At 48.2% G+C, this 144179-nt stretch overlaps 1 long non-coding RNA gene across 1 annotated transcript; it reads right to left on the bottom strand.

Annotated features, from left to right (window-relative positions):
* Positions 1–25989: 25989 nt before the first annotated feature.
* On the bottom strand, positions 25990–136081 carry LOC136628216 (uncharacterized). Its single transcript, XR_010792861.1, has 3 exons — positions 135979–136081; positions 32378–32414; positions 25990–26093 (listed from the first exon to the last, which is right to left on the bottom strand). It is a non-coding gene; the product is annotated as an uncharacterized lncRNA (long non-coding RNA).
* Between the last annotated feature and the right edge of the window lie 8098 nt (positions 136082–144179).

The raw sequence follows: 144179 nt of genomic DNA, 5'->3' as shown, positions 1-144179 counted from the left end.
TGCTCATTTACCTTAGTATCAGGGTGGGCCTCCAACCTGAAAAAGACTCGAGCAACAACAAGCACATGTTCATACTCCCCAACAGGTGTGAGCTGAATTTGGTCAAATTGGCAATCTCTGAAATGGGTAGAGTGGTCAAGGCAAGTGTTATATGGCCACCTTACTTCTGTCCGGACTTGCATATGGCAAAGATCATGCTAACTGGACAAATGATGCAGCAGCTACAGAGAACCCAGGTGTCACCCATTCTTGTTCAGTGTCGCCGTCATCGCTGCTTTTGATTCTGGGTACCAGTTGGGCCATCATGGGGGAACAGGGACCTCTGTAGGCAAGTTCTGTTGATTGTTCGCCATACGCCGTCCTGTTCTGTCGCTCCCGTCTTTTAGCCCATCTGCTTTCCTTAGTCGTTGACTTGTAACTGTAAAGTCCTTGACATATCAAAGTCCAAAGTTTTTATCAAAGTCCAAAGGTTTTATCAAAGTCCAAAGTTTTTATCACTGACTCATGCTGTCAGTATTTATTCTTCTTTCTTCCACGGCTTGAGGGCCGCTGCCTTTGCTGTGTTGTCGGCGAGGGTGTCATCTCTCGCCTCTCCGTTGTAGAAATCGGTGTGGATTCTCCATTGCCAGGTAGTAGTAGTAGGGTTTCCATGAGACTCTGCACCGCTGCACCATTCTTAATTGGCTGTCCTACTGAGATAACAAGCTGTCTGGCCTTCCATATTGGGCCATAATCATGAGCTATGCCAAATGCATTCCAGGAGTCAGTGTAAAAAGTTGCCGACTTACCTTCTACCACTCCACACGCCTCAGTGAGGGCCTCCGGTTCCGCTTCTTGCCCTGAGACATGCGGAGGCAGAGCTTCTGCGTTTAGGACATCTTGTGGTGTGACCTCTGCATATCTGGTTCGGAATCATCAATCCTCACCCTGATACCATCTACAAAAGAAAACTCAAAATATGCATCATTAACAGTGTGTACATCACTACAATAATGTCAGAATCTTGTTGCACAGAATTTTTAAATAATTTTTTTTAAAAAATAGCTGATCTGCCATACTCAGATCACCTATGCCTCCCCTCCCCCCAGGAATACCTGATTAAGAGAAGAGTAGCCGGGTTCAAGGTATTACAACATTGGGAAGCAATATTGGGGGAGGCATGGAAAGAGCACATTGTAGCCGGATCTAATAGGCCAGAGATAAGTGCTTGGGTTGCACTTGCATGAGTATGTTCTGGGTGTCATTTGGGGTGTGGACCACTAGGGGGTAGTCCAATACCAACTTAGAAGATTTGTCAGCCATTGCCTGTACTGCTGCCACCGCACAAGCAGATGAGGGAGCTTCTCGAGTCACTGGATCTAACCTCATCTGCTGTGGTTGTCCTCCGTGCTTTTGTGTCAATACTGTCATATGGGCGGCAGTATGAAACAAGGCCCAGAAAGGTGCGGAATTTGGCAACGGGTGTATGTACAGGTATGGCCTGCAGAACTTGGTTAGTCTTTGGAGGCCTCCAGGCCTTACAGCCTTCTGCAAGAGAAATTAACAGTGAAATTGTGGCCGGTTGGCAGTTTTTCCAAAGCATCAGCACACAGCACCTGATCTGCATGGCTGACCCTTCACCCCCCCCCCCCCTTTTTTTTTTTTTTAAACTAGGGGGATACTGTTTGACCCAGGGGTGTGTATCTGGGTCTCGTATATATTATCATGGTGGGTATAATCAATTTTCCTATGTCTGTCTTGTAGTTGTCCCATAATTTGTCAGGAACCGTGGAAAGCTGAGTTTGAGACAGGAGGAAAAAACAAAAAAACTTTTTCTTCTGGCTATCTATGATTCTTACCCCCTCCTTGGATAAGAGACGTGTTCTTGCATCATCTAGCTCCACCCCTCTGAGTGTGGCTAATCACTTACTTCCTTATTCTCTCATTCAATGTTTGGCAGTCCTTGGGTACACATCACAACTCAATAAAGATAAAGTCTTATGCACCACACAATTTACATTTTACAAATTACGGGTCAATCTGCCCCGTTCCTCCTGTGGATACCTGGCCTTATCATTACCTGCTTGTTTCCTATTCCTTGGCTTCTCTACCGTTTCTCTACAGTTTCTCTTACTCCCTGTAGTTTATTTATTTATTTTATATTGTCTGTGAATATACGTTACTTGTGCTGGGACTACAGGGCAAGTAACTTCCTCTTTTTAAGTCTCTCGCTCATGTGACAGCCCAGCGACAGGATTATAAGGGAGATAACGGGAGAACGTGGCTAATTTTTACTTTTGCAACAGTTTTTGTCCCAGACTTCCGGCGACCGGGCAGATGCAGTCTTAGATGCCGGGCATCTCCATCTGATTGGTAATGTACTGCAATTCTCTCTATCCACTAAACCGTTATATTGACCGCTGGTGTCTTTGGCGTGTATTAATACAGACGCCATTTCAACCCACCTTCTCTTCCTCTTTTTAAGTCTCTTAGGGAAATTCTAACGTCTAATGCATAAATCTTATGTTGTAACCTCACGGTCACAGCGGTGACCACCTAACATTGTATGTGGTTACAATTGAATTGGGGGCTGCTAACATGTACGCTGTTTGGGACTTGGCAAACATAGACGTATTTTCTTGTGGGCATGGTGGGCTACGCAGTCTGTTACAGTTTGTATTCTTAAGAGCCCCCTCAGGATGTGAGTGGCATATAACTTTTTACATTTATGTGACGGGCGTATAACAAAGATTAGAGATTACATAACAAAACATACGAGTAGTTTTAACATCCAACATTAGTTAAATAACTAACAAATGTTACAGCACAAGAATTGCTTTGCTTCTATTAAGAGTTCCACTTCCTCTTTTTAAATGAAGTTAGCAGCTTTTTTTTTTTTTTCCTCTAAACACATTCAGTTAACCCTTTTTATACATTCACTTACGGGCACAAGCCTATACTTTCAACGTTTAACAATTCAACAGCAACAGAGTCTAGTAGTCTGTCTTTTACTAGAAGGGATCCAAAAATGCAACCTATGAAGTCCAAACCCACAGCGCGCCGCTGTCTACGGTGCATTATCTTGGCTATAACCCAGCCAATGCATTGCTCATTGCTCATTGCTAACAATCCCTTCTTACAGTTGAGCAGGACTGATACTAATTCTATATAACAACTCAGCAGGATTAGCTCTACACAATAGACAAGCACACTAACTTTATCATACTGACAGGTAGGACACACAGAAAGATTGCTTGTTTTAATCAATGATAACTTGACTCTCCACCCCTTCCACACTTTCCTGGAGGGTGTAAGAATTAACCTCGGTACAATGTTCGCTGCCTTTCAATTTCAATCATGGCTGCCAGATTTATGATTATAGAAGTCTCCTCAGACGCCGGACATAATATGCCCCGCCCTAGAGTCTCTAGCATTTCTGTCGCTACACAGTTTATCAATCTACCCTCAGACGGAGGGATCTACTTGTGGACATTCAAACGATAAACAAATATTTGTGGACACACACAAATAGACAGAGCACCAGTACGGCTGGCTTAGTCTCACTGCCCCTCGGGATACTGTCTGATAGCTCCCTTCTCCCGGACCCTACAAGCAGGCCTAGCAGGAGCGGAAATCCCATATCAGACTTTTCTCTGGCAGTCTCTCCCTCCCTGGGCCCTCCAAACGGGCCTCAGGACGGCTGAGTCTCTGCGACAGGCCACCTGAACGGCTCCCTCCTCCCTCAGGAGTGGAAACACCCCGTACAGGCCCTCCCGGGGGCAGCTATTGATGTCACCAATTAACTAGTACTCTCAAGACAACAGGCATGTAGACATTCCTTTATATCTTATGACAGGTTCTTATCGAGTGATCGAGACTTATAAATACCTGTCGTTTGGTTCCAAATCACTTGGCCTTGGCACGGCACATAGGCGAGCCTGAATTTAGCCACACAGGTATAGATAATTAATTTATCTTACCGTGTTCTGAAGATTTTTTATTGGGCCCTCCAAGGTCGCATATGTCCGTGTCTCCTGTCCAAGCTCTATGGAACCCATCGATCACTCCCCGTACGGGCCACCGTCTGTCGAGGAACCTTCCTTTGTGGAACCACGGCTTACTCAATTTGGAATGTTTACACCCCTCCATATTAATTCTGAATTGATAATGCGCATAAGAAGTTTTCACACTGACACGAGGTTCAGCATGCATAGCTTCCTCAATTCTAACTTTAATGATCGGCGTGTAGCCTATTTTAAGAGTTTAACACATCCGCCCATCTGGGCAGGTCAAAGATTACATAGATACAACGTATTGTTTAATTATTGGATAAGCATCTTGCAATTCTTCCATCCTCCGGTCATCTGTGATTGGCCATCAGGTGGTGGATGAAATGAGTGGGTTGTCTTGGACCCACGTGTGGTTCCTTCGATATGATTGGATGTTACATCATTAATAGAGATGAGCGAACGTACTCGTCCGAGCTTGATGCTCGGGCGAATATTAGGGTGTTCGGGATGTTCGTTATTCGTAACGAACACCACACGATGTTCGGATGTTCGGGTTACTTTAACTTTCTTCCCTGAGAAATCATTTCTATATGCGCTCAATGGGGCCGGCGGCAGCAGCGCCAACCCCATTGAGAACATATAGAAGACAAATCCTTCATCTCTGCCACAGCTGTAACAGCTGTGACAGAGAAGAACGATGTTTGCCCATTGAATTCAATGGAACCGGCAATACAGCCGACTCCACTGAATGCAATGGGCTGCCGGCGATCGCGGGATGAATTGTCGGAAAGGGGTTAAATATATAAGCCCTTTCCTGCAATTCATCCAGAAATGTGTAAAAATAAAAAATATATATAGACTCACCTGGTGCCGACAGACGGAGTTCAGCGCGGCAGGCTGCAGTTCTCCTGAACTGCTCTGAACAGCTGTGAGTAGTATTCAGCAGCCGGGGATTTAAAATCCCCGCCTGCTAAATAAGATGCCTCTGAATGGTCACAGCCTGACCAATCAGAGGTCAGCCCTCACTCACACCCATTCATGAATTCATGAATGGGTGAGTGAGGGCTGCCTCTGATTGGCTCAGGGGCTCAGGGGCCCATTGCCCATTGCATTCAGTGGAGTCGGCTGTATTGACGGCTCCATTGAATTCAATGGGCTAACATCGTTCTTCTCTGCCACAGCTGTTACAGCTGTGGCAGAGGAGAACTTGCTGTGTCGTTCCCATCATTTTCTTGAATTGCCAAGATTTTCACACATGAAAACCTTAGCGAGCATCGGCGAAATACAAAAATGTTCCGGTCGCCCATTGACTTCAATGGGGTTCGTTATTCGAAACGAACACCCGAACATCGCGGGAAGTTCGTTTCGAATAACGCGAACCCGAACATTTTGGTGTTCGCTCATCTTTAATCATGAACTATAGATTGCACAAACCTCCCATGTTATTTGCATACGTTTCCAGTAAAGTCGCTGGGGAAATTTCTGCGGTAACTGTTTCAGACTGCGGTTGTCCATGTCTGAGTTAACTGTCCTCCAAAATTGCAAAACAGATGGAAAATGTAACGTGTTTATACTATATATTATCTTGTCAGCGTTTTGAGAACAGAAGTTTCATGTTGGCTTCCCCATGTCAGCAGAGTTATAAAACAGATATTTTCATATGAGCGGAAGTACCTATTGCATAACTGTAAGAACATTATATTTGTAGCAAGACAGAAAGCGAATATGTATACAGAATGTTAAATTGACAACTGTCTACTGCCAAGGCCCACCGATCCGTATAGATATATACTGGGCTTCCACCACAGGTTTCCAATGCATTCATTCACATGGGCGAATTTGTGGCACGTAAAAACATTGCACCACAAAAAATAAAACATACACGACTGAAATCGGCAGGCGTTGTTAGGCCTCGCCGGAAAAGGTAGTTCTCCTTCTATCTTTCAACCGATATATGCTGGCGACTCCCATAGACTCCTATGGGAGCTGCAAAAAAAGGAGGAGGAAGCAGTTTAGCAGTGTCCAATGCTGCAAAAAGTTTAAGGGTGCCTCTATTTAGGCATTTGAAGCCATTCCGAGGATTTATGACAAGCAAGTGATTTCCAGGCTGCGTCAGATTTTTTCGCTAATATGTCGCAGTAGGCTCCATTGAAAACAATGCGTGCATTCCCTATGGTGCACGTGTGACCTATCTTTACAGGCACGAACCTGTAAAACACGGACATGTTCACACACCATAGGGAATGCATTGGTTCTAATAGAAGCGTGTTTTCGTGCATGGTATGCATGCACAAAAACACGCTCGTGTGAAGCCACCCTCATTCCTTGTTTATATATATGTATATCACTCTTTTCCCAACAATGAGATGTAATTTTTAATTTTCTGGAAAACAAATGAAAAATATTTGTTAAAAAAAATTGGAATTGTCCTCAAAAATTTTCTAAAGTCTGAGATATATGTTTTAATTCTTCTAGCCCCAGTCTGCAGCTTTACACATGGGTCTTTTTTTTTTTAGAAAATGGTCCATGTGAAAAAACTCATGCCATGTCCCATTCCTGTCTATTTCAATAATTAGTACATGCTAATGCGTGTGACTGTACTGTTTTCATGTATATCGATGTCCGACATGGGTTGCATCTAGAGATGAGCGAGCACCAGAATGCTCGGGTGCTCGTTGCTCGAGTCAAACTTTCCGCGGTGCTCGAGCGTTCGTTTCGAGTTACGAACCCCATTGAAGTCAATGGGCGACTCGAGCATTTTTGTATATGACCCATGCTCCGCTAAGGTTTTCATTGGTTAAAATCTGCAAAACCTAAGAAAGTAATGGAAATGCCACAGAAACGGATAGGGCAGGCGTGGGGCAACATGCTGGGCTGCATTTCAGGTTCCCAGGTCCCACTATTAAGCCACAATAGCGGCAAGAGTGCCCCCCCCCCCCCTAACAATTTTTACTTCGGACAAACCCTCATTAGCAAGGCACACCTTAGCTAAGCACCACACTACCTCCAACTAAGCACAAGCACTGCCTGCGGGACACACCGCTGCCTCTTCTCCTGGGTTACATGCTGCCCAACCCCCCCGCACGACCCAGCGTCCACAGCGCACACCAAAGTGTCCCTGCGCAGCCTTCAGCTGCCCTCATGCCACACGCGGGCTGCATAGCCACACCACCCTCATGTCTATATATAAGTGTGTCTGTGATCAGGAGGAACCGGAAGCACACACTGCAGAGGGTTGGCAGGGCCAGGCAGCGACCCTATTTAAAAGGGGCGGGGCGATAGCCCACAATGCTGTACAGAAGCAATGAGAAATCCAATCCTATGCCACCTCCGTAAGGAGCTGCAAACGTGGGCATAGCAATGGGGAATCCATGTGCCCACACAGTATTCATTCTGTCAAGGTGTCGCATAGCTCAATCGACACTGCAAGGGGAAAGCCATCTGCACTCTGCCCCCTACCCAAGTCAGTCAGTGTCTTTGTGTCAGACACGTCAAACACCGCGATGGGAAGTCTGTGTGCACTCACAGCATAGGTGGGTCGTAGGAAACCCAAGACAGGAACAAAAAATAGATCTGAGCGGCCAAACATGGCAGACTTGCACCGCGCCCACGACATAGGCCTCGGCCCACAACTTCAGCAATCCTAGGCAGGAAGCGGACTTTCACTGCACCCAGGGCATAGGCCTCTGCGCAAACCCTCAGCAATCGCGGGCCTACAGCGGACTCCAATGCTAGCGTAGCTGTGCACGTCTCATTAGGGCTGTATTGCTCCTGTATTTTGTCCCAATGCAGTGCCCCGGATAGTAGAGCTAACGTCAGATTAAATACAGATGGGCTTCGGCCCACACTGCATGCCCCAGTCAGACTGGGTTTTTTTATAAATAGTCACAGGCAGGTACAACTCCACAATGGGAAATCCGTGTGCACCGACAGCATGGGTGGGTCCCAGGAAGCCACCGGCGATAGATAAATAAATCCCATTGCATTGCCCTGCACAGCTGAGGTAACGTCAGATAAAATGCAGGTGGGCTTCGGCCCACACTGCCTGCCCCAGTCTGACTGGGGTTTTTTATAAGTCGACACAGGCAGGTACCAATCCCTAATGTGAAGTCTGTGTGGACCGATAGCATGGGTGGGTCCCAGAAAGCCACCGGCGGTACATAAATAAATCCCATTGCATTGCCCTGCACAGCTAAGGTAACGTCAGATAAAATACAGGTGGGCTTTGGTCCACACTGCATGCCCCAGTCAGACTGGGGTTTTTAATACATAGACACAGGTAGGTACAAATCCTTAATGTGAAGTCCCTGTGGACCCACAGCATGGGTGGCTCCCTGGAACCCACCGGCGGTACATAAATATATCCCATTGCAGTGCCCTGGACAGCAGAGCTAACGTCAGATTAAATACAGGTGGGCTTCGGCCCACACTGTATGCCCCAGTCAGACTGGGGTTTTAATAAGTAGACACAGGTAGGTACAACTCCGTGTGGACCGATAGCATGGGTGGGTCCCAGGAAGCCACCGGCGGTACATAAATAAATCCCATTGCAGTGCCCATCACAGCTGAGGTAACGTCAGGTTTAATGCAGGTGGGCTTCAGCCCACACTGCATGCCCCAGTCAGACTGGGGTTCTTTATAAGTAGACACATGCAGTTACAACTCGTGTGAACCGACAGCATAGGTGGGTCCCAGGAAGCCACCGGCGGTACATAATTGAATCCCATTGCAGTGCCCTGGACAGCTGAGGTACCGTCAGATAAAATACAGGTGGGCTTTGGCCCACACTGCATGCCCCAGTCAGACTGGGGTTTTTAATACATAGACACAGGCAGGTACAAATCCCTAATGTGAAGTCCCTGTGGACCCACAGCATGGGTGGCTCCCTGGAAGCCACCGGCGGTACATAACTATATCCCATTGCAGTGCCCTGGACAGCAGAGCTAATGTCAGAATACATACAGGTGGGCTTCTGCCCACACTGCATGCCCTAGTCAGACCGGGTAATTTTTTGGGGGGCCATGTACGTGGAACACCGCGATGGGAAAACTTAGTGCACCCATAGTATGCACCGACCCCTGTAATACTCCTGTAACTAAGGTATACACACACCCGACTAACAGTTATGTTGCAGAAGTCTAGGGAGACCCTATTAACACTTCTGTAGTTACAGTATAGACGGACCCCAGTAACATTTCAGTAGCTGCAGTATAGGCAGAGCACAGTATCAGTTACATTTCAGTAGTAACGGTATCGACAGACCCCTGTAACATTTCCGTTAACAGCAGGATAGGCATAGCCCAGTATTAGTGGGATTTCAGTAGTAACAGTATAGACAGATTGACAACACCTATGTGGAAAAGCTTGCATTTTCTAAGACCAGAGAGGGGCATTTGATTGCAATGAAAAGGATACTCAAGGTTCTGAAAGTCTGCACTCCTTCTCATCTCAAGCTGGAAAATAGAAAGGCTTCATTCCAATGGTTTCCGTTGTCCATTTCAAAGTGTTAGCAAATAGCAATCCAAGTTTCCAGCTAATACCACGCAAGCATCTTTCTTAGGAATTACCAAAGATGATCACAAGTAAAGGCCTCATCATCGGTCAGTCCAAAATCATTCAGGGAGTATGTGGTTCTCATCTGGCCTCCTTCCATTTAGGGTCGGTACCTGCTGCAACTCGGTCCCTTGCCCTGCAGGGATGGTGTGTTCTATAGTCACCTGTATTCCGACCTCAGCTGTACGCTAATCTTTGGATTTAGGAGTACCAACAAGTTTTAAGCCACCAATGCTCTACCAGTCTACTGAAAGCTTCAGCTAGGGATAACGGAATACTACCGCGGTTGTATTTAGTTGGTTTTCAGGATGTGGCCAGGATTAAGTGCGCCGTGGCGGGGGGCTTTCTTATTGTGTCGTTTAAGGTGAAATTCTTGGACTGTCCCCATGTCCGTGGTTATATGCACCTTACCAGTAACTGCGTTGGTGGGAAAGTGGTCGCAACTGTGGACCTATTAGCGCGGTTTTATTTCGTTGGTTTTCGGAATGTAGCCAGCATAAAGCTGTGGAGTGTCGATATAGTAGCGCAGTTTTATTTAGTTGGTTTTCGGAATGTGGCCAGGATTATGTGGGCCGTGGCGGGGGCATGGTGGAGGGCTTTCTTATTGTGTCGTTTAGGGTGAAATTCTTGGACTCCCGCCAGACGGACCACTGCGAAAGCATTTGCCAAGATTGTTTTCATTGTTGGAGGAGGAGGAGGGGGATGTTTTTGAGGCAGTACGTGTCCTGTCCACGTGTCTGTGGTTATATGCACCTTCCCAGTAACCGCATCGCTGAAAAATTGACGCGCCTGGGGACCTAATAGCGCGGCCTCGCCACCATCATGTCTTTGGCAAGCCTCCGTTTCCACAACCCTGTAACATAGCAGTAGCAGCAGTATAGGCAGAGCCAAGAATTAGTAACATTTCAGTGGTAAGAGTATGGACAGACCCCACTAACATTTCATTTGCAGCAGTATAGACAGACCCCAGTAACATTTCAGTAGTATAAGTATAGACAGACCCCAGTAACAGTTCAGTAGTATAAGTCTAGACAGACCCCAGTAACATTTCAGTTCCAGCAGTGTAGACAACCCCAGTAACATTTCAGTAGTATCAGTTGCGACATGCCCCAGTAACATTTCAGTTCCAGCAGTGCATACAGACCCCAGTAACATTTCAGTTCCAGCAGTGCAGACAGACCCCAGTAACATTTCAGTTCCAGCAGTGCAGACAGACCCCAATAACATAACAGTTCCAGCAGTATTGACAGACCCCAGTAACATTTCAGTAGTATCATTAGGGACAGGCCCCAGTAACATTTCAGTAGCAACAGTATAGACAGACCCCAGTAACATTTCATTTACAGCAAATTTGACAGACCCCTGTAACATTTCAGTAGTATCATTAGGGACAGGCCCCAGTAACATTTCAGTTCCAGCAGTGCGGACAGACCCCAGTAACATTTCAGTAGTAGTAACAGTATAGACACACCCCTTTAACATTTCCGTTGCAGCAGTGTAGACTGAGCCCAGTAACATTTCATTTGCAGCAGTATTGACAGAGTGCAGTAACTTTTCAGTTGTAGTAACAGTATAGACAGACCCCAGTAACATTTACGTTGAAGCAGTATGGGCAAAGCTGCAGATTCACATTTCCCTGGCAGCAGTGTAGGGAGAGCATATTTTTTTTAACATTTCAGTAGTAGCAGTATAGTCAGACCCCAGTAACATTAACGTAGAAGCAGTATGGACAAAGCAGCAGATTCACAATTCCCTTGCAGCAGTGTAGGGAGAGTACAGCATTTGTAACATTTCAGTAGTAGCAGTATAGTCAGACCCCTGTAACATTAACGTAGAAGCAGTATGGACAAAGCAGCAGATTCACAATTCCCTTGCAGCAGTGTAGGGAGAGTACAGCATTTGTAACATTTCAGTAGTAGCAGTATAGTCAGACCCCAGTAACATTTACGTAGAAGCAGTATGGACAAAGCGGCAGATTCACAATTCCCTTGCAGCAGTGTAGGGAGAGCATAGTATTACATTTATCAACATTGAACTTCATTTGCCAGAAACATGGCAAATGAAGTTCAATGTTGATAAATGTAAGGTTATGCACATGGGCAGCAAGAATGGATGTTACCAATATTCACTTAATGGGGTACCGCTAGGGAAAAGTGAAATGGAAAAAGACCTGGGGGTACTAGTGGATAGTAGACTAAACTGGAGTAACCAATGCCAGTCAGCTGCTGCAAAGGCAAATAAAGTTTTGGGAGGCATTAAAAGAGGTATAGGGGCGAAGGACGAGAACATTATCCTTCCATTATATAAGGCACTTGTCAGGCCTAACATGGAATACTGCGTACAGTTCTGGTCACCGGTGCTCAGGAAAGATGTTACGGTATTGGAGGGGGTTCAAAGATGGGCAACTAAACTAATACATGGAATGACGGGACTGGAATACCCAGAGAGGCTATCCAAATTGGGACTATTTACGCTAGAAAAAAGAAGGTTAAGAGTAGAGATGAGCGAACGCGTTCGTCCGAGCTTGATATTCGTGCGAATATTAGGGTGTTCGGGATGTTCGTTATTCGTAACGAACACCATGCGGTGTTCTGGTTACTTTCACTTCCTTCCCTGAGACGTTAGCGCGCTTTTCTGGCCAATTGAAAGACAGGGAAGGCATTACAACTTCCCCCTGCAACGTTTAAGCCCTATACCACCCCCCTGCTGTGAGTGGCTGGCGAGATCAGGTGTTCGCCTAATATAAAAGTCGGCCCCTCCCGCGGCTCGCCTCAGATGCGGTGTGAGTTAGATGAGGGACAGTGCTGTTTATACCGGAGCTGCTGTAGGGAAAGAATTGGTAGTTAGTGTAGGCTTCAAGACCCCCCAAAGGTCCTTATTAGGGCCACTGATAGCTGTGTGTTGGCTGCTGTTAGCAGTGGGATTTTTTTTTTTCTCAAAATCGCCTCTGCAGACCGTTGCACCTGGCATTAGGGACAGAAGTGCTGCATAGGCAGGGAGAGTGTTAGGAGTGAGTGTAGCCTTCAAGAACCTCAACGGTCCTTTCTAGGGCCATATTTATCAGTGTGCAGTACTGTCCAGGCTGCTGTTAGCTGTGCTGCATTTTTTTTGGGCTTCTCAAAATCGCCTCTGCAGAGCATTCCACCCTCCATTGATACTGCAGGGAAAGAATTGTATAGGCAGGGCCACAACACAGTTATTATTCATAGAATATACGCAGTGCTGCCTTTTGGTGGGAAAAAACTGAAAACAAATCTATTTGTCCAGCCTCTGTCCGTCCTTACGGGCTGTGGACACGTGTGAGCTGCGTGAAAAACATTGCTAAATCATACGCACCCAGCTACGCTTTACTGCTGGCTTCGCCATTTGCTTTCCTTAATTGGGAAAAAAAATACCTGCTCTGCCACAGTTATAATAACTCTGCTACCCTCACGTTCTGTGACACATAAGCAGGGACACAGCACAGTTATTAAACTTCTCATGTTCATAGAATATACGCTGTGCTGCCTTTTGGTGGGAAAAAACTGAAAACAAATCTATTTGTCCAGCCTCTGTCCGTCCTTACGGGCTGTGGACACGTGTGAGCTGCGTGAAAAACATTGCTAAATCATACGCACCCAGCTACGCTTTACTGCTGGCTTCGCCATTTGCTTTCCTTAATTGGGAAAAAAAATACCTGCTCTGCCACAGTTATAATAACTCTGCTACCCTCACGTTCTGGGACACATAAGCAGGGACACAGCACAGTTATTAAACTTCTCATGTTCATAGAATATACGCAGTGCTGCCTTTTGGTGGGAAAAAACTGAAAACAAATCTATTTGTCCAGCCTCTGTCCGTCCTTACGGGCGGTGGAGACGTGTGAGCTGCGTGAAGAACAGTGCTAAATCATACGCACCCAGCTACGCTTTACTGCTGGCTTCGCCATTTGCTTTCCTTAATTGGGAAAAAAAATACCTGCTCTGCCAGAGTTATAATAACTCTGCTACCCTCACGTTCTGTGACACATAAGCAGGGACACAGCACAGTTATTAAACTTAGATTATTCATTCACTAGAGACAGTGGGGCCTTTCGTTTTCCCAAAAGGGCAAAAATTATATTTGGCCTGCAGTCTTGCGCCAATTTATTTCCTGCCTGTTAAATCAAATCACTGGTAATACAGCATGCTGAGGGGTAGGGGTAGGCCTAGAGGACGTGGACGCGGCCGAGGACGCGGAGGGCCAAGTCAGGGTGTGGGCACAGGCCAAGCTCCTGATCCAGGTGTGTCGCAGCCGACTGCTGCGCGATTAGGAGAGAGGCACGTTTCTGGCGTCCCCACATTCATCGCCCAATTAATGGGTCCACACGGGAGACGGTTATTAGAAAATGAGCAGTGTGAGCAGGTCCTGTCCTGGATGGCAGAAAGTGCTTCGAGCAACCTATCGTCTACCAGCAGTTCTGCGCCGTCCACTGCTGCCAATCCGAATCCTCTGTCTGCTGCTCCTCCTTCCTCCCAGCCTCCTCACTCCACTACAATAACACCTGCTCAGGAGCGGGAGCACTCCCAGGAACTGTTCTCGGGCCCCTGCTTAGATTGGGCAGCAGCGGTTCCTCTCCCACCAGAGGAGTTTATCGTCACTGATGCCCAACCATTCGAAAGTTCCCGGGGTCCGGGGGAAGAGGCTGGGGACTTCCGCCAACTGTCTCAACAACTTTCTGTGGGTGAGGAGGACGATGACGATCAGACACAGTTGTCTTGCAGTGAGGTAGTAGTAAGGGCAGTAAGTCCCAGGGAGCAGCGCACAGAGGATTCGGAGGAAGAGCAGCAGGACGATGAGGTGACTGACCCCACCTGGTGTGCAACGCTTACTCAGGAGGACAGGTCTTCAGAGGGGGAGTCAAGGGCATCAGCAGGGCAGGTTGCAAGAGGCAGTGCAGTGGCCAGGGGTAGAGGCAGGGCCAGACCGAATAATCCACCAAGTGTTTCCCAAAGCGCCCCCTCGCGCCATGCCACCCTGCGGAGGCCGAGGTGCTCTAAGGTCTGGCAGTTTTTCACAGAGACGCCTGACGACCGACGAACAGTGGTGTGCAACCTTTGTCGCGCAAAGCTCAGCCGGGGAGCCAACACCAACAGCCTCACCACCACCACCATGCGCAGACATATGATGGCCAAGCACCCCGCAAGGTGGGACAAAGGCCGTTCACCGCCTCCGGTTTGCACCCCTGCCTCTCCCCCTGTGCCCCAACCTGCCACTGAGATGCAACCCCCCTCTCAGGACACAGGCACTACCGCCTCATGGCCTGCACCCACACCCTCATCTCCGCTGTCCTCGGCCCCATCCAGCAGTGTAGTTCAGCGCACCGTTCAGCCGTCGCTTGCGCAAGTGTTCGAGCGCAAGCGCAAGTACGCCGCCACGCACCCGCACGCTCAAACGTTAACCGTCCGCATTGCAAAATTCATCAGCCTTGAGATGCTGCCGTATAGGGTTGTGGAAACGGAGTCCTTCAAAAGTATCATGGAGGCGGCGGCACCGCGCTACTCAGTTCCCAGTCGCCACTACTTTTCCCGATGTGCCGTCCCAGCCCTGCACGACCACGTCTCCCGCAACATTGTGCGCGCCCTCACCAACGCGGTTACTGCCACGGTCCACTTAACTACGGACACGTGGACAAGCACAGGCGGGCAGGGCCACTACATCTCCCTGACGGCACATTGGGTGAATTTAGTGGAGGCTGGGACAGAGTCAGAGCCTGGGACCGCTCACGTCCTACCCACCCCCAGAATTGCGGGCCCCAGCTCGGTGCTGGTATCTGCGGAGGTGTATGCTTCCTCCACTAAAGCACCCTCCTCCTCCTCCTCCTCCTCTGTCTCACAATCAAGATGTGTTAGCAGCAGCATGTCGCCAGCAGTCGGTGTCGCGCGGTGTGGCAGCACAGCGGTGGGCAAGCGTCAGCAGGCCGTGCTGAAACTACTCAGCTTAGGCGATAAGAGGCACACGGCCCACGAACTGCTGCAGGGTCTGACACAGCAGACCGACCGCTGGCTTGCGCCGCTGAGCCTCCAACCGGGCATGGTCGTGTGTGACAACGGGCGTAACCTGGTGGCGGCTCTGCAGCTCGGCAGCCTCACGCACGTGCCATGCCTGGCCCACGTCTTTAATTTGGTGGTTCAGCGCTTTCTGAAAAGCTACCCACGCTTGTCAGACCTGCTCGTAAAGGCGCGCCGGCTCTGCGCACATTTCCGCAAGTCCCACACGGACGCTGCCACCCTGCGCACCCTGCAACATCACTTTAAGCTGCCAGTGCACCGACTGCTGTGCGACGTGCCCACACGGTGGAACTCTACGCTCCACATGTTGGCCAGGCTCTATGAACAACGTAGAGCTATAGTCGAATACCAACTCCAACATGGGCGGCGCAGTGGGAGTCAGCCTCCTCAATTCCTTTCAGAAGAGTGGGCCTGGTTGGCAGACATCTGCCATGTCCTTGGTAATTTTGAGGAGTCTACCCAGGTGGTGAGCGGCGATGCTACAATCATTAGCGTCACCATTCCTCTGCTATGCATCTTGAGAAATTCCCTGCAAACCATAAAGGCAGCTGCTTTGCGCTCGGAAACGGGGGCGGGGGAAGACAGTATGCCGCTGGATAGTCAGGGCACCCTCCTGTCTATTTCTCAGCGCGTACAGGAGGAGGAGGAGGAGCATGAGGAGGATGAGGAGGAGGGGGAAGAGACAGCTTGGGCCGCTGCTGACGGTACACCGGCTGATTGCCTGTCATCCTTTCAGCGTGTATGGCCTGAGGAGGAGGAGGAGGAGGAGGAGGATCCTGATAGTGATCTTCCTAGTGAAGACAGCCATGTGTTGCGTACAGGTACCCTGGCACACATGGCTGACTTCATGTTAGGATGCCTTTCTCGTGACCCTCGCGTTGCACGCATTCTGGCCACGACGGATTACTGGGTGTACACACTGCTCGATCCACGGTATAAGGAGAACCTGCCCACTCTGATTCCCGAAGAGGAAAGGGGTTCGAGAGTGTTGCTATACCACAGGACCCTTGCGGACAAGCTGATGGTAAAATTCCCAGCCGACAGCGCTAGTGGCAGAAGGCGCAGTTCCGAGGGCCATGTTGCAGGGGATGTGCGTAGATCGAGCAGCATGTACATCCCAGGCAGTGCAACAGTCTTTAAGGGCCTGGCCAGCTTTATGGCTCCCCACCAAGACTGTGTCACCGCTCCCCAGTCACGGCTGAGTCGGCGGGAGCACTGCAAAAGGATGGTGAGGGAGTACGTAGCGGATCGCACGACCATCCTTGGTGACGCCTCTGCCCCCTACAACTACTGGGTGTCGAAGCTGGACACGTGGCCTGAACTAGCCCTGTATGCCCTTGAGGTGCTTGCTTGTCCTGCGGCTAGCGTCTTGTCGGAAAGGGTGTTTAGTGCGGCTGGGGGAATCATCACAGATAAGCGTAGCCGCTTGTCAACCGACAGTGCCGACAGGCTAACACTCATCAAGATGAACAAAGGCTGGATTTCCCCAGACTTCTGTTCTCCACCAGCGGACAGCAGCGATACCTAAGCAATACGTAGGCTGCACCCGCGGATGGAAGCTACGTTCTCTCTCACCATCCAAAACGGGGACATTTCTGCTTCATCAATCTGTGTCTAATATTCCTCCTCCTCCTCCTCCTGCTCCTCCTCCTGAAACCTCACGTAATCACGCTGAACGGGCAATTTTTCTTAGGGCCACAAGGCTCACTCAAATAATTTTTCAGAACAATTTTTATAAGTTTCAATTAGCTTAAAAGCGTTGGAACTTTAACTTGAACCAATTTTTCGTTACACTGGGCTGCCTCCAGGCCTAGTTACCACTTAAGCCACATTAACCAAAGCGATTCACCTGCCATCTTGGTTGGGCATGGCCAATTTTTACTGAGGTACATTAGTACTGTTGGTACACCAATTTTTTGGGGCCCTCACCTACAGTGTAATCATAGTAATTTCTATGTTCTTCGCCTGCACTCATGGTACAGAAAGGTGTGTGGGGTTGGCCTACACTTTAGCTACATAAATGTCACTTGTGCCTTGGCTATACTAAGGCTACTGAAATGGAACTAAGACTGCGCTCCCGCTATACTGCTGCTTCAGAATTGTTACTGGGGCCTGTCTTGAGTGCTACTATTGCTTACATGGAACGAAGACTGCGCTCCCGCTATACTGCTGCTTCAGAATTGTTACTGGGGCCTGTCTTGAGTGCTACTATTGCTTACATGGAACGAAGACTGCGCTCCCGCTATACTGCTGCTTCAGAATTGTTACTGGGGCCTGTCTTGAGTGCTACTATTGCTTACATGGAACGGACACGTGGAGAGGACACGTAGTGCCTCAAAAACATCCCCCTCCTCCTCCAACAGGGAAAACATTGTTGGCAAATGCCTTTGCATTGGTTCGTCTGGTGGCAGTCCAAGAATTTCACCTTTACCGACACTACAAGAGAGCCCCCCCACCATCCCCCCGCCACGGCCCACTTAATCCTGGCCACATTCCGAAAACCAACAAAATACAACCGTGGTACTAGGTCCGCAGTCACCACCACATTACCACCAACGCGGTTACTGTTAAGGTGCATATAACCAGTCTGACTGGGGCATGCAGACACCTTGACAGAATGAATAGTGTGTGGCACATAGGTTCCCCATTGCTATGCCCACGTGTGCAGCTCCTGATGGCGGTGGCACAGGATTGTATTTCTCATTGCTTCTGTACAGCATTGTGGGCTATCGCCCCGCCCCTATTAAAGAGGGTCGCTACCTAGCCGTGCCAACCCTGTGCAGTGTGTGCCTGCGGTCCCTCGTCGTGGCAGACGCACTTCTAAATAGACATGAGGGTGGTGTGGCATGAGGGCAGCTGAAGGCTGCGCAGGGACAGTTTGGTGTGCGCTGTGGGGGGGAGGGGGTGCGGTTGGGCAGCATGTAACTCAGGAGAAGTGGCAGTGGAGTGTCATGCAGGCAGTGATTGTGCTTTGTTGGAGGTAGTGTGGTGCTTAGCAAAGGTATGCCATGCTAATGAGCGCTTTTCAGAAGTAAAAGTTGTTGGGAGGGGGGGGGGGCCCACTCTTGCCGCTATTGTGGCTTAATAGTGGGACCTGTGAACTTAGGATGCAGCCCAACATGTAGCCCCTCGCCTGCCCTATCCGTCACTGTGTCATTCCCATCACTTTCCTGAATTGCCCAGATTTTCACACATGAAAACCTTAGCGAGCATCGGCGAAATACAAAAATGTTCTGGTCGCCCATTGACTTCAATGGGGTTCGTTGTTCGAAACGAACCCTCGAGCATCACGGGAAGTTCGTTACGAATAACGAACACCCGAACATTTTGGTGTTCGCTCATCTCTAGTTAAGAGGCGACCAAATAACTATGTATAAGTACATGAGGGGACAATACAAGGATCTCTCCCAGGACTGCAACGGTAACAAGAGGACATCCGCTACGTTTAGAGGAAAGCAGGTTTCATCACCAACATAGAAAGGGGTTCTTTACTGTTAGAGCAGTTAGACTGTGGAACTCTCTGCCTGAGGACGTAGTGATGGCAAAATCCTTAGAGGAGTTTAAAAGGGGACTTGATGTCTTTCTGGAGAGGAAGGATATTATAGGCTATAAATCTAAGGTTATTTGTTAATCCGGGTATACAGGTAGGTAGGAACTATTAGGGGTTGATCCAGGGAACAGTCTGACTGCCATTAGGGAGTCGGGAAGGAATTTTTTCCCAAAAGGGCTAATTGGCTTCTGCTCTTGGGGTTTATTGCCTTCCTCTGGATCAACAAAATAGGAGGCTAGACAGGCTGGACTAGATGGACATTGTCTTCATTCAGCCTTACGAACTATGTTACTATGTATTTGTAACATTTCAGTAGTAGCAGTATAGACAGGCCCCAGTAACATTTATGTAGAAGCAGTATGGGCAGAACCCACTGTTAGTTACATTTCTGTTATAGCAGTATAGACATGCCCCAGTAACATTTCCGTTGAAGCAGTATGGGCAGAGCCCAGTATTAGTAAAATTACAGTAGTAACAGTATACACCAACCAATGTAACATTTCAGGAGCAGAAGTATCGGCAGACCGAAGTTACATTTCTGTTGATGAAGTATAGTCAGACCCCTGTAGCATTACTGTGGCAGAAGTATAGGTAGGCAGAACAGAGTTACATTTCTGAAGCAAAAGTTTAGGCCAATCCCAGACACAGTGGTGTAGCATGAGTGCAGGCAAAGCCCATAAAAATTACTTGGATTACATTGTAGGCGAGGGCCCGAAAAATTCGTGTACCGACAGTACACATGTACCCCAGAAAAATTGCCCATGCCCAACCCAGAGGGCAGGTGAAACCCATTAATCGCTTAGCGTACTGTGGCTTAATTTTTAACTAGGCCTGGAGGCAGCCCAGTCAAAATAAAAATTGGTTCAGGTGGAAGTTTCAATGCTTTAATGAGAATTGAAACAGATAAATATTATTTAGAAAAATTATATGAACCTTTTGGCACACAGAAAAATTGCCCATTCGGGGTGATTACGTGAGGTTTCAGGAGGAGGACGAATATCATACACAGATTGACAAAGCTCTTTAGGTACCGCTGCTGTCCGCTGGTGGAGAAGAGAAGTCTGGGGAAATCCAGGCTTTGTTCATCTTTATGAGTGTAAGCCTGTCGGCACTGTCAGTTGACTGGTGGGTACGCTTGTCCGTGATGATTCCCCCAGCTGCACTAAACACCCTCTCTGACAAGACGCTAACCGCAGGGCAAGCCAACACCTCCAGGGCATACAGCGCGAGTTCGGGCCACGTGTCCAGCTTTGACACCCAGTAGTTGTACGGAGCAGAGGCGTCACGGAGGACGGTGGTACGATCGGCTACGTACTCCCTCACCATCTTCTTACAGTACTCCCTCCGACTCAGCCTGGACTGGGGAGGTGTGACACAGTCTTGCTGGGGAGCCATAAAGCTGGCAAAGGCCTTGGAGAGTGTTCCCCTGCCTGCGTTGAATATGCTGCCTGATCTCCGCACCTCCCCTTCTACTTGGACCTCGGAACTGCGCCTTCTGCCACTAGGGCTGTCAGATGGGAAGTTTACCATCAGTTTGTCCACCAGGGCCCTGTGGTATTGCATCACTCTCAAACCCCTTTCCTCTTCTGGAATGAGAGTGGAAAGGTTTTCCTTATACCGTGGGTCAAGCAGTGTGTACACCAAGTAATCCGTAGTGGCCAGAATGCATCTAACGCGAGGGTCACGAGAAAGGCATGCTAACAAAAAGTCAGCCATGTGTGCCAGGGTACCTGTACACAACATATGGCTGCCCTCACTAGGAAGATCACTCTGAGGATCCTCCTCCTCCTCCTCAGGCCATACACGCTGAATGGATGAAAGGCAAGCAGCATGGGTACCCTCTGCAGTGGGCCCAGCTGTCTCTTCCTCCTCAGGCTCCCCCCCCCCTCCTCCTCAACACGCTAAGATATAGACATGAGGGTGCTTTGGCTATCCAGCGACATACTGTCTTCCCCCGCCTCCGTTTCCGTCCGCAAAGTGTCAGCCTTTATGCTTTGCAGGGAACTTCTCAACAGGCATAGCAGGGGAATGGTGATGCTAATGATTGCAGCATCGCTGCTCACCATCAGGGTAGACTCCTCAAAGTTTCCAAGGACCTGGCAGATATCTGCCATCCAGGCACACTCCTCTGTAAAGGATTGAGGAGGCTGACTCCCACTACGCCGCCCATGTTGGAGTTGGTATTCCACTATAGCTCTATGCTGCTCATACAGCCGGGACAACATGTGGAGCGTAGAGTTCCACCGTGTGGGCACGTCGCAAAGCAGTCAGTGCACTGGCAGATTAAACCGATGTTGCAGCGCCCGCAGGGTGGCAGCGTCCGTGTTGGACTTGAGGAAATGTGCGCTGACCCGGCGCACCCTGCTGAGGAGGTCTGACAAGTGTGGGTAGCCTTTCAGAAACCGCTGAACCACCAAATTAAAGATGTGGGCCAGGCATGGCACGTGCGTGAAGCTGCCGAGCTGCAGAGCCGCCACCAGTTTACGGCCATTGTCACACACGACCATGTAGGCTCAGTGGCGAAAGCCAGCGGTCGGTCTGCTCTGTCAGACCGTGCAACAGTTCGTGGGCCATGTGCCTCTTCTCTCCTAAGCTGAGTAGTTTCAGCACGGCCTGCTGACACTTGCCCACCGCTGTGCTGCCGCACCGCGCGACACCGACTGCTGGCGACGTGCTGCTGCTGACACATCTTGATTGCGAGGTAGAGGTTGCGTTGGAGGAGGAGGAAGGTTTAGTGGAGGTGGCATACACTGTCGCAGAAACCAGCACCGATCTGGGGCCCGCAATTCTGGGGGTGGGTAGGACATGAGCGGTCCCAGGCTCTGACTCGGTCCCAGCCTCCACTAAATTCACCCAATGTGCCGTCAGGGAGATATAGTGGCCCTGCCCGCCTGTGCTTGTCCACGTTTTCGTTGTTAAGTGGACCTTGCCAGTAACCGAGTTGGTGAGGGCGCGTACAGTGTTGCGTGAGACATGGTCGTGCAGGGCTGGGACGGCACACCGTGAAAAATAGTGGCGACTGGGGACAGAGTACCGCAGGGCTGCTGCCGCCATCATGTTTTTGAAAGCCTCAGTTTCCACAAGCCTGTAGGGGAGCATCTCCAGGCTGATCAATTTGGCTATGTGGACATTTAAAGCTTGAGTGTGCGGGTGCGTGGCGGCGTATTTGCGCTTTCGCTCCAACGATTCTCTTAGTGACAGCTGGACGCTGCGCTGAGAGACATTGCTGGATGGGGCCGAGGAGAGCGGAGGTGACGGTGTGGGTCCAGGCCAGGAGACGCTCGTGCCTGTGTCAAGAGAGGGGGGTTGGATCTCAGTGGCAGCTTGGGGCCCAGGGGGAGAGGCAGTGCCGCAAGCCGGAGGCGGTGAACGGCCTTCGTCCCACCTTGTGGGGTGCTTGGCCATTATATGCCTTCGCATGCTGGTGATGGTGAGGCTGGTGGTGGTGGTTCTCCGGCTGATCTTGGCGCGACAAAGGTTGCACACCACTGTTCGCCAGTCGTCCGCGGTCTCAGTGAAAAACTGCCACACCTTAGAGCACCTTGGCCTCTGCACGGTGGCTTGGTGCGAGGGGGTGCTTTGGGAAACAGCTGGTGTATTATTCGCTCTGGCCCTGCCTCTACCCCTGGCCACCCCACTGCCTCTTCCAACCTGTCCTGCGGCTGCAATTCCCCCCCCCCCTCTGAAGACCTGTCCTCAGTTGGCTTATCACACCAGGTGGGGTCAGTCACCTCATCGTCCAGCGGCCCTTCCTCCGAATCCTCTGTGCGCTCCTCCCTCGGACTTACTGCCCTTACTACTACCTCACAGATAGACAACTGTGTCTCATCGTCATCGTCCTCCTCACCCACTGAAAGCTCTTGAGACAGTTGCCGGAAGTCCCTAGCCTCATCCCCCGGACCCCGGGAACTTTCCAAAGGTTGGGCATCGGTCACGACAAACTCCTCCGGTGGGAGAGGAACATTGTTCCCCAATCTGGGCAGGGGCCCGAGAACAGTTCCTGGGATTCTGCCTGCTCCTCAGAATGTGTCATTTTCATGGAGTGAGGAGGCTGGGAGGAAGGAGGAGCAGCAGCCAGAGGATTCAGAGTTGCAGCAGTGGACGGCGTAGAAGACTGGGTGGTCGATAGATTGCTGGATGCACTTTCTGCCATCCACGACAGGACCTGCTCACACTGCTCGGTTTTTAATAAAGGTCTACGATGTGGACCCAAAAATTGTGATATGAAACTGGAGACCCCAAAAACTGTCCTCTCTCCTACTCCCGCAGCAGCCAGCTGTGATTTGCCTGGACCAGAAACTCGGCCTATACCCACACCCTCACTTGGAACTCTGCATCCTCGCCCGCGTCCATGTCCCCTACCCATACCCTTCAGCATGGTGGATTAAGAATCGAGCAGACACTGAGCGGTGTGAAAATTTTTTTGAATTATTGCCGCGCAGTTGGTGCCTGCCAACGGTTATGCATCGCAAAAAGAAGCCTGAGCTAAATTATAAGGAAGGATGGAAGCAGGACTAGCTGTGCACTATGCAGTAGAGATTCACCTCAAATCCCACAGGCCACGCAGTAATGTGCACTGGGTTACAAGCAGACATAAAAAAGGATTCCTTTTTTAAAATTAGTTTTTCTCCAATGCAATGCAGGCAACGGAGCGTGTATTGGACTCTCCCTCTATGGCTGTCTGGCACGGTACACTGCGCCAGCAGCTGACTGGTAACACAGAGCGGAGAAAAATATTTGTGCGTTTTCAACGTGCACTTGGAAGCAGAGAGCGCTTACGTTACACTAACTGCCCCCAGCAAAAAATGTTAAAATCGCGATCGCGCAAAATCGCAATTTACCGCGAAATCGCGATTTTGCGCGATCGCGATTTTAACATTACAAGTCCCATAGACTCCTGCAGAGAAAAAAATGCTGCGAATTTTGCAGGGAAAAAAAAACGCCAGTGGGTGGGCGCCCTTAATGTTCAATTTGATACTGCGCAGCTCAATTTATATGTATATTAAAAATATTTATTCTGAATAAAAACATATACAAAGATAACCACAAAATCGCATGTGGTTTCACGAACGAGTCCCTCATGAATACCAGTTCTGCGTAAACTTACTTACTGAACATAAAACTGTGTCCTATTATTTTTTTACTATTCAAATCATCCACCTTCTGTGATTTTGTCATTATTTTTGTATACATTTTTATTTATAACAAATACTTCTAACATACATATCTGATTTATGTAGTAACTAATCTAATGGAGTTTTGATTTTTTCACAATATCCTCTATGCATTCTTTCACCTTCTGATTTCTTAATGTGTAAACAAAAGGATTTAGTAAAGGAGCCAGAACAGTACTGACCAGATTGACCACCTTATCGGTTTCCACTAAATAATCCTTTGGTGGTCTTATTACAATAAATATAGCACTTCCAAAAACTAATGACAACATGGTAAGATGAGAAACACACGTAGAGAAAGTTTTCTGACGTCCTGTATCTCTTGGCATTCTGATAATGGTGGCCACAATTATTATATATGATATTGTAGTAATAATTAAACACCCAATCAATATTAAAACTGATGTAAGAATTGTATTTAATTTTAATAAGCTAGTGTCCACACAAATCAGTTTTAACATAGCTGCACTTTCACAGAAAAAGTGATTTATCACATTGCCACAATATGGCAGTTTAGTTATAAGTATTATGGGGTATAAAAGACAAATAAATGGGGTGATCAAGCAGCCAATCATCAAGTAGATGCAAATGCTTTTTATCATAATAGAGGAGTATCTGAGAGGGTAGCAGATGGCCACACAGCGATCAATGGACATAGCAGTCAAAAGCAGAAAATCTGAAATAGTTATAAAATAATAGAAATATAACTGAGCAAAGCACCCAACTTTAGAAATTGCTGTCTCCTCTGTAATAAATATTACTAATAGTTTGGGAACCACAGATGAGCTTAAAATAGTTTCCACTATAGAAAAGCAGACCAAGAAAAAGTACATAGGTGAGTGAAGCCGATAATCACTACAAATCAAAACAGCTATGAGAATGTTTCCAGTCAGTGTAACAATGTAGACCAACAACAGCGCAGTGAACATTATTACATGGAATTGAAAGCTGCCAGGAAACCCCAACAGGACAAAATTTTCAACTGATGTTGCATTTCTTCTATCTTCCATTTAGATCGCACAGTATGACTATTCAGGTGATGTTTCAGGACAGCTGGATGAAAACCTTTTACCATTATAACATTACACAAACAGAAAGGACTCGAAGTTTAAAAAGTATCAAATATGATGACTACTTATTAATCTAATAATGCTTTTCATTAATGTATTTGTGAATCGGGGAAATTGCATAGTAAGGCAGATTTTCTTCCAACGTCCACCATATTCGAGCATGGTCTTTGAAATTAAAGAGTATCAATAGATTGTTGCATGTTTCAGATCTTGAAGTGTAGCATTGCACCACTCCATCTATATTATCTGCAATGTAGTTAGATAGGTTGAAAAAAAGATGCAGTACCATACCATAGATCCATCAAGTTCAACTTTTCTTGACATGTGGAGTGTAAACAGAGATAGAAATTACAAGTTTCTGTCTCTCTTTTTTTAAAAACTTAAATTCTTATTTGCTTTTGCTACTGGTGTATGACATTGAGTACTGCTACTTAGCTTATGCAAAATACTCAAGACCATCTCATATTTGGTTGTGTTGAGTGGTATTCTATTTAACCCCTTTATGCTCAGGACATATATACATATGACATATATATATATGCATGATCAGCGAGGGTTACTTTCTGCACATTGACAGTTTGATATGTCATAGTGAACTCCCAGACACTGCTACTGTACCTTGGAAATCATCTGCAGGAGCATGGCTGACATATAGCCAATCTTGGCAGTTTAACCTCTTTGATGCTGCAGTCAATAGTGATCAAGGCATCTCAGTGGTTGGCTCACCTCTAAAAAATTTGAAAACAGGAATCAAACATTTATGTACTTCACAATGGTATAAACAAAAAAATACAGTTTACACTGCAAAAAACAAGCCCTCACACAGCTCTATCAATTAAAAAAAATATATGTCTCTCTAAATATGATGATGCAGCATTTTATTTATTAAAAAAAAATTATTGTTCAAAAGAAGAAAATAATGAAAAAAATATAAATTTGTTGTAATTGTACTTATTGTAGAATAAAGGAATTTTCACATGGTATGGCAGTCTTCCAGAAAACACAGCAGAATTTGAAGCAGTGTAAGGGCTTTTACCCACTAGCGTTTTTTTTTTTCTGCTGCAAAGTTACTGCGTTTTTTTTTCCAGATGTCAATGGGACTTTCTAATGTTAAATTTGCATCACACAAAAAAATGCAAAAACGCAAACTTGCATTTTTTGTGCGATGCAAATTTAACATTAGAAAGTCCCATTGATATCTGGAAAAAAAACCGCTGCGAATTCGCTGTGAGAAAAAAAAAAATGCTACTGGGTAAAAGCCCTAAATCTGCACAAGTATCTGCATGCCAGAAACACAGATTTTGATGCAGAATTTTGAACTGCATATTGCGGAACAATTCCACATATGTGAAAGATTTTTAAGAGCTCGATCAGTGGGTAAAAGCCCCAAGAAAGAGGCAAACTTGCTTTTTTTTCATTTCACCAAAATGAGGTTAAAAAAAAAGATAAATAATTACATGCACCCCAAGATGGTGCTTTTGACAAGTACAACTCATTCTACAAAAACAAGGCTTTTGAAATGCAGCAAAGAAAAAAGGGAAAAAAATACCACATCCGTAAGGCGAAATTGAGCTGCGTCCTTTAGGGCTCAGTCACACGGGTGCTTTGTCGCACAAATGTTTGTGCGCATAACTGATGCGTTTAAATAATCACATGACCGAAGCGGGCGTCACGGCGAAAAATCTGCACCTAACAGCGTTTATTTGCGCCGGTAAAACGCCCATCTGACCTGAGTATATGCGCAGTGTGCATCAAAATGCGCTTGAATCTTTAGGCATCCAAAACTTTTTCGCCGTGCTCCATGATGGGAGTACAGTGCGGCGTGACAAAAACATAAAAATCGCAGGCATCTTCAAAACATGCGTTTGTGCGCAACATTGAAACACAGAATGCAGATAGCCGTGTTCTGCGATTCGTTGTGTCCTATAATTTTCGCTGCATGCATTTGTGCGCATGTAAAATTTATACATGTGCTCGCTCGCAAAGCATTAGTTCTATATAGATGCGGATCGCAAATGCAGCTGACAGGCACGTGTACAAACGCTCGTGTGACTGAGCCCTTAGGCCTTTTTCACACGGGCGATAACAATATCGCTGCGAAAAAATCACAATAATATTGCATCCCTGTTCTGTGCAATATTGCTGCGTTTTCTTGTGGCAATATTGCAAATTTGAGTCGCGTGTGGTGCTATATGGGCGGGCAGCTTTGTAGCGCTTTTTTGTTGGGATTTTCGGGGACGGGGGAGTTGAAATAAGAGCCTTACCCTAAATATAAGGCCTAGCTGCATAAGAAAAAAAATACATTACCTAAGAGGCGCTGTCCGACTCCGACGTACGTCTCCTCAGGTCCCCGGCAAATTTGCTTGCAGTTTTCCCTCAGCGCTATTTGGTCACGAGTTTGAAAAACCCCGCCTCCAGGAAGCGCTGGCTGTGATTGGTTCTTGAACGCAGAGCCATTCATGATGTTAAACAGCAAGCTTTTGATATTACTTACATCTGTTTACCAGAAATAGTGTAAAAATACTACAAAGAGTAGTAGCTTCTCTTCACAGTCTTGCCGCATGGATATTAGAGTTTGAAGCAAAAGGTTTTTTTTTTATCTTCCATCCTGGATTGCTCTTCTTAATTTAGACATTTTTCAATGTACAATGTATGTGCATGTAGAAGCAAAAGAATGCTATTTATTTTTCTTAAAATGCAAAGAAATTATCCACATCTGAAACAAATGTAGTCAATATGCAAAAATAGAAGAAACTGAGAAGTGAACAAGATCTTATTCAAGCACTGTACTGTAAATTGTTTTAATGACAGCTGCGCTTGCAAATATCAGCCTGACCACTACACAGGGGTCATAGCTATCTGCTTCAACTCTGTACTCTGCATGTTTAGCAGGTAACAGCCGGCAGGCAAACAGCTGATCATCCAGAGCCCAGAACAGCAGACCCCAGCCCATCTACTCTTAATGTCCTGAGGAGAGGTCATCAATAGAAATTGACTGGAAAAGCCCCAATGCACATTTTCCCATACAATGTCCACAACAATAATTGTAAGTCAGTATTGTGTCAAAGCTTCAAATGTAAACATAATTTCTAAATAAATGTACTTAAATTGACAGTCACTAAGTAATATAACCAAAGGCACTCCTGGCTGAACTCACAATGTGTAAGCAGAGGACATTCACTATCAATATGTCCATAGATTTGTTGTCCTTTCATTCCCCACACAAACAGGACACTCAGCGATTTCATGGTTTTATTCCTTATCATTTTCAGACCCCATAAGGCAGTGATCCTCAGCCTATAGCTGTGTATGAATTTATCTAAGCTTGTATTATTCTTATTTATGATGTTTGCAAAAAACTGTGTGTACAATTGCTATATGCATTGAAACACCAACACAATATCAACTGAAACTTTAAGAGCATTGCCCTTAAATTGCATCTAAATATGTTACATATAACTCTAATATCCACAGGTTAAATTGTACAAATTTTACAGTTACCTTCACTAAATAGCCTGATCATAAACTACAGTGCTTAGGCTAAGGTCATACACACCAAATGAAAAGCATTAACTGTAGAATTACAATTAATTTGTCTTTATTTAAATACATTCAAGTTAACTCTTTAGAGAATATCTTCATGAAGCTCAAGTCTCAACAGGTAGACCCTCTGCCTTGAGTCTCCCCATAGGTTTCTAATCAGTAGATATTCATTATTGCTTGCAGCTAAAGTACATGTTCAACTATCTATATATATAAAGATGAAAGCCCTCACTCACTGACTCACCACTAATTCTCCAACTTCCGGTGTCGTAAAAACATGAAATTTGGCACAAGCATAGACTATGTGTAAAATAGGAAAAGTAAAGGGGTCCCAACTCAATTATTCAGTTCTCGCGCAAAAGAACTAGCGTCCAAATTTTACGTACGGAATCTAATTCTCAGACTTCCCAATGTCGTAAAAACATGAACTTTGGCACAAGCATATATTATGTTCAAAATAGGAAAAGTTAATGGGTCCCAACTCGATTATTCAATTCTAAGCGCAAAAGAAATAGCGTCTAAATTTTATGTACGGAATCTAATTCTCTCATTCCCGATGTCATAGAAACTTGAAATTTGTCACGAGCATTGATTGTGTGATAAATTGGAAAAGCTAATGGGTCCCAATTCGATTATTCAATTCTAGCGCAAAAGAATTAGCGTCTAAATTTTACTTACGGAATATAATTCTCTCACTTCCCAATGTCGTAGAAACATGAAATTTGGCACAAGCATTGATTATGTCATAAATAGGGAAAGCTAATGGGTACCAACTCTATTATTCAATTCTAAGCGCAAACAATTTAGCGGTCAAATTTTATGTATAGAATCTAATTCTCTCACTTCCCGATCTCATAGAAATTTGAAATTTGGCACGGGCATTGATTATGTCATTAATAAGAAAAGTTTATTGGTCACAAGTCAATTATGCAAATCTTAGCGCAAAAGAATTAGCGTCTAAATTTTATGCACGGAATCCAATTCTCTCACTTCCCGATGTCATAGAAACATGAAATTTGGCTCGAGCATTGATTATGTCATAAATAGGAAAAGCTAATGGGTCCCAACTCGATTATTCAATTCTAGCGCAAAAGAATTAGCATCAAAATTTTACGTGTGTAATCTAATTCTCTCACTTCCAAATGCCAAAGAAATTTGAAATTTGACACAAGCATTGATTATGTCATAAATAGGAAAAGCTAATGGGTCCAAATTTAAATATTCAATTCTAAGCGCAAAAGAATTAGCTTCAAAATTTTACATACGTAATCTAATTCTCTCACTTCCTGATATCATACAAACATGAAATTTGGCACGAGCATTGATTGTGTCATAAATAGGAAAAGCTAATGGGTCCAAATTCAAATATTCAATTCTAAGCGCAAAAGAATTAGCTTCAAAATTTTACAGACGTAGGCCTTAGTCACACGGGCGTTTTTTCACGCGATTTGCGCATCGCATGACGGATGCGCATGCGCAAATCGCGTGACCGGCGCCAAAAAATCGGCCCAAAAATCGCCCGAAAATCTGCTCCTAGCCGCGTTTCATTAGAAACGGGCCGGAGCTGTCCAGCGCATTGCATTCAATGGAGCCGGCAATACAGCCGGCTCCATTGAATGCAAGCGCTGCCGGCGAGTGTGGAATGAATTGTCGAGAAGGGGTTAAATATATAACCCCTTCCCTGCAATGCATCCTTAAATGTGAAAAAATTAAAAAAAAGGATGTACGCACCTGCTCCCGGCAGCTGGAGATCCCGGCGGCCGGCCTGCAGTGGGTGTGAAGGAGGTGTGACTCAGACTTGCCCCTGATTGGCTCAGCGCTGAGCCAATCAGAGGCAAGTCTCAGTCACACCCATTCATGAATTCATGAATGGGTGTGACTGAGATCTGCCTCTGATTGGCTCAGGCTGAGCCAATCAGGGGCCAGTCTGAGTCACACCCCTTCACACCCACTGCAGGCCGGCCGCCGGGATCTCCAGCTGCCGGGAGCAGGTGAGTACATCCTTTTTTTTTTTATTTTTTCACATTTAAGGATGCATTGCAGGGAAGGGGTTATATATTTAACCCCTTCCCGACAATTCATCCCGCGCACGCCGGCAGCCCATTGCTTTCAATGGAGTCGGCTGTATTGCCGGCTCCATTGAATTCAATGGGCAAACATTGTTCTTCTCTGCCACAGCTGTTCCAGCTGTGGCAGAGAAGAATGATTTGTCTTCTGTATGTTCTCAATGGGGTCGGCGCTGCTGCCGCCGGCCCCGTTGAGCGCATATAGAGAAGAGAACAGGAATCGCAGATCGCAGATAGGTGCGATCTGCGATTTCTGTTCTCTAATTTATCGGACGAGCGCATAAAAAGCGCTCATGTGTCCGATACCATTGCAAAGCAATGGTTTTAAAAAATCGCCGGACGCATGCGCATGCGCAAATCGCGGCAATAAACGCCCGTGTGACTAAGCCCGTAATCTAATTCTCTCACTTCCTGATATCATACAAACATGAAATTTGGCACGAGCATTGATTGTGCCTTACATAGGAAAAGCTAATGGGTCCCAACTCGATTATTCAATTCTAAGAGAAAAAAAACTAGCGTCCAAATTTTACTTACGTAATCTAATTCTCTCACTTCCTGATATCATTATATAAAAAGGAAATGTCGCATGGTTACCTCCACATGGTGTTTCCTGGGTACCGCAGAGAACCATGCAAAAGGGTGAACATATTTTTTTCCTCGGTATCTCTAAAGTAACCACGACTTAAGATTTTCCGTGTGAACACCAGATAAACACCAATACTAAATTAACTCGGGCGAAGCCGGGTATATCAGCTAGTCTATATATATATAAAGACGAAAGCCCTCACTGACTCACTCACTCACTCACTCACTCACTCACTGAATGACTGACTCGCCACTCATTCTCCAACTTCCCGATGTCGTAGAAACATGAAATTTTGCACAAGCATAAATTATGACAAAAATAGGAAAAGTTAATGGGACCCAACTTGATTATTCAATTCTAGCGCAAAAGAATTAGCATCCAAATTTTACATACGTAATCTAATTCTCTCACTTGAAATTTGGCACGAGCATTGATTATGTCATAAATAGGAAAAGTTAATGGGTCCCAACTCGATTATTTAATTCTAAGCGCAAAAGAATTAGCGGCCCAATTTTAAGTACGTAATCTAATTCTCTCACTTCCTGATGTCATAGCAACATGAAATTTGGCATGAGCATTGATTGTGTTATACATAGAAAAAGCTAATGGGTCCCAACTCGATTATTCAATTCTAAGCGCAAAAGAATTAGCGTCCAAATTTTACATACGGAATCTAAATCTCTCACTTCCCGATGTCATAGAAACATGAAATTTGGCACAAGCATTGATTCTCTGATAAATAGAAAAAGCTAATGGGTCTCAACTCGATTATTCAATTCTAGCGCAAAAGAATTAGCGTCCAAATTTTACTTACGTAATCTAATTCTCTCACTTCCCGATGTCATAGAAACCTGAAATTTGGAACAAACAATGATTGTGTCATAAATAGGAACAGTTAATGGGTCCCAACTCGATTATTCAATTCTAGCGCCAAAGAACTAGCGTCTAAATTTTACGTACATAATATAATTCTTTCACTTAAAATTTGGCATGAGCATTGATTATTATGACATAAATACAAAAATTTAATGGGTCCCAACTCGATTATTTAATTCTAAGCACAAAAGAATTAGCGTCCACATTTTACGTGCGTAATCTAATTCTCTCACTTCCCGATGTCATAGAAACTTGAAATTTGGCACAAGCATTGATTATGTCATAAATAGGAAAAGTTAATGGGTCCTAACTCGATTATTCAATTCTAGCGCAAAAGAACTAGCGTCCAAATTTTACGTATGGAATCTAATTCTCTCACTTCCTGATGTCATAGAAACTTGAAATTTGGCACAAACATTGAATATGTCATAAATAGGAAAAGTAGGGGTCGTGGCCTAGATGCAGACCCAGGCAGATGTGTCTCTCTGAGCTCTGCTCGTACTTGGCCTTTTAAGCAACTAAAAAAGCTTATCCAGTGCAGCAAAACTGCTAAAAAAACTGCCCAAATCATTGCTAAAGACCCCCGTGGTAAAAGGCGCATAGCCTTGACATCGAGGAGTGAGGTCGAAAGGGGAAGAGATCTCCGCCAGCCAGCACAACCCGGAGCGATAAAGGTAGTCGGAAACACTTCAGAGGGCTCACCTGTCTTCAGGAGTGTTCTTCACAGCGGAGGAGAAAGAATAGAGTTCCAGCGCAACTTCCACTGACTCGCTCGGTGAGACGCTGCAACCAGAGACCTGGTGGGGCGCGGGAACGGGGCGCCATCTTGACTCCAGCAGCCGTGGCTGAGCGCGACGTGCGGGGTGAAGACAGTGTGGCAGCATTAGAGTGCACACTGCCTCCCCGAGCCTCCCGACATAAGGAAACCCACGGCAGCTGATTCTCCTACACCGAGGAGCTAGACACAGGAGGACCCGCTGTCCACATCGAGCGGTGAGCTGATAGCAGAGAGAATAGCTCTTCAGCACTCGGGTGCCGGCGGCAGAACTCCCACAGACTGAGATTCCATTACATTGGTGTTACGTGTGCTGCTGGGATTTGTTGTACTATGTACTCCTAGCAGCACAGTAAGGTGGTTAAGAGTAAGGCCGCCTGCAGATGAGCGGAAATCCCGCCGCGGGATTTCCCGCGGGATTTCCGCCGCTGAAAGTCTGCATAGGAGTGCATTACAATACGCACTCCTATGCAGACGGCCGCGGTTTGGCCGCGCGAAATCTCGCGCGGCAAACAAACCGCGGCATGTTCTAATTTTCTGCGGGGCACGCACTCACCTGGCCGCCGGCTCCGGTCTGCGCATGCGCCGGCTGCGCGGCAGCCGGCACATCAAAGAGCCGGGGCCACCAGGCGCGGGTGAGTACGCGCTCGCCCCTGCAGGCTCTGGGGTCGGATCGCGCGGCGAGATTTCTCGCTGCCGGATCCGACCCGCTCGTCTGCAGGCGGCCTTAATTGAGCTGGCTGGATGTGGTACTTCCTGCTAGCCAATCTCCTGGATCTGTGCTCACATATAAACCCAGCTCCTGGTCAGTCTGGCTGGACCCTAGGGTGACCACTCATGTTACTTCTGTGTCCTGTAACTTGTATTAGTCATGTTTGGCTTGTTCCCACTCTGATCTGTGTTTGCAAATAAGTCTATTGTGTGGCTCTGCTTCCCCAAGATTGTTTGGACACCTGTAGTCCTAGTCTGCAGTACATGCAGCCCCCTTTTCCTTCCCCCTGTACAGGTGCAGCCTCCAAAGGTCTTCTGTCTTATTTTGGGTGTCAGTTGGTGTAACTGGACACTCCCCTATGTCAGCTTGTGTAGCTGACTGTCTATTCCCCCCGGTATGAGGACACATAGACTTGCTGTGAGTTCCATCTTTGTGCATGTGATCTCTGAGTGTAGTCTGTCTGGCTGTGTGCCCTGTACTCTGTCCTGTTTCTGATGCAGCTGGCTGTGTGTCCAGTGCTCTGTTCTGTCCTGTTGCAAGCTTTGTTGAGTGATCTCTGTCCTGCTGGTTCATGTCCGTTTGTACGCTTAAATTCTGTCAGTTTTGTGTCAGTTTGCTGCGTGACCTGCTATCTGTGTCCTGTCCTGTTGCAGCTTTCTGAGTGAACTCTGTCTGGTTCTGCTGGACTCCTGGTTAGTGTAGGGACTAGCGGTATAACCAGGAGCCGTGAAGTGGCCCGCTAGCTTCCATGTTTTGTACAAAATGTCAACCAATACCTCGTATTTACATTCAGCTTATCATCTGTTTCTAGTGGTTGCATTGTGGCTGCTGTATGCTGTGTATCCTGTGGTTCTGTTTCTGTCATGTGGCATGTGTATGTTTCCTGTTCTGTGGCGTGGCTCCTAGGTTCAGCTAGGGCCGAGATCCGAAGACCGCTGGGCTGCCCTTATTGGGGCAATGTTCCCCGCTTAGGTAGGGCCATGCCATCCTCCTGCGTAGTACAGGGTCAGTTGCCTGATACCGGTGTGAATCCTGTGTGACCCTTGTGCTACCTGTGTGCGTCCCATTCCCTTCTCTCTCTCCCTTTTTAGGGTACGATCGTGTGGGCTCCCATGCTTAGGTTGCCCACACAATCGTAACAATTGGAGCTTGCAGTCCTCACCAGTGACCTAAGTATTAAACTCCCCCAGCAGTGTGTGAACTAAACCCAGCTATACACCAGGCCACACACTACCCTGCCTGCACCATCATTGAGCATAACAAAAGGCTCATTTGAGTTCCAGGGGTCTGGGACAATCTTCAAGCTCTGGCAGGAGCGCGGAACCTCTGCAAACCCTAGCAACATATACTGACAAAGGAGATGCCGCTCCTGACAGCCCGACGAAGATACAGAGCACGCTGCTGTCTCCTTCATCACAATGGAGGGTGAGTGAGAGAACCGAAAGGCTCGACATAAACGCGGCAAACAGCCTCAAAATGGCAGCGGTCCACGTACACTCACCATCTACAGACTCTACTCCTTCTGCCAGCCCAGAAAAACAGAGACCTCATCTCTCTCCCCCCCCCCCCCCCATCCCCGCCAGCCCTGGCAAACATCTATTCTGAACAGATGGAGATCTGATTAATGATCTCCCCTCCTCCAGTCTTCCACCCTCAGAAGATTTCATAAAAACATGATCTTGGCTTTGCGCGGATCCTTACAAAGAGACATCAAAGCCCTCTCAAATACAATCGGAGTCTCAGTACAAGAGCTAGAGGTGCGCACAGACCATATTGAAAACAAAATGGGAGAGATTACCACATCCCACAACAAATTAATTGATGCGCACTATACCGTTGAAAAAGAAGTGGAACTCATAAAAAACAAACTGACTGATCTGGAAGACAGAAGTAGAAGGAATGATGTTAAATTCAGAGGAATACAAGAAAGCGTATCCCAAGCTGATTTGAAACATTTTTTCATTAAATTAATAAAGAATCTTCTGCCGAACTCTTCAGAGCAAGATTGCACGATCGACAGAGCCCACAGATTGGCAAAACCGAGTTTCCTCCCAGACTCGATTCCACGCGACGTAATTGCAAGACTCCATTTCTTCCATGTAAAGGAAGCACTCATGGTTGTATCACGATCCTCCGGACCTCTTCCAGCTCCTTATACCAATATCAGCCTATACACAGACTTATCCCAAGCTACAATACAAGCTAGGAAAGCCTTTTCCCAAATTACGCTGGCGTTGAGAGCAGTCAAAGTGCCATATAAGTGGGGCTTCCCAGCAAAAATATTAGTCTACAAAGACAATGCACTGCTAATAATTACATCCCCAGAGGACGGAGAAAGAATTTTACAGAAATGGAAAATCCCTCTTTCAGACACCCTCCACTCAGCTAAACCTCCAAGACCCCAAAGGGCCCTCAACTGCCGTGCGCTCCCTACCACTCCTACCTGAGACACTGAATTATTCCTTGATCCAACCTGTCCCACTTGCTGGACTCTAAGTCTTCTTAATTCAAGATAAAAGGCCTTGACTTCTTGCCGAACTTTTCTACCCCCGAATGTGCAAGGTTTTAACACCTATTCTTCTCTGTTTTACTTGCTTTTATTTACAGGTCTTCTATTATTTTCCCAGAGAACGTCCACTTCCACCCTCCACCAACGGAAGTCACATTTTTGTTCTCGCCATCAATTGCAACCCCACAAGATGCTTACCTCTATTGCCACCCCACAGTAGACCTGCCTTTGTCTTTGTTATTGTAATTTTGAAGTTTACTATGTTGTTTACTTACCATGCTGCCAAACTTGCTCCAAACCAAATGCATTCACCCAACATCCATTATGTCAATCAACATCTGCTCACTTAATGTCAAGGGACTAAACTCCCCTTTCAAGAGGGCGATGGTCTGGAAGGATGCGAGGTCAGCAAATGTTGATATTCTATGTTTACAAGAAATTCATTTCGCACGACACTCACACCCCAAGTTCGCGAACAAATTCTATCCCAACATCTACTTCGCAAACACCCAGAAAAAACACGCAGGTGTGTTAATTGCAATTAGAGAAAATATTAGTTTCTCCCTAATAGAACAAATCAACGACACCAAAGGTAGATTCCTCATTCTATTAGGCACACTCAATGAGACCCCCAATAACACTAGTTAACATATATGCTCCTAACAAAGCTCAAATTTCCTTCCTTAATAAACTAACCAAGAGAGTTAGGAGGGTCTGCAGGGGTAGGCTGGTTCTGTGTGGTGATTTCAATATCATCCCAGACAAAAAACTAGACTCTACGGCATTATCAAGAACTGCCCCGGTACTCCTCCCTTGGCTTCACAAAGAGGGGCTCTACGATGCCTTCAGGTGCTTAAATTCTTCCTCAAAAGAATTTACCTACTACTCACCGAGGCACAAAACCTTTTCCAGAGTTGATCTACTCTTAGTAGACAGATGGACCCTCACTTCAGTCACTAGCTCTACAACATTCCCCTACCTACCTAAAACTAAATATTAACTCTCCCCTTAACCCAACTAGAATATGGCGCAACGACACAAACCTACTTAACTCCCCTTCTAACCAAGAAATAATTAAGAATTCCTTGGAAGAGTACTTCTCTATCAATGCAACCCCAGATATAAACAACTTCACGTTATGGAACGCCCACAAGGCAGTGATAAGAGGGGTCTTAATAAAACTTAACGCACAAGAGCACAAAAATAAGCAAATGAAGATAGATCTCTTACTAGCAAACATCAATATACAGGAAAAAGCACAACAAAAATCCCCACAAAACAGTTCCCATGCAGAGCTTTTATCCCTGAGGAATGATCTGAGAAAGACTCTTCTGGATAACTACCACAGAAGCCTAACCTTCCTCAAAGCAAACTTCTACTCCCATATAGATAAACACTCAAAACTAATGGCCAAATTAGCAAAAAAAAAAGACAAACCAAAGCTAAAATCCCTTACATTATCCACGCTAAGGACCCTACTCAAAAAATTTTGCATGCCCACCAAATTGCAGAGCAATTTAAAACCTTTTACGCCAACCTCTATAATCTATCAGATGATAAGGACATCCCCCAGCCCACCCCAGATATCACAAAAAATTTTTTAGATGATGTGTCCCTCCCCTCTCTGGGCTCCCAAAACGAATCTCTCAATAAGCCATCCCAGAAATAATAAAAGTTATCAATGGCCTCAAAAAACAAATTCCCTGGTCCTGACGGCCTATCAAATGAGTACTACAAGACATTCACCCTACCTTTAGTCCCACACCTTGCAGCCACCTTTAATGACGCAATCACCTAGGGGAAAATGCCAGAAGAAATGCTGCAAGCTACTATAACCACAATTCCCAAACCGGGCAAACCCACCACTTCTCCAGCGAATTTCAGGCCCATCTCTCTTTTAAACTCCGATGTAAAGATTTATGCAAAAATATTAGCGACAAGACTATTAGATCTTTTACCTAAGATCATACATATAGATCAAGTGGGCTTCACGAGAGGCAGGAACGCTACAGATGGAGCACGGAAAACCCAGAATCTGGTGGAGCTGATCAACTCGAGTCGAGCGCCTTCTCTCCTCCTTTTCCTAGAGGCAGAGAAGGCATTTGATAGAGTCCACTGGGGGTTCGCCTTCGCTGTCCTCCATAAATTTGGAGTGGGGGATAACTTCCTTCGAGCGGTTCAGGCCCTCTACGTGAAACCCTCGGCCAGAGTATTAGTCGATGAAATTCTATCCTCCCAATTCCCTATAAATAGGAGAAGTAAATAGGTCCCAACTTGATTTTTCAATTCTTGCGCAAAAGAACCATCGTCCAAATTTTACGTACGGAATCTAATTCTCTCATTCCTGATGTCATAGAAACATGAAATTTGGCATGAGCATTGATTATGTCATAAATAGGAAAAGCTAATGGGTCCCAACTCGAATATACAATTCTAAGCGCAAACAATTTTGCGTCCAAATTTCACGTACGGAATCTAATTCTCACTTCCCGGTGTCCTAGAAACTTGAAATTTGGCACGGGCATTGATTATGTCATAAATAGGAAAAGTTAATGGGTCCCAACTCGATTGTTCAATTGTAGCGCAAAAGAATTTGTGTCCAAATTTTACGTACGGAATCTAATTCTCTCACTTCCCAATGTCAAAGAAATTTGAAATTTGGCACAAGCATTGATTATGTCATCAATAGAAAAAGCTAATGGGTCTGTAACTCGATTATTCAATTCTAGCGCAAAAGAATTAGCGTCCAAATTTTACCTACGTAATCTAATTCTCTCGCTTAAAATTTGGCACAATCATTGATTATTATGTCATAAATAGGAAAAGCTAATGGGTCCCAACTCGATTATTCAATTCTAAGCGCAAAAGAATTAGCGTCCAAATTTTACGTACGGAATCTAATTCTCTCACTTCCCAATGTCTTAGAAACTTGAAATTTGGCATGAACATTCATTGTTTCATAAATAGGAAAAGTTAATGGGTCCTAACTCGATTATTCAATTCTAAGCACAAAAGAATTAGCGTCCAAATTTTACGTACATAATCTAATTCTCTCACTTCCCGGTGTCATAGAAACTTGACATTTGGCACGGGCATTGATTATGTCATAAATAGGAAAAGTTAATAGGTCCTAACTCGATTAGTCAATTTTAAGCGCGCAAAAGAATTAGCGTCCAAATTTTACGTACGTAATCTAATTCTCTCACTTCTCGATGTCATAGAAACTTAAAATTTTGCACGAGCATTGATTATGTCATAAATAGGAAAAGTTAATGGATCCCACCTCAAATATTCAATTCTAGCACAAAAGAATTAGCATCCAAATTTTACGTACGGAATCGAATTCTCTCACTTCCTGGTGTCATAGAAACTTGACATTTGGCACGGGCATTGATTATGTCAGAAATAGGAAAAGTTAATAGGTCCCAACTCGATTATTCAATTTTAAGCGCAAAAGAATTAGCGTCCAAATTTTACGTACGGAGTCTAATTCTCTCACTTCCCGATGTCATAGAAACTTAAAATTTTGCACGAGCATTGATTATGTCATAAATAAGAAAAGCTAATGGGTCCCAACTCAATTATTCAATTCTAAGCGCAATAGAATTAGCGTGTAAACTTTACGTGCAGAATCTAAATCTTCCACTTCCCGATGTCATGGAAACTTGAAATTTGTCACGAGCATTGATTATGTCAATAATAGGAAAAGTTAATGGGTCCTTACTAGAGATGAGCGAACACCAAAATGTTCGGGTGTTCGTTATTCGAAACGAACTTCCCGCGATGTTCGAGGGTTCGTTTCGAATAACGAACCCCATTGAAATCAATGGGCGACCAGAGCATTTTTGTATTTCGCCGATGCTCGCTAAGGTTTTCATGTGTGAAAATCTGGGCAATTCAAGAAAGTGATGGGAATGACACAGAAACGGATAGGGTAGGCGAGGGGCTACATGTTGGGCTGCATCTCAAGTTCACAGGTCCCACTATTAAGCCACAATACCGGCAAGAGTGGGCCCCCCCCCTCCCAACAACTTTTACTTCTGAAAAGCCCTCATTAGCATGGCATACCTTTGCTAAGCACCACACTAGCTACAACAAAGCACAATCACTGCCTGGATGACACTCCGCTGCCACTTCTCCTGGGTTACATGCTGCCCAACCGCCCCCCCTCCCCCCCACAGCGCACACCAAAGTGTCCCTGCGCAGCCTTCAGCTGCCCTCATGCCACGCCACACTCATGTCTATTTAGAAGTGCGTCTGCCATGAGGAGGAACCGCAGGCACACACTGCAGAGGGTTGGCACGGCTAGGCAGCGACCCTCTTTAAAAGGGGCGGGGCGATAGCCCACAATGCTTTACAGAAGCAATGAGAAATATAATCCTGTGCCACCGCCATCAGGAGCTGCACACGTGGGCATAGCAATGGGGAACCTATGTGCCACACACTATTCATTCTGTCAAGGTGTCTGCATGCCCCAGTCAGACTGGTAATATGTTATGTACCTTAACAGTAACCGCGTTGGTGGTAATGTGGTGGTGACTGCGGACCTAGTAGCACGGTTGTATTTTGTTGGTTTTCGGAATGCGGCCAGGATTAAGTGGGCCGTGGCGGGGGGATGGTGTGGGGGCTCTCTTGTTGTGTCGGTAAAGGTGAAATCTTGGACTGCCACCAGACGAACCAATGCAAAGGCATTTGCCAAGAATGTTTTCCCTGTTGGAGGAGGAGGGGGATGTTTTTGAGGCACTACGTGTCCTCTCCACGTGTCAGTGGTTATATGCACCTTAACAGTAACCGCGTTGGTGGTAATGTGGTGGTGACTGCGGACCTAGTAGCACGGTTGTATTTTGTTGGTTTTCGGAATGCGGCCAGGATTAAGTGGGCCGTGGCGGGGGGATGGTGTGGGGGCTCTCTTGTTGTGTCGGTAAAGGTGAAATTCTTGGACTGCCACCAGACGAACCAATGCAAAGGCATTTGCCAAGAATGTTTTCCCTGTTGGAGGAGGAGGGGGATGTTTTTGAGGCACTACGTGTCCTCTCCACGTGTCCGTGGTTATATGCACCTTAACAGTAACCGCGTTGGTGGTAATGTGGTGGTGACTGCGGACCTAGTAGCACGGTTGTATTTTGTTGGTTTTCGGAATGCGGCCAGGATTAAGTGGGCCGTGGCGGGGGGATGGTATGGGGGCTCTCTTGTTGTGTCGGTAAAGGTGAAATCTTGGACTGCCACCAGACGAACCAATGCAAAGGCATTTGCCAAGAATGTTTTCCCTGTTGGAGGAGGAGGGGGATGTTTTTGAGGCACTACGTGTCCTCTTCACGTGTCCGTGGTTATATGCACCTTAACAGTAACCGCGTTGGTGGGAAATGGCCTCGCCGCCATCATGTCTTTGGGAAGCCTCTGTTTCCACACCCCAGAGACATACCATTAGCAGCGGTATAGGCAGAGCCCAGAATTCGTAACATTTCAGCCGTAGCATTAGGACAGGCCCCACTAACATATCACTAGCAGCATTATAGGAGGAGCGCAGTCTTCGTTCCATGTCAGCAATAGTAGCACTCAAGACAGGCCCCAGTAACAATTCCGAAGCAGCAGTATAGCGGGAGCGCAGTCTTCGTTCCATGTCAGCAATAGTAGCACTCAAGACAGGCCCCAGTAACAATTCCGAAGCAGCAGTATAGCGGGAGCGCAGTCTTCGTTCCATGTCAGCAATAGTAGCACTCAAGACAGGCCCCAGTAACAATTCCGAAGCAGCAGTATAGCGGGAGCGCAGTCTTCGTTCCATGTCAGCAATAGTAGCACTCAAGACAGGCCCCAGTAACAATTCCGAAGCAGCAGTATAGCGGGAGCGCAGTCTTCGTTCCATGTCAGCAATAGTAGCACTCAAGACAGGCCCCAGTAACAATTCCGAAGCAGCAGTATAGCGGGAGCGCAGTCTTAGTTCCATTTCAGTAGCCTTAGTATAGCCAAGGCCCAAGTTACAATTATGTAGCTAAAGTGTAGGCCAACCCCACACACCTTTCTGTACCATGAGTGCAAGCGAAGAACATACAAATTGCTATGATTACACTGTAGGTGAGGGCCCCAAAAATTTGGTGTACCAACAGTACTAATGTACCTCAGTAAAAATTGGCCATGCCCAACCAAGATGGCAGGTGAATCGCTTTGGTTAATGTGGCTTAAGTGGTAACTAGGCCTGGAGGCAGCCCAGTGTAATGAAAAATTGGTTCAAGTTAAAGTTCCAACGCTTTTAAGCGCATTGAAACTTATAAAAATTGTTCAGAAAAATTATTTGAGTGAGCCTTGTGGCCCTAAGAAAAATTGCCCGTTCAGCGTGATTACGTGAGGTTTCAGGAGGAGGAGCAGGAGGAGGAGGAGGAATATTAGACACAGATTGATGAAGCAGAAATGTCCCCGTTTTGGATGGTGAGAGAGAACGTAGCTTCCATCCGCGGGTGCAGCCTACGTATTGCTTACGTATCGCTGCTGTCCGCTGGTGGAGAACAGAAGTCTGGGGAAATCCAGCCTTTGTTCATCTTGATGAGTGTTAGCCTGTCGGTACTGTCGGTTGACAAGCGGCTACGCTTATCTGTGATGATTCCCCCAGCCGCACTAAACACCCTCTCCGACAAGACGCTAGCCGCAGGACAAGCAAGCACCTCCAGGGCATACAGCGCTAGTTCAGGCCACGTGTCCAGCTTCGACACCCAGTAGTTGTAGGTGGCAGAGGCGTCACGGAGGACGGTCGTGCGATCGGCTATGTACTCCCTCACCATCCTTTTACAGTGCTCCCGCCGACTCAGCCTTGACTGGGGAGCGGTGACACAGTCTTGGTGGGGAGCCATAAAGCTGTCCAGGCCCTTAAAGACTGTTGCACTGTCTGGGATGTACATGCTGCTCGATCTACGCACCTCCCTGCTACCTTGCCCTCGGTACTGCGCCTTCTGCCACTAGCGCTGTCGGCTGGGAATTTTACCATCAGCTTGTCCGCAAGGGTCCTGTGGTATAGCAACACTCTCGAACCCCTTTCCTCTTCGGGAATGAGAGTGGGCAGGTTCTCCTTATAGCGTGGGTCGAGCAGTGTGTACACCCAGTAATCCGTCGTGGCCAGAATGTGTGCAACGCGAGGGTCACGAGAAAGGCATCCTAACATGAAGTCAGCCATGTGTGCCAGGGTACCTGTACGCAACACATGGCTGTCTTCACTAGGAAGATCACTTTCAGGATCCTCCTCCTCCTCCTCCTCAGGCCATACACGCTGAAAGGATGACAGGCAATCAGCTGGTGTACCGTCAGCAGCGGGCCAAGCTGTCTCTTCCCCCTCCTCCTCCTCCTCCTCATGCTCCTCCTCCTCCTCCTGTATGCGCTGAGAAATAGACAGGAGGGTGCCCTGACTATCCAGCGGCATACTGTCTTCCCCTGCCCCCGTTTCCGAGCGCAAAGCAGCTGCCTTTATGGTTTGCAGGGAATTTCTCAAGATGCATAGCAGAGGAATGGTGACGCTAATGATTGTAGCATCGCCGCTCACCACCTGGGTAGACTCCTCAAAATTACCAAGGACATGGCAGATGTCTGCCAACCAGGCCCACTCTTCTGAAAGGAATTGAGGAGGCTGACTCCCACTGCGCCGCCCATGTTGGAGTTGGTATTCGACTATAGCTCTACGCTGTTCATAGAGCCTGGCCAACATGTGGAGCGTAGAGTTCCACCGTGTGGGCACGTCGCACAGCAGTCCGTGCACTGGCAGCTTAAAGTGATGTTGCAGGGTGCGCAGGGTGGCAGCGTCCGTGTGGGACTTGCGGAAATGTGCGCAGAGCCAGCGCACCTTTCCGAGCAGGTCTGACAAGCGTGGGTAGCTTTTCAGAAAGCGCTGAACCACCAAATTAAAGACGTGGGCCAGGCATGGCACGTGCATGAGGCTGCCGAGCTGCAGAGCCGCCACCAGGTTACGGCCGTTGTCACACACGACCATGCCCGGTTGGAGGCTCAGCGGCGCAAGCCAGCGGTCGGTCTGCTGTGTCAGACCCTGCAGCAGTTCGTGGGCCGTGTGCCTCTTATCGCCTAAGCTGAGTAGTTTCAGCACGGCCTGCTGACGCTTGCCCACCGCTGTGCTGCCACACCGCGCGACACCGACTGCTGGCGACATGCTGCTGCTAACACATCTTGATTGCGAGACAGAGGAGGAGGAGGAGGAGGAGGGTGCTTTAGTGGAGGAAGCATACACCTCGGCAGATACCACCACCGAGCTGGGGCCCGCAATTCTGGGGGTGGGTAGGACGTGAGCGGTCCCAGGCTCTGACTCTGTCCCAGCCTCCACTAAATTCACCCAATGTGCCGTCAGGGAGATGTAGTGGCCCTGCCCGCCTGTGCTTGTCCACGTGTCCGTTGTTAAGTGGACCGTGGCAGTAACCGCGTTGGTGAGGGCACGTACAATGTTGCGGGAGACGTGGTCGTGCAGGGCTGGGACGGCACATCGGGAAAAGTAGTGGCGACTGGGAACTGAGTAGCGCGGGGCCGCCGCCTCCATGATACTTTTGAAGGACTCCGTTTCCACAACCCTATATGGCAGCATCTCAAGGCTGATGAATTTTGCTATGCGGACGGTTAACGTTTGAGCGTGCGGGTGCGTGGCGGCGTACTTGCGCTTGCGCTCCAACAGTTGCGCAAGCGACGGCTGGACGGTGCGCTGAACTACACTGCTGGATGGGGCCGAGGACAGCGGAGATGAGGGTGTGGGTGCAGGCCATGAGGCGGTAGTGCCTGTGTCCTGAGAGGGGGGTTGCATCTCAGTGGCAGGTTGGGGCACAGGGGGAGAGGCAGGGGTGCAAACCGGAGGCGCTGAACGGCCTTCGTCCCACCTTGTGGGGTGCTTGGCCATCATATGTCTGCGCATGGTGGTGGTGGTGAGGCTGTTGGTGTTGGCTCCCCGGCTGAGCTTTGCGCGACAAAGGTTGCACACCACTGTTCGTCGGTCGTCAGGCGTCTCTGTGAAAAACTGCCAGACCTTAGAGCACCTCGGCCTCTGCAGGGTGGCATGGCGCGAGGGGGCGCTTTGGGAAACAGTTGGTGGATTATTCGGTCTGGCCCTGCCTCTACCCCTGGCCACCGCACTGCCTCTTGCAACCTGCCCTGCTGATGCCCTTGACTCCCCCTCTGAAGACCTGTCCTCCTGAGTAAGCGTTGCACACCAGGTGGGGTCAGTCACCTCATCGTCCTGCTGCTCTTCCTCCGAATCCTCTGTGCGCTGCTCCCTCGGACTTACTGCCCTTACTACTACCTCACTGCAAGACAACTGTGTCTGATTGTCATCGTCCTCCTCACCCACAGAAAGTTGTTGAGACAGTTGGCGTAAGTCCCCAGCCTCTTCCCCCGGACCCCGGGAACTTTCGAATGGTTGGGCATCAGTGACGATAAACTCCTCTGGTGGGAGAGGAACCGCTGCTGCCCAATCTAAGCAGGGGCCCGAGAACAGTTCCTGGGAGTGTTCCCGCTCCTGAGCAGGTGTCATTGTAGTGGAGTGAGGAGGCTGGGAGGAAGGAGGAGCAGCAGACAGAGGATTCGGATTTACAGCAGTGGACGGCGCAGAACTGCGTGTTGACGATAGGTTGCTCGAAGCACTTTCTGCCATCCAGGACAGGACCTGCTCACACTGCTCATTTTCTAATAACCGTCTCCCGCGTGGACCCATTAATTGGGCGATGAACGTGGGGATGCCAGAAACGTGCCTCTCTCCTAATCGCGCAGCAGTCGGCTGCGACACACCTGGATCAGGAGCTCGGCCTGTGCCCACACCCTGACTTGGCCCTCCGCTTCCTCGGCTGCGTCCACGTCCTCTAGGCCTACCCCTACCCCTCAGCATGCTGTATTACCAGTGATTTGATTTCACAGGCAGGAAATAAGTTGGCGCAAGACTGCAGCCAAATATAATTTTTTCCCTTTTTTGAAAACGAAAGGCCCCACTGCCTCTAGTGAATGAATAATCTAAGTTTAATAACTGTGCTGTGTCCCTGCTAATGTGTCACAGAACGTGAGGGTAGCAGAGTTATTAACTCTGGCAGAGCAGGTATTTTTTTTCCCAATTAAGGAAAGCAAATGGCGAAGCCAGGAGTAAAACGTAGCTGGGTGCGTCTGATTTTTAAACGTTGCACACGCAGCCGACACGTGTCCACCGCCCTTAGGACGGACAGAGGCAGGACAAATACAATTATTTTCAGTTTTTTTCCACCAAAAGGCAGCACTGCGTATATTCAATGAACATGAGAAGTTTAATAACTGTGCTGTGGCCCTGCTAATGTGGCACAGAACGTGAGGGTAGCAGAGTTATTAACTCTGGCAGAGCAGGTATTTTTTTTCCCAATTAAGGAAAGCAAATGGCGAAGCCAGGAGTAAAACGTAGCTGGGTGCGTCTGATTTTTAAACGTTGCACACGCAGCCGACACGTGTCCACCGCCCTTAGGACGGACAGAGGCAGGACAAATACAATTATTTTCAGTTTTTTTCCACCAAAAGGCAGCACTGCGTATATTCAATGAACATGAGAAGTTTAATAACTGTGCTGTGGCCCTGCTAATGTGGCACAGAACGTGAGGGTAGCAGAGTTATTAACTCTGGCAGAGCAGGTATTTTTTTTTCCCAATTAAGGAAAGCAAATGGCGAAGCCAGGAGTAAAACGTAGCTGGGTGCGTCTGATTTTTAAACGTTGCACACGCAGCCGACACGTGTCCACCGCCCTTAGGACGGACAGAGGCAGGACAAATACAATTATTTTCAGTTTTTTTCCACCAAAAGGCAGCACTGCGTATATTCAATGAACATGAGAAGTTTAATAACTGTGCTGTGGCCCTGCTAATGTGGCACAGAACGTGAGGGTAGCAGAGTTATTAACTCTGGCAGAGCAGGTATTTTTTTTTCCCAATTAAGGAAAGCAAATGGCGAAGCCAGGAGTAAAACGTAGCTGGGTGCGTCTGATTTTTAAACGTTGCACATGCAGCCGACACGTGTCCACCGCCCTTAGGACGGACAGAGGCAGGACAAATACAATTATTTTCAGTTTTTTTCCACCAAAAGGCAGCACTGCGTATATTCAATGAATAATAACTGTGTTGTGGCCCTGCCTACACAATTCTTTCCCTGCAGTATCAATGGAGGGTGCAATGCTCTGCAGAGGCGATTTTGAGAGAAAAAAAAATGCAGCACAGCTAACAGCAGCCAGCACAGTACTGCACACGGTTAAATATGGCCCTAGAAAGGACCGTTGAGGTTCTTGAAGGCTACACTCACTCCTAACACTCTCCCTGCCTATGCAGCACTTCTGTCCCTAATGCCAGGTGCAACGCTCTGCAGAGGCGATTTTGAGAAAAATGAATAATTGCCACTGCTAACAGCAGCCAACACACAGCTATCAGTGGCCCTAATAAGGACCTTTGGGGGTCTTGAAGCCTACACTAACTACCAATTCTTTCCCTACAGCAGCTCCGGTACAAACAGCACTGTCCCTCATCTAACTCACACGGCATCTGAGGCGAGCCGCGGGAGGGGCCGACTTTTATATTCGGCGGACACCTGATCACCCCAGCCACTCACAGCAGGGGGGTGGTATAGGGCTGGAACTGTGGTACGAGGACTTATAAGCTATTGTTTCTCTGTTACCAACCTTCAGGCTGAAGCATATTAAACATACATTGTTCGGTTACACATAACGTAATTATAAGTGTCTAGCAAATGAAATATAGCTACTGTATACTAACTTCACATAATATTTCAGTTCCCTAACTATGAACATGTGAATGCAATCTCCGTTTCTCAAGAATGTAAACTTTTGCTGTGTGACGTAAGTGGTCGTCAGGGAGACCGTGCAATGCTGTACTAGGTTCAGGCACAGGAATTCACAACTTTGTACATATGCAGCGATGATCCCCCTGCTGCCCCCCTTGGCTTCGACTGCCACTTACTTTCTGTACTTGTAACTGGTTTAAGAGATAAGATGAGCCAATAGGTGTTAGATTCCAATAAGACTGCCTATCTAGTATATAAGAATCTGTTGTGATGTCACAAGTCAGTCTGGATTTGAGAACCTTTGTGTCTCCTAGACTCATTCATGTCGACATTGAATAAATCTTCATTTCCTATGTCCCGGGTATCGTGTTGGATTTCGGCTTCTATAACATCTGGGGGCTCGTCCGGGATCTGATGCAGATTGCATTTTTGCATCCGCTCTTGTCTGCAGGTAAGGACAAAGAGGCTACGGAGACCGGACCATGGGGCCCCGCCCAGTAACTTTCTCTGGGTAAAATGGAACACTCTCCTAGCCTGCTGCGTCTATACTTTCAGACCAAGCAGCTGGAACCCTAAAGGGACTATGGAACTGAATTGTACACGGGGAAGTTCTGAAATCAGCTGAAAAGGTAAGACCCGGGTCCTGAGATATATTCTGAAGTTCTGAAGTAGTATGCTTTGTGACTGTGAGATGATATGCCCTGTCAAGTAGTGTTAGCGATTTGGTCTAAGACAATCGCAGGTAAAACGCCTATTCCATAGGAATAGAAGAGAATGCTGATCACATTCTTGACGAAGCCTCAGTAACTCTATTGGATTTTGGGAGTGAAGACGCTTTGTCGTTAAACGTTCCGTGGTTATAAGCAGTCCAGCGTAAAAAAAACTGTGTGAAACTCGGGTATTGTTTTCAGTGCATAGAGAAAACAGTACCAACCAAGTATGGGCAGTGTGATCTTACAGTCACCACTTGAATGCATGCTAAAAACTTCAGTAAATGGTCTTGTAAAGTTACTAATGTGAAATTGGACAATATGGCGTCTCCTTCTTATGTCAGCCTCTATGGTCAGAGGTAGAACAAAGAAGGGGGTGTGGTTAGCTTGTGGGCTGGGACTTGTAGTTCTATGAATAAATGCCACAAGTGTAAGATCATTGAGCTCCGTATATAGGTGCCTCTAACAAAAGGCAGCTTATAACCTGACACCTTGCTTTGTGATTTAGTCAGGTTTGGTACCGTATTATCTAGTAGAGAAAACAGTGATCTCTTCTGGAGGTCATCATAGCACGGTTCGTAGATATTTGCTAACGAACCTTGCTAGTCTTAAGTAAATAAGCTTGGTAGATGGGATCTACCAAGGATTTGAACGCTATCTCAAGTGTTACCTTTGAAATGTATGTTGCAGAATTTCAGTAAATGGTATCGTACAGTTAGTGATGGAAAACTGACTGTTGTTTAGACAAGATGGCGATTTTTAGAAGTGCTTTGTGTGAAAGACAAAGAAGGTCAGCCCTTCTTCACCATCTAAGGCTCCACCCTGGATGTGTCATGGAGGGTGTTTCCTCCCTATTGCCTATTGCATAGATGGCCGTGTTGTTAAGGTGGCCAGTAGCAGTCTGCATACCTTAATACGTGTTTAGTGTGCAGGACCACCCCTTACCATCGCCCAGTCAGGCCACACCCCCGGTGGCCATTTCAATGCCAGCTATGGCCCAGCAGCTACTTTAGAACCTGCTGTAAGAATACCTTAGACAGCCGCCCAAGTGCCATCTTAACTCCACAACAGGCATGGGCTTCTCATCAATGTACCTTTTACTGGTGCGTTCTCCGATTTGCATAGGAATAGTCAAACCCCACTGGCTATCTGCCTGCAGCCTGTATTAGCACCCACCTTATGCTGGTCTGCCTGATATTGTATTAAAAAATGCCTGCACATATACACTACCGTTCAAAAGTTTGGGGTCACCCAAACAATTTTGTGTTTTCCATGAAAAGTCACATTTATTCACCACCATGCGTTGTGAAATGAATAGAAAATAGAGTCAAGACATTGACAAGGTTAGAAATAATGATTTGTATTTGAAATAACATTGTTTTTACATCAAACTTTGCTTTCGTCAAAGAATCCTCCTTTTGCAGCAATTACAGCATTGCACACCTTTGACATTCTAGCTGTTAATTTGTTGAGGTAAGCTTGTGAAATTGCACCCCACGCTTCTAGAAGCATCTCCCACAAGTTGGATTGGTTGGATGGGCACTTCTGGCGTACCATACGGTCAAGCTGCTCCCACAACAGCTCAATGGGGTTCAGATCTGGTGACTGCGCTGGTCACTCCATTACCGATAGAATACCAGCTGCCTGCTTCTGCTGTAAATAGTTCTTGCACAATTTGGAGGTGTGTTTAGGGTCATTGTCCTGTTGTAGGATGAAATTGGTTCCAATCAAGCGCTGTCCACTGGGTATGGCATGGCGTTGCAAAATGGAGTGATAGCCTTCCTTATTCAGAATCCCTTTTACCCTGTACAAATCTCCCACCTTACCAGCACCAAAGCAACCCCAGACCATCACATTACCTCCACCATGCTTAACAGATGGCGTCAGGCATTCTTCCAGCATCTTTTCATTTGTTCTGCGTCTCACAAACGTTCTTCTTTGTGATCCAAACACCTCAAACTTGGATTCATCCGTCCACAACACTTTTTTCCAGTCTTCCTCTGTCCAATGTCTGTGTTCTTTTGCCCATCTTAATCTTTTTCTTTTATTGGCCAGTCTCAGATATGGCTTTTTCTTTGCCACTCTGCCCTGAAGCCCAAAATCCCGCAGCCGCCTCTTCACTGTAGATGTTGACACTGGTGTTTTGCGGGTACTATTTAATGAAGATGCCAGTTGGGTACCTGTGAGGCGTCTGTTTCTCAAACTAGAGACTCTAATGTGCTTATCTTCTTGCTTAGTTGTGCAACGCGGCCTCCCACTTCTTTTTCTACTCTGGTTAGAGCCTGTTTGTGCTGTCCTCTGAAGGGAGTAGTACACACCGTTGTAGGAAATCTTCAATTTCTTAGCAATTTCTCGCATGGAATAGCCTTCATTTCTAAGAACAAGAATAGACTGTCGAGTTTCAGATGAAAGTTCTCTTTTTCTGGCCATTTTGAGCGTTTAATTGACCCCACAAATGTGATGCTCCAGAAACTCAATCTGCTCACAGGAAGGTCAGTTTTGTAGCTTCTGTAACGAGCTAGACTGTTTTCAGAAGTGTGAACATGATTGCACAAGGGTTTTCTAATCATCAATTAGCCTTCTGAGCCAATGAGCAAACACATTGTACCATTAGAACACTGGAGTGATAGTTGCTGGAAATGGGCCTCTATTCACCTTTGTAGATTTTGCACAAAAAAACAGGCATTTGCAGCTAGAATAGTCATTTACCACATTAGCAATGTATAGAGTGCATTTGTTTAAAGTTAGGACTAGTTTAAAGTTATCTTCATTGAAAAGTACAGTGCTTTTCCTTCAAAAATAAGGACATTTTAATGTGACCCCAAACTTTTGAACGGTAGTGTAGTTGTTAAATGAAAAAAAAAAAAAAAAAGGATTATTACGCACACCTCTGATAAAGCTGCAGTTTCACTTTCCCCCGTCATCTCCCTCCCCGTCTTTCAGTTAGACAGTCCAGTGGGAAAAAGGGAGGGGGGAATGTGTGTTGAACTTCCAATGTAAGAATTCCCGTAGCAGTACATTTCTTGCTTTATTGGAATAGAAACTGATAATGAAATGAATTACTGTCTTTATTGTAAGTTTATGCAAAAAGCAATGTTAATTAAAAATCTGGAGAAAGGAGATTGTCAGGTTTTGGTGAGTTTTCTGACAGAGTATAATCCAATATGATATAGCAAATGCATAGTATTCTGATGTCGACCTGAACTGGGATGCTAATTAGAAGAAAGTTACAGTGCACAATGGCTGGAGGACAAAAGACTGTTAAACAATGAAAAAGATGGTGGATGGGTTGCAGAAATCCAATCGAGACAGCTCCACCACCGAACAACACCCAGAACAACCCACCTCCTTCATACGTACAGAAGGGGGGTCCCAACACCGCCCCTTTGCTGGAGACCAATGCGGAATGTGCAGGAAGCATGGTCACTGGAGTAGAGACTGCCCCCTCACTTCCTCTGCTCATACAGGAAGAGAAGGAGGAAGGGGCAAGGCCCAAAATGGCCACTACCAGAGACGAGCACATGGCAGAGGCATTCAGGCCCGCCCACAACCTCCATCTTGTTTTGCTCCTATTGTTCTGCGGTATGAAGATAATGCTGAATGAGGATGACCAGGTTCCTACCTGCTGGGCTCCCGGGAACCTATGGTCAGAATAAATGAATAGGGTCATTTTGTGAACTTTGTGATTGATACCGGAGCTGAACATTCAGTTATAACCTAACAACTAGCACCTCTTTAACACAGAATAGCCCAGATTGTGGGAGCTACTGGACAAGGCAGGAAGCATCACTTAATTGTACCACAGCAATGTACCTTGGAAGACAAAGAATTCCCTCATCAATTCCTGTATCCACCGGACTGTCTAATACCAAAATTGGGACAGGATATGATGAGAAAACTACAGGCCCAAGTGTCCTCTGAACCGGAAGGACAGATGCCTTTACAACTTGGGAAAGATGTTTCAACTCCTGCCCACATCTTCTCACTCACAGTGCCTCAGGAGGAATGGAAATTGTTTGCTGTCATTCATGAGCCAGAACACTCAAGAACCACACCGAACCTAGTAATGAAGCTGCTAGGAGTATGGGCTGAAGACAATCCACCAGGACTAGCTCAGAAGTGTATGACAGCTTGTGGCTGCTACTTCTACAGTGTCTCTGTTGCTATTGATTTGCAGTCTGCTGTAGCTATTTGCAACTTGTGTACCTTCCAGTTTCTGTTACCTAGTCTCACCCTCGACCTGTGTTCCTGCTTGGTATGACCCATTCGGTGTTAGGGTCATGACAGGGTTAGTCAGCGCCCAGGTTCCAGCTCAGGGCCGTTCTTGTCAGGACGATGACCCTGCTTTCTGTTAGGCAGGGATTCCATATTCCTCACCAATGCAGGGCTAGCTCAGTCCTAGTCTCCACCTTGTACCAAGCCATGCTCTGAGGAGTGAGTATCCGGTCTCTGAGTCAGCTGTCAGTGTCACCGAGTGGTTTTCCTGCCCAGAAGGATGGCACTTTGGTTCTACACTCAAATATGTAACAAGAATATACCTCCAGTCGCAGTACAGCTTGGGCCAGGGGCACAACCGGTGTCCATCAATCAACACCGCCTACCATCTGCTGCCTGCCAAGGCATCACACTGCATCTGGAAAAGTTTCTGAAGTACAGTATCCTGAGGAGATGCCAATACCCAGGAACACCCCTCTACGGCCTGTAAAGAAACCTGGAATAACAAGAGTATCACCCAGTCCTGGATCTCAGAGCAGTGAATCAAGCTGTGGTTATTTTGCATCAGACAGTGCCCGACCCGTACACTTTCCCTGGACTAATACCTGGGGAAGCAACTCGCTTTACTGTGCTGAATTTGAAAGACGCTTTCTGCACCATCAGACTAATAGAGGACAGTCAGCTTATCTTTGCCTTCCAATGGGAAGACCCAAGAACTGGAGAAATGTGCCGCTTGCCCCAAGGGCTCAAGAACTTGCCCGCACTCTTCAGAGAATCTCTTGCTACTGACCTAAGGAAACTCTCTCTCTCTTCCCAGCCAGGCACTGTATTACTACAGCATATGGATGACCTCCTCATAACCGGATCTACCTCTGTGTGAAGTCTGCAGAACACTAAGACAGTGCTTTGTCTTCTATATGAAGCTGGATACAAAGTCTCAAGAAAAGAAGCCACAGATCTGCCAAGCAACTGTCAAATACCTGGGATTTCATATCTCACAAGAAAAAGGTACAACGGGAAGCTGAAAGGAAGTAGGTTGTCGGCAATATCTTTGTACCAACAACCAGAAGAAAAAGTCAGAGAATTCCTTGGAGCTGCCGGATTCTGCAGAATATGGATGTCCGGTTTTGCTACAATGGCCAAACCCCTCTATGAAGTCACAAAGGGAGGTGAAGATGCCCTCTACTGCTGGAAGCAGGAACATACAAGGGTCTATGACAACATCAGGCAAGCTCTTCTAAAAGCATCCGCACTGGCTTTGCCTAATCTGGAGAAACCACTTATTCTGTATGTTCATAAGAAGAAGAAACTGGTGATCGGCGTTCTCACCCAGATGATGGGATCATGGCATCAACCTGTTGCCCATCTCTCCAAGCAACTTGATAATGCAGCCATGGGATGAGAAGACTGGCAGCAACAGTGGCCTTGGTTACGGAAGCTGACAAGCTAACCCAGGGTCAAGATCTTACAGTACGAGTGCCATCTTCTGTCCTAACTTTGATGGATGCCACAGGTCACCACTAGCAGACAAATGCTTGCATGACCAAGTTCCAAGGCCTCCTATGTGAAAACCCAAGACTGACGTTGGAAGTGTGTACTACTCTAAATCCAGCAACTCTGTTGCCGACCAGAACTGGAAGCCCTGACTATAACTGCTGTGAGGTGATGGATGAAGTCTTTAGCAGCTATCCTGATCTACGAGAAACACCTCTCGAAGCTCCTGATGTTGAATAGTACACAGATAGTAGCAGCCTCATGGATGAAGGCATATGCTATGTTGAATATGCAGTGGTCACCCTACAGACTACTACAAAAGCAGAACCACTGCCCAAAGGAACTTCAGCTAAAAGGCAGAACTTAATGCACTTATTAGAAGCCCCACAGCTGGCAGCTGGGGTGAAAGTCAATATCTTCACTGACTCAAAGTAGGCCTTCCTCACACTCTATGTTCATGGGGCCCTGAGAGAAGAGTCTGGTCCCTTCAGCGGATCAAGAAGTGAAGCACTCTCCTCTCATTCCGGAACTGTCAGAAGAGGTATGGGTCAGTCACTGTGAAGGAAAACAGAAGGGAGACTCACTCGTTGCACAGAGAAACAGAAAGGCAGAAGCTGATGCCAAGCGAGCTGTCACTCTCCTGAAACGCCAAAAGTTCTGTCAAACTACAAGCCTTTTTCCTGTTTCCACTCAGCAACTGGAACCCTTGCTACAATCAAAGTGAACAGGAATGGCTGAAGACAGAAGATGGGAAATACACACCTGAAGGCTGGTTCATTCTCTCGGATGGAAGAAGTGTGGTCCCAACAGCACTAGCAATGGAGATCGTCAAGAAAGTGCAAGAGGACACGCTATGGATCCACCACTATGGAAGAGCTAATTCAAGATGTGCTGTACATCCTAAGACTTACCAGGCGAGCAGCAGAAAATGTGTCTTATACCCTGAAAATAGTCCCAGACAAGGACCTCTGAAGACTCCAGGGATACAATCTTATACAGCTGCTCTCTTCCAAGATGTACTAGTGGACTTTACTCGAATGCCTGCAGCCGATGGATGGAAGTATCTCCTGGTCTTTGTCTGCACTAACACAGAGTGGGTGGAGGCCTACCCCACTAGGACTGAGAAAAATCAACTTAAGTCGCCAGAACACTACCAAGAGACATAATTCAAAGACACGGCGTACCGGTACGGAAAATGGACCAGCATTTGCTGCGGAGAATAAACAAGAGTTAGCCAACTGCTTCAAGATCAGATGGAAATTGCACATTGCCTACAGACCTTAGTGCTCAGGGAAGGCTGAGCGCATGAACTGGACTTTAAAACTTGCCTAAGAGACGCTCTGTCAGGAGACTCACCTAATATGGCCACAAGTCTTACCCATTGCTCTGCTCAGAAACAGATCTTCCCCCACCGAAATAACTGTTAGTTTCCCTCTTAAGATGATGTAGGGGAGGCCTAGCCAAGTAGTGTTGGGGATTAGAGCAGACAGATTACCAGCAAATGCTTGCCCTGGGTAAAACCATGGCAACCATTACCAAAAAAAGCAGGAGAAAGGTTACCTACTTGTTTGAATATTGCTGTGCAAAGGTTACCTATATGTCTGGATACTGCTGTGTACTTCTTTTTTCTTCCAGGGAAAAAAGTCTGGGTGACAGATTGGCACCAGAGGCCTCGCAAACCTTGGTGGAAGGGTCCATACACCGTTATCCCGTCTACCCCGACTGTTGTTAAAGTTGCTGAGATGGGACCTTGAATCCACCAGACCAGAGTCAATGTGGCCTACACTGACCGTGCCTGCTTATCACACCTGACAGATCCCCGAAGCTCATCTAAAAAAAACCTCCAGAAGTGCCTTAGTCCAGACAAGTACCTTGCCCCCTCCTGGTAGCCCAGGAAGCAACAGGGACAGTGTTTTCTTCACAGAGACAGTGTTTTCTTCACAGAGACAGTGTTTTCTTCACAGAGACAGTGTTTTCTTCACAGAGACAGTGTTTTCTTCACAGAGACATTGTTTTCTTCACATAGACATTGTTTTTCCCTCAAACACCTAGGAGAGGGATTAACTACAGCTGCAAGACAACAAGAAGACTGAAGAACCTACTAAAGACTGTTGGGGGGGGGGGAATTACGCTATACAGGAAATTTGGACTTGTGCCAATAATTGTAATAAATGTATACAAGAAGTTAGAATGGGTACACGCATCACAAGAACATTAGTGTACCATACTTACTACATGGGTAAGAGGAGACAATTAGGGAGTTACAAATACAATAAGACCACCTACTACAAGTGTGAACAAGTATACTCTCCCACTGAAACATGGATAGACACTGATGTAGCATGGGATACACAGGCTATACTAAAGTCTATGGGGGTTTAAACCCCTAAATAAGGATGATAAGCTATAAGTGCATAATAGCTATCAAAGGGGGGAATGTGGTACGAGGACTTATAAGCTATTGTTTCTCTGTTACCAGCCTTCAGGCTGAAGCATATTAAACATACATTGTTCGGTTACACATAACGTAATTATAAGTGTCTAGCAAATGAAATATAGCTACTGTATACTAACTTCACATAATATTTCAGTTCCCTAACTATGAACATGTGAATGCAATCTCCGTTTCTCAAGAATGTAAACTTTTGCTGTGTGACGTAAGTGGTCGTCAGGGAGACCGTGCAATGCTGTACTAGGTTCAGGCACAGGAATTCACAACTTTGTACATATGCAGCGATGATCCCCCTGCTGCCCCCCTTGGCTTCGACTGCCACTTACTTTCTGTACTTGTAACTGGTTTAAGAGATAAGATGAGCCAATAGGTGTTAGATTCCAATAAGACTGCCTATCTAGTATATAAGAATCTGTTGTGATGTCACAAGTCAGTCTGGATTTGAGAACCTTTGTGTCTCCTAGACTCATTCATGTTGACATTGAATAAATCTTCATTTCCTATGTCCCGGGTATCGTGTTGGATTTCGGCTTCTATAACAGAACAACACAGGGGGAAGTTGTAATGCCTTCCCTGTCTTTCAATTGGCCAGAAAAGCGCGCTAACGTCTCAGGGAAGGAAGTGAAAGTAACCCGAACACCGCATGGTGTTCGTTACGAATAACGAACATCCCGAACACCCTAATATTCGCACGAATATCAAGCTCGGATGAACACGTTCGCTCATCTCTAGTCCTTACTCGATTATTCAATTCTAAGCACAAACGAATTAGCGTCCAAATTTTATGCACGGAATTAGAGATGAGCGAACGTACTCGTTCCGAGCTTGATGCTCGCTCGAGTATTAGGGTACTCGAGAGGCTCGTTTCTCGAGACGAGCACCACGCGGTACTCGAGTCAATTCCATTTCCTTCCCTGCATGTTTTGCGCCATTTTCTGGCCAATAGACATGCAGGGAAGGCATTACAACTTCCTCCTGTGACGTTCCAGCCCTATCCCACCCCCCTGCAGTGAGTGGCTGGCGAGATCAAGTGACCGCCGAGTATATAAAGCTGTCCCGCCCACTGCTCGCCTCAGACACATGCTGGCAGAGATTAGGGAGAGTGCTACTGGTGCTATAGAGAGAGTGTTAGCATCTTCAAGAACTCCAACGGTCCTTCTTAGGGCCACATCTGACCATGTGCATTACTATTGTGGCTGGCTGGGAGCAGCTTTTTACGATTTTTTTTTTTTTCATTTTGGGCTGTGCAGGCCATTACAGCTATAGCATTCTCAGTCTGCAGTCTATTATACAGAGTATAGGGACAGTACTGGTCAGGCAGGGACACTGGTAGCGTAGAGTCCTGTCTACAAGAACCCCAACGGTCCTTCTTAGGGCTACCTCTGACCGTGTGCATTACTGTTGTGGCAGCTGGGAGCAGTTTTGCACTTATTTTTTTTTTCATCTTGGACTCTGCAGACTATTGCGTTGTCAGTCTGCAGCCAATTATACAGAGTATAGGGGCAGTAGTGGTCAGGCAGGGACAGTGGCAGTGTAGAGTCCTGTCAACAAGTACCCCAAAAGAGCTCCTCCTTAGGGCTACCTGTGAGCGTGTGCATTACTGTTGTAGTGGCTCACTATTAGCCAGCTAGGCCTTTCTGCAGCCCAGCGTATAATTTTTTCAGCCTACAGTGTGCGTTACATAACCGCTGTGACCCTCCAAGTGCAGGCCAATAATTGCCTAATTTTTTACACCGCTCTGTGCGTCCTGTTAACTTCACGCACAGCGTACGCCCACAACCGCTGATAGAGGGAAAGACATATACATGCTATTTAAGTAGCTGTTTTTTTAAAAAAAAAACTGAAAAAACACTCCTCCTTAGGGCTACCTGTAAGCGTGTGCATTACTGTTGTAGTGGCTCACTATTAGCCAGCTAGGCCTTTCTGCCGCCCAGCGTATAATTTTTTCAGCCTACAGTGTGCGTAACATAACCGCTGTGACCCTCCAAGTGCAGGCCAATAATTGTCTGATTTTTTACATCGCTCTGTGCGTCCCGTCAACCTCACGCACAGCATACGGCCACAGCCGCTGATAGAGGTAAAGACATATACACGCTATCTAGGCTCCTGTTTTTTTCAAAAACATCTGAAAAAAAATCCTCCTTAGGGCTACCTATGTGCATGTGCAGTTTACTGCGTAGCTGCTAGGAGTTGTAGTGGCTCACTATTAGCCAGCTAGGCCTTTCTGCAGCCTAGCGTATAATTTTTTTGGCCTACAGTGTGCGTAACATAACTGCTGCCAGCCTCCAAGTGCAGGCCAATAATTGCCTAATGTTTTACACCGCTCTGTGCGTCCCGTCAACTTTACGCACAGCGTACGGCCACAGCCGCTGATAGAGGGAAAGACATATACACGCTTTCTAAGCTCCTGGTTTTTTCAAAAACATCTGGAAAAAAAATCCTCCTTAGGGCTACCTGTGCGCGTGTGCAGTTTACTGTGTGACTGCTAGGAGTTGTAGTGGCTCACTATTAGCCAGCTAGGCCTTTCTGCAGCCTAGTGTATAATTTTTTTGGCCTACAGTGTGCGTAACATAACTGCTGTCAGCCTCCAAGTGCAGGCAAATAATTGCCTAATTTTTTACAACGCTCTGTGTCTGCTGTGTTCAAAATACACCATGCTGAGGAGTAGGGGTAGGCCTAGAGGACGTGGTCGTGGACCCGGGCGAGGACGCGGAGGTCTAAGTGAGGGTGTGGGCACAGGCCGAGTTCCTGGTCCAGGTGAATCGCAGCCGGCTGCTGCGGGATTAGGAGAGAGGCAAGTTTCTGGGGTCCCCAGCTTCATATCACAATTTATGTGTCCACGTGGTAGACCTTTATTACAAAAAATGAGCAGTGGGAGCAGGTCCTGTCGTGGATAGCAGAAAATGCATCCAACAATGTATCGACCACCCAGTCTTCTACGCCATCCATCCACTGCTGCAACTCTGAATCCTCTCGCTGCTGTTCCTCCTTCCTCCAAGCCTCCCCACTCCATGAAAATGACACATTCTGGTGAGGAGGCAGACTCCCAGGAACTGTTCTCGGGCCCCTGACTTGATTGGGAAAAAATTGTTTCTCTCCCACTTGAGGAGTTTGTCGTGACCGATGCCCAACCTTTGGAAAGCTCCCGGGGTCCGGGTGATGAGGCTGGGGACTTCCGGCAACTGTCTCAAGAGCTTTCAGTGGGTAAGGAGGTCAATGATGATGAGACACAGTTGTCTATCTGTGAGGTAGTAGTGAGGGCAGTAAGTCCGAGGGAGGAGCGCACAGAGGATTCGGAGGAAGAGCCGCTGGATGATGAGGTGACTGACCCCACCTGGTTCGCTAAGCCAACTGAGGACCGGTCTTCAGAGGGGGAGGCAAGTGCAGCAGCGGGACAGGTTGGAAGAGGCAGTGGGGTGGCCAGGGGTAGAGGCAGAGCCAGAGCGAATAATCCACCAGCTGTTTCCCAAAGCACCCCCTTGCGCCAAGCCACCCTGCAGAGGCCTAGGTCTTCAAAGGTGTGGATGTTTTTCAGTGAGAGCGCGGACGACCGACGAACAGTGGTGTGCAACCTGTGTCGCGCCAAGTTCAGCCGGGGAGCCACCAGTACCAGCCTCACCACCACAAGCATGTGCAGGCATATGATGGCCAAGCACCCCATGAGGTGGGACGAAGGCCGTTCACCGCCTCCGGTTTGCACTACTGCCTCTCCCCCTGTGCCCCAACCTGCCACTCAGATCCAACCCCCCTCTCAGGACACAGGCACGAGCGCCTCCCGGCCTGCACCCACACCCTCACCACCGCTGTCCTCGGCCCCATCCAGCAAAGTCTCTCAGCGCAGCGTCCAGCTGTCGCTAGCGCAAGCGTTGGAGCGCAAGTGCAAATACGCCGCCACGCACCCGCATGCTCAGAATTGCGGGTCCTTCCTCGGTTCTGGTATCTGCGGTGGTCTATGCCACCTCCTCTAAACCCTCCCCCTCCTCCTACTCCAACAATGAAAACATTCTTGGCAAATGCTTTCGCTTTGGTCCGTCTTGCGCCGGTCCAAGAATTTCACCTCTAGCGGCACAATACGAATGCCCCCGTCCGTCCCTCTTAATCATGGCTCCAGTTCCGAAAACCAACAAAATAGAACCGGGGTCGTATTCCATTATTCCTAGCTGAAGCATTCAGCCGACCCCCGGTATAAGGAGAACCTTTCCACTCTCATTCCCGAAGAGGAAAGGGGTTTGAGAGTGATGCAATACCACAGGGACCTGGTGGACAAACTGATGGTAAACTTCCCATCTGACAGCGCTAGCAGCAGAAGACGCAGTTCCGAGGGCCAATTAGCAGGGGAGGCGTCGAGATCAGGCAGCATGTTCAGCACAGGCAGGGGAACACTGTCCAAGGCCTTTGCAAGCTTTATGGCTCCCCAGCAAGACTCCGTCACCACTCCCCGTCAAGGCTGAGTCGAAGGGAGCACTGTAAAAAGATGGTGAGGGAGTACGCAGCCGATCGTACCACCGCCCTCCGTGATGCCTCTGCTCCATACAACTATTGGGTGTCAAAGCTGGACATGTGGCACGAACTTGCGCTGTATGCCCTGGAGGTGCTGGCTTGCCCTGCCGCTAGCGTCTTGTCAGAGAGGGTGTTTAGTGCAGCTGGGGATATCATCACGGACAAGCGTACCCGTCTGTCAACTGACAGTCCCGACATGCTTACATTCATAAAGATGAACGAACAAAGCCTAGATTTCCCCAGACTTCTCTTCTCCACCGGCGGAGAGCAGCGGAACCTAAAGATTCTTTTCGCTGCAACCGCAGATAAAAGCACTCTTCTCTGTCACTGGTAAAACGGGGCATTTAGCTTTGTCAATCTGTCTCTGACATTAGTCCTCCTCCTGCTACTCCTCCTCCAGAAACAACATGTCATCGCGCTGAATGGCCAATTCTTCTGCGGCCCAAAAGGCTTACCTACATCTACCAATGTTTTTACAATTTTTCTAAGTTTCAAAACTATTGAGACTGTAACATGAACCAATTTTTTCAACAGGGCCGCCTACAGTTTATGGGTTTCACCTGCCCTCTCGGTTGATAAATTTTTCATATGTACACTTGTACTCTTGGTACACTAATTTTTGGGGCCCACGCCTACACTCTTATCCAACTAATTTTTCTGGCCTTCGCCTACGCTCATGATATCCCAATGTTTCAGAGGTTGGCCTATACTATTACTACAGAAATTTTACTGGGGTCTGCCTGCCTATACAACTACTACAAGAAAGTTACACGGGTCTTCCTATACTGCTGCCACAAGGATGTTACTGGGGTCTGCGAATACTGCTGCCCCGTTAATGTTACAGGGGTCTGCGTATACTTCTGCTACAGAAATGTTACTGGGATCTGCCTATACTGTTACTACAGAAATGTAACTCGGCTCTGTCTATACCATTACCATAGAAATGTTAGTTGGGCCTGTCTATACTTCCGCCACGTTAATATTACTGGGGTCTGCGTATACTTCTGCTACAAAAATGGTACTGGGGTCTGCCTATGCTTCTGCTACATAAATGTTACAGGGGTCTGCTTATACAGCGGCGACAGACATGTTACTAGGGTCTGCCTTTACTTCTACAGAAATGGTACTGGGGTCTGCCTATACTGCTGCTAGAAAAAAGTTACAGGGGTCTGCATATACTGCTGCTACAGAAATGTTACAGGGGTCTGCCTATACTTCTGCTAATGAAATGTTACTGCGGTCTATCTATACTGTTACTACAGAAATGTTACTGGGGTCTCCCTAGACTTCTGCCACATATCTGTTACTTGGTTAAGATTATAGCTTTGCTACAGGAATATTACAGGGGTCTGTGTATACTATGGGTGCACTGAGTCTTCCCATCACGGTGTACTACCTATCTGGCCCGAAAAACAACCCAGACTGACTAGGGCATGGCTTGTGGGCCGCAGCCAACATGTATTTCCTCTCACATAACCGCAGCTATCCGGGGCACTGCAATGGGATTTCTTTCTGTACCGTCTGTGTGTTCCTGCTTGCCACCCATGCTGCGGGTGCACACAGACTTGCCATAGCAGAGTTGTACCTGCCTGGCACTTTTAAAAAAAAACAAAGAATGTCTAGGGAATGGCGTGTGGGCAGCAGCCAACATGTATTTCCTCTCACGCAACCGCAGCTATCGGGGGCACTGTAATGGGATTTCTTTCTGTACCGTCTGTGTTTTCCTGCTGGCCTCCCATGCTGTGGGCGCACACAGACTTGCCATAGCGGAGTTGTACCTGCCTGGCACTTAAAAAAAAAAACAGAATGTCTAGGGCATGGCGTGTGGGCCGCAGCCAACATGTATTTCCTCTCACGCAACTGCAGCTATCCGGGGCACTGCAATGGTATTTCTTTCTGTACCATCTGTGTGTTCCTGCTAGCCACCCATGCTGCGGGTGTACACAGATTTGCCATAGCGGAGTTGTACCTGCCTGGCACTTTTAAAGAAACCACGAATGTCTAGGGCATGGCGTGTGGGCCAAAGCCAACATGTATTTTCTATCACGTAACCTAAGCTATCCGGGGCACTGCAATGGGATTTCTTTATGTACCGTCTGTGGGTTCCTGGGGGCCACCCATGCTGTGGGTGCCCACAGACTTCCCATTGAGGTGTTTTACCTGTCTGTCCCCAAAACACTGACAGACTTGGGTAGGGTGCAGAGTGCAGATGGTTTACCCCTTGCGTTGTCGATGAGGTATCCGACACCCAAACAGAATGAGTAGTGTGTGGACACATGGAGTCCCCATTACTATGTTACTCGCAGCACCTTGGGCCACTCAGGGTGTTTGCTGGGACAGAGGCTGACCCTGGGCCCGCTCACATACTTCCCACACTGAGTATTACTGCATTGTGGAGATGTGTAGAAGTGCTGGGCTGGCAGCGGACTCCCCTTTATGCCCACGTTTGCAACTCCTGACAGAGGTGGCAAAGGATTGGAATGAAGATGGAACGTCAATCTATTATCAATTCTCAGCAGCATTGTGGGCTATCGCCCACACTTTCAAAGAGGGTCGCTGCCTGGCCCTGCCAACCCTCTGCAGTGTGTGCCTCCGGTTCCTCCTCATGGCAGACGCACTTATAAATAGACACGAGGGTGGTGTGGCTATGAGGCCAGCGTGTGGCATGAGCGCAGCTGAGGGCTGCGCAGGGGCACTTTTGTGCGCACTGCGGACGCAGGGTCATGCGGGGGGGGGGGGGGGGGTTGGGCAGCATGTAACCCAGGAGAAGAGGCAGCGGTGTGTCCCTCAGGCAGTGATTGTGCTTAGTTGGAGGTAGTGTGGTGCTTAGCTAAGTTGTGCCTTGCTAATGAGGGTTTGTCCGAAGTAAAAATTGTTAGGGGGGGGGGGGCACTCTTGCTGCTATTGTGGCTTAATAGTGAGACTTGGGAACCTGAGATGCAGCCCTGCATGTTGCCCCTCGCCTGCCCTATATGTTTCTGTGTCGTTTCCATCACTTTCGTAGGTTTTGCAGATTTTCACAATGAAAATCTTAGCGAGCATCGGCCATATACAAAATGCTCGAGTCACCCTTGACTTCAATGTGGTTCGTTACTCGAAACGAACCCTCGAGCATCGCGGAAAGCTTGACTCAAGCAACGAGCACCCGAGCATTTTGGTGCTTGCTCATCTCTATACGGAATCTAATTCTCTCACTTTCTGATGTCATTTTATATAAAGGAAACATGGTTACCTTCACGTGGTGCTTCCTGGGTAACGCAAAGAACCATGCAAAATGGTGAACATATTTTTTTCCTCGGTATCTCTAAAGTAACCACGACTTCATAAGATTTTCCGTGTGAACACCAGATAACCACCAGTACCAAATTAACTCGGGCGAAGCCGGGTATATCAGCTAGTCTATATATATAAAGATGAAAGCCTTCCCTGACTGACTCACTCACTGACTGACTGACTGACTCGCCACTAATTCTCCAACTTCCTGATGTCGTAGAAATATGAAATTTGGCAAGAGCATAGATTATGTCCAAAATAGGAAAAGTAAAGGCGTCCCAACTCGATTTTTTCAATTCTAGTGCAAAAGAACTAGTGTCCAAATTTTACGTAAGGAATCTAATTCTCTCACTTCCCAATGTCATAAAAACTTGAAATTTGGCACGAGCATTGATTATGTCATAAATAGGAAAAGCTAATGAGTGCCAACTTGATTATTCAATTCTAAGCGTAAAAGAATTAGTGTCCAAATTTTATGTCCGAAATCTAATTCTCCCACTTCCCGATGTCATAGAAACACACATATATATATATATATATATATATATATATATATATATATATATATATAAAGACGAAAGCCCTCACTGACTCACTGACTGACTGACTGACTGACTCGCCACTAATTCTCTCACTTCCAGATGTCGTAGAAACATGAAATTTGTCGCGAGCATATATTATGTCATAAATAGGAAAAGTAAATGGGTCCCAACTCGATTATTCAAATCTAGCGCAAAAGAACTAGCGTCCAAATTTTACGTGCGGAATCTAATTCTCTCACTTCCCAATGTCGTAGAACCATGAAATTTGGCATGAGCATTGATTATGTCATAAATAGAAAAAGCTAATGGGTCCAAACTCGATTATTTAATTCTAGCGCAAAAGAATTAGCATCAAAATTTTACGTACATAATCTAAATCTCTCCCTTCCCAAGGTCATAGAAACGTAACATTTGGCACAAGCATTGAATATGTCATAAATAGGAAAAGCTAATGGGTCCCAACTCGATTATTCAATTATAAGCGCAAAAGAATTAGCATCCAAATTTTACGTACGGAATCTAATTCTCTCACTTCCCGGTGTCATAGAAACTTGAAATTTAGCATGGGCATTGATTATGTCATACATAGGAAAAGTTAATGGGTCCCAACTCCATTATCCAATTCTATGTGCAAAAGAATTAGCGTGCAAATTTTACGTACGTAAGCTAATTCTCTCACTTCCCGATGTCATAAAAACTCGAAATTTGGCACGAGCATTGATTATGTCATAAATAGGAAAAGTTAATGGGTCCCAACTTGATTATTGAATTCTAAGCGCAAAAGAATTAGCGTCCACATTTTATGTACGAAATCTAATTCTCTCACTTCCTTTGTGTAATAGAAACTTGAAATTTGGCACAGGCATTGATTGTGTCATAAATATGAAAAGTTGATGGATCCCAACTCGATTATTCAATTCTAAGTGCAAAGGAATTAAGAATTAAAAGCTCCATACAGGAACTGGGGATCATGGACGCTTAGCGCTATCTATACCCCTCGACTAAAGACTTCTTGTATTATTCCCATGTCCACGCCTCTTTCCAAAGACTTGATTACCTCCTTATCTCCTCTAGCCTCATATCTTACCTAAGAAAAGCCAGCATGGACCCTATCACCATCTCGGACCATGCCCCTGTACATGTTGACATTTGCTTTCTCCACCCTGCACCTAGCGAGTGGAGATGGCGCCTGAATGATTCTCTCTTAGATTTTCCTGAAGAAAGATCCAGCATAGGAGATCTACTAGAGGAATACTTTGAAAAAAATTCTGATGGGAATATTGAACCACCCACGGTTTGGGAGGCCCATAAGGCCTTTGTGAGAGGCTTACTAATTGCCCTTGGCTCGAGGATTAAAAAGCAAAATCAAAAAGAAATTCATAATCTCTTAGCTCAAATAGCGAAGCAAGAATACGCAGCTAAACTATCATAAACAAAAAGCAATCTGGAAGAACTAACCTCCAGAAGACACCAACTGCGCTGTTTCTTAGATGACAAATTCAATAAGAAACACATGCATCTCAAACAAATGTCTTATGCCCACGGCAATCGAGGCAGAAAACTCCTGACCTCATTACTAAAGAAGGCCAGGACTAGGAATGCTATTCACTCAATAAAAACGCAGCCGGGAGGCGTAGCTTCTTCCACCCCTGATATAGCCAAGGAGTTTCAGCTGTTTTATTCCCAGCTCTACAATTTGAAGGAAATAGGAGATCTTCCATCCCGGCAAAATACTCAGTACAAAACAGATGCGTTCCTTAATTCCCTAAAACTACCCAAACTAAACTTTAACAGAGGCATCCTCACTACTGACTCCAATTACGCAAAGAGAAGTGGAGGAGACTCTTGACTCCTTTCCACAAGGCAAAAGCCCAGGTCCCGAAAGCTTGACGCTAACTTACTCTAAAACTTTTAGGACACAGTTGGTTCCCTGACTAACAGTAACTCTAAACGCCCTGTTACATGCTGCTGATCTCCCCAAACAGGCCCAGGAAGCCCACATCACCCTAATTCTGAAAGAAAACAAGGACCTGGAACAATGCAGCAGCTATAGGCCAATATCGCTCATCAATCACGACGTTAAAATCTGGGCTAAACTTCTAGCCAGGAGAATGGGTGAATTTATTCCCGCTTTGATAGACCCTGAACAGACGGGCTTTGTTAAAGGTAGGGAGGGTAGAAAGAACTGCCTCAGATTGCTTCATGCCGCCAAATATGCCCAGATCCGAAAAATCCCAACAGCCTTCGTTAGCACAGATGCCGAGATGGCTTTCGATCATAAAAGGTCTGAGCATTCACTCGCATACATTATCAGTGGCCGCTTTCGCGGATGACATAATGTTCGTCATCACTAAGCCTGAGAGAAGTATACCCAGATTAACCACACTTCTACGGGACTTCGGCCTCCTCTCAAATTTTAAGGTTAACTTAACCAAATCCATAATTCTCAATGTCTCAATTCCCGAGACACACGATGCGCTGTGGAGATCCAGTCCACCCTTCGCCTGGTCCGAGACGGTGGTAGGGTACCTTGGAATAAAACTCACTAAAAAGGCAGAAGATCTATTTGCCCATAACTTCCAGCCCCTAACCTCTTCAATTAAAAATCTTCTACAATCTTATGATCTCCCATGTCTCTGATGGTTTGGGAGGAAAAATATCTTAAAATCATACGTACTCCCTATAGTCTTATACAAGTTGCGCATGATTCCAATCCATTTCCCCCTGTCCTTTTTCAAATCGCTCCGTGCACTCTTTACGGGCTTTGTGTGGAGACAAAAGAGGCCCAGACTAGCATACACCTTAATGACGAGACGAAGGTCGGAGGGGGGGGATAGACCTGCCAAATGTCCGGGACTATTACCAGGCTATCCAACTTAGCTATTGAATAGATTTAACGCACCCCCTCAGAGACTCGTTGTTACAAGACCTCGCCAGGGCCTCTCATGGGGACTCCCTCATGGAGGACTTATGGTTTCCAGTGAAGAGCCAATATAGAGCAAAACGCTTTAATACCTTGCTTAAAGGACCATGTGAAACTTGGCACAAACTCAGAGAAACACTGGCTCCAGATCCTTCACCTCTAACACCAATCCGAAGTCTACATAGGCTGCTACAGCTTCACCCAGACCCTGGCTCCTTAAGCATTTGGAAACAATTAGGAGGCAATAGAGCCGGAGACATTCAGGCCCTAGCTCACAAGACCCCGGGGGACATACTGAACACACTTGCCCCTAATAGAGATGAGCGAACGCGTTCGTCCGAGCTTGCTATTCGTGCGAATATTAGGGTGTTCGGGATGTTCGTTATTCGTAACGAACACCATGCGGTGTTCTGGTAAATTAAACTTTCTTCCCTGAGACGTTAGCGCTTTTTTTTGGCCAATATAAAGACAGGGAAGGCATTACAACTTCCCCCTGCAACGTTTAAGCCCTATACCACCCCCCTGCTGTGAGTGGCTGGGGAGATAAGGTGTCACCCGAGTATTGAAATCTGCCCCTCCCGCTGCTCGCTATGGATGCATTCTATATGCGCTCAATGGGGCCAGCGGCAGCAGCGCTGACCCCATTGAGAACATATAGAAGACAAATCCTTCTTCTCTGGCACAGCTGTAACAGCTGTAGCAGAGAAGAACGATGTTTGCCCATTGAATTCAATGGAACCGGCAATACAGCCGACTCCACTGAATGCAATGGGCTGCCGGCGATCGCAGGATGAATGGTCGGAAAGGGGTTAAATATATAACCCCTTTCCTGCAATTCATCCAGAAATGTGTTACACTAAAAATATATACCGGCGTATAAGGCGACGGGGCGTATAAGACGACCCCCCAACTGTCACCTTATACGCCGGTAATACAGTGGAGCAAAGAATAAAAAGCATTACTTACGTTTTTAGATGATCTGCGGCGCTCCTGCAGGCTGTCACTCCCTCCTGGTCCACGGCAGACAAGCTTTCTCCACGAAAGACTTTAAATCCCTGCCTCCAGAAGCACATGTGCCTTCAGCCAATCACAGCCAATGACAATGATGTCATTGAATGGCTGTGATTGGCTGTGTTTCTGGAGGCGGGGATTTCAAGCCTTGAAATCCCCGCCTCCAGAAACACAGCCAATCACAGCCATTCAATGACATCATTGTCATTGGCTGTGATTGGCTGAAGGCACATGTGCTTCTGGAGGCAGGGATTTAAAGTCTTTCGTGGAGAAAGCTTGTCTGCCGTGGACCAGGAGGGAGTGACAGCCTGCAGGAGCGCCGCAGATCATCTAAAAACGTAAGTAATGCTTTTTATTCTTTGCTCCACTGTATTACCGGCGTATAAGGTGACAGTTGGGGGGTCGTCTTATACGCCCTGTCGCCTTATACGCCGGTATATATTTTTAGTGTAACACATTTCTGGATGAATTGCAGGAAAGGGGTTATATATTTAACCCCTTTCCGACCATTCATCCTGCGATCGCCGGCAGCCCATTGCATTCAGTGGAGTCGGCTGTATTGCCGGTTCCATTGAATTCAATGGGCAAACATCGTTCTTCTCTGCTACAGCTGTTACAGCTGTGCCAGAGGAGGACGATCTTTATGCTGACAGTGGGGGGGGGGGGGGGGGGCACTCTTGCCGCTATTGTGGCTTAATAGTGGGACCTGTGAACTTGAGATGCAGCCCACCATGTAGCCCCTCGCCTGCCCTATCCGTCACTGTGTCATTCCCATCACTTTCCTGAATTGCCCAGATTTTCACACATGAAAACCTTAGCGAGCATCGGCGAAATACAAAAATGTTCCGGTCGCCCATTGACTTCAATGGGGTTCGTTGTTCGAAACGAACCCTCGAGCATCACGGGAAGTTCGTTACGAATAACGAACACCCGAACATTTTGGTGTTCGCTCATCTCTAGCCCCTAACAATACCCTCTCCTTTCTGCAACTCGCGCACATCAAGAAAGTTATGAGCACCTTCCTAAATAAATACACATCTACCAGACCCAAAACAACCTTTGAAAACACGATTGAAACGAACAACTCTAATTGCAGGAGAATCTCCTATATTATATTCCCCCCCCCCCCCCCCTACTCGCGAAACCCACCTTCCTAATTTCCTGGGAAAAAGAATTGCAGATTTCTCTATCAACGGCGGACACCAAACTAATCCTAAAATTAGCGTACGGCCTATCACCATGCGTCTTTATGCAGGAAAGCCACTATAAATTATTAGTAAGATGGTATAAAAACCCCCAGTGGCTTCATAATTACAAACTAGCCCCTCATGACAGATGCTGGAGATGTGATGCCGCAATAGGATCCTATCTCCACATTTGGTGGGATTGCCCGGGCGTCGCAACATTTTGGAAGGAAGTAGAGAGAGACCTGAAGGCCCTATCCCCCGACCTCTCAATCTCGCCAGAAATGGTTTTCCTATGGAAACCGTCCACAAACTTTCACCCTTATAAAAACAAACTAATAGCGTATCTGATAGATGCCACCAAGGCACTTATACCCCTGAACTGGCTCCAACAAACCCCGCCCTCGCTAACCCAATGGAGGGAAAAAGCGGACTTGATCTGCAACCTAGAGGAACTAACAAGCTGGACGAAAGGCTCTCATGAGGATTTCATCATGACTTGGTATCCCTGGAGAGACTTGAGAAGGGAGAACCAGTAAAAACAAACTTAACACGCTGACACAGGGACACGAGATGTGGCCCACTCGGGCCTCCGGGTCGATATGTCCTTTAGACGCCTCGGGGAGCAAGCAGCGACTAGACCTCGAACGTTGAATACAGACGCAGAGTGCTCCCCCACAAGTGGAGCAGTCCTTTATAGGGTAAGAGAGAGAGAGTGCCTTAGGATTCTTAACGCTGAGACCCTTTTCCCTCCCCTTTCCCCCCCCCAGCCCCTAATTCCCCCCCCCCATCCCTTACCTCCTACCCCCTATTCTCCTCCACCCATGCCCCGTTACCCTCAAGTATTTTTCCCCCCCATGAACAATTAAAGTTATTCATGCTATTATATTGTACTGCGATTAAGCGACATGTGTCGGACAAACAATTTGCTGAGGTCCTCCCTTCATAGTACTGATGGATGCCTGACCAACGGGGCGAGGGGACACCTCCGGCCCCCGTCGGATCACCCATCTCCGGATCTCCAAACTCACAGATGTTCAAAGTGGAGTCAGCTGGGACCAAGGAGATCTGGGTTCAGCGTATGGAGGGACCTGATCTGACCCACCGGCTGTGTGATATGATATGATGTCTGTTAGATGAAGTGTTTACCTTGTTTCTTTTTCTTGCCTAAATGCAATGTTATGTGGAAATTACAATGAAAAATCCTTAATAAACGTTGATTTAAAAAAATAAATAAATAGGAAAATCTAATGGGTCCCAACTCAATTATTCATTTCTATGCGCAAAAGAATTAGCGTCCAAATTTTACGTACGGAATCTAATTCTCTCACTTCCCGGTGTCATAGAAACGTGAAATTTGGCACAGGCATTGATTATGTCAAAAATAGGAAAAGTTGATGGGTCCCAACTCGATTATTCAATTCAAGTGCAAAAGAACTAGCGTCCAAATTTTATGTACGGAATCTAATTCTCTCACTTTCCGGTGTCATAGAAACTGGAAATTTGGCACGAGCATTGATTATGTCATAAATAGGAAAAGCTAATGGGTCCCAACTCCATTATTCAATTCTATGCGCAAAAGAATTAGCGTCCAAATTTTACGTACATAATCTAAATCTCTCACTTCCCAATCAACCTATAAAACTTTGGGGTATGACCCAACTGATAGCTTTCTTTAAAAACTTGGAGATATTCTTACATCAGCTAAAGAAAAGTCACTGATTAGTGAAAAAATAATTCTCCTTCATGTATCCAAAAAATCCTCAGATTGCGACTTTTTATGGGTTGCCCAAAGGGCATAAGGGTTTAACACCCCTAAAAGGGAGACCTATCGTCTCAGGTATAAACAGCTTAACCTAGGGGATCAGTAAGTATCTTGATCAGATATTCAGGCCATTTGTCGAGGCTTTGCCTACCTATGTCAGAGACACGATGGATGTGTTGAAGAAGATAGAGGGAATATCCTTGTCTCCAGGAACTATGCTGGCAAGCCTTGATGTGGAATCCCTCTACAGCTCCATCCCTCATGCAAAAGGGGTGGAAGCTGTAGAATTCTTTTTGTCTCAGAGAGGTAATCATCTGAAAGAGCACAACACATTTTTGTCACATCTGTTAACGTTTGTCCTCGAACACAACTATTTTCTGTTTGAAGGGGTACAGCTATGGGGAGCCCATGTGCCCCCAGTTATGCCAACCTGTACCTGGGCTGGTGGGAGGAGACAAGGGTGTTTTGTGAAGAGAACGAGAAATGGACAGCATCTATTGAATTATGGTTACGATTCATATATGACGTGCTGATCTTGTGGACTGGTGATACGGTGGATTTCCACAATTTCATATCAAGCTTGAATAACAACAATTTGAATTTGTTTCTTACATCGGAAATCAACCCAACAAGAATTACATTCCTCGACCTCTATATTTCCAAAACTGAAGATGACCATTTGGAAACCACAATTTTCCGAAAAAAGACAGCATCAAACACCCTCCTTCATTGGAGTAGCCACCATCCACCATCTCTAAAAAGAGGAATCCCAAAAAGTCAGTTTATCAGGGTGAAACGGAATTGCTCTAATGAAGAATTTAATGCAAAATCTCAAGAAATGCATAAAAGATTTCTTGATAGAGGCTATCCGGAGAATGTAGTGACAGAAGCCCAGAATCAAGCAAAACAATCAAAAAGGGAGGATCTTCTAGAAGTAAAATCTAAAGCAAAAAATGACAAACTGATTAGGGTGATAGGCTCGTTTGATGAAAAATCTCAAGATGTGCGCAATATTCTTAGTAAATATTGGGATATCCTCATGAAAGATGTAGACATCAAAGAATTCCTATCAGAACGGCCTATGATCACATACAGACGTGGGAGAAATCTCAAAGACCATCTGGTCCATAGTTACCTGCCACAGATTTCATCCAGAAACACCTGGCTGCAAAAAGAACCAGTTAAGGGCTCATACCCATGCTCAGGGTGTAAGGCATGCAGATTCATGCGTCGATGCAAGACATTCAAAAGTTCATCAACGGGCAAGGAATATGTTATACAAGATTTCATCAATTGTAGAACAAATGGTGTTGTATATATGGCAACTTGCCCCTGCCCAAGAGACTATATCGGTAAAACGATGCAACAACTGCGTCGTAGAATACTCGCACACGTGGAAATATAAACCGTAATGAGCAAACAAGCCTGGCATTACATGTCAAGGAGAAACATGGTGGAAATCCTGATGCAGTAACGTTTCGCGGGATTGAAATGATTAGAAGCAACGGCAGACGCGGAGATATGGATAGAAAGCTCCAACAAAAAGAATCTGGGTGGATTTTTAGACTGGATTCATGTGCACCCAAAGGATTAAACGAATGTTTATCCTTTACATCGTTTATCTAAATTAATAGCTCATATCCATACTCCTATCAATTGACGGGCTTAAAATGATAGGAAAAGATGCGAACTATATGATGTGTAAATTACGCATATATAAATAATGTCTAGATGTTGAAATATGAATTCGATCAATATCCATTGTCTTCAAAAGATATACGTAATGAAGACTATAGTTGATTAAGTTCATGAACTATATGAATTCATTACAGGAAAGGTGGAAATCTAAACCATTTGATATAAATATAGCCAAAAAGAAAAAGATATAGATGAGCCTTATCTCCCTACAAATCAAATACATAATAGTAAGAATAAAAACAAACAATAATACTCACCTATTGGCTGTGAACCTAAAAAGTTGATCTGAAATGTCTGGCTAATAAAACTGACTTTTGCTTTCTACATCATCTTGGATGGGACACAAAGTCCTGGCATAACTGTCTCACTCTTTTGTTTAGAAGCGCATATAAGAAAACAAAGATGTCTGAAGTTTATGGAGACATCATAAACACAAGGTATAGAAGCCATTAAAGATGCTATAGGTAGAACATTTTATCATCTACTAGATAAGCAGAATGCATTTATATGGTGTCTTGCATTCTGGCAGCAATGGCAACACCATCAGAAAGAGAAATCGCCTATTACCTGATTTGACAGCAGAACGCATGCGCAAGCATTGGCGTTCCGGTAACCAGGCAGTAATGGCAACACCATTAGAAAGAGAAATCGTCCATTACCTGATTTAACAGCAGGACGCATGCGCAAGCACTTGGCGTCCCGGTAACCAGGGCGATATCTTTACAAGGTGAAGGAGATCACATGATCCTGCAGCGCTGTGTGCGGAGTGACGTTGTGACGTGATGACGTCACAGGTATCGCGAGACTTCGCTGGGGGAGTATAACGAGGCAGTGTGCTGATTGGACAGAAAGGACAAGCCCCAAACAAGAGAGGTGGAGCTACGCATACTTAAGGAAGGGAAGTACACCCACAGACCAGCTCTGTCTCACTGCGGTCAGGTTGGCTGCTAGTTTAACATCGCGGCCAGCGTGGCTGTAACTCTCTTCTATGCCCCGTAAATGTGGGCTTTCTGACTCCTCTGCCCCGTAAATGTGGGCCTCTTGACTTTTCTGCCCCGTAAATGTGGGCTTTCTAAGCATTATTTGCCGCATAAACGCGGGCTTGCTGAGTAATATTGGCCTCATGAATGTGGGCTCTTTTTGACTCTACATGCCCCGTAAATGTGGGCTTCTGGCTGTGAGAACAGACTGGTGCTCAGCCCTATGAGTTTACATATATTCTAATTGTAACAAGCAGGGGCTGATGCACCTGTTGTCTATCGTCATCAGTGTAGGCAATATATGCAAGATAGATTCAGTATTTGTATTTACCCCGTAAATGTGGGTTTTGAGAGGAGGAGAAAGTGATCAGCTTTAGAAACCAGTAGATTGCTTTTGTTAAGACATCTGCGAGTTACTCTAGGCTGATGCACTGAACTCTGGTCTGTCTGTATCAGTGCAGACCTCTGGGTTCTCATAAACGGAACCAATCTAAATAAAGCAGGTCATAACGTGTATGAATTGGAGTATACACAGTTAAAGAGACAACAGAAGGGCTTTAACAAGCCAAAGTTTGATTTTTAAAAAATATTTTCCATCCTGATGAAATGACACGTATGTGTAGTGTCATAGAAACGCGTCGAAGGATTTAGATGGATTTATAGATTGAATCAACTGAATAAAGCTCCATATTCGTGAAAAGCTGAGAAAGTTTGATTGTAAAAACACTTATCAAACAGGCTTCCGAATAACTGCAATATTGTATACACATGTGAAAAACTACCTACACCTTAATAAACAATTTTGCTTCACTGGTTCAGTGTGATAAGAGAGTAAAATTAACAGTTAAGAGTTCTACGAACGTAACGGGGTGTGTCAGGTTTGATCTATATTGACACCCTCCGCTATTGTGGGTGTTGGAAAAATCTGGCTATATACACAAACGATTATGATAGCCATTTTCGCTTCGTCCTAACATCATATGGACATATAAGCTTTTTTAAGGAATTTATTTGTGCAGATATGCATACTTTAAAATATATATATATATATATATATATATATATAAATAAAGGTTTAAAATTTTAGTATCAGTAAAGCTCTTGTCGGTGAAGAAACATACGTACATAATCTAAATCTCTCACTTCCCAATGTCATAGAAACGTGAAATTTGGCACAGGCATTGATTATGTCAAAAATAGGAAAAGTTGATGGGTCCCAACTCGATTATTCAATTCAAGCGCAAAAGAACTAGCGTCCAAATTTTATGTACGTAATTTAATTCTCTCACTTTCCGGTGTCATAGAAACTTGAAATTTGGCACGAACATTGATTGTGTCATAAATAGGAAGAGCTAATGGGTCCCAACTTGATTATTCAATTCTAAGCGCAAAAGAATTAGCATTAGAGATGAGCGAACGTGCTCGGCCACGCCCCTTTTTCGCCCGAATACCGCGATTTCCGAGTACTTCCGTACTCAGGCGAAAAAATTCGGGGGGCGCCGTGGCGGCACGGGGGGTAGCAGTGGGGAGTGGGGGGGAGAGGGAGAGAGAGAGGGCTCCCCCCTGTTCCCCGCTGCTACCCCCCGCACCACCACGCCTCTCCCCGCCCCCCGGCGCCCCCCGAATCTTTTCACCCGAGTACTGAAGTACTCGAAAATGGCGGTACTCGGGTGTGTAAGTACTCGAAACGAGTATGTTTGCTCATCTCTAATTAGCATCCAAATTTTATGTATGGAATCTAATTATCTCACTTCCCGGTGTCATAGAAACTTGAAATTTGGCACAGGCATTGATTATGTCATAAATTGGAAAAGTTAATGGGTCCCAACTTGATTATTCAAATCTAAGTGCAAAAGAATTAGCATCCAAATTTTATGTACGTAATCTAATTCTCTCACTTCCCGATGTCATTTTATGTAAAGGAAACGTCGCATGGTTACCTCCACGTGGTATTTAATGGGTAACGCAAAGAACCATGCAAAATGGTGAACATATTTTTTTCCTCTGTTTCTCTAAAGTAACCATAACTTCATAAGATTTTCTGTGTGAACACCAGATAAACACCAATACCAAATTGACTCGGGCGAAGCCGCGTGTATCAGCTAGTTAAGGTATATATTTATTGGAGAAATTTCCATGACTGTCCTGTTTATGTAAGTTCGGATTGCTAAACTAATCCATGGAGATGAATTTAAATGATTTTCAGTTGCGGAAATTTCTGCAGCAAATCTGCTATGTGTGAATATACTTAAAAATATTACCCATTTAAATGTTTTTCATCTTACTATCCAAATGCAAGATGGAAAAATGCCTCTGCAGTGCTACCTAATGGAAGGCCACATTCCTGCAGTTCAATGTCAGACATTTTAACAAGGCCCGTAAGAACAACTAGAAATATAAGCCAGAACCAGAGTCTTGTCCAAAAGGAAAAGAGAACCATGCACAGGACGGGCAAGCACACAGAAACAGAAACATATACTTATTGAATATAGGCAGTGGGCCTTTGCAAAAACATTTGGGGAAAAAAATCTATTTGGGCTGCCTGTGACGGTCCTCAGTGTACTGGGTCTGTGCTGGGTGTAGTTGTCCTCCTAATTCATACGCAGCCAGCTAAGTGTTACAGCAGGCTTGCGCAAAATTATTTCCTGGCTCTGTGTTGGCTGTTACGTCACATTCCAGTCCACAGTGCAACAGTCTGCATTTATTTTACAAACTCCAGGGCCAGTAGTGGTGACGCAGAGAGAGAAGACATATACAATGTATATAGGCAGTGGGCCTTTCCAAAAACATTTGGGGAAAAAAATCCGGGGGATGAGGCTGGGGACATCCGGCAACTGTCTCAAGACCTTTCAGTGGGTGAGGAGGACGATGACGATGAGACACAGTTGGCTATCAGTGAGGTAGTAGTAAGGGCAGTAAGTCCGAGGGAGGAGCGCACAGAGGATTCGGAGGAAGAGCAGCAGGACAATGAGGTGACTGACCCCACCTGGTTTGCTACGCCTACTGCGGACAGGTCTTCAGAGGGGGAGGCACGGGCAGCAGCAGGGCAGGTTGCAAGAGGCAGTGCGGTGTCCAGGGGTAGAGGCAGGGCCAGACCAAATAATCCACCAACTGTTTCCCAAAGCGCCCCCTCGCGCCATGCCACCCTGCAGAGGCTGAGGTGCTCAAAGGTCTGGCAGTTTTTCACTGAGAGTGCAGACGACCGACGAACAATGGTGTGCAACCTTTGTCGCGCCAAGATCAGCCGGGGAGCCACCACCACCAGCCTCACCACCACCAGCATGCGCAGACATATGATGGCAAAGCACCCCACAAGGTGGGACGAAGGCCATTCACCGCCTCCGGTTTGCACCGCTGCCTCTCCCCCTGTGCCCCAACCTGCCACTGAGATCCAACCCCCCTCTCAGGACACAGGCACTACCGTCTCCTGGCCTGCACCCACACCCTCACCTCCGCTGTCCTCGGCCCCATCCACCAATGTCTGTCACCGCACCGTCCAGCCGTCGCTAGCGCAAGTGTTGGAGCGCAAGCGCAAATACGCCGCCACGCACCCGCACGCTTAAGCGTTAAACGTGCACATAGCCAAATTTATCAGCCTGGAGATGCTGCTGTATAGGGTTGTGGAAACGGAGTCTTTCAAAAGTATGATGGCGGCGGTGGCCCCACGCTACTCAGTTCCCAGTCGCCACTACTTTTCCCGATGTGCTGTCCCAGCCCTGCACGACCACGTCTCCCGCAACATTGTACGCGCCCTCACCAACGCGGTTACTGGCAAGGTCCACTTAACAACGGACACGTGGACAAGCACAGGCGGGCAGGGCCACTATATCTCCCTGACGGCACATTGGTCTCAAAGTGTAGATCCGCGCCACCATACAGGGATCCGAAATAAAGAAATAAGGGGATTTTTACTCACCTGGTGCAAAGCGGGATCCCCACCTCAGGGAGAAAAACCCGCTTGCACCGATGATCCCCGGTCACCTGTAGAACTATAGATGTTCTTCTTAATGCAAGGTCCCCAAAAATCCTCATAAGAGGAGATGCAGCAGTAGAAAAAACCCCAGTGGGTGTTGTACCACACAAATGGGGAAAGAAACAGATATAACTCAGTAAAAAATTCCTCCTGCGCTCTTAATCGGGGTTTTTTGCAAACCAAAAGGGAAACTAAAAAGTCTCCACAATGAGGAAAATATATTTAATTGTACAATAAGTACATAAAAAACATATGACTAATAAAAATTCTTGCAACGCGTTTCGGCACTATACCAGTGCCTTTTTCAAGCATGACACATTAAAACAAAGCATCTCTATTTATAGGATTACTTACATTTAGTAGTCACGGAGTCCGGAGCCTGCATCGTGGGACGCCAGTCTCCCCCTCGCTGACGTATTGATCAAGCGTCGGGTAGTTAAATATGACGGTACGATAAAGTTACGTCATTTACGTAGCTACGCAAAAACTTACGCAGTTTACGTAGCGGTGTCCGTACGTGCTGAGATCCGGACTCCGGCTAGTAAAAAATGTATTAAAACTGTGCTAAATAGCAATATACTTACAATCATGTATAATAAATCAATACATATTATTAAATTACAGTTTTTTCTCTCAAAACTCTATTAATAAATTATCCATCTCCATAATTATAATATGTATATAATAAACCTAGCATTATTCCCATTCTTAATAACAACTATATAAATAGACATGAAGGAAAGGTTTTTTTACAGATATATATACTAATAAAAGGATAAATACATGTCAAACTACTGTTATAATATGCATAATCTCTACTTATATCTACCAAGTAGTAATTAAAACCAGCTGTTATATACAATTTGATATTCTCCTGCAATATAGTGTCCCTCATATTTTTTCTAACACCTCATTCAATCCAACCGGTACTAACGAATCCATTCTATAAATCCAGAACATCTCTCTGGCTTTTAATTGTGCAAAAGAATGGTTGCGGATATGTTCCAGTGGTGTGATGCGCAAATCCTTGGGGTTTTTTTGATGTTCTGTTGCAAAGTGCCGTGAAACACTATGTTTCATATAACCCACAGATATATTAAATCTATGTTGGTTTAATCTAGAACTTAGAGTGTTAGTAGTGCGACCAATGTATTGCAATCTACATGGGCATTCTATTAAGTAGATTATAAAGCGGGAACAACAATTAAGGAATTGGTTTATTTTTATATTTTTCTTTTGTCTTTTACAATAAACCTCTTTCCTTCCTTGTCCAATACTGTCGCAACACTTGCAGCGCTTTCTTCCACATTTATACACTCCAACCGTTGTGGGTATGCTGTGTTTTTTATTCTGGAATTTTTTTACCGGATTTGAGGGAGCTAATGCGTTTTGTAGAGTTTTATTCCTACGGTAGACGATTTTCGGTTTATTCTGAATTTCTCTATGAAGTATTGGGTCTCTCATTAAGATTTCCCAATTTTTATTAATAATTTTTTCTATGAGATTATGCTGTGTATTGTATTTTGTGACAAATAAAACATTCTTTTGGGTATCAAATTTATCTTTTTTCTTCTGGGTTTTTTAAATGTGTTAAATGTTAAATTTTTTAAATTTTTTTTAATGTGTCATGCTTGAAAAAGGCACTGGTATAGTGCCGAAACGCGTTGCAAGAATTTTTATTAGTCATATGTTTTTTATGTACTTATTGTACAATTAAATATATTTTCCTCATTGTGGAGACTTTTTAGTTTCCCTTTTGGTTTGCAAAAAACCCCGATTAAGAGCGCAGGAGGAATTTTTTACTGAGTTATATCTGACGGCACATTGGGTGAATTTAGTGGAGGCTGGGACAGAGTCAGAGCCTGGGACCGCTCACGTCCTACCCACCCCCAGAATTGCGGGCCCCAGCTCGGTGGTGGTATCTGCGGCGGTGTATGCTTCCTCCACTAAACCACCCTCTTCCTCCTTCTCATACGCAACCTCTGTCTCGCAATCAAGATGTGTCAGTAGCAGCACGTCTTCAGCAGTCGGTGTCGCGCGGCATGACAGCACAGTGGTGGGCAAGCGTCAGCAGGCCGTGCTGAAACTACTCAGCTTAGGAGACAACAGGCACACGGCCCACGAACTGCTGCAGGGTCTGACAGAGCAGACCGACCGCTGGCTTACGCCGCTGAGCCTCCAACCGGGCATGGTCGTGTGTGACAACGGCCGTAACCTGGTGGCGGCTCTGCAGCTCAGCAGCCTCACGCACGTACCATGCCTGGCCCACGTCTTTAATTTGGTGGTTCAGCGCTTTCTGAAAAGCTACCCACGCTTGTCAGACCTGCTCGGAAAGGTGCGCCGGCTCTGCGCACATTTCCGCAAGTCCCGCACGGACGCAGCCACCCTGCGCACCCTGCAACATCGGTTTCATCTGCCAGTGCACCGACAGCTGTGCGACGTGCCCACACGGTGGAACTCTACGCTCCACATGTTGGCCAGGCTCTATAAGCAGCGTAGAGCTATAGTGGAATACCAACTCCAACATGGGCGGCGCAGTGGGAGTCAGCCTCCTCAATTCTTTACAGAAGAGTGGGCCTGGTTGGCAGACATCTGCCAGGTCCTTGGAAACTTTGAGGAGTCTACCCAGATAGTGAGCGGCGATGCTGCAATCATTAGCGTCACCATTCCTCTGCTATGCCTCTTGAGAAGTTCCCTGCAAAGCATAAAGGCAGACGCTTTGCGCTCGGAAACAAAGGCGGGGGAAGACAGTATGTCACTGGATAGTCAGAGCACCCTCCTGTCTATATCTCAGCGCGTTGAGGAGGAGGAGCATGAGGAGGATGAGGAGGAGGGGGAAGAGACAGCTTGGCCCACTGCTGAGGGTACCCATGCTGCTTGCCTGTCATCCTTTCAGCGTGTATGGCCTGAGGAGGAGGAAGAGGAGGAGGATCCTGAAAGTGATCTTCCTAGTGAGGACAGCCATGTGTTGCGTACAGGTACCCTGGCACACATGGCTGACTTCATGTTAGGATGCCTTTCTCGTGACCCTCGCGTTACACGCATTCTGGCCACTACGGATTACTGGGTGTACACACTGCTCGACCCACGGTATAAGAAGAACCTTTCCACTCTCATACCCGAAGAGGAAAGGGATTCGAGAGTGATGCTATACCACAGGACCCTGGCGGACAAGCTGATGGTAAAATTCCCGTCCGACAGCGCTAGTGGCCGAAGGCGCAGTTCCGAGAGCCAGGTAGCAGGGGAGGCACAGAGATCAGGCAGCATGTATAGCACAGGCAGGGGAACACTCTTTAAGGCCTTTGACAGCTTTCTGGCTCCCCAGCAAGACTGTGTCTCCGCTCCCCAGTCAAGGCTGAGTCGGCGGGAGCACTGTAAAAGGATGGTGAGGGAGTACGTAGCCGATCACACGACCGTCCTCTGTGATGCCTCTGCCCCCTACAACTATTGGGTGTCGAAGCTGGACATGTGGACTGAACTCGCGCTGTATGCCCTGGAGGTGCTTGCTTGTCCTGCGGCTAGCGTCTTGTCAGAGAGGGTGTTTAGTGCGGCTGGAGGAATCATCACAGATAAGCGTACCCGCCTATCAACCGACAGTGCCGACAGGCTTACACTCATCAAGATGAACAAAGCCTGGATTTCCCCAGACTTCTCTTCTCCACCAGCGGACAGCAGTGCTACCTAAACAATACGTAGGCTGCACCCGCGGATGGAAGCATCGTTCTCTATCACCATCAAAAACGTGGACCTTTTAGCTTCATCAATCTGTGTATAATATTCATCCTCCTCCTGAAACCTGACGTAATCAGGCCAAACGGGCAATTTTTCTTAGGCCCACAAGGCTCAGTCATATAATTTTTGTAAACAATTTTTATACGTTTCAATGCTCATTAAAGCGTTGAAACTTTCACCTGAACCAATTTTTATTTTAACTGGGCTGCCTCCAGGCCTAGTAGTTACAAATTAAGCCACATTAACCAAAGCGATTAATGGGTTTCACCTGCCCTCTTGGTTGGGCATGGGCAATTTTTCTGACGTACATTAGTACTGTTGGTACACCAATTTTTGGGGGCCCTCGCCTACAGTGTAATCCAATTAATTTTTTGCCCACCTGCATTAAAGCTGATGTTACATCAGCTGTGTTGGGCACTGCAATGGGATATATTTATGTACCGCCGGTGGGTTCCAGGGAGCCACCCATGCTGTGGGTTCACAGGGAGTTGTAACTGCATGTGTCTACTTCTAAAGAACCCCAGTCTGACTGGGGCATGCAGTGTGGGCCGAAGCCCACCTGCATTTAATCGGACGTTACCTCAGCTGGGATGGACACTGCAATGGGATACATTTATGTACAGCCGGTGGGTTCCAGGGAGCCACCCATGCTGTGGGTGCACACGGAATTCCCATTGCGGAGTTGTACCTGGCTGTGACTATTTATAAAAAAAACGCGGTCTGACTGGGGCATGCAGACACCTTGACAGAATGAATAGTGTGTGGCACATAGGTTCCCCATTGCTATGCCCACGTGTGCAGCTCCTGATGGAGGTGGCACAGGATTGGATTTCTCATTGCTTCTGTACAGCATTGTGGCCTATCACCTTGCCCCTTTTAAAGAGGGTCGCTGCCTAGCCGTGCCAACCCTCTGCAGTGTGTGCCTGCGGTTCCTCCTCATGGCAGACGCACTTATAAATAGACATGAGTGTGGCGTGGCATTAGGGCAGCTGAAGGCTGCGCAGGGACAGTTTGGTGTGTGCTGTGGACACTGGGTCGTGCGGGGGGGGGGGGGGGTTGGGCAGCATGTAACCCAGGAGAAGTGGCAGCAGAGTGTCATGCAGGCAGTGATTGTGCTTTGTTGGAGGTAGTGTGGTGCTTAGCTAAGGTATGCATTGCTAATGAGGGCTTTTCAGAAGTAAAAGTTGTTGGGAGGGGGGGGCCCACTCTTGCCGGTATTGTGGCTTAATAGTGGGACCTGGGAACTTGAGATGCAGCCCAACATGTAGCCCCTCGCCTGCCCTATCCGTTGCTGTGTCGTTCCCATCACTTTCTTGAATTGCCCAGATTTTCACAAATGAAAACCTTAGCGAGCATCGGCGATATACAAAAATGCTCGGGTCGCCCATTGACTTCAATGGGGTTCGTTACTGGAAATTTCGTCTCGAGTAACGAGCACCCGAGCATTTTGGTGCTCGCTCATCTCTAGTCAACAGGGAGGTGTTTCTGTTTGCTAACCAATCAGTTGTAATGAAATTGTATTTTTTTCTGTCCCACCTGTATTGTTCTGCTTGTGCTGTCCCCTCTTGTACGCATTGCTATTTCAGTCTATATTAAACATTTTTCCTTTCCTCCATCTAGGGACAGATTATACCTCCTAGGTTCCTGATTTGGGGCAGTCCCTATAGTGGCAATCACCCTTCTACTATACAGGGTGTACCGCAACTAAGTTGGTTAAGGATAGCGTTCCATCTCCACAGTTTCTATTACTGTTAACTGCCCTTTTAGTGTTCCCCACATTTTGGTTATATTGCATTTGTACATATCTGTCCATTGTGGACAGTAAATTGCATCTTGATTTGATGTGCTAGTGACATTTGTCCTGGGCGCCATATTGTGTCCTGCACAAACACGAAACAATGGGGCAGCAGCGCTAGCCCCATTGAAAAGATATGGAGAATGCGGCTGACTTCTGCCACAGCTGTGACAGCTGTCACAGCTGTGGCAGGAGTTTCCTTCATCCCTGCGGGGACCGCGGGGATGAAGGAACCCTCTGTCACAGCTTTGACAGCTGTCACAGCTGTGGCAGAAGTCAGCGGCATTCTATCCCATAGCTTTCAATGGGATCGGCATTGGTGCCGATCCCATTGAAAGCAGTGGTTTCTGACAAGCCCTGCAGAATGATTATCGGAGAAGGGCTTGAAATATAAGCCCTTCCCCGATAATCATAAAAAAGTGGTTAAAAAAATAATAAATAAGCTACTCACCTCTCCTGCTGTCAGCCACGTCCTCCGGCTGGCTCCCCGCCTCCTGAAAGGGCTGTGCAGATTGGCTGAGGGCTCAGCCAATAGCAGCTACTGCTTAGCTATTGGCTGAGCGCTCAGCCAATGGCAGATAGCTCTTAGCTATTTATTCATGAATAGCTAAGATATTCTCCATATAATTTCAATGGGGCTAGCGCTGCTGGAGCTGTAGGAGTCCGCGACATTCTCCCTATGCTTTCAATGGGGCTAGCGCTGCGCCCCCTCTCCCCTCGCCGGTTGTCATCTTGTCCTCCGTTCCCGGGGTGACCCCGACGTTTTCTCGGTTTTCGGGACCCCCTCTCCCCCCCCCCCGGTTGTCCTCTTGTCCTCCGTTCCCGGGGCGACCCTGACGTCTTCTCGGTTTTCAGGGTCACGGATCCCCCCCCGGTTGTCCTCTTGTCCTCCGTTTCAGCGGTGACCCCAACGTTTTCTCGGTTTTTGGGGTCACGGACCCCCCCCCCCCCATCCTCTTGTCCTCTTGTCCTCTGTTCCCGGGGCGACCCCGACGTTTTCACGGTTTTCAGGGTAACGAATCCCCCCCCCCCGGTTGTCCTCTTGTCCTCCGTTTCAGGGGTGACCCCAACGTTTTCTCGGTTTTCGGGGTCACGGACCCCCCCCCATCCTCTTGTCCTCTTGTCCTCTGTTCCCGGGGCGACCCCGACGTTTTCACGGTTTTCAGGGTCACGAATCCCCCCCCCCCCCCCCGGTTGTCCTCTTGTCCTCCGTTCCTGGGGTGACCCTCATGTTTTTTCGGTTTTCAGGGTCACAGAACCCCTTCCCCTGTCCTCTTGTCCTCCGTTCCCGGGGTGACCCAGACATTTTCTCAGTTTTCGGGGTCACGGCCCCCTCCTACCCTGTCCTCTTGTCCTCCATTCCCGGGGTGACCCAGACGTTTTCTCGGTTTTCGGGGTTATGGCCCCCCCCTACCCTGTCCTCTTGTCCTCCGTTCCCAGGGTGACCCCGACGTTTTCTCGGTTTCGGGGTCACTGACCGCCCCCCACCCCGGTTGTATTTTTGTCCTCTTGTCCTACGTTCCCGGGGTGACCCCGATGTTTTCTCAGATATTGGGGTCACGGACCCGCCCCCCCCCCCCCGGTTGTCCTCCTTTCCTCCGTTCCCGGGGTGACCCCGATGTTTTCTCGGTTTTCGGGGTCACAGCCCCCCCCCCCTACCCTGTCCTCTTGTCCTCTTGTCCTCCGTTCCCGGGGTGACCCCGACGTTTTCTCGGTTTTCGGGACCCCCTCTCCCCCCCCCGGTTGTCCTCTTGTCCTCCGTTCCCGGGGCGACCCTGACGTCTTCTCGGTTTTCAGGGTCACGGATCCCCCCCCGGTTGTCCTCTTGTCCTCCGTTTCAGCGGTGACCCCAACGTTTTCTCGGTTTTTGGGGTCACGGACCCCCCCCCCCATCCTCTTGTCCTCTTGTCCTCTGTTCCCGGGGCGACCCCGACGTTTTCACAGTTTTCAGGGTAACGAATCCCCCCCCCCCCGGTTGTCCTCTTGTCCTCCGTTTCAGGGGTGACCCCAACGTTTTCTCGGTTTTCGGGGTCACGGACCCCCCCCCCCCATCCTCTTGTCCTCTTGTCCTCTGTTCCCGGGGGCGACCCCGACGTTTTCACGGTTTTCAGGGTCACGAATCCCCCCCCCCCCCCGGTTGTCCTCTTGTCCTCCGTTCCTGGGGTGACCCTCATGTTTTTTCGGTTTTCAGGGTCACAGAACCCCTTCCCCTGTCCTCTTGTCCTCCGTTCCCGGGGTGACCCAGACATTTTCTCAGTTTTCGGGGTCACGGCCCCCTCCTACCCTGTCCTCTTGTCCTCCATTCCCGGGGTGACCCAGACGTTTTCTCGGTTTTCGGGGTTATGGCCCCCCCCTACCCTGTCCTCTTGTCCTCCGTTCCCAGGGTGACCCCGACGTTTTCTCGGTTTCGGGGTCACTGACCGCCCCCCACCCCGGTTGTATTTTTGTCCTCTTGTCCTACGTTCCCGGGGTGACCCCGATGTTTTCTCAGATATTGGGGTCACGGACCCGCCCCCCCCCCCGGTTGTCCTCCTTTCCTCCGTTCCCGGGGTGACCCCGATGTTTTCTCGGTTTTCGGGGTCACAGCCCCCCCCCCTACCCTGTCCTCTTGTCCTCCGTTCCCGGGGTGACCCCGACGTTTTCTTGGTTTTCGGGGTCACTGACCGCCCCCCACCCCGGTTGTATTCTTGTCCTCTTGCCCTCCGTTCCCCAAGTGACCCCGACATTTTATCGGTTTTCGGGGTCATGGACCCCCCCGGTTGTCCTCTTCTTCTCTGTTCCCGGGTTGACCCCGACGTTTTCTCGGTTTTTGGGGTCACGGCCCCCCCCTACCCTGTCCTCTTGTCCTCCGTTCCCGGGGTGACCCCGAAGTTTTCTCGGTTTTCGGGGTCATGGACCCCCCCCCCTGTTCTCTTGTCCTCTTGTCCAATTGTCCTCCGTTCTCAGGGTGACCCCGACGTTTTATCGGTTTTCGGGGTCACGGACCCCCCCCTGTTCTCTTGTCCTCTTGTCCTCCGTGTGACCCCGACGTTTTCTCGGTTTTCGGGGTCACGGACCCCCCCTGTTCTCTTGTCCTCTTGCCCTCCGTTCTCGGGGTGACCCCGATGTTTTATCGGTTTTCAGGATCACGGACCTTGTCCTCCTTGTCCTCCTTGTCCTCCGTTCTCGGGGTGACCCCGACGTTTTATCGGTTTTCGGGGTCACGGACCTTGTCTTCCTTGTCCTCTTTGTCCTCCGTTCTCGGGGTGACCCCGACGTTTTATCGATTTTCGGGGTCACGGACCTTGTCCTCCTTGTCCTCCTTGTCCTCCGTTCTTAGGGTGACCCCGATGTTTTATCGGTTTTCGGGGTCACGGACCTTGTCCTCCATGTCCTCCTTGTCCTCCTAGTCCTCCGTTCTCGGGGTGACCTCGACGTTTTATCGGTTTTCGGGGTCACGGACCTTGTCCTCCTTGTCCTCCGTTCCCGGGGTGACCCAGATGTTTTCTCGGTTTTCGGGGTCATGGCCCCCCCCTACCCTGTCCTCTTGTCCTCCTTGTCCTCCGTTCTTAGGGTGACCCTGATGTTTTATCGGTTTTCGGGGTCACGGACCTTGTCCTCCTTGTCCTCTTTGTCCTCCTAGTCCTCCGTTCTCGGGGTGACCCCGACGTTTTATCGGTTTTCGGGGTCACGGACCTTGTCCTCCTTGTCCTCCGTTCCCGGGAAGACCCAGACGTTTTCTCGGTTTTCGGGGTCATGGCCCCCCCCCCACCCTGTCCTCTTGTCCTCCGTTCCCAGGGTGACCCCGACGTTTTCTCGGTTTCAGGGTCACTGACCGCCCCCCACCCCGGTTGTATTTTTGTCCTCTTGTCCTACGTTCCCGGGGTGACCCCGATGTTTTCTCAGATATTGGGGTCACGGACCCGCCCCCCCCCCCGGTTGTCCTCCTGTCCTCCGTTCCCGGGGTGACCCCGATGTTTTCTCGGTTTTTGGGGTCACAGCCCCCCCCTACCCTGTCCTCTTGTCCTCTTGTCCTCCGTTCCCGGGGTGACCCCGACGTTTTCTTGGTTTTCGGGGTCACTGACCGCCCCCCACCCCGGTTGTATTCTTCTCCTCTTGCCCTCCGTTCCCCAAGTGACCCCGACATTTTATCGGTTTTCGGGGTCATGGACCCCCCCGGTTGTCCTCATCTTCTCTGTTCCCGGGTTGACCCCGACGTTTTCTCGGTTTTTGGGGTCACGGCCCCCCCCCCTACCCTGTCCTCTTGTCCTCCGTTCCCGGGGTGACCCCGACGTTTTCTCGGTTTTCGGGGTCATGGACCCCCCCGGTTGTCCTCTTCTTCTCTGTTCCCGGGTTGACCCCGACGTTTTCTCGGTTTTTGGGGTCACGGCCCCCCCCCTACCCTGTCCTCTTGTCCTCCGTTCCCGGGGTGACCCCGACGTTTTCTCGGTTTTCGGGGTCATGGACCCCCCCGGTTGTCCTCTTCTTCTCTGTTCCCGGGTTGACCCCGACGTTTTCTCGGTTTTTGGGGTCACGGCCCCCCCCCTACCCTGTCCTCTTGTCCTCCGTTCCCGGGGTGACCCCGACGTTTTCTCGGTTTTCGGGGTCATGGACCCCCCCGGTTGTCCTCTTCTTCTCTGTTCCCGGGTTGACCCCGACGTTTTCTCGGTTTTTGGGGTCACGGCCCCCCCCCCTACCCTGTCCTCTTGTCCTCTGTTCCCGGGGTGACCCCGACGTTTTCTCGGTTTTCGGGGTCACGGACCCCCCCCTGTTCTCTTGTCCTCTGATCTCCGTGTGACCCCAAGGTTTTCTCGGTTTTCGGGGTCACGGACCCCCCCCTGTTCTCTTGTCCTCTTGCCCTCCGTTCTCGGGGTGACCCCGATGTTTTATCGGTTTTCAGGATCACGGACCTTGTCCTCCTTGTCCTCCTTGTCCTCCGTTCTCGGGGTGACCCCGACGTTTTATCGGTTTTCGGGGTCACGGACCTTGTCCTCCTTGTCCTCCTTGTCCTCCGTTCTTAGGGTGACCCCGATGTTTTATCGGTTTTCGGGGTCACGGACCTTGTCCTCCTTGTCCTCCTTTTCCTCCTTGTCCTCCGTTCTCGGGGTGACCCCGACGTTTTATCGGTTTTCGGGGTCACGAACCTTGTCCTCCTTGTCCTCCGTTCTCGGGGTGACCCCGACCTTTTATCGGTTTTCGTGGTCACGGACCTTATCCTCCTTGTCCTCCGTTTTCAGGGTGACCCCGACGTTTTATAGGTTTTCGGGGTCACGGACCTTGTCCTGCTTGTCCTCCTTTTCCTCCTTGTCCTCCGTTCTCAAGGTGACCCCGACGTTTTATCGGTTTTCGGGGTCGCGGACCTTGTCATCCTTGTCCTCCTTGTCCTCCGTTCTCGGGGTGACCCGGACGTTTTATCGGTTTTCGGGGTCACGGACCTTGTCCTCCTTGTCCTCCTTGTCCTGCGTTCTCGGGGTGACCCCGACGTTTTATCGGTTTTCGGGGTCACGGACCCCGTCCTCCTTGTCCTCCGTTCTTGGGGTGACCCCGACGTTTTATCAGTTTTTGGGGTCACGGACCCCGTCCTCCTTGTCCTCCGTTCTCGGGGTGACCCCAACGTTTTATCGGTTTTCGGGGTCACGGACCTTGTCCTCCTTGTCCTCCTTGTCCTCCTTGTCCTCCGTTCTCGGGGTGACCCCAACGTTTTATCGGTTTTCGGGGTCACGGACCTTGTCCTCCTTGTCCTCCGTTCTCGGGGTGACCCCGACGTTCTATCGGTTTTCGGGGTCACAGACCGTGTCCTCCTTGTCCTCCGTTCTCGGGGTGATCCCGATGTTTTATCGGTTTTCGGGATCACGGATCCCGTCCTCCTTCTCCTCCGTCCTCGGGGTGACCCCGACGTTTTATCGGTTTTCGCGGTCACGGACCCCGTCCTCCTTGTCCTCCTTGTCCTCCGTTCTTGGGGTGACCCCGACGTTTTATCGGTTTTCGGCGTCATGGACCCCGTCCTCCTTGTCCTCCTTGTCCTCCGTTCTCGGGGTGACCCCGACGTTTTATCGGTTTTTGGGGTCACGGACCCCATGCTCCTTGTCCTCCGTTCTCGGGGTGACCCCGACGGTTTATCGGTTTTTGGGGTCACGGACCTTGTCCTCCTTGTCCTCCTTGTCCTCCGTTCTCGGGGTGACCCCGAAGTTTTATCGGTTTCTGGGGTTACGAACCTTGTCCTCCTTGTCCTCCGTTCTCGGGGTGACCCCAACGTTTTATCGGTTTTTGGGGTCACGGACTCCGTCCTCCTTGTCCTCCTTTTCCTCCGTTTTCGGGGTGACCCTGACGTTTTATCGGTTTTTGGGGTCACGGACCTTGTCCTCCTTGTCCTCCGTTCTCGGGGTGACCCCGACGTTTTATCGGTTTTCGGGGTCACGGACCCCGTCCTCCTTGTCCTCCGTTCCTGGGGTGACCCCGACGTTTTCTCGGTTTTCGGGGTCACAGCCCGTCCTCCTTGTCCTCCTTGTCCTCCATTCCCGGGGTGACCCCACCGTTTTCTCGGTTTTCGGGGTCACGGCCTGTCCTCCTTGTCCTCCGTTCCCGGGGTGACCTTGACGTTTTCTCGGTTTTCGGGGTCACGGCCCATCCTCCTTGTCATCCTTGTCCTCCGTTCCCGGGGTGACCCCGACGTTTTATCGGTTTTCGGGGTCACGGACCTTGTCCTACTTGTCCTCCTTTTCCTCCTTGTCCTCCGTTCTTGGGGTGACCCCGACGTTTTATCGGTTTTCGGGGTCACGGACCTTGTCCTCCTTGTCCTCCGTTCTCGGGGTGACCCCGACATTTTATCGGTTTTCGAAGTCACGAACCTTGTCCTCCTTGTCCTCCGTTCTCGGGGTGACCCCGACGTTTTATCGGTTTTCGGAGTCACGGACCCCGTCCTCCTTGTCCTCCGTTCTCGGGGTGACCCCGATGTTTTATCGGTTTTCGGGGTCACGGACTCCGTCCTCCTTGACCTCCGTTCTCGGGGTGACCCCGACGTTTTATCGGTTTTTGGGGTCACGGACCCCGTCCTCCTTGTCCTCCTTGTCCTCCATTCTCGGGGTGACCCCGACGTTTTAACGGTTTTTGGGGTCACGGACCTTGTCCTACTTGTCCTCCTTGTCCTCCGTTCTCGGGGTGACCCCGACGTTTTATCGGTTTTTGGGGTCACGGACCTTGTCCTCCTTATCCTCCTTGTCCTCCGTTCTCGGGGTGACCCCGACGTTTTATCGGTTTTTGGGGTCACGGACCTTGTCCTCCTTGTCCTCCGTTCTCGGGGTGACCCCGACGTTTTATCGGTTTTCTTGGTCACGGACCCCGTCCTCCTTGTCCTCCTTGTCCTCCGTTCTCGGGGTGACCCCGACGTTTTATCGGTTTTCGGGGTCACGGACCCCGTCCTCCTTGTCGTCCTTGTCCTCCGTTCTCGGGGTGACCCCGACGTTTTATCGGTTTTCGGGGTCACGGACCCCGTCCTCCTTGTCCTACTTGTCCTCCGTTCTCGAGGTGACCCCGACGTTTTATCGGTTTTTGGGGTCACGGACCTAGTCCTCCTTGTCCTCCTTGTCCTCCGTTCTCATGGTGACCCCGACGTTTTATCGGTTTTTGGGGTCACGGACCTTGTCCTCCTTGTCCTCCTTGTTCTCCTTGTTCTCCGTTCTCGGGGTGACCACGACGTTTTATCGGTTTTTGGGGTCACGGACCTTGTCCTCCCTGACCTCCTTGTCCTCCGTTCTCGGGGTGACCCCGACGTTTTATCGGTTTTCGGGGTCACGGACCCCGTCCTCCTTGTCCTCCGTTCTCGGAGTGACCCTGACGTTTTATCGGTTTTCGGGGTCACGGACCCCGTCCTCCTTGTCCTCCTTGTCCTCCGTTCTCGGGGTGACCCCGACGTTTTATCGGTTTTCGGGGTCACGGACCTTGTCCTCCTTGTCCTCCGTTCTCGGGGTTACCCCGACGTTTTATCGGTTTTCGGGGTCACAAACCTTGTCCTCCTTGTCCTCCGTTCTCGGGGTGACCCCGACCTTTTATCGGTTTTCGTGGTCACGGACCTTATCCTCCTTGTCCTCCGTTTTCAGGGTGACCCCGACGTTTTATAGGTTTTCGGGGTCACGGACCTTGTCCTACTTGTCCTCCTTTTCCTCCTTGTCCTCCGTTCTTGGGGTGACCCCGACGTTTTATCGGTTTTCGGGGTCACGGACCTTGTCCTCCTTCTCCTCCGTTGTCGGGGTGACCCCAACGTTTTATCGGTTTCCTTGGTCACGGACCTTGTCCTCCTTGTTCTCCGTTCTCAGGGTGACCCCAACGTTTTATCGGTTTTCGGGGTCACGGACCTTGTCCTCCTTGTCCTCCGTTCTCGGGGTGACCCCGACGTTTTATCGGTTTTCGAAGTCACGAACCTTGTCCTCCTTGTCCTCCGTTCTCGGGGTGACCCCGACGTTTTATCGGTTTTCGGAGTCACGGACCCCGTCCTCCTACTCCTCCTTGTCCTCCTTGTCCTCCGTTCTCGGGGTGACCCCGATGTTTTATCGGTTTTCGGGGTCACAGACTCCGTCCTCCTTGACCTCCGTTCTCGGGGTGACCCCGACGTTTTATCGGTTTTTGGGGTCACGGACCCCGTCCTCCTTGTCCTCCTTGTCCTCCGTTCTCGGGGTGACCCCGACGTTTTAACGGTTTTTGGGGTCACGGACCTTGTCCTACTTGTCCTCCTTGTCCTCCGTTCTCGGGGTGACCCCGACGTTTTATCGGTTTTTGGGGTCACGGACCTTGTCCTCCTTATCCTCCTTGTCCTCCGTTCTCGGGGTGACCCCGACGTTTTATCGGTTTTTGGGGTCACGGACCTTGTCCTCCTTGTCCTCCGTTCTCGGGGTGACCCCGACGTTTTATCGGTTTTCTTGGTCACGGACCCCGTCCTCCTTGTCCTCCTTGTCCTCCGTTCTCGGGGTGACCCCGACGTTTTATCGGTTTTCGGGGTCACGGACCCCGTCCTCCTTGTCGTCCTTGTCCTCCGTTCTCGGGGTGACCCCGACGTTTTATCGGTTTTCGGGGTCACGGACCCCGTCCTCCTTGTCCTACTTGTCCTCCGTTCTCGAGGTGACCCCGACGTTTTATCGGTTTTTGGGGTCACGGACCTAGTCCTCCTTGTCCTCCTTGTCCTCCGTTCTCATGGTGACCCCGACGTTTTATCGGTTTTTGGGGTCACGGACCTTGTCCTCCTTGTCCTCCTTGTTCTCCTTGTCCTCCGTTCTCGGGGTGACCACGACGTTTTATCGGTTTTTGGGGTCACGGACCTTGTCCTCCTTGTCCTCCCTGACCTCCTTGTCCTCCGTTCTCGGGGTGACCCCGACGTTTTATCGGTTTTCGGGGTCACGGACCCCGTCCTCCTTGTCCTCCGTTCTCGGAGTGACCCTGACATTTTATCGGTTTTCGGGGTCACGGACCCCGTCCTCCTTGTCCTCCTTGTCCTCCGTTCTCGGGGTGACCCCGACGTTTTATCGGTTTTTGGGGTCACGGACCCCGTCCTCCTTGTCCTCCTTGTCCTCCGTTCTCGGGGTGACCCCCACGTTTTATCGGTTTTTGGGGTCACGGACCTTCTCCTCCTTGTCCTCCTTGTCCTCCGTTCTCGGGGTGACCCCGACGTTTTATCGGTTTTTGGGGTCACGGACCTTGTCCTCCTTGTCCTCCTTGTCCTCCCTGTCCTCCGTTCTCGGGGTGACCCGACGTTTTATCGGTTTTTGGGGTCACGGACCTTGTCCTCCTTGTCCTCCTTGTCCTCTTTGTCCTCCGTTCTCGGGGTGATCCCGACGTTTTATCGGTTTTCGGGGTCACGGACCCCGTCCTCCTTGTCCTCCGTCCTCGGGGTGACCCCGACGTTTTATCGGTTTTCGGGGTCACGGACCCCGTCCTCCTTGTCCTCCTTGTCCTCCGTTCTTGGGGTGACCCCGACGTTTTATCGGTTTTTGGGGTCACGGACCCCGTCCTCCTTGTCCTCCGTTCTCGGGGTGACCCCGACGGTTTATCGGTTTTTGGGGTCACGGACCCCGTCCTCCTTGTCCTCCGTTCTCGGGGTGACCCCGACGGTTTATCGGTTTTTGGGGTCACGGACCTTGTCCTCCTTGTCCTCCGTTCTCGGGGTGACCCCAACGTTTTATCGGTTTTTGGGGTCACGGACCCCGTCCTACTTGTCCTCCTTGTCCTCCGTTCTCGGGGTGACCCCGACGTTTTATCGGTTTTTGGGGTCACGGACCTTGTCCTCCTTGTCCTCCTTGTCCTATGTTCTCGGGGTGACCCCGACGTTTTATCGGTTTTTGGGGTCACGGACCTTGTCCTCCTTGTCCTCCTTGTCCTCCTTGTCCTCCGTTCTTGGGGTGACCCCGAAATTTTATCGGTTTTTGGGGTCACGGAGCTTGTCCTCCGTTCTCGGGGTGACCCCGACTTTTTATCGGTTTTTGGGGTCACGGACCTTGTCCTCCTTGTCCTCTATTCTCGGGGTTACCCCGACGTTTTATCGGTTTTTGGGGTCACGGACCTTGTCCTCCTTGTCCTCCGTACTCGGGGTGACCCCGACGTTTTATCGGTTTTTGGAGTCACGGTCCTTGTCCTCCTTGTCCTCCTTGTCCTCCGTTCTCGGGGTGCCCCGACGTTTTATCGGTTTTTGGGGTCACGGACCTTGTCCTCCTTGTCCTCCGTTCTCGGGGTGACCCCGACGTTTTATCGGTTTTCGGGGTCACGGACCTTGTCCTACTTGTCCTCCTTGTCCTCCTTGTCCTCCGTTCTCGGGGTGACCCCGACGTTTTATCGGTTTTCGGGGTCACGGACCTTGTCCTCCTTGTCCTCCTTTTCCTCCGTTCTCAGGGTAAACCCGACGTTTTATCGGTTTTCGGGTCACGGACCTTGTCCTCCTTGTCCTCCGTTCTCAGAGTGACCCGGACGTTTTATCGGTTTTCGGGGTCACGGACCCTGTCCTCCTTGTCCTCCTTGTCCTCCGTTCTCGAGGTGACCCCAACGTTTTATCGGTTTCCGGGGTCACGGACCTTGTCCTCCTTGTTCTCCGTTCTCGGGGTGACCCCGACGTTTTATCGGTTTTCGGGGTCACGGACCTTGTCCTCCGTTCTCGGGGTGACCCCGACGTTTTATCGGTTTTCGAAGTCACAAACCTTGTCCTCCTTGTCCTCCGTTCTCGGGGTGACCCCGACGTTTTATCGGTTTTCAGAGTCACGGACCCCGTCCTCCTTGTCCTCCTTGTCCTCCGTTCTCGGGGTAACCCCGACGTTTTATCGGTTTTCGGGGTCACGGACCTTGTCCTCCTTGTCCTCCTTTTCCTCCTTGTCCTCCGTTCTTGGGGTGACCCCGACGTTTTATCGGTTTTCGGGGTCACGGACCTTGTCCTCCTTGTCCTCCGTTCTCGGAGTGACCCCGACGTTTTATCGGTTTTCGGGGTCACGGACCTTGTCCTCCTTGTCCTCCTTGTCCTCCGTTCTCGGGGTGACCCCAACGTTTTATCGGTTTCCGGGGTCACGGACCTTGTCCTCCTTGTTCTCCGTTCTCGGGGTGACCCCGACGTTTTATCGGTTTTCGGGGTCACGGACCTTGTCCTCCTTGTCCTCCGTTCTCGGGGTGACCCCGACGTTTTATCGGTTTTCGAAGTCACAAACCTTGTCCTCCTTGTCCTCCGTTCTCGGGGTGACCCCGACGTTTTATCGGTTTTCGGAGTCACGGACCTCGTCCTCCATGTCCTCCTTGTCCTCCTTGTCCTCCGTTCTCGGGGTGACCCCGACGTTTTATCGTTTTTTGGGGTCACGGACCCCGTCCTCCTTGTCCTCCTTGTCCTCCGTTCTCGGGGTGACCCCGACGTTTTAACGGTTTTTGGGGTCACGGACCTTGTCCTCCTTGTCCTCCTTGTCCTCCGTTCTCGGGGTGACCCCGACGGTTTATCGGTTTTTGGGGTCACGGACCCCGTCCTCCTTGTCCTCCGTTCTCGGGGTGACCCCGACGGTTTATCGGTTTTTGGGGTCACGGACCTTGTCCTCCTTGTCCTCCTTGTCCTCCGTTCTCGGGGTGACCCCAACGTTTTATCGGTTTTTGGGGTCACGGACCCCGTCCTACTTGTCCTCCTTGTCCTCCGTTCTCGGGGTGACCCCGACGTTTTATCGGTTTTTGGGGTCACGGACCTTGTCCTCCTTGTCCTCCTTGTCCTCCATTCTCGGGGTGACCCCGACGTTTTATCGGTTTTTGGGGTCACGGACCTTGTCCTCCTTGTCCTCCGTTCTCGGGGTGACCCCGACGTTTTATCGGTTTTCTGGGTCACGGACCCGTCCTCCTTGTCCTCCTTGTCCTCCGTTCTCGGGGTGACCCCGACGTTTTATCGGTTTTCGGGGTCACGGACCCCGTCCTCCTTGTCCTCCGTTCCCGGGGTGACCCCGACGTTTTCTCGGTTTTCGGGGTCACAGCCCGTCCTCCTTGTCCTCCATTCCCGGGGTGACCCCACCGTTTTCTCGGTTTTCGGGGTCACGGCCTGTCCTCCTTGTCCTCCGTTCCCGGGGTGACCTTGACGTTTTCTCGGTTTTCGGGGTCACGGCCCGTCCTCCTTGTCATCCTTGTCCTCCGTTCCCAGGGTGACCCCGACGTTTTCTCGGTTTTCGGGGTCACGGCCCGTCCTCCTTGTCCTCCTTGTCCTCCGTTCCCGGGGTGACCCCGACGTTTTCTCGGTTTTCGGGGTCACGGACCCCGTCCTCGTCCTCCGTTCTCGGGGTGACCCCGACGTTTTATCGGTTTTCGGGGTCACGGACCCCATCCTCCTTGTCCTCCTTGTCCTCCGTTCTCGGGGTGACCCCCACGTTTTATCGGTTTTTGGGGTCACGGACCTTGTCCTCCTTGTCCTCCTTGTCCTCCCTGTCCTCCGTTCTCGGGGTGACCCCGACGTTTTATCGGTTTTTGGGGTCACGGACCTTGTCCTCCTTGTCCTCCTTGTCCTCCGTTCTCGGGGTGACCCTGACGTTTTATCGGTTTTAGGGGTCACGGACCCCGTCCTCCTTGTCCTCCTTGTCCTCCGTTCCCGGGGTGACCCCGACGTTTTATCGGTTTTCGGGGTCACGGCCCGTCCTTCTTGTCCTCCTTGTCCTCCGTTCCCGGGGTGACCCCGACGTTTTCTCGGTTTTCGGGGTCACAGCCCGTCCTCCTTGTCCTCCTTGTCCTCCGTTCCCGGGGTGACCCCGACGTTTTCTCGGTTTTCGGGGTCACGGCCCGTCCTCCTTGTCCTCCGTTCCTGGGGTGACCCCGACGTTTTTTCGGTTTTCAAGGTCACGGCCCGTCCTCCTTGTCCTCCTTGTCCTCCGTTCCCGGGGTGACCCCGACGTTTTCTCGGTTTTCGGGGTCACGGCCCGTCCTCCTTGTCCTCCTTGCCCTCCGTGCCCGGGGTGACCCCGACGTTTTCTCGGTTTTCGGGGTCACGGCCCGTCCTCCTTATCCTCCTTTTCCTCCGTTCCTGGGGTGACCCCGACGTTTTCTCGGTTTTCGGGGTCACGGACCTTGTCCTCCTTGTCCTCCGTTCTCGGGGTGACCCCAACATTTTATCGGTTTTCGGGGTCACGGACCTTGTCCTCCTTGTCCTCCGTTCCTGGGGTGACCCCGACGTTTTATCGGTTTTCGGGGTCACGGACCCCGTCCTCCTTGTCCTCCTTGTCCTCCGTTCTCGGGGTGACCCCGACGTTTTATGGGTTTTTGGGGTCACAGACCTTGTCCTCCTTGTCCTACTTGTCCTCCGTTCTCGGGGTGACCCCTACGTTTTATCGGTTTTTGGGGTCACGGACCTTGTCCTCCTTGTCTTCCTTGTCCTCCGTTGTCCTCCGTTCTTGGGGTGACCCCGACGTTTTATCGGTTTTCGGGGTCACGGACCTTGTCCTCCTTGTCCTCCGTTCTCGGAGTGACCCCGACGTTTTATCGGTTTTCGGGGTCACGGACCTTGTCCTCCTTGTCCTCCGTTCTCGGGGTGACCCCAACGTTTTATCGGTTTCCGGGGTCACGGACCTTGTCCTCCTTGTTCTCCGTTCTCGGGGTGACCCCGACGTTTTATCGGTTTTCGGGGTCACGGACCTTGTCCTCCTTGTCCTCCGTTCTCGGGGTGACCCCGACGTTTTATCGGTTTTCGAAGTCACAAACCTTGTCCTCCTTGTCCTCCGTTCCCGGGGTGACCTTGACGTTTTCTCGGTTTTCGGGGTCACGGCCCGTCCTCCTTGTCATCCTTGTCCTCCGTTCCCAGGGTGACCCCGACGTTTTCTCGGTTTTCGGGGTCACGGCCCGTCCTCCTTGTCCTCCTTGTCCTCCGTTCCCGGGGTGACCCCGACGTTTTCTCGGTTTTCGGGGTCACGGACCCCGTCCTCGTCCTCCGTTCTCGGGGTGACCCCGACGTTTTATCGGTTTTCGGGGTCACAGACCTTGTCCTCCTTGTCCTCCTTGTCCTCCGTTCTCGGAGTGACCCCGAAATTTTATCGGTTTTCGGGGTCACGGAGCTTGTCCTCCGTGTCCTCCTTTTCCTCCTTGTCCTCCTTGTCCTCCGTTCTCGGAGTGACCCTGACGTTTTATTGCTTTTCGGGGTGACGGACCTTGTCCTCCTTGTCCTCCGTTTTCGGGGTGACCCCGACGTTTTATCGGTTTTCGGAGTCACGGACCTTGTCCTCCTTGTCCTCCGTGCTCGGGTTGACCCCGACGTTTTATCGGTTTTCGGGGTCACGGACCTTGTCCTCCTTGTCCTCCGTTCTCGGGGTGACCCCGACATTTTATCGTTTTTTGGGGTCACGGACCCCGTCCTCCTTGTCCTCCGTTCACGGGGTGACCCCGAAGTTTTATCGGTTTCTGGGGTTACGGACCTTGTCCTCCTTGTCCTCCTTGTCCTCCGTTCTCGGGGTGACCCCAACGTTTTATCGGTTTTTGGGGTCACGGACCTTGTCCTCCTTGTCCTCCTTGTCCTCCGTTCTCGGGGTGACCCCGACGTTTTATCGGTTTTTGGGGTCACGGACCTTGTCCTCCTTGTCCTCCTTGTCCTCCGTTCTCGGGGTGACCCCGACGTTTTATAGGTTTTCGGGGTCACGGACCCCGTCCTCCTTGTCCTCCTTGTCCTCCGTTCTCGGGGTGACCCCGACGTTTTATCGGTTTTTGGGGTCACAGACCTTGTACTCCTTGTCCTCCTTGTCCTCCGTTCTCGGGGTGACCCCGACGTTTTATCGGTTTTTGGGGTCACGGACCTTGTCCTCCTTGTCTTCCTTGTCCTCCTTGTCCTTTGTCCTCCGTTCTCGGGGTGACCCCAACGTTTTATCGGTTTTCGGGGTCACGGACCTTGTCCTCCATGTCCTCCTTGTCCTCCGTTCTCGGGGTGACCCCGACATTTTATCGGTTTTCGGGGTCACGGACCTTGTCCTCCTTGTCCTCCTTTTCCTCCTTGTCCTCCGTTCTCGGGGTGACCCCGACGTTTTATCGGTTTTCGGTGTCACAGACCTTGTCCTCCTTGTCCTCCGTTCTCGGGGTGACCCCGACGTTTTATCGGTTTTCGGGGTCACGGACCTTGTCCTCCTTGTCCTCCTTGTCCTCCGTTCTCGGGGTGACCCCGACATTTTATCGGTTTTCGGGGTCACGGAGCTTGTCCTCCTTGTCCTCCTTTTCCTCCTTGTCCTCCTTGTCCTCCGTTCTCGGAGTGACCCCGACGTTTTATCGGTTTTCGGGGTCACGGACCTTGTCCTCCTTGTCCTCCGTTCTCGGGGTGACCCCGACGTTTTATCGGTTTTCGGAGTCACGAACCTTGTCCTCCTTGTCCTCCGTGCTCGGGTTGACCCCGACGTTTTATCGGTTTTCGGGGTCACGGACCTTGTCCTCTTTGTCCTCCTTGTCCTCCGTTCTCAGGGTGACCCCGACGTTTTATCGGTTTTTGGGGTCACGGACCCCGTCCTCCTTGTCCTCCGTTCACGGGGTGACCCCGAAGTTTTATCGGTTTCTGGGGTTACGGACCTTGTCCTCCTTGTCCTCCTTGTCCTCCGTTCTCGGGGTGACCCCAACGTTTTATCGGTTTTTGGGGTCACGGACCTTGTCCTCCTTGTCCTCCTTGTCCTCCGTTCTCGGGGTGACCCCGACGTTTTTTCGGTTTTTGGGGTCACGGACCTTGTCCTCCTTGTCCTCCTTGTCCTCCTTGTCCTCCGTTCTCGGGGTGACCCCGACGTTTTATCGGTTTTTGGGGTCACGGACCTTGTCCTCCTTGTCCTCCGTTCTCGGGGTGACCCCGACGTTTTATCGGTTTTTTGGGTCACGGACCTTGTCCTCCTTGTCCTCCTTGTCCTCTTTTCTCAAGGTTACCCCGACGTTTTATCGGTTTTTCGGGTCACGGACCTTGTCCTCCTTGTCCTCCGTTCTCGGGGTGACCCCGACGTTTTATCGGTTTTTGGGGTCACGGACATTGTCCTCCTTGTCCTCCTTATACGCCGGTAATACAAAAAAAAGAAAGGGTGACCACGGCGTTTTCTCGGTTTTTGGGGTCACGGCCCGTCCTCCTTGTCCTCCGTTCCCGGGGTGACCCCGACAGTTTCTCAGTTTTCGGGGTCACGGCCCGTCCTCCTTGTCCTCCGGTCCTGGGGTGACACCGACGTTTTCTCGGTTTTCGGGGTCACGGCCCGTCCTCCTTGTCCTCCTTGTCCTCCGTTCCCGGGGTGACCCCGACGTTTTCTCGGTTTTCGGGGTCACGGCCTGTCCTCCTTGTCCTCCGTTCCCGGGGTGACCCCGACATTTTCTCAGTTTTCGGGGTCACGGCCCGTCCTCCTTGTCCTCCGTTCCCGGGGTGACCCCGACGGTTTCTCGGTTTTCGGGGTCACGGCCCGTCCTCCTTGTCCTCCGTTCCCGGGGTGACCACGGCGTTTTCTCGGTTTTCGGGGGCACGGCCCGTCCTCCTTGTCCTCCGTTCCCGGGGTGACCCCGACGGTTTCTCGGTTTTCGGGGTCACGGCCCGTCCTCCTTGTCCTCCGTTCCCGGGGTGACCCCGACGGTTTCTCGGTTTTCGGGGTCACGGCCCGTCCTCCTTGTCCTCCGTTCCCGGGGTGACCCCGACGGTTTCTCGGTTTTCGGGGTCACGGCCCGTCCTCCTTGTCCTCCGATCTCGGGGTGACCCCGACGGTTTCTCGGTTTTCGGGGTCACGGCCCGTCCTCCTTGTCCTCCGTTCCCTGGGTGACCCCGACGGTTTCTCGGTTTTCGGGGTCACGGCCCGTCCTCCTTGTCCTCCGTTCCCGGGGTGACATCGACGGTTTCTCGGTTTTCGGGGTCACGGCCCGTCCTCCTTGTCCTCCGTTCCCGGGGTGACCCCGACGTTTTCTCGGTTTTCGGGGTCACGGCCCATCCTCCTTGTCCTCCTTGTCCTCCGTTCCCGGGGTGACCCTGACGTTTTCTCGGTTTTCGGTGTCACGGCCCGTCCGCCTTGTCCTCCTTGTCCTCCGTTCCCGGGGTGACCCCGACGTTTTCTCGGTTTTCGGGGTCACGGCCCGTCCTCCTTGTCCTCCTTGTCCTCCGTTCCCGGGGTGACCCCGACGTTTTCTCGGTTTTCGGGGTCACGGCCTGTCCTCCGTTCCCGGGGTGACCCCGACATTTTCTCGGTTTTCGGGGTCACGGCCCGTCCTCCTTGTCCTCCGTTCCCGGGGTGACCCCGACGGTTTCTCGGTTTTCGGGGTCACGGCCTGTCCTCCTTGTCCTCCGTTCCCAGGGTGACCACGGCGTTTTCTCGGGTTTTCCTTGTCCTTCGTTCCCGGGGTGACCCCGACGGTTTCTCAGTTTTCGGGGTCACGGCCCGTCCTCCTTGTCCTCCGTTCCCGGGGTGACCCCGACGTTTTCTCGGTTTTCGGGGTCACGGCCCGTCCTCCTTGTCCTCCGTTCCCGGGGTGACCCTGACGTTTTCTCGGTTTTCGGTGTCACGGCCCGTCCGCCTTGTCCTCCTTGTCCTCCTTATCCTCCGTTCCCGGGGTGACCCCGACGTTTTCTCGGTTTTCGGGGTCACGGCCCGTCCTCCTTGTCCTCCTTGTCCTCCGTTCCCGGGGTGACCCCGACGTTTTCTCGGTTTTCGGGGTCACGGCCCGTCCTCCTTGTCCTCAAAAATATTCTATGTTTGGAACATTGGGAGAAAAATTTGGGGATATCTATGGCTCCCTGCCCATGGACATTTATTCGCCAGTGGTTTACTGCCAGCAAATCCCGCTGGCCGAAGCTTTCCATAGCATTGCTATGAAAAGCGCCGGCCCCCTGTCCACAAGCAGAGAATCCTTGCGATTCCATGCTGCAAATTGCCCCAATTCTCCACAGTCAGCCTATCTTTCAGATTAGGCTGACCCCGACGTTTTCTCGGTTTTCAGGGTCACGGCCCGTACTCCTTGTCCTCCGTTCCCAGGGTGACCCCGACGTTTTCTCGGTTTTCGGGGTCACGGCCCGTCCTCCTTGTCCTCCGTTCTCGGGGTGACCCCGACGTTTTCTCGGTTTTCGAGGTCATGGCCCGTCCTCCTTGTCCTCAACACAGCTGCTCCGACCACTGAGCTATCTCACTTTTTGAAACACACCCAGTGCAGGGCAAATACAGCCTTAATAAACACAAATGAATAATTAAAAACCGCATCTAAAGGACATACTATAGTAAGTCATATCAATTCTCTTTTCCTCTGCATATCACCCTTGAACCTGTAACTGTAGCATTTCAAAGCAGCCACTCTAACCACTGAACCATCACACTTTTGGTACTTGCCTCATTGCAGGGAAAATGCAGCATAAATATACACAAAGTCAATTTTAAAATCACTTGCAAAATCCAAACCTTGTAAGGCAAATCTGTTCCTACTTCAGATATCACACTTTATCAGATAAATCCACTTTTCCTCCAGACATCACCATTGGTCAGGCTTGAACCTGCAACTTCAGCACTTCAAAGTAGCTATGTACCAAGTGAGCCACCACACTAATTGAGTTTCATGAAAACACAATATGCATAAACACAGAGGAAATGTTAAAAACCCATGCACAAAACTCCCCTGTCAAGACACATTAGTTCCTACTCCAGAGATCACACTTTATCAGACAAATCTGCTTCTCCTCCAGACATCACTCTTGGTCAAACTTGAACCTGCAACTTCAGCACTTTAAAGCAGCTACTCTATCCAGTGAGCCACCACACTAATTGAGTTTGTTCAAAGTACAGTATAAATCAACACAGAGGAAATTTTAAAATCTAACCACATAGTTACTATTGAATAGACACATCCTACTTTTGCCTTTGATCAGACAAAGCTTTTTCCTTCAAGAGGTCTACCATGGTCAGGCTTGAACTTACAACTCGAGTACTGCAAAGCAGCTTGTTAAACAACTTAGCCTCCACAATTATCAGGTTTGTACAACTTTCAGAATAGCTAAGATATTGCTATTCATGAATGAATAGCTAAGAGCTATCTGCTATTGGCTGAGTGCTCAGCCAATAGCTAAGCAGTAGCTGCTATTGGCTGAGCCCTCAGCCAATCCACAGAGCCCTTTCAGGAGGCAGGGATTTTTAAATCCCCGTCTGCTGAAACTGCTGGACAGCAGTGCCGGGGAGCCAGCCAGAGGACGTGGCTGAGCACCCGGAGAGGTGAGTAACTTTTTTAATTTTTTAACCACTTTTTGATGATTATCGGCGAAGGGCTTGTATTTCAAGCCCTTCTCTGATAATCATTCTGCGGGGCTTGTCAGAGACCACTGCTTTCAATGGGATCGGCAGCAGTGCCGATCCCATTGAAAGCAATGGGATAGCATGCCACTGACTTCTGCCACAGCTGTGACAGGTGTGACAGAGGGTTCCTACATCCCCGCGGTCCCCGCGAGGATGAAGGAAACTCCTGCCACAGCTGTCACAGCTGTGGCAGATGTCCGCGGCATTCTATTCTATTGCTTTCAATGGGATCGGCACAGCTGCCAATCCCATTGAAATCAATGGTTTCAGCCAAGCCCCGCAGAATGATTATCAGGGAAGGGCTTGAAATATAAGCCCTTCCCCAATAATCATTAATAAGTGGTGAAAGAATAAAAAAAATTATTACTCACCTCTCCTGCGCTCAGCCGTGTCCTCCTGCTGGCTCCCCGGCACTGCTATGAAGCTCTTTCAGCAGTCGAGGATTCATCTTATATCTAGCGCTGCTGCCGCTGGCCCCATTGAAAGGACTGGCAATATGTCGGCGTGATGCCGATATCCCGGCGTCATGCCAATTTTTCTCGCACTACGATGCGAGACTTTAACTTTAGAATCGCATCACAGTGGAAACAATATCGCCAGTGGGTGGGAGCCCTAAGTCTACTTTCAGATTAGCCTTTTCTACTTTCTCAAGAATGTATATAGCTTTTAGTAACAAACTCTTAAAAAAAATATTCTATGTTTGGAACATTGGGAGAAAGATTTGGGGATATCTATGGCTCCCTGCCCATGGACATGTATTCGCCGGTGGTTTACTGTCAGCAAATCCCGCTGGCCGAAGCTTTCCATAGCATTGCTATGAAAAGCGCCGGCCCCCTGTCCACGAGCAGAGAATCCTTGCGATTCCATGCTGCAAATTGCCCCAATTCTCCACAGTCAGCCTATCTTTCAGATTAGGCTGACCAACGGAGATTCATGTGCGGCTCCTGCTCCCAGGCAGCGACTCCCGCGGCGGAGATCTGCTGCCGGACTTGCAACGTCTGTGGACAGGCGACCTATCAGTGATGAAACTTGGCAAAGTTCATTTGTTTTAGCAACATCATGTTTCTCATTTGGATTTGTAAAGAAAACTTTAATATTGATGGTATTTAACTCCTTCTTGTCTAGCCATTATATACCCAAAATGTTCTAAACTTTGTTGGAGATGCTCTTACGAGAATGGAACGCTAAGACATTTTTTCTGGGATTGTGCCATTATAAATACAATTTGAAACCAAAGAGAGCATCTACTTGAAAGTATTTTGAAAACTATTTTTGATTGTAACTACTCCTTTGCACTGTACATATAGGGATAGCAGATTCTGTTAAAAGAAGTAAAATCTTGGAAAGTTTTAATACCGTATATACCGGCGTATAAGACGACTTTTGAACCCCCAAAAATCTGCTCTGAAGTCGGGGCTCGTCTTATACGCCGGTAATACAAAAAAAAGAAAGGGTCAAAAAAAATAAATCATTACTCACCTCCCCCAGCATTCCTGCAGGCTGTCGCTCCCTCCTGGTCCCCGGCAGAGCATTGCTTTCTGAAGGCGGGGCTTGGCTAACACGCCATCAGCGAATGGCTGAAGGCGCACGTGTGTTTTAGCCAATTACATCATTGAATGGCTGTGATTGGCTGACGGCATGTGTTAGCCAATCACAGAATTAGCTTTCTGGAGGCAGGGATTTCAAGCCAGAAGGCAATGCTCTGCCGGGGACCAGAAGGGAGCGACAGCTCCAGAACACTGTGAGTAATGATTTTTTTTTTTTGCTCCGCTGTATTCCCAGTGTATAAGGTGACAGTTGGGGGGTCATCTTATACGCCCCGTCGCCTTATATGGTAGTTCCTTCCTTGTGCCAGTTGATGGACTTGTTATTTTGTTTAGTGCCAACTTACTCTCTATTACCCAGTCATTTTACTGACCTTGGAAAGATACAGGGCTGGCTAGCTGAACCACATGGGGATTGAACCTGCAACCTTCAGGTCATGAGTGAGCATTTAGGACTGCATTTTGCTGCCTTAACGCTCTGTGCCACACAAGGCCCAGCTGATTTATTCTGGTAAATATGGCCTAATATTTTAACAAAGAAATTTGCAAATATCTATATTGTCATTATTCTCTGAGAGTAAATTTCAGAACAATTTTATATTGCAAGTCTTTGTTTTATTTTTAATTTGAGCAAGTCATACTTTCAAACATGAGCTATATTCTACTGTATACATGTATGTTAATTTACATTGTATTGTATTTTTTGTAACATACATTTATGCACAATAAAAATTTAATAAAAAAAAAAACACTTCATCATCTGTAACCTGAGGGATCTGGGCTACTCTCAAGATCCACTGCACATTGACCTTTGCAACTGGCTCCCGGAAATTTATTGGGCTCTTTCTGCACACATTAAGGGTGCATTCAGACGACCGTATATCGGCTGGGTTTTCATCCCCAGCCGATATACGGCGTCTCTCTCTGCAGGGGGAGGAGGCTGGAAGAGACGGGAGCAGTGTTCTGAGCTCCCGCCCCCTCTCTGCCTCCTCTCCACCCCCTCTCCGCCCCTCTGCACTATTTGCAATGAGAGGAGGTGGAACGGGGCGAGGCTACGTTTCGGGAATTAGCTCTGCCCTGTCCCGCCTCTCCTCATTGAAAACAGTGCAGGGGGGATGGAGAGGAGGCAGAGAGGGGGCAGGAGCACAGAGCACTGCTCTAAGCTCTTCCAGCCTCCTCCTCCTGTAGAGAGAGACGCCGTATATTGGCTGGGCGTGAAAACCAAGCCGAAATATGGTCGTCTGAATGCACCCGTAGAGTGCCTCCATATGGACGTTTGCATTTTTGGGTGGGCGAAAACACGTAGCGATAGGGCAAATGTTTGCTTTGTAAAGTGCGCCATCGTGCCTTTTTTCCCCAAATCAAACAAATGATGGCTTCATATGGAAACATAGGTGCATAAAAGGGCAAAAAAAAAGCCAAAAGATAGAACAGATTTTCCACTATCGCAGCATCGCAACAGAGAACACATCACAGATGTAAGTAAGACCATTAAAAGACATCGGTTTCATAAATCTGCTTTTTTACTCACTCTCGCATAGAACAAAAAACACCGGTTTGCCGCAGAACGCAGTTACATGCGTTCTGCAAATCATTGTGTCCTATAATTTTCACCGCAGGCGTTTTTCCACATGTAAAATTCACACATGCGACCGCTGCTATTGAAAAGCATTGATTCTATCTAGTGCAAATTTTTTGACGTACAGAAAAACATCCGTTACAAACGCCCGTGTGACTGAGCACTTAGGGGAAAAGTTTCCTTCCCAACTCCAATCTGGCAATCGGAGTAATCCCTTGATCAATAACTCTTCTGAAACAATTAGCGATTCTAACATGTAATAATGTTACACTCAAGAAAGGCATCTAGGCCCCTCTTAAACTCTTCTTTCCTCTAGACATAGAGGATGCCCTCTTGTTACAGTCACAGCCCTTTGCCAAAATCTATTTGTACCGAGATCTCTGTATTGTTCCCTAATATTTTTATACATATTTATTAGGTCAGCCCTCAGCTGTCTTTTTTCTAAAGTAAATTACCCCAATTTGGATAACCTCTCTGGGTATTGTATTGTATCGCCCATTCCATTTATTACTTTAGTTGCCCACCTTTGAACCCGCTCAAGCTTTGATATGTCCTTCTTGAGTACTGGTGTTCACAAATGTACACAATATTCCATGTGAGGTCTGACAAGTGACTTGTAAAGAGGAAGAACAATGTTCTCGTCATGTGCCTCTATTAGAGATGAGCGAGCACCAAAATGCTCGGGTGCTCGTTACTCGGAACGAACTTTTCGCGATGCTCGAGGGTTCGTTTCGAATAACGAACCCCATTGAAGTCAATGGGCGACCCGAGCATTTTTGTATTTCGCCGATGCTCGCTAAGGTTTCCTTGTGTGAAAATCTGGGCAATTCAAGAAAGTGATGGGAACGACACAGCAATGGACAGGGCAGGCGAGGGGCTACATGTTGGGCTGCATCTCAAGTTCACAGGTCCCACTATTAAGCCACAATAGCGGCAAGAGTGCCCCCCCCCCTCCCAAAAACTTTTACTTCTGAAAAGCCCTCATTAGCAATGCATACCTTAGCTAAGCACCACACTACCTCCAACAAAGCACAATCACTGCCTGCATGACACTCCACTGCCACTTCTCCTGGCTTACATGCTGCCCAACCGCCCCCCCTCCCCCCCACAGCGCACACCAAAGTGTCCCTGCGCAGCCTTCAGCTGCCCTCATGCCACGCCACACTCATGTCTATTTAGAAGTGCGTCTGCCATGAGGAGGAACCGCAGGCACACACTGCAGAGGGTTGGCACGGCTAGGCAGCGACCCTCTTTAAAAGGGGCGGGGCGATAGCCCACAATGCTGTACAGAAGCAATGAGAAATAGAATCCTGTGCCACCGCCATCAGGAGCTGCACATGTGGGCATAGCAATGGGGAACCTATGTGCCACACACTATTCATTCTGTCAAGGTGTCTCTGCATGCCCCAGTCAGACTGGTAATATGCACCTTAACAGTAACCGCGTTGGTGGTAATGTGGTGGTGACTGCGGACCTAGTAGCGCGGTTTTATTTTGTTGGTTTTCGGAATGTGGCCAGGATTAAGCGGGCCGTGGCGGGGGGATGGTGGGGGGGCTCTCTTGTAGTGTCGGTAAAGGTGAAATTCTTGGACTGCCACCAGACGAACCAATGCAAAGGCATTTGCCAAGAATGTTTGTTTTCCCTGTTGGAGGAGGAGGGGGATGTTTTTGAGGCACTACGTGTCCTCTACACGTGTCCGTGGTTATATGCACCTTAACAGTAACCGCGTTGGTGGTAATGTGGTGGTGACTGCGGACCTAGTAGCGCAGTTTTATTTTGTTGGTTTTCGGAATGTGGCCAGGATTAAGTGGTCCGTGGCGCGGGGATGGTGGGGGGGCTCTCTTGTAGTGTCGGTAAAGGTGAAATTCTTGGACTGCCACCAGACGAACCAATGCAAAGGCATTTGCCAAGAATGTTTGTTTTCCCTGTTGGAGGAGGGGGATGTTTTTGAGGCACTACGTGTCCTCTACACGTGTCCGTGGTTATACGCACCTTAACAGTAACCGCGTTGGTGGTAATGTGGTGGTGACTGCGGACCTAGTAGCACGGTTGTATTTTGTTGGTTTTCGGAATGCGGCCAGGATTAAGTGGGCCGTGGCGGGGGGATGGTGTGGGGGCTCTCTTGTTGTGTCGGTAAAGGTGAAATTCTTGGACTGCCACCAGACGAACCAATGCAAAGGCATTTGCCAAGAATGTTTTCCCTGTTGGAGGAGGAGGGGGATGTTTTTGAGGCACTACGTGTCCTCTCCACGTGTCCGTGGTTATATGCACCTTAACAGTAACCGCGTTGGTGGGAAATGGCCTCGCCGCCATCATGTCTTTGGGAAGCCTCTGTTTCCACACCCCAGAGACATACCATTAGCAGCGGTATAGGCAGAGCCCAGAATTCGTAACATTTCAGCCGTAGCATTAGGACAGGCCCCACAAACATATCACTAGCAGCATTATAGCGGGAGCGCAGTCTTCGTTCCATGTCAGCAATAGTAGCACTCAAGACAGGCCCCAGTAACAATTCCGAAGCAGCATTATAGCGGGAGCGCAGTCTTCGTTCCATGTCAGCAATAGTAGCACTCAAGACAGGCCCCAGTAACAATTCCGAAGCAGCATTATAGCGGGAGCGCAGTCTTCGTTCCATGTCAGCAATAGTAGCACTCAAGACAGGCCCCAGTAACAATTCCGAAGCAGCATTATAGCGGGAGCGCAGTCTTCGTTCCATGTCAGCAATAGTAGCACTCAAGACAGGCCCCAGTAACAATTCCGAAGCAGCAGTATAGTGGGAGCGCAGTCTTCGTTCCATGTCAGCAATAGTAGCACTCAAGACAGGCCCCAGTAACAATTCCGAAGCAGCAGTATAGTGGGAGCGCAGTCTTAGTTCCATGTCAGCAATAGTAGCACTCAAGACAGGCCCCAGTAACAATTCCGAAGCAGCAGTATAGTGGGAGCGCAGTCTTAGTTCCATGTCAGCAATAGTAGCACTCAAGACAGGCCCCAGTAACAATTCCGAAGCAGCAGTATAGTGGGAGCGCAGTCTTAGTTCCATGTCAGCAATAGTAGCACTCAAGACAGGCCCCAGTAACAATTCCGAAGCAGCAGTATAGTGGGAGCGCAGTCTTAGTTCCATTTCAGTAGCTGCAGTATAGCCAAGGCCCAAGTTACATTTATGTAGCTAAAGTGTAGCCAGGGCCAGGGCCTTAAAGACTGTTGCACTGTCTGGGCTGTACATGCTGCTCGATCTACGCACCTCCCCTGCTACCTGGCCCTCGGAACTGCGCCTTCTGCCACTAGCGCTGTCGGATGGGAATTTTACCATCAGCTTGTCCGCCAGGGTCCTGTGGTATAGCAACACTCTCGAACCCCTTTCCTCTTCGGGAATGAGACTGGGAAGGTTCTCCTTATAGCGTGGGTCGAGCAGTGTGTACACCCAGTAATCCGTAGTGGCCAGAATGCGTTGAATGCGAGGGTCACGAGAAAGGCATCCTAACATGAAGTCAGCCATGTGTGCCAGGGTACCTGTACGCAACACATGGCTGTCCGCACTAGGAAGATCACTTTCAGGATCCTCCTCCTCCTCAGGCCATACACGCTGAAATGATGACAGCCCAGCAGCATGTGTAGCGTCAGCAGTGGGCCAAGCTGTCTCTTCCCCCTCCTCCTCATCCTCCTCATCCTCCTCCTCCTCCTCCTGAACGCGCTGAGATATAGACAGGAGGGTGCTCTGACTATCCAGTGACATACTGTCTTCCCCCGGCTCTGTTTCCGAGCGCAAAGCGGCTGCCTTTATGGTTTGCAGGGAACTTCTCAAGATGCATAGCAGAGGAATGGTGACGCTAATGATTGCAGCATCGCCGCTCACCACCTGGGTAGACTGATCAAAGTTTCGAAGGACCTGGCAGATGTCTGCCAACCAGGCCCACTCTTCTGAAAAGAATTGAGGAGGCTGACTCCCACTGTGCCGCCCATGTTGGAGTTGGTATTCCACTATAGCTCTACGCTGCTCATAGAGCCTAGCCAACATGTGGAGCGTAGAGTTCCACTGTGTGGGCACGTCGCACAGCAGTCGGTGCACTGGCAGATTAAAGCGATGTTGCAGGGTGCGCAGGGTGGCAGCGTCCGTGTGGGACTTGCGGAAATGTGCGCAGAGGCGGCGCACCTTTACGAGCAGGTCTGACAAGCGTGGGTAGCTTTTCAGAAAGCGCTGAACCACCAAATTAAAGACGTGGGCCAGGCATGGCACATGCGTGAGGCTGCCGAGCTGCAGAGCCGCCACCAGGTTACGGCCGTTGTCACACACGACCATGCCCGTTTGGAGGCTCAGCGGCGCAAGCCAACGGTCCGTCTGCTCTGTCAGACCCTGCAGCAATTCGTGGGCCGTGTGCCTCCTATCTCCTAAGCTGAGTAGTTTCAGCACGGCCTGCTGACGCTTGCCCACCGCTGTGCTGCCACGCCGCGCGACACCGACTGCTGGCGACGTCCTGCTGCTGCTGACACATCTAGATTGCGAGACAGAGGTTGAGGAGGAGGAGGAGGAGGGTGCTTTAGTGGAAGAAGCATACACCGCCGCAGATACCACCACCGAGCTGGGGCCCGCAATTCTGGGGGTGGGTAGGACGTGAGCCGTCCCAGGCTCTGACTCTGTCCCAGCCTCCACTAAATTCACCCAATGTGCCGTCAGGGAGATGTAGAGGCCCTGCCCGCCTGTGCTTGTCCACGTGTTCGTAGTTAAGTGGACCTTGCCACTAACCGCATTGGTGAGGGCGCGAACAATGTTGCGGGAGACGTGGTCATGCAGGGCTGGGACGGCACATCGGGAAAAGTAGTGGCGACTGGGAACTGAGTAGCGCGGGGCCGCCGCCGCCATCATAGCTTTGAAGGACTCCATTTCCACAACCCTATACGGCAGCATCTCAAGGCTGATAAATTTGGCTATGTGGACGGTTAACGATTGAGCGTGCGGGTGCGTGGTGGCGTACTTGCGCTTGCGCTCCAACACTTGCGCTAGCGACGGCTGGACTGTGCGGTGCGAGACATTGCTGGATGGGGCCGAGGACAGCGGAGGTGAGGGTGTGGGTGCAGGCCATGAGACGGTTGTGCCTGTGTCCTGAGAGGGAGGTTGGATCTCAGTGGCAGGTTGGGGCACAGGGGGAGAGACAGCGGTGCAAACCGGAGGCGGTGAACGGCCTTCGTCCCACCTTGTGGGGTGCTTGGCCATCATATGTCTGCGCATGCTGGTGGTCGTGAGGCTGTTGGTGGTGGCTCACCGGCTGATCTTGGCGCGACAAAGGTTGCACACCACTGTTCGTCGGTCGTCAGGCGTCTCTGTGAAAAACTGCCAGACCTTAGAGCACCTTGGCCTCTGCAGGGTGGTATGGCGCAAGGGGGCGCTTTGGGAAACAGTTGGTGGATTATTCGGTCTGGCCCTGCCTCTACCCCTGGCCACCGCACTGCCTCTTGCAACCTGCCCTGCTGCTGCCCTTGCCTCCCTCTCTGAAGACCTGTCCTGAGTAGGCGTTGCACACCAGGTGGGGTCAGTCACCTCATCGTCCTGCTGCTCTTCCTCCGAATCCTCTGTGCGCTGCTCCCTTGGACTTACTGCCTTTACTACTACCTCACTGCAAGACAACTGTGTCTCATCGTCATCGTCCTCCTCACCCACAGAAACTTCTTGAGACAGTTGGCGGAAGTCCCCAGCCTCTTCCCCCGGACCCCGGGAACTTTCCAATGGTTGGGCATCAGTGACGATAAACTCCTCTGGTGGGAGAGGAACCACTGCTGCCCAATCTAAGCAGGGGCCCGAGAACAGTTCCTGGGAGTGTTCCCGCTCCTGAGCAGGTGTCATTGCAGTGGAGTGAGGAGGCTGGGAGGAAGGAGGAGCAGCAGACAGAGGATTCGGATTTGCAGCAGTGGACGGCGCAGAACTGTGGCTGGACGATAGGTTGCTCGAAGCACTTTCTGCCATCCAGGACAGGACCTGCTCACACTGCTCATTTTCTAATAAAGGTCTCCCGCGTGGACCCATTAATTGGGCGATGAATGTGGGGACGCCAGAAACGTGCCTCTCTCCTAATCGCGCAGCAGTCGGCTGCGACACACCTGGATCAGGAGCTCGGCCTGTGCCCACACCCTCACTTGGGCCTACGCGTCCTCGGCCACGTCCACGTCCTCTAGGCTTACCCCTACCCCTCAGCATGCTGTATTACCAGTGATTTGATTTCCCAGGCAGGAAATAAATTGGCGCAAGCCTGCAGGCCAAATATAATGTTTTCGCTTTTTTGCAAAGGGAAGGACCCACTGCGTATATTCAATGAACAAGAAGTTTAATATCTTTGGTGTGGCCCTCAAAAAGTGTCACACAACTATAGTGTAGCAGAGTTATTAACTCTAGCAGAGCAGGTATTTGCCAGTCAGGAAAGACAATGGCGCAAGCCTGCAGTAAACCGTAGCTGGTTGCGTCTGATTTTTGTACGTTCTCCACGCAGCACACACGTACACGGAGACCTTAGGACTGACACAGGCAGGCCAAATATAATTTTTTGTCCTTTTTAGCTTAGGGAAGACCCCACTGGGTATATTCAATGAACAAGAAGTTTAATATCTGTGGTGTGGCCCTCAAAAAGTGTCACACAACTATAGTGTAGCAGAGTTATTAACTCTAGCAGAGCAGGTATTTGCCAGTCAGGAAAGACAATGGCGCAAGCCTGCAGTAAACCGTAGCTGGTTGCGTCTGATTTTTGTACGTTCTCCACGCCGCACACACGTACACGGAGACCTTAGGACTGACACAGGCAGGCCAAATATAATTAATTGAATTCGCTTTTTTGCAAAGGGAGGGCCCCACTGCGGATATTCAATGAACAATACGTTTAATAACTGTGGTGTGGCCCTGAAAAAGTGTCACACAACTTTAGTGTAGCAGAGTTATTAACTCTGGCAGAGCAGGTATTTGCCAGTCAGGAAAGACAATGGCGCAAGCCTGCAGTAAACCGTAGCTGGTTGCGTCTGATTTTTGTACGTTGTCCACGCAGCACACACGTACACGGAGACCTTAGGACTGACACAGGCAGGCCAAATACAATTTCTTTTCCTTTTTTGCAAAGGGAAGGACCCACTGCGTATATTCAATGAACAATAACTGTGTTGTGGCCCTGCCTACACAATTCTGTCCCTGTAGTATCAATGGAGGGTGCAATGCTCTGCACAGACGATTTTTAGAAAAAAAAATATATGCAACACTGCTAACAGCAGCCAGCACAGTACTGCACACGGTTAAATTTGGCCCTAGAAAGGACCGTTGAGGTTCTTGAAGGCTACACTCACTCCTAACACTCTCCCTGCCTAAGCACCACTTCTGTCCCTAATACCGGGTGCAATGCTCTGCACTGCCGATTTTGAGAAGAAAAAAAAAAAATTTCCACTGCTAGCAGCAGCCTGCACACACGTAGATGTGGCCCTGAGAAGGACCGTTGGGGTTCTTGAAGCCTACACTCACTAAAAACGCTCTCCCTACAGCAGCACCAGCACGATAGTACTTTCCCTCAGCTAAGTCACAAGGCATGTGTGGCGAGCCGCGGGAGGGGCCGACTTTTATACTCGGGTGACATCTGATCGCCCCAGCCACTCACAGCAGGGGGGTGGTATAGGGCTTGAACGTCACAGGGGGAAGTTGTAATGCCTTCCCTGTCTTTCAATTGGCCAGAAAAGCGCGCTAACGTCTCAGAGAGGAAACTGAAAGTAACCGGAACACCGCGTGGTGCTCGTTAAGAGTAACGAGCATCCCGAACACCCTAATATTCGCACGAATATCAAGCTCGGACGAGTATGTTCGCTCATCTCTAGCCTCTATACCTCTTTTGATGTACCCTGTGATCCTATTTGCCTTGACAGCAGCTGCCTGACATTGGTTGCCCAGCTAAGCTTTCAGACGGTCAGACGTCGGGCAGCCGGCGCATGCACAGACCTGAGCCGGCGGCCGGGAAGTAACATTTCTGTGCAGGGCTTGCATAGCCCCCCACAGAAATAGAGCATGCCGCGGTTTGTTTTCTGCATGTGATTTTGCGCAGACAAGCTGTGTCTGTCTGCTTAGGATTGCGTTTTCTAACGCAATCCTATGGCAGCTCGCACGGGTGGAAATTTTGCGGGAAATCCCATCACGGAATTTCCGCCCGTGTGCAGGGGGGCTTATACAGATTTATTTTATTGAGGTAATCCACTATAGCATCTCTTAGAAACCCCTCAAACATTTTACCCATAATAGAATTAAGAATTACCGGCCTGTATTTTCCAGGTTTACTTTTTAATGCCTTTTTGAATATCAGCACCACATTGGCTATACGCCAATCTTGTGGAACAGACCCCATTACTTTACAGTCCTTAAATATAAGGAGCAATGGTCTATCCCATTGCGTAATTCCCTTAGAACCCAGTGGTGTATTCCATAGGGACACAGCAAATTGTCCATTTTAATCTTTTTAAGGCAGCTCTGCACTTCATCCTCGGTTAAACTGCTGACATTTAGTGGGGAGCTTACGTTATTAGGGCTCAGTCACATGGGCGCCGATCCGCCCGTGTTTCTGCACGATAAGACCGCTGCACTGCAGGTGCGGACAACTCTCTGAACCGGCCAGAAGAAAGAACACATAGCCAGCAAAGGAGTCGGTCATGCAGAGATTCGCACGCATCACGGCGCCGGTGACAGGTGAGTTGCGGCGGGGAGCAGGGAGGAGCGGGGGGGAGAGAGGGAGAGAGAGATCTCCCCTCCATCCTCCCCGCTCTCGCCCGCCGCTCCCCGCCCCCCCCCCCCCCCCCCGCCAGCCCCCGAATCTTCAGAGACGAGCGGGGAGATACTCGGCTAAGGCACTACTCGCTCGAGTAATGTGCCTTAGCGAGTATACTCACTCATCTCTAACTGTAACCCTAATTTGTTTTGTATTTTTCTACTGATCAATGACAAATTACCTTATACCTCTTTCTACTTCCTATACTCCTGTGTCTCTGTGTTACTCAGAATTTTATATAGACTTCAAAAGTTCCCTTAATGATTTATATATTTCAGAATATTCAACAAAAGATGCCTGACTTGAAACCATAGATATTTCAAATGCATTGACACCACACAAAAACCATTGGAAATAATAAAGTATATACCGTGTTTCCTCGAAAATAAGGCACCCCCTGAAAATAAGGCACCTCCTGAAATTTGCAGAAGTCCCAAATATAAGGCACCCCCCGATATTAAGGCATATAAAGTGTGCAGGCAAGTCAAGAGGCCTGTCCCCCTGCTGCCATCCCCGTTGTCTCCTACTTCCAGATGTATAGGTAGATCTGCAGACAGTCTGCTGTTATCCTGTCCCTGCTATGCTGTACGAGTGTGCTGTTGTGAGCTCCCCTTGCTGGCTGGAAAAGTCCATACTGTACGTTCTGTTCCTGCTGTACATGTCTGCTGTGATGAGCTCCCCTGGTGGCCGGAAGCTGCAATATCATCCCTGCTTACAAGTGGTACAGGAACTTCTGTCTGTAGACAGGTACGTTACTTTACCGCCCTTATTTTTTTATGGCTCTGTATGTGAGTCAGGCAACCTGTGTGTGATTCTTAAGGCTGGGTTCTCACAGAGCGTATTTCCAGCGGAAATCTCGCAGTTTGGCCACAGCGATAAACAGCAAGATTTCCGCCAGGAAAGCGCTGCCTCAAAACCCACGGCACTCAGCCGCTTGTTTTGAAGCGACCTGGCTGCACGCTTTTCCATTCTTGTGGCCGGTGAATCCGCACCACAACACCGGCTCCCCCCAGCTTTGCCGTGACAGATTTGCTGTCCCATGTGGACGAGATTTCTGAGAAATTTGGTCCACAAAGCTGGCCAATTGAGGGATTAGCGGCCACAGACGGATTTGCCGCAGCGAAATAAGACACCCCCTGAAAATAAGACGTAGCACATATTTGGGAGCAAAAATTAATATAAGACACGTCTTATTTTCGGGGAAACAGGGTATTAGCTTCCTAATTGACATGCTTTCCTTAACCTCCTAGTGACAAAGCCTGTTTGCGCCTTAGTGACGGATACAAAATTTTGGAAATCTGACGTGTCACTTTAACATAGAATAACTCCATAATGAACTGAACATAACATCGTATTCACACAGGCAGTCATGCGCAGTACACCTTTTTTGTTTTATATTTCCCGCACTGTCGCTTAATGATGATGCGGAGAACCGCAGCCCATACACAATGCAGTTGCATATGGCTGCGGGTATATCTGCAACCATTGTGCACAATGGGCTTTATGTTGCGGATACCTGCGGTTAAATAGAATCTGCTGCATTTTGTTTTCTGCGAGTGGATTACGTAATTCCAACCCACTACTGTGAGTGGCATTGTGTAATCCAATGCATTTCTGTCCGGTCATTTGAGACCGGCCTAATGGTAGATAGCTACCTTTCTATCATGTGACCAGGGACCGCTCAAAGAGGCCACCAGGCCTGCTCCAGGCTCTCGGCTCCCGGATCCTACAAATGTGCCTGGCATTTTGCCGGCGGCGCATGTGCAGAAGCCAAGGAAGATCCATGGAGGAGGACCACGTTGGGGTTCAAATACAGAGGCCTCCGATAAAAAGTTTGCATTGGTGAGGGGAGATGAAACTTCCACTTTTTAACTTTTACATGATTGCCATTATCCATTGGTTAACAGCAATCACGTGACTAGTAACTGCACACCATGGCCCCTGTGACATCTTCAGGGTCTCGGCTACCTTTAGTAGCCAAGAGCAGGAAGATTTTAAATTTCCTGGGCACTCCTCAACTTTTGTGCATGCAGCCACCATTTTCCTGACAGGCGCATGCATGAATGCCTGGGTAAGGTCTATGGTTAAAGATCTCATCGGGGGACAAATCCAGAGACCTTAGTTATGTAATTTCATCTCCCTTACAGAGGGTGTGTACATGAGACGATTATCACCCAGTATCGATGTTTCCAGTGATTATTTAGGCGATAATCACCCCATGTAAAGGTACTTTTAGTTTCTCAAAATATTTAAAATTCACTCTTTTACATAATTGGAGCAAATACATAACACTGTCATGCCTCGAATTCCAAAGTTTTCTAAAGGCCCAACCACGCATTTTTCTAAACTGGTGTGTATTCCCACAATATCCCTCAATAAAAAGAGTTGTGTAAATTTATAACGTTATTCCCTATCAACAGGATACATGATAGCTTTATAATTGGTGGAGTTTCAACTGCTGGATCTTGAGAAAGGCGTCTCATCAGTCCCAAAATGAATGAAGCGGCGATCGCATGGAAAGGCTTGATAGGCTGCCAATAAAGTCATATATGCGGCAATAGTTCATGTAAAAATCTAAAAAGAAATCACATTTGGCCAATCCAGCGAACACAATCAGAACACAATGCCAAAATTGTGTTTTCTTTTGTTACCTTTACCTTCAAAAATAATAATAAAAACTAATCAATAAAAACTATAGCTTGCCCAGCAAAAAGCAAGCCCTCAAAAATCACTATTAATCAAAAAATAAAAAGGTTACTGAGTGAGGGCTCATTCACACGAGTGTATATCAGCTGCTGTTTTTCACGAGTGGCCGATATACGCTATAATCACGATCTGATGCATTGGACTCCAATGCATCAGATCACATGGCCATATTCCCGCAGCCCCAATATAGCGCCGAGCACTTTCACGCCGCGCAGAAAGGATAGTCCTGGAACTATCTTTGCGATTGGAATACATTGGCCGCTAAATGGACTCCTATGGGAGCCAATGTCAACGGCCGGAGAAAGGAGGTGAGAGGGAGTTTAGCAGCGTGTCTGCTAAACTTCCTCCCTCTTATCTTCTCCTCTCTCCTACCCTCCAGCTGTTTGCAATGGGAGGGGGCAGAGCTAAACTACGCCCTGCTCTGCCCCCCCCCCCCCCCATTGCTGGCTGCAGACAAGGGGCGGGTGCTTAGCTCTGCCCCGCCCACTCACATTGCAAACAGACGGAGGGAAGGAGAGAGGAGGTGAGCCGGTGAGGGGGAGGGAAGGGGAGGCAACAGCACTGCGGCCTCGGTGTATATGCACCAGGGCCTATGCCGTCTGAACAGGTGCACAAAAATTAGATTTGTGCACCCATTCACGTGCTTTTACGGTGCCAGCGGGCACATGTAAAAAAGCCTATGGCCATGTGAAAGAGGTCTGAAGAACGTGCTGGCAAAAATATATTTTTTCACGTTTTATATTTTGTGGCACTATTATGTGGCACATTAAATGATACAATGAAAAAATGATGTAATGTAATAAATCACGGTTGCATCTCACAACCAGCAGCACACGCAATGAAAAAATAATGTTGATGCAGAAAATTAAAAAAAAATTGTTGGGATAAAAAGAAAACAAAAATGAAAATGGCTGGTCATTAAGGGGTTAAGCTTTATTACAGCCCTTAGTTCACACTGGCATTGTGTCCTTCGGACCAAGAAATACTTTAGATGTTTCTTTTTTTAATGTATTATAACTAGACTTAACCAATGACAAGGATGGCAAGGGAATATTATTGAAGTATTGCCCTACTATTCAGCTCCACGTTGCAAATGCAAATCACAGAAAAGAGTTACATATTTCTGTTAGTAAATAGTAGAAATGGTTAAGAAACATGCAATTAGAAACCCATCCACTTGCCCATTATGCTATAGTGTTTGTGTTTCTAATAAATAGCTACTTGGAAGCATTTGTCAAGTGCTATATAGCCCATTATCTCTAATATACAATGATTTTAAATAAGAATGACTGTCATTTATTATCACTGGGGGGGTGGTTAACAAGAAAAACATTTTCACAAGAGAGAAACTGATTACATACTAGCCTATTAAGCTTTTAATTAATTCCTTTTATTTTTGCTTGTACATGTGCATCATTTACATACTTAAATGGTCACTGGTCTTTGAGGCAACTTGTCTTAATATTATAGCCAGTGTGATGAAAACACCAAATGAGCAGATCACTTTATTTACAGAAAATAATGTTTTGCCCGTTGTCAAAAGTGATGCCCATTTATAGTAACAGATACACCAATTGGATAGGAAGAAGTGGAGAAGGGTGATAACTTATGCTACCCATAGATATCTAGGGGAAGAAAAGGGGGTAGAGGAAGCTGCTGCACAGAGTGACTAAGGGCTCAGTCACACGGGCGCCGATCTGCCCGTGTTTCAGGACGGAAAAACTGCCGCACCGCGTGTGGACGAATCTCCGCATGACCGGCTCCATTGCTAGCCGTATTTTCTTTGTCCGGCAGGTGCAGAGATTCGTCCGCACCTTCAGTGCGGCCATTTTTCCGTCCTGAAACACAGGCGGATTGACACCCGTGTGACTGAGCCCTCACACAGACATGGCTGCTGCTAATAGTGATATACAGCTACTGCAATCTCATCTACACTGATCAGTACTGTTGTACACTGTCATACATAATGCTGCTATTTCTCTATGCTACAGGGAGCTAGGAGAGCAGAACCTGCTGTTTTCTTAATTTGCATTTTATAGAAGACATCATAGCAGCTAGTCTACACTCACCATCTAAGGGCTTAGTCACACGGGCGCATCCGGGCGCCGATGCGCCCGTCTTCCTGCAGGATAAGGAAATAGACGTCATCCAGGCAGCATCCATTAAAAGATTGCTTCTTTATTCAGTGTATAACATCACAGGTGAGGCAAGCAGCAGCTACGTATCGACCCTATGCATGGGTCTTTCTCAAGCTTAGGGTCGATACGTAGCTACTGCTTGCCTCACCTGTGATGTTATACACTGAATAAAGAAGCAATCTTTTAACGGATGCTGCCTGGATGACTTCTATTTCCTCATCTGTACTTTATGGTGGACCTTTGGAGTCAGGTCCCGGATCCAGGCTATGCATAGAGACGCCTTGCACCAGTGGTGTTTTTCAACTTGGAGTGCTGCTGTTACTCTCTTTTCCTATTCCTGCAGGATAAGACGGCCGCACTGCAGGTACGGACTATTCTCTGCACTGCGGGGCATGTGTTCTTTCTTCCGGCGTTGCAGATAGTCGTTCGCACTGCAGGTGCAGCCGTCTTCTTCGTGCAGGAGGACGTGCGCATCGGTGCCTGGATGCGCCCATGTGACTAAGCCCTACAAAAGAACTGAATGTCATATTATAGCCAGACAAAGTGTTATCTCTCATGCACACAGATATGACAGCTTATTTCGAAAAGTCATCTAATATTATCTGTAGCTTTTAATCTCTTAACGCTACAGGACTTACAGTTTGGGGTATGTATGGAGGGGGATCGGGGGTCAATCCCACTCCATACAATGCAGGTGCTGGAGCTGATCGAAGCTGTTAGCTCTTTCAATTCTGGCAGTCGCATTTAAATTTCCCGAACGATGCATCGAAAGTAACCGACAGCCTGGAGCTTTCATTGGGGGCCCCGGTCACACAATCATAGAAGGTAGAAAAAAGTTAAAACAAGTTGAAGTTTCAGCTCCCCTCATGGATCAGATCCATGAGGGGAGCTGAGAGTACTCACTCCCATCCTCTGCGATGTCCTGCAACAATCTGGTTCTTCCCAGACCCAATGCCAGCTTCTGTGCATGCTCGGCACACATAGTACGTCAAGCGCATGTGCAGAAGGCCGGGTGGCCTGGAAAATTTTAAATCACCCTGCTCCCGGCTGGTAGGAGCAGCTGAGAGCAAGGGGATGTCACCGGGAACTGCTGTATGTGGTTCCTGGTCACATGATCGCTGTTATCCAATAGATAACAGAAATCATGTAAAAGTAAAAATAAAAGTGTAAAAAAAGAAAAAGAAAAAAGTTTGTTTTACCTCCCCTCACGGCTCATATCCATGAGGGGAGAAGCAATTATGTACCTAAGGACCCCGGATTTATCCACAGACCTTACCCCGGCTTCTACGCACACGCCCATTGCCAAAATGGTGGACACAAGCGCAAAAGCGGCAGATTGCCGTGGTAATTTAAAATTTCCCTGTTCATGGCTACTAAATATAGCTGAGAGCCTGGGCATTATGTTGTCCCTGGTCACGTGATTGCCGTTATCCAATGGATAATAACGATCTTGTAAAGTTAAAATAAAATGTAAAAAAAAAAGTTCAAATAGTTTAAGTTTCATCTCCCTTCATGGATCATATCCGTGAGGGGAGATAAAATTATATATATGGATAATGGCGATCACTTAAAAGTGAAAAAAAAGATGATGTTTATTCTCCCCTCACCCATACGATCAGTGAGAGGAGATGAAACTTCTTACCGAAGGCCTCTGCATTTGAATCCTGATGCAATCCTCCTCCACAGACCTTCTCCAGCTTCTGTACATGTGCCTGCTGGCAAAATTCCAGATACGTGAACAGCAGCTGAGGAGGGCCCAGGAAATTTTACATCTCCTTGCTCTCGACTACAGGTAGCCAAGAGCCTGGAGCAGTGACCTGTGGTCTTGTTGAGCAATTCCCGTCACGTTATAAAAAGGTAGCAATCTGCCATAGGCCGGTCTCACATGACGAGACAGGAATTTCAGATTCCGCATGTGTTTGATCAGCAGTAATCCAGGGTTCAATCAAATGCATTGGATTACACAATTCCGATCACATTAGTGGGTCGGAATTACGCAATCCACTTGCAGAAGATGGAACGCTGCATGTTCTATTTTACCGCGGATATCCGTGACATAGAGCCCATTGTGCTCTATGGTCGTGGATATACCCACAGTCCATACGCAACTACTGAGCGGCGGCTTATGAAGCCTCATAGAGCGACACTTTTTACACCCTGCCACTGAGGTCAAGAAATACCCCCCCAAAAAAAGTGTCCAGCTTGCAGCAAACATGGGAGGAAGAGGGATACCCGGCTTTACTGCCCCATGTGCCCATCCTAACGGGGCCCCCGTAATTACCCCTGTTTTCTGACATATCATACAGTTTACATTATTACTTTTGTCCAAGATTTAGGGAATGCCAAAAAGGCACAGAGGTAGGGAAATTATTTTTAGGGAGTCAATTTTTTTTTCTGCACAAGTGAGCAATGGGGTCTGTAATTTATTCAGTTGTGCCCTGAAATCCAACGGGAGTTCCATCGATTGTAGGCCTAGCCATATGTACAGAAATCAAATTGGGACTATAATCAGTATGGTTGTAAACACAGGACAAACAGAGGTATCCATTTTGTGGTGAAACCCTAATTCATATGAGTGTTGTACAAAAAAGACCTGTTTTTAAAATGACACATTTGCCCAAAAGATTTAAATCGTTTTTTTTTTGTTCTGCTACGCAGTACACCTCTAGATGCAATTGTTAAGGGGTCTAGTTTTCAAAATTGGGGCATTTGTGGGGGTTGTCCATCATTTTGACTGCTCAAGGATTCTACAAGTGGGCAATAGGGCCTGAAACACCTTCAAGCAAAATTTCTGTTCTGAAAGCTTCCGGTTGCTCCTTTCGGTTTGGGCTCTGTTGTGCATACGGACATAAGATTAGGGCCACAATGGGTATGTTTCTGAACACAGGACAAACAGGGCGATTTGGTGGTAAAAGTCTTCATTCATATATGTGCTGTACAAAAAAATACTGTTTTTAAAATGACACAGTTGCCAAAAAAAATGAAAATCATTGTTTTTTCCTTCTGCTTTGCTTCGATTCATTCAAAAACTATGTGGTGAAAATATGCAGTACAGCCCTAGATGAATTTGAAAAGGGGTCTAGATTTCAAAATTGTGTCAATTGTGGGGGTTCTCCATCGTTTTGGCCACTCAAGGAATAAATTAAGATTAGAGATGAGCGAGCATGCTCGTCCGAGCATTAGCATACTCAAAAGTACTCGTTACATGAGCGAGCACCACGCGGTTTTCGAGAAAATCTTACCCTCTCCTCCCCACATGTTTAGCGGCTTTTTTAGCCAATGAGCATGCAGGGGAGGCTTTGACACCTCCTGCTGCGACGTGCCAACCCTGTGCACGTCTACAGCAGTGATTGGCTGGCCGCATCAGGTGACCTAAGATCATAAAAACTCAGGTCACCTGATGCTCGCCTCACACGGAGGCTGGATTAGCTGAGGGACAGAGCTGCTATGAATGAGGGAGATCGTTAGAGTAGGTTAGAAGGAGCGTTTAGGCAGGGATCCATCTTCAAAGAACCCAACAGTCCTTTTTAGGAGTACAACTCCACTTTTGTGCATCATCAGTTTGGCTGCCTGCGATCACTAGTGCGCACAAAGCATTCACAAGCATCCTGGCTGTTGCCGGTTCTATACAGTATACTGCTACTGGTGTACACTGACTATATAGGAACTAACAAAACTCCTCTCCTTTTTCATTTTTTTATTTGTTTTTCGCTAAAAGCATTTGCATAATAGGCCCAAGTGTGCGTCCTGTTGATCTGCACTATATAACAAGACTGTACGCATTTTACACTGTCTATTTTTGGCTTAAAGCGTACGCAAAATACCCTTAGTGTGTGTCCTGTCCATCCGCACTATATAACAAGACAGTACTCATTTTACGCTGTCTATTTTTTTGCTAAAGTGTACGCAAAATACCCCTGTGTGTGTGTCCTGTCGATCCACACTATATAACAAGACTGTACTCATTTCACATTGCCTATTTTTGGCTTAAAGCGCATGTAAAATACCCTTAGGACTCAGTCACACAGGCGCCGATCCGCCCGTGTTTCTGTACGATAAGACGACTCTCCGCACCGCCCAGAAGATAGAACACATGGCTGGCAATGGAGCCGGTCATGCAGAGATTCATCCGCACGGTGCGGCTGTCTTATCGTACAGAAACACGGGTGGATTGGCACCCATGTGAATGAGCCCTTAGTGTGTGTCCTTCGATCCGCACTATATAACAAGACTGTACACATTTTACACTGTCTATTTTTGGCTTAATGCGTACGCGAAATACCCTTAGTCTGTGTCCTGTCAATCCGCACTATATAACAAGACTGTACTAATTTTGCACTGTCTATTTTTGGCTTAAAGCATACGTAAAATACGCTTAGTCTGTGTCCTGTCAATCCAAACTATATAACAAGACTGCACTCATTTTACACTGTCTCTTTTTTCCTAAAGTGTACGCAAAATACACCTGTTTGTGTCCTGTCGATCCACACTATACACCAAGACTGTATTCATTTTACACTGTCTATTTTTTATTTAAAGCATATGTAAAATACCCTTAGTGTGTGTCCTGTCAATCCGCAGTATATAACAAGACTGTACTCATTTCACACTGTCTATTCTTTGCTAAAGTGTACGCAAAATACCCTTAATGTGTGTCCTGTCGATCCACACTATATAACAGGACTGTACTCATTTTACACTATTTTTGACTTAAAGTGTACATAAAATACCCTCAATCTGTGTCCTGTCAATCCGCACTGTATAATAAGACTGTACTCATTTTACACTGTCTATTTTTGGCTTAAAGCATACGCAGTTTGCGTAGCATTTTGACGCACTGCATTATACAACATGATCAACACTAAGGGTAAGGGTCGAGGACGAGGACGTGGACATGGGTGTCCGAATGAGGGTGTGGGCAGAGGCCGTGGTCCTGGGCGGGGTGAAACATTGCCTGCTCCTGAGGGAGAAGTAGAACATCACGTATCTATGCTCCATAGCTTCATCTCACAGTTTGCAGATCTGCGTGGTACACCATTATTAAAACCACAACAGTGCAATCAGGTGATGACATGGATAGCGGATAACGTGTCCAGTAATTTATCCACCACCCACTCTTCCACGCAGTCCACTCACGCTAGCCAAGGGACTGGATCTATAAATCCTCACGCTGATCCTCCTTCCTCCCAGCCTGGTCACTCCAGGAAAAGGAGAGATTCAGAACAGGCATACTCACAGGAACTGTTCTCAGATCCCTTCCCTGAGTCATAAACAACGGTTCATGAGCCACCTGAGGAGTTTGTCGTGACCGATGCCCAAAATTTGGACCTTTCACAGTCTCAGGGTCGTGAGGGTGGGGACTTCCAAGTAGTATCTCAAGAGGTATTTGTTGATGATGATGATGAGACACAGTTGTCTGTCAGTGAGGTTGTTGTTAGGGCACTAAGGGCACTAGGTGTTCGAAGGTCTGGAGTTTTTTAATGAGAGTGCGGATGACCAACGAACAGTGGTGTGCAACCTGTGCTGTACCAAGATCAGCACGGGAGCCACCACTACCAGCCTGACCACCACCAGCATGCGCAGGCATATGATAGCTAAGCACCCAACAAGGAGGACTAAAGGCCATTCACCACCTGCAGGTCACACCACTGCCTCATCCTCTTTGTCGCATGCTGGCATTGAGATGCAATTCCCCTCCCAGGAACCAGGCATAAGCGTCTCCCACCCTGCACCCACCCCTTCATCTGCACGGTCTTCCACTGCCTCCATCAATGTGTCCCAGCGCAGCGTTAGCTGACCATAACACAAACATTAGAGCATAAGCGCAAATATGCAGCCTCCCACCTGCATGCATAGTCGCTAAACGTGCATGTCTCCAAACTGCTGAGCCTGGAGATGCTGCCATATAGGCTGGTAGAAACAGGCTTTCCGCAACCTCATGGCGGCGGCCGTCCCTCGCTACTCGGTGCCCAGTCGCCACTATTTTTCCCACTGTCATCATCCCCACCCTACACCAGCACGTGTCACAGAATATCAACCGTGCCCTCACCAATGCGGTTACTAGGAAGGTCCACTTAACCACCGACACATGGACAAGTGGTGGCGGGCAGGGACACTACATCTACCTGACGGCACATTGGGTTAACCTTTTGGAGGCTATGACTGAGTCTGACCCTGGGTCTGCTTATGTGCAACCCACACCAAGGATTGCGGGTCCTACCTCGGTCATGGTTTCTCCGGCTTATTATGCCACCTCCTCCAACCCCCCCCCTCCCCCCCCCTCTCTCCTCTTCCACCTCTCAATTACCATCTGTTAGCATGTCACTTACAGTCGGTAGCTCGAGGCGCTACAGTACTGCCATGGAGAAGTGTCAACAGGCCATGCTGAAACTCCTGAGCATGGGTGACAAGAGGGACACCGCCCAAGAGGGTTTGACAGAGCAGACACATCTGTGGCTTTCGCCGCTGAACCTCTAACCAGGCATGGTCGTGTGTGACAATGGGCATAACCTGGTAGCGGCTCTGCAGCTTGGCTGACTAACACACATGCCATGCCTGGCCCACGTGTTTAATCTGGTGGCTCAGCGCTTTCCTAAAAACAACCCCAATTTGTCTGAGCTGCTCAGCAAGCTGCGTCACGTGTGTGCACATTTCAGAAAGTCCACCACAGGACACTGCAACAGCACTTCCAGCTGCCAGTTCACCGACTGTTGTGCGACGTGCTCACGCGCTGGAATTCAACTTTGCACATGTTGGCCAGAGTTTACGAGCAACGTAAAGCCAATATTGAATAGCAGCTGCAAAATGGCCGTCGGAGTGGTAGTCAGCCTCCGCACTTCTTCACAGAGGAGTGGGCATGGATGTCTGACATCTGTCAGGTGTTAGGAAAGTTTGAGGAGTCAACACAAATGGTGAGCGGCGATGCCGCCATTACCAGCATAACCATCCCGCTGCTTTGCCTGCTGAGAAGGTCACTGCTAAGCATTAAGGCCGATGCTTTGCGGATAAAACAGGAGATGGGGATGACAATACATCGCTTGATAGCCAGACCACCTTCAGGTCTGTTTCTCAGAACGTATTGGAGGAGGAGGGGGAAGAGACTGCTGCCCACACTGCAGAGGGTACCCATGCTACTTCTTTCACGTCTGTTCAGTGTGTATGGGCTGTAGAGGAGGAGGAGGAGACTGAGAGCCATCCTCCTAGTGATGTGTTGCATACTAGGACTCTGGCACACATGGCTGACTTCATGTTAAGCTGCCTTTCCCGTGACCCTCACGTTAGACGCATTCTGGCCCACACGGATTACTGGGTGTTCACCCTTTTCAACCCATGGTATACGGAGAACCTTTCCACTCTCATTCCCGAAGAAGAAAGAAGTACGAGAGTGATGCAATACCACAAGGCCCTGGTGGAAAAGCTGATACTAAACTTCCTATCTGACAACGCTAGCGGTGGTGGACGTAGTTCAGTGGGCCAACTAGCAGGGGAGACGAGGGGAATTGGCTGCATGTCCAGCACAGGCAGAGGAACGCTCTCCGAGGCCTTTGCCAATTTTATGGCACCCAAGCCAGACTGTGTCACCACTCCCCAGTCTAGGCTGAGTAGGAGGGAGCAGTGTAAAATGATGATGAGGGAGTACATAGCCCACCGTACCAATGTCCTCCATGATTCCTCTGCTCCATACAACTATTGGGTGTCAAAGCTGTACACGTGGCACGAACTTGAGCTGTACACCTTGGAGGTGCTGGCCTGCCCTGTCGCTAGCGTCTTATCAGAGAGGGTGTTTAGTGCAGCTGGGGGGATTATCACGGATAAGCGTACCTGCCTGTCAACTGACAGAGCCGACAGACTTACATTTCTTAAGATGAACAAAGCCTGGATTTCCCCAGATTTCTCTTCTTCACCAGTGGAAAGCAGCTTAACATAAAGTATCTGTTATAGTACTAGTAGTGTGCACAGGTACACATGGCGCAGGACTCCCTGACCCTCACCCATGCCAATGTCCCTTTCTGAAGGTAGCCCCAAAAGTGGACAGGTCCAGGCCAGCAACACTGACCCTACGCTGCCTAGTGACAGGACAGGAAGGAACCACCGCACCTATGCAGATGACAACTTACTAGTACCGACAGGCTAGGCCAATAGAATAAACCAACACAACAGGAAAACCGCAGAACACAGGCAGAGCTGGATCAAGACTAGGTAACTTTCACTGGAGCAGGACCGAAGTCAGACATACAGGTAATGGAACAAATAACTGGCAATTGCTATCAGCAGTTGCGAGACTATATTCAGGAGTCTCCGCCCCTTGGGTGGAGACCAATCAAGCCGGCTGACTGGAGCTCCCAGCCAGCCACTATAACTCACAGAGGTAGAGAGCGCGCCTCTCATAGCAGGCACGCATGCCACACGCCACGCCCGCACACCAGAGTACGGTGCTTACACTCGCCGACCCGAACGTAGGCACAACACCATCCCAGAATACCGCAGCGAACCACGCCACTGCCACCCGTGGTCCCTGACCGGCCTCATGGTAACAGTATCTTTAAGCTGGAACTGGAGAACCATGCACCCTCTATTGCCCCAAAAAAGGGTAGAAGTAGCTTGGTCTATCCTTCTCTGATCTTCCTCCTCCTCCTCCTCCTAAACCAGCATGTCAGCACGCTGAACAGCCAATTCTTCAGGGCGAGCACCCACTGGCGTTTTTTTACCTGCGTTTTGCGTTTTGCGTTTTGCGTTTTTCCTGCACAGGCATAGAGATAACATGTGTTCCTGTCCACTGGCGTTTTTTTTGCATTGCGTTTGCGTTTTTAACATAGGAACTGTCAGTTGCATATGTGTCCTTATTTTTCTCCATGGTAATTAATGGCAAAGCCGCGAAAACGCCGCGAAAACGCCGCGAAAAACGCCGCGGAAACGCGCGGAAAAAACGCGGGACACGCGGCGAAAACGCTGCGTTTTTTTTTCCGCGGGAAACGCAAACGCCAGTGGGTGCTCGCCCTCAGAGAGCTGAAAGGCTCTGTAAAAACTATTTTTTTCAGAGGGCTGCCTCCAGGCTCTGTCTAAACAATTTTTTCTGAGGGCTGCCTCCAGGTTCTTGCCCCCAATTTTTTTTTTTTTTTTTTAACAAATAGTTTTCATTGGGTTATTGCATGGGTAAACAGTACATGAGAATACATGTGCACAATGTGTAACATATTGTATATTCATGAGAAAAATAGCAGGGTACACATGCTTTGTCCAACAATTAAAACTTTTGTCCGTGTGAATCGGACTATTACCCACAATTTTTCATTTATAGTCCGATGCGTGGGTTAAAGGGGTTGTCCCGCAGCAGCAAGTGGGTCTATACACTTCTGTATGGCCATATTAATGCACTTTGTAATGTACATTGTGCATTAATTATGAGTCATACAGAAGTTATAAGAAGGTTTTCACGTACCTGCTCCGTTGCTAGCGTCCTCATTCCCATGGAGCCGACTAATTTTCGCCGTCTAATGGCCAAATTAGCCGCGCTTGCGCAGTCCGGATCTTCTTCTGTTCTCAATGGGGCTCCATGTAGCTCCGCCCCGTCACGTGCCGATTCCAGCCAATCAGGAGGCTGGAATCGGCAATGGACCGCACAGAAGCCCTGCGGTCCACCGAGGGAGAGGATCCCGGCGGCCATCTTCATCAGGTAAGTAAGAAGTCACCGGAGCGCGGGGATTCAGGTAAGCACTCTCCGGTGTTCTTTTTTAACCCCTGCATCGGGGTTGTCTCACGCCGAACGGGGGGGGGGGGTGAAAAAAAAAAAACCCGTTTCGGCGCGGAACAACCCCTTTAAGAATTAAGTTTAAAGATAATTAGCAGAAAGATGAGACTAAGGAATAAATCCTTGAAAACTGAAATGCAGTAATTGGATCACTACAACATCCATATCTGAGTTTCGTTATGTGTGATTACTTTCTCAGCAAGGGGGGGGGTGGTTCTGTTTGAATAATATTGTGTCCAGGGGTTCCATGTGCGATGAAAATTAGGCATAGTTTCGTTGGATAGAGCATAGATTTTTTCATATGAGCAGTGGTCTGCCATAATATCATGTACCTCATTTATTGTGGGGGGGGGGATTAGACCTCCATTTCCTGGTTAAGGCTAGTTTGGCTACCATAAGGATGTGGCAAGTCCATTTTCGCACCGTTGGGGGGATCTCGTCACATCTCAGTAGCAGTAATGCCAATTCTGGTCTTTGGGGGACTGCGTTATGGGTGACCTTACGTATGGTGTGGAAGACTGCCTTCCAGAATTTATGGATGAGTTGACATTCCCAAAGTATGTGAATCAACGTGCCTTCCTGTCCACAACCTCTCCAGCAGAGTTTGTCTGTGTTGGGGAAGCATTTGGCTAATTTAACAGGTGTGTAATACCATCTGGTTAACACTTTATAATGTGTCTGGAGAAGGTTTGCGGACAGCGTGGACTTATTTGCCCAGTTAAAGGAAAGAATCCACTGTTTCTGGGGAAATGTGCTTTTTAAGTCGCGTTCCCAATTCAGGAGATGAACTTTTTTTTGTTTACCCATATCCCCGGTCAGGGTATTATAACAATATCTCGTATGTGAAACACCCTTTGGTCCTTTATTGAAAAGGAAGTCAATCAATCCTTTGGGGAGGAAACAATTCTCCAAATGGGACATATTCAAATATGACCTAATTTGGCAATATAGGTGAAAGTCATCTGAGGAGACACCAAAGGACATTCTCAAGGTCTGGAAGGGAGCAATCTTCTCTCCCACGAACAAGTCTCTCAGTCGTTTGATTCCAAGTCTAAGCCACCTCGTAATCGATATATCTGGAATATAATAAGTTAGTATTTCCAGGGGGAGGTCAATTGAGCCCCCATCGGGACTCGATTTCAGTCTCTGGGTGTAGAGATTCCAGGCCTGTAGGGTTGCCAGCATAGGGGGGGGAAGCCTCTGTATGTCCAGGTTAGCCATGGGAAGTGGGTACATTCCACTGATTGCAGTCGCTTTCAGCAAGGATCTTAGGCTTCTGTTATTATTTAGATTTTTCTCTATATAAGCCCATGTTGTGGTTAGAGAGTTAGATAGCCAAGGATTGGATAAGTCTAGGTTTATGGCTTGGCAATATGACCACAGGTCAGGAACCCCCAAACCACCTTGTCTTCGATTGAGATAGACTATAGAAGATGCGACCCTTGGTCTCTTATTGTTCCATATAAATCGTAGCAGTTGTTTTTGAAGTTCGTTGATTTTATTATAAGGTATTGGGAGAGCTATATTGCGAAAGATATATAAAATTCTTGGGAGAATCAGCATTTTAAATAGTGTGATTCTGCCAAACCAAGAATATTCAATTTTACTTAACTCTTCTAGTTCTTTTTGTATTGAGGTGTAGAGTGGATCCAAGTTTGCAGATATCATTTCTGCTGTCGGAAAACATAAATTTATACCTAAGTAGGGGATTGATGAGTGCCACTGAAATTTGAATTCCATTTTAATGGCTTCCTTCAGGGAAGGAGGGATGTTGATACCTAGAATTTGGGATTTATTGATGTTTAGCTTGTAAAAGGAAACCCTACTAAAAGATGAAATGATGTTATATATCTCTCTCAGGGAGTCTAGTGGGTTAGTGCGTGTCAGGAGCACATCATCAACGTATAGTCCGATTTTGTGCTGTCTACCACCCATCAAGAAGCCTCTGACATGCGGTGAGCTTCTAATTAGTTCTGCCATAGGCTCCATTATTATTACAAACAGCAGAGGGGAAAGGGGGCAGCCCTGCCTTGTTCCATTGGTTATCTGGAATGGGTTGGACAGAGCGCCATCTACCAAAACCCTGGCTGATGGAGCTGTGTACAGGGCTTTGATTGCTCTTAAGAAGCCTCCTCTTATTCCGAATTTTCTCAGAACCTCAAATGCGAAGTCCCAATGAATTCTGTCGAACGCCTTCTCCGCGTCCAAAGAAAGGAGGAGAGAAGGCGTTCGACTTGACCCCATGCCCGACATTAGGTTTACCATTCGTCTTGTGCCATCAGACACTCGTCTACCTTTAGTAAATCTAACCTGGTCATTATGGATTATGGTCGGGAGTATCTGAGTTAATCTCATGGCTAGAATTTTGGAGTACAATTTCGTATCGGTATTAAGGAGCAATACCGGTCTGTAGCTCGTTGTAGATTCCGTTGGCTTTCCCGGCTTGGGAATGGTAATAATGGTGGCCTGTAGCATTTCCGGGGGCATGGTTCCTTTTAACATTGCTTCGTTGAATGTGTTTGTAAGATAAGGGGTTAGAATGTGGGCGTATATCTTATAATATTCGTTAGCAAACCCGTCAGGTCCCGGTGACTTGAAATTTTTTAGGAGTTTAATTGCCCTTTCAACTTCTTCAGTGGAGATAGGGTTATCCAAGTTATGGATTGTAGTGTCAATTGTAGGTAGATCTATTTTTTGTAGGAAATCCTTAATTATTGTTGAATTTGGTTGAGGGGTTGCTGGGTCTAGTTTCAAGTTGTAGAGGTTAGCATAAAAGGAGCTAAACTCGTTCGCAATGTCCTGTGGGTGGGTGAGTTTTATGTTTGGGGTTTTTGTTTTGAGTAGAAAAGGGGTTTTTGCTTTGATATGTTTAGGTCTGGCCAGGTTTGACATTAGTTTAGAGGGTTTATTGTAAGAGGAGTAATAATTTGCTTTTAGGTATTTGGTATTTTTGTTGAATTCCTCTAATAGAACTGATCTGAGCATTCTTCTTGTCTTTGCTAGGTCTAATAGATCAGGGCCAGAGGGGGAGTTCTGTAGGTTTAGTTCAAATTTTTGAATCTGCATTAGAAGCTCGTCGATTTGTTTTTGTTTGTTCTTTTTATATTGTGCATTTAATTTGATCATGGTGCCCCTGATCACTGCCTTGTGGGCATTCCATAAGGTAAACGGATTTATTTCAGGGCTGTTATTTAGACTGAAGTATTCCTTTAGGGATTTGGCTATTATTTTTTTGTTTTTGGGAGATTTAATTAAGGAAATATTATTTCGCCATATTCTTGTTGTTCCTCTGGGGGGTCCTAGATCAAGCTTTAAAGATATTTGGGCATGATCTGACCAAGTTGCTACATGAACTTCAGATGATTTAACTGCGGGTAGGGTCCATCTGTCCACTATAAATAAGTCGATGCGCGAGAAGGATTTGTGCCTAGGGGAAAAAAAGGTGAATTCCCTAGAAGTAGAGTTAAGACATCTAAAAGAGTCATAGAGTGCCTCCTTACATAGCCATGGGGACAGATTGGGAGATGTCCTTTGTTTGTTTGTGGAGTCCATTTCTCTGTCTGGGGTTATGTTAAAATCTCCACAGACTACTAATTTCCCCTTTTGTATCTTTTTAACTTTTTTTATAACTTTGTTTAGAAAGGAGATCTGGGCTTTATTCGGAGCATATATGTTGGCTATTGTGATGGGACACTCGTTTAGGGTACCTACAAGGATGAGGTATCGTCCCTTAGGATCAGCGAGTTGTTCTTCAAGCACAAAATTAACATTAGTTCCAAATGCAGTCAACACCCCTGCTCGCTTCTTTGAGGCGCAAGACATAAATATTTGTGGGAATCTCTTGTTGGAGAATTTTGGGCAGGCTATGGAGGAAAAGTGTGTCTCCTGCAGGCAGACAATGTCTGCTTTTGTTTGTTTAGCGTCTCTCCATACTGAGGCCCTTTTAAAGGGTGAGTTTAACCCCCTCACATTCTGGGAGATGACTTTAAGTGTCATGGCTAGTTAAGTGAGATGCATTGATGTTTTGTACGTGAAGTGTGACTGCATAAATAATAACATTAAAACAGTTAAACATACGTAATGAGATGAACATAGCAGGATCGCCTCGAGTTGAAGCTGTGGCGGGACGATTCTGTTGCCTGCAAAAATAAGATAGAAAAACAAAACATATACAGGAGATGTATAGAAAGGCAGGATTTGATACCTGCATGTTATCAAAGGGGGGGAGGGAAGAGTTCGCCTGACGTTTGTCAGCCTTCCTTAATAGTAGAATTAAGGAAACATTTCCAGAAGAGCCGGAGAGTAGAGAACGGTCTCCAGATGATGGAGCTGTCAATTACTTTCATGGATGGGTAGGTTGGGTCCCATTTTTGGATGTTTTCTTGGTCTTTGCCGCTGGGGTCAGGTGCGCTTTTTCTGCAGTAGTTATTCCCCATGTCTTTAGAAGTTTCTCTCCTTCTTGAAGGTTGGTAATGATATGCAGGGAGCCATCTTTGTGGATTAATAGCTTTGTCGGGAATCCCCATTTGTACAGAATTTTGTTAGCACGGAGAGCTGTGGTAATGGGTGTCAGATTACGTCTTGCTTGCATTGTTGTTTTGGACAGGGCTATGAATAGCTGGATGCCAGAGAAAATTGGTTAGGTAAATTATTGGTTTTCCGTGAAGACTGTATCATGGCCTCTTTAATGTGGAAAAAGTGAATTCTGGCAATTACGTCTCTTGGGGTATCTGCATGAATAAAGCTTGGTTTGGGCAGTCTGTGTGCCCTATCTATGAGACGTTCTTGCTCTGAGGAGTTTGGGAGGATTGCTTGAATTAATTGAGAAAGAAAGTCTTTCAAATTAGATTGAGTGACAGTTTCTGGGATTCCTCGGAATTTGACGTTGTTACGTCTATTTCTGTCTTCTAATGTGGTGAGTTTATTTTTTATGGCGACTACTTCTTCTAAGGCGTAGTGCGAGTCGATTAAGTTATTGTGGGAGGAGGTCAGTTCCGCCATTTTACTTTCGACGTGATCTGTTCGGTCGCCTAGTTCTTGAATTGTGACATTTACTGAGGAGGACAGCTTGTGCAGGTCTTTTTGCATAGAGTCTCTCCACTAGATTTTTAATGAATAGCTCTGAAGCTGGTTGGTTTGTAGAAGGTAGACTTAGAATAGGGTCTGCAGTTAGATCTATCATATTGTCTGGGGGAGAGGGAGAAGACACTCTCTGCCTCTGCTTCTCTGGGCTAGCAGTGGGGGAAGGGCTTGCCTCCGATTGAGAGCTGTGGCTGGGTGCCATTTTACATGTTGCACTTTTCACAGGGGTCTTAATGGAGAATGCACTCACCCCTTCTTGTAGTGCAGGAGTTCGCTGCTGCTCTCTGGATGTTTCCATAAAGTCTTCTGCAATGCCTGCTGTCGGAGAAACCTCTCTGCTGTGTGGAGAATCAGCTGCTGTCTCCTTATCTGCAGGAGAGCAGGAGGGAGGGGGGGAGCTGCGGGGCACAGCAGTCTCTCCTCTATCAGCGCTTTGGGCTGTAAAGAAACTTGATACGCTCTGTGGAGGAGCTTTGGAGATCTTTCTTTTAGCTGTCACTGTACTCCCACCAGCAAGTGGAGCAGCGGATTGTGTTTTTCCTCTTCTGGAAAGCATTGTAGTAGCTTTTAGAAGGCTTAGACGAGCGGAGGTTACAGGGATGTGTCCAGCTCGGTCGGCAGTCAGGCCACGCCCCCCTTGCCCCCAATTTTGAAGAGGTTTACCACTAGAGTTCAGCAAACGTGCTGGTTCCAGCTCCATAGGCCCATAGAGTCAACAAATGTATCCCAGCGCAGTGTCCAGCTATCTCACATCAAGACAGAATGAATTGTCATGGTTTGGCCTCTCTAATTTCTTCATAGTACATGCTGTCTTTCCCTGGGGCACTGGTTAAAAAGCCCCTTGGGGAAAAGCAGGGGCTGGGACAGGCGGTAGCTTGTCTGTTGGTGGACGGCCACCTGGATCCCAAGCAAGTACGAGCTTCATGTTAAAAAAAATATTTCAGGGGTTCACCTGTACTCTGGGTAAACAAATCTTTCAGGGGTACACCTATACTCTTGGTAAACAAATGTTTCAGGGGTTCGCCTATTCTCTTGGTACACAAATCTTTTAGGGGTTCACCTATACTCTTGGTAAACATATACCCTGCACTCTCGCTCAAATGCACCTGCATTCTTGGTAAAAAAAAAATTATTCTTTTTAAAATGGGTTGTTTTCTTCATTAAAAATGTAGAAGTACTGGCCTCTGAGTCCAACCTATGCTGGTGTTTGTGGCTAATGAAATGCTGCGGTGGAGGTGGCATGGGCTGGCACTTACAATCATACATTAATTTGTCTGCGATTTGTCAGCTATGAAGCAAAATTTTAAAAGGGTCACAAGGTGTCGATCTTTGGCCACTAATTTCTTTACAGTTCATGCTGTCTTTTCCTGGGGCACTAGTTAACAAGCCCCTTGGGGAGAGGCAGGAGCTGGGACAGGCGGTAGCTTGCTTGTCAGTGGACCGCAACCTTAATCCCATTAAGAAAGTACGAGCTGTCGCTCAAAAAATCTTTCAGGTTTTTACCTGCACTCTTGGTAAATAAATCTTTCAAGGGTGCACCTATACTCTTGGTAAACAAATCTTTCAGGGTTTCATCTGCACTCTTGGTAAACAAATCTTTCAGGGGTTCAACTATACTCTTAATAAACAAATCTTTCTAGGGTTCACCTATACTCTTGGTAAACAAATCTTACAGGGGTTCACCTGCACTTTGGTTAAAAAATATTTTGTTTTAGAATGGGTTGTTGAATTGTGGAGATGTGTGGAAGTACTGGCATCTGAGTCCCCTTTATGCCCACGTTTGTGGTTCATGAAATTTTGTGACAGAGGTGGCATGGGATTGGAATTATGATCATATGTTAATTTATCAGCAACTCTTACCAGCATTGTGGGCTATCGCCCACAATTTTAAAGAGGGTCGCTGCCTGGCCCTGCCAACCCTTTGCAGTGTGTGTCTCCTGTTCCTCCTCATCCAATATGCACTTATAAATAGACATGAGGGTGGTGTGGCTATCAAGCAACCATGTGGCATGAGGACAGCTGAACGCTGCACTGGAAAAAATTTAAGTACCTGTGACCTACTGAGTAGGCGAAGGGGTGCACCTTACCCCGTCTGGGATGTGGACAGCTGGACGCTGCGCTAGGAAAAATTTCAGTACGCTGTGGACGCAGGCTTGTCACAGCAATGCCAGCATGTCACACAGGAGAAGAGGCAGTGGTGTCACCTGCAGGCAGTGATTGGCCTTCATTCCACCTAGTGTGGTGCTTAACTAAGATGTGCCAGCATGTGTGCCTTGCTAATTATGGTCTGGCCCAACTAAATTGTTAGGGGGGTGACCACCCTGCTCTTGCCCACAATTTGGCTTAATAGTGCAACCTGGGAGCCTCTGATGCATCCTTGCATGCTGCCCCTGCTGTTCCCAATCCATTTCTGTGGTGTTTCCATGACTTTCTAATGTTTTCAGGTGAATCACACACCCTCCCCTATGCGGAGCATGGGTCGCCTTGATAAATGCTCAAGTCTCCCATTGACTTCAATGGGGTTCGTTACTCGAAACGAGCTCTGGAACATTACAAAAAGTTCAGCTCGAGTAACGAGCACCCAAGCTTTTTTGGTGCTTGCTCATCTCTAATTAAAATGTATTTTGTTTTTTTTTTATGGGGTCATTTTGAAAACTATGAGCCTTTGCAATCTTGGCTTGGTGTATCAAAAATATGTGTTTCTTAAAATGTTGATAAGTAATGTTAAATTTGTATGTTTCCGGGGGGCGTGGCCTAGCCAGCGGAGGAAGCGGACGTGCGGGAACCTCACTCCTGCAACTGTGACAGAAAAAACCCACTTACCGGCTCTCCTGTCGACAGAAAAGTCCGCTGAACATCACATCAGCAAAAGCTGCTCCGCAGGCAAGCGAGCAGAAAGAGACCCTCCGACTCTCTCCCCAACGCTGAAAACTGTCCGGGCCTAGTTCCGGCGGGGAAACCAGGGCCTCGATTTTCGCGCCGACTTGGAGGCGCGCGACGGAGCGCGCTACCGGCGGGAGCCACCGAGGGCACAATCGGGCAGAAGCGGTCCGGCAGCCCGGAGAGGGCCACCCGGACAAGGTTTGAGCAGGAGGCAGGGGGAAGAAACCAGACCCGAGCGGCGCAGCAGCGGCGCCCCCCACCAACAGAGGGAGAAGCGCACTACCGGCGGGAGCCCCTGAGGACAGAACCGAGCAGCAGCGGTCCGGCAGCCCGGAGAGGGCCACCCGGACAAGGTTTGAGTAGGAGGCAGGGGGAACAAGCCGGTCCCGAGCGGTGCAGCGCCCCCCCCCCCCCCCCCCCCGCAGAGGGAGAAGTAGACAGCGAGGCGGGGGGCTGAAGCTGCAGATCAGACCAGAGCCCTAAACCCCATACAGGGAAGAGTAGGCCCACCGGAGAGTGGCCTCATCTGCAAGCCCCACAGGACTGTTTTTAAGCACACCACTTAAAGCCTCAACCCCCCCCCCACACACACACACACACACACACACACACACCTCAGGGAGATCTCCACGCTCCCCCTCAGGGGACAACTGCATCTGCGGACCACGCAAGCTAGGCATTCGTCACCACTAATAACAGCAGACCCAGCTGCTAAGCGCCAAGAGAACGAAGCCCATACACATCTGGGACCAAGAAAAGACCCCCCTCAATATCCCACTCACCTCTATCTCAATCTCCATTCACACCTTCCTGAGGTGGGTGACCACAGAGTGCGAGGAGTATCCTTGACTCAAAACACCGTATACAGGCACAGCCTGAATTTTTTCAGTGGACTCTGGCTGAGAGCTCCCACAATTCACACTTATTACACAGGGCGTTCACGGTGCCCCATAAACACAGCACCGGCCCTATACAAAAGGCATCCGACCATCCCTCACCAGTGTCTTGCATCCAGAGACTGGAGGGCTGCGACCGCTAAAGAAGACAGTTAATACTAAAACTCAATTCTAGGTGAGGCCATAAGGCCACAACCACCTAATGGCTAAGTAAAGGGACATAATAAGGGACGGGCCTCACCGTATGACTTAAGCCGGAAACCAACTCAATAATGGGGAAAAGCAATAGAGATAGGAGCAACGATACTCTAAGCACACCAAGAACAGCAAAAAGTCAACCCGATATGCAAAAATTCTTCAAAGAAAGGGTATCCAGATCCCCGCACCCTACTAGCAAAAAGTCTTTAAACCTAACAGCTTCTGCACCATCCAGCACAGAAAGGGAGGGGGAGGCGTCTTCAGAAGGTGAAGAAACTGAACAGGTATCCAGAAGCTTCATGAGAACACTAATACAGCCGATTGTATCAGACCTGTCAGAGATTAAAGAGGAGATTAAATCTACAAGCAGAAGGGTCGAGGCCCTAGAGTTAACCACAACCTGTCTAATCTCACATTCCACAGACTTAGAACAGATTGTCAGAGAGCAGCACCACCAACTAAACCAAGCCCTGACCTTACAAGAGGATCTGGAAAACCGCAATAGGCGGAATAATATACGAATTAAAGGCCTCCCAGAAACGTGGGCCACAGAGACTTTACCTCAAGATTGCGCAAGAACTATTTTCACTCCTCCTAGGCAATGAAAGAGCCTCACAAATTTCCATCGAGCGCATCCACAGGTCCCTAAGACCCCCACCCACTGGGCAGGACCCGCCACAAGACGTGATCTGTAAGCTCCTGGCGTTCCCAGACGCACACGCGCTACTGATGGCCTTAAGAAACAACAAGGAGCTACAGTACGACGGAATACCAATCCAAATATACCAAGACCTAGCTCCGACAACTCTGGCGAAGCGTCGACTAATGAGGCCCCTACTCGAGGTCTTAAGAGCCAGGGATATCAGATATTCTTGGCTCTTTCCTTTCGGACTGGGAATAAACATCAAAGGCCGTCAAATTAATATCCGCACGCCAGATGACCTGCAAAAGTGTTGGCATAGCTTGGAAATGGAACCTATTGAGATCCCCTCATGGCTCCCGCTGCCTGATTTTCCAACGCTACCTACACTATCTTTAGCGGAAGTGGAGCAGATTCAAGGAAACACCAGATCCCCAAGAGAAAAGAAAAAGAAAAACAGAGTGGGAACCCTCCAAGAGAACACCTGAAAAGCTAAAGGGTCAACGTCTTCCTGAATAACAGGAATTGAAACCCTGGATGAAGGACTCAAATGTTCCCTTGGTTCGCCCACTGAGTTGGCAACCTTAATTATCGCAACTACAAAACTAACACAAATAGTCTTTGCGATGGGGCCTGTCCCTATGGGACCAGGTACACTTGAATTGCTACTAACCTGTTATTGTTAACGGTTACTCCTCCCCCTCCTCCAATATATTGAGGAGCTGCAAGAGTGTTGATTAGATAAGCGCCGCCCCAGCATCGTACTGACGGTCCTGCGCGCTTTGTGACCTCTTGAACGGCACCTCAATAGACTGGGTGCACCTGCGCCCCCCCCCCCCTATCTAACCTAACACCTATCTTTTTACCCAGAGCTCTACCCTAACCCCGCTTAATCCATTCACCTCTGCCCCCACGTGTGCTGGGGTCTTCATCAAAAAAAAAAAAAGCGAACTTGATTTAGTGGTTCCAAGTTTAAGCTTCTGCGGGACCTCTCCTCACTCTTTGTCTCCTCATTTGTATCCACAGATTTAGCACTTGGACTGAGGAAACGGAATTGAAATGACCTCTATACGCATCACGTCGTTCAACGCCCGAGGCCTAAACTCTCCGGGTAAGAGACACAATGTTGCACAATTGCTCAAAAAATGCAAGACGAAAATCCTAATGCTGCAGGAGACACATTTTAAAAAAGACAAACACTTTCTTCTCCCGGGAATGGGTCTCCAGCAACAATTTCACAACACCCACCCACAGTCCGCCTTGTGAGGGTTATGAACATATTAATTTATATATGTATGTATCTTTGATATACGTTTCCGGAGGCTGTAGGCCTAAATTGTACACTCTATTCTGTGTCCTATGAAAAGCTCTGCTAAATGCTTGTACATTTAGGTTAGTACTTAATTACATTAAGTAGAGGTGTAATCTTAAATGTCCATCATGTCTCCAAGATCTTGTTTATCTCGTTACACTGATCAAAAGGTTGTGTGGAATGCTTTGTTCTTGACGGCTGTCTAGGTAGGGCATGTGATTAAAATGTAGATTGGAATCAAGACACCAGACAAGAAGTCTATGTTTAACCAGTAAAGCAGGTCGACCTTTGTATAACAGTTCAACCTCTGTAACACTAGCCTTTGATTCGGACGACACTTGGATACGCCTACTTATTTTTGTATAAGAATAAGGCAATGTACACAATAAACTCAGATTGCTCTAAGACACGACCGTGATGCCTGTGTCTATTGCTTTCTCACAGTGGCCGCCATAACCACCTCTGATTTGGAGCCCCACAGCATATTAACGTAACATGGATTTATCCCTAACATTAATTGGCGCCCGAACGCGGGGCTTGATGGAACAAGAGGACCACCTACACCTCGAACCCCCCCGGACCCAGATGGGATAAGGAGCCACTCGGAACCACGGATTGACAAAAACTGTGCAGTAAGGTAAGGTTTTATCTTGCCACAATCTATCCGTGCTTTCTGGCTGCTCCTTTCCTGTCCGAGGGGTAAGAAGTGCATGCCTCTTATAAAATCTTCAAGCTTTTAAGAATCCATATGGTGGGCTGAATATGCTGTGCGGGTGTTTAACTGTTATTGTCTTTATTTGTTACTTTGCATGGTCAGTGTACAGAATATGAAACCCTCTTGCCGATCTCTGGAAGGCATGGTATAAATTGTACCAGGGAAGCCTAAAATTTTCAGGGGATAAAATCCCTGATGGGAGCCTCTTATAGGTATAAGAGAAGAAGTTGAGACGGGGGGAAATAAGCAGGGTTGGAAAGTACCGACACTTTTAGACAAGTGAGGAAGTACTGACACTTAAAAAGTAGTAACTGACATGCAAATGTTTTTGTCTTTATGTGTGTGTATAAATGGAAGGACCTGTATGAGAGTTAGACTGTGTTATATGGTGTATACTGTCCGGTAACCAGAAACAAAATGAAGCAAAAATGACCAAATGCTGAGCCAGACCACAGGGGGTGGAGCTAGGTGATGTAAGGAGATGGGAGGGAAGAACAATAGGAAGAGGTCTTGCTCCACCCTCTACACAGTCCAGCCTAGGTGAAAAGTGTGTCTCCATTTTAAGTGGATGTTGGTGTATATATATGTATATTGTGGTAATGTATAGAGTGAAGGTCACTCTTAGACTCCATGTTAAGTCTCTCACTTGAACAAATGGAGTGACCAAAGGAGGGGCATCTAATTTTATTCCTGAGACTAGTTGTGTGAGATAATAGCCCAGGATTACCACAGTGTATATATGTATATACAGATTCGTGGAATATGTGGAATTCAAAAATATTGAGTTGTGTTAATTTGAATATTATTGAATTAAGATATTAATATGAGATAATTGTGTACTTGAAACACCTGATAAGTACTTTAGTCAAATTAATAACAAAAGTTCTATTTAAAGTGTAATTCATTTTCAATTAACAACAGTATTTTATTTGAAGAGTGTACAAAGAAAATAATAATAAAAATAATAAGCCTCTTGGTGTACATAAGCCGCCAGCCATTGGCCATACTGCTGGTAAAGAGGATAAGGTGTAAAAGACTGCACAGAAAATAGTGAAACAAACAATTGTTTTATGTGTGTGAAAGAATAAAAACAAAAAGCCTCTTGGTGTACATAAGCCGCCAGCCCTTGTCCATACTGCTGGTAAAGAGGATAAGGTGTGAAAGATAGCTAAAGAAATTGGCAAATGAATATTGGTCCCCATCCCACTTATTAGGGTCCCAATCAACTACAGTATGAACCTTTTATAGTGTCTTACTCTCTATAAAGCGTAATTTGAACTAAGTCTTGCTCCTTGCAGCAATACATAAATGGCGCTGTGAACAGGATTACGCAGAGAGTAATACACTAGTTTGTTTTAAAGGAAAATTTTGATAAACTGATAGTTGAAGAATTTCTTGTGATAATCTGGCATAGTGTGAAAATGTCGCCTTTTAAGAAAATCCGCAATAGTACGAAAATGTCGGTAGCTAAGAACAAAGAAGTGTCCGATGAATTGTTAATTATGCCAGGGTGGAATAAAGCCCCCTATAATATATTGGCCGCTGAGTGGTCGCAGTGTGGTGAATATCAGTATGTGGGTAGAAATGGGCATAAGTTGTATTGTGTTTGTCATTGGGTAGCCTATTCTGAGCGAATTGTGTAAAAACCGCGGTACTAAGAGTTTTTCTTATCTATACATAATTCGCTCATTATTGGAAGTCTGGTGTACAGTAAATACAATCCCAATTTCTACTTCACATATTATCAGTCCGTATAGGAATGAATAAAACCCCCCTTAGTGAGTGTGAATTTGCAGTTTAGAAGATG

Source organism: Eleutherodactylus coqui, chromosome 5 (assembly GCF_035609145.1).
Source record: "Eleutherodactylus coqui strain aEleCoq1 chromosome 5, aEleCoq1.hap1, whole genome shotgun sequence".
In the NCBI taxonomy this organism is placed as follows: Eukaryota; Metazoa; Chordata; class Amphibia; order Anura; family Eleutherodactylidae; genus Eleutherodactylus; species Eleutherodactylus coqui.
This window is presented reverse-complemented; position numbering and strand designations above follow the sequence as displayed.